We start from the raw sequence: 106,711 nt of genomic DNA, 5'->3' as shown, positions 1-106,711 counted from the left end.
TGGAATTGATTTCTTTTTTATTTTTTATGTTTTTTGAAAAAGAAAAAATAAAAACGTTTTCAAAACGGCGTTTGACGCAATAAAAACAAAAAATGAAAATGAAAACGATTTTTTTGTTTACTGTAAAATAAGAGAGAAATAAAAAACGACTAAAGAAAAATGACTTTTAGTCGTTTTTCATTTTTTGTTTTCGTTTTGTCCTCTTTGAGAGAAAGAAAGACATTAATAAGTTTTTTTACACTAAAAATAATTTATTAATAAAACTATTAAACGCATTTTTAAAAATAATTTATGTCTGAAATTAAAAATATTTTTATTTTTATTTTCATACAAAAAATAAAATTATTTTAAAATGAGTTTTAAACGCGCCCTCTATATTTTAGATACATTATACCATCAAATTATTGGCTAACCTGTTACCCAAAGTTTCCTACTTTCTCTCCTAATCACTTTTAGCTGGGTCCTAAAAATGTCGCACATTCAAGAAAAGAAACAAAAAGAAGTCCTTGAAATTGACACCTTTAATTATAAACAAATGCCTTCAAATGTCAAAGCTCTGATGAAGGAATCTGTTTTATATTTGATATAAATCGGTAATGATGATGTCATAATAGTGAAGGGTCCAAAATAATCATCTTCAATTATTTATTAAAAAGTTTCAACACTCATCAAAATAAAACAAAGTAATTGCCACGTCCGGTAGATTTAGAAGATCGACGTATTAGAGATTGACATGCGTAAGCACACAGTTTGTCAGAAACAGATCCGACGTGACTAAGCTTAGATGTGAATGAGGATGGTAGGACCTCCGACGAAGAAGAGGGGTAAGTTAGGCCCAAATTAAGTTGAAGAACACGTGTCCTAGGACCCTCTTTTGTTGCCGAAATGACGAAAATGTCTTGCAAAATATGTTAGAGAATCCTCAAAAACAAACAAAAGAACTCCGGAGATGAAGAATGGTGGGAGGTGCGACCAAATAGTTGATGGAGATGGAGAAAAGGAAGCTGAATGTGCCTTGATAGAGCAGTGCTCTGGAGACAAGCGTGGGCTGCCCCAAGAGCGAAGATGGTGACTCGAGTGGTGGATAAGGCTTAGAGGAGAGTGAAAGTGAAGTTGGTAAGGTGGATAAGGCTATGGTGAAAAGAACTCTAAGAGTGGCGCGTGTTGCTCTAGAAATGAGTATGGCGCTCGGAGCACTTGCTCTAACAGTGAGCAGAAGTGACCCCAAAGATGAAGACTTTGATGTTTCTGAAAAATGTATGAAGAAACTTCAAAAAGTTTTAAGATGGTAGTGGAAATTGATCGAAAAATGTTTTGGAAAAGTTTTCAAGGCTGTCAAACTTGGGGACTTTGAAGGACTTTGAAGAGCTTGAAGAACCTCAAGTCTCTGTAGCAAGAGACTAGAGAAGTCTGAAGGAAGGGAGAGAGAGAGAGAAAGTAATCTAAAGAGGATGAAGATAGTGGTTGATGATGATGATGGATTCACCCTCGAAATGAAGGAGATGAGGTGTATTTATAGGTGAAATTAGTAGGATTTTGGCGGCAGCTCTGGAGGTTCGTATGGCGTGCTCTGACGGACGCCTGCACAAGTAATCTCGATGGAGCAAAGCCCTTTGACACATTTCCGGAGTAGAAGAGGAGATTAGCCGAAAATTGAATGAAGACTTATGGAAACTTACTCCATGAGTGAATCGGCGACGCTTTGAAAGAAGCATGCATACGCGATCCAAATGGAGCAAAGTCATCAGAAGCCTTTCCGGGGTTGAAAAAGAGTTGGCTTGGAAATGGAAAGAAAGGTTCGTGGTGGCTGCTCTGAACCAATTGACAACACTCTGATGGATACCTGCACATGCAATTCCCTTTGGAGCAAAGCGACCAGGTGACTTTCCGGATTAACAAAGAAAAGATCTGAAAATGGAAAGACTTAGAGGCAAATGTCCGCATTTGAAGCTGATGTGAAGAGTTACAAGGTCTAAAATTCTCAAGAGTGTTTGAGTCAACTTCGTGCTCCTTTGACTTCCTCTTTCGGAGGTCTGATCGCATGTCAGACCTTGTTAGAGATGGTTTATATGAAATTGGCTAAGCAGGCGTTAAGTTGGCTCTGCATGAGAGTTGCTCCGAATGAAGCTGCTCTAACGGTAAGCATGCTCCAGACGAAGGTTGCTACGGGGGAAGTTGCTCCGAAGGGTGAGCGTGCTCCAAGCGAAGGTTGCTCTGATGGTGAACTAAGCGAGAAGAAGTACAAAAGAAGGATGTCTGACACGAAAAAAGCTCCGTTAGGCACACTTAGATGTGAAGAGGATGCTCCAAGAGATGCCCCTGCCATAGAGAGAGCCTTCATTAGGCATGTCTGGCGCGGGTAGAGCCTCCGTTGGAGTCAAAACACTGAGAATTAACCTTAACGAAGAAGAGGATGTTAGAAGGCTTGGACTTAGGAATTTTGGGCTTCCAAAAGGACGGGAGGAAGGCTGTTTGAGAATTCTCCACCACCTATTTGTATTTAATCCAATTAATTCTAAAAAACCCCAAGTATGATTCAAATTGGATCGAATTAAACAACAAACGAGCATACTTGATCACATATGGCCCACCAAATCATAACCCACGAGAGTTTTCTGAGCCTGACTTGAGTTCACGAAGCGAGCCCAATAACGTCGCTAACGTCATAGTTGGGTCTGGACCAGGCCTGATATAATCAATAGTTATCAACAAAACGACAAAATGTGGGTGCTTTTCAATTGGATTTTTTTTTCCTGATAAGATCACAAAACTTGAATACTTGATTAATCACGTTTCCCTCAAAAGGAAGAATTTGAGCCTTGAGAAGTTTCCTCGACTCTTTCTACAGAAATCAAAGGATATTAGGCATAACTCAACCTAACAAAACTGACTTATTAGGGGAGAATTGTCCTCACCTTATTAAGTGGATCATGTCAATATCTCCAGCCAATGTGGGATTCTAATACGCTCCCTCACGCACAGCGTGAACCATGTCAAACCGTTGCGAATAAGTTGATATTGGGGGACCTAACATTGCAAAACTGTGTCTGCTCTGATATCATTTTACAGAAATCAAAGGATATTGGGCCTAACTCAACCTAACAAAATCAGCTTATTAAGAGAGGATTATCCTTACTTTATTAAGTGAATCATGCCAATATCTCCAACTAATGTGGAATTCTAATAACTCTTTTGATCTATTATTTCTCCAATATTCATGATTCTCTGTCTATATTTGGTGAAGTTCACATTCATGTGTAAACTAACCGCATCCTTTCACGTAAAGCTAAAACTGCTCAATCGCTTTTTTCTCCGTAAAGTAAATTCTCCAGTCAACACATTGAGTACAAAATCACAAAACTCTTATTATTACTAACTTAAGTAATCATTCGTTACTGTTACTCTTGGCTCTTTCCTAACTCTTGGCTCTTATCATTACTAACTTAAGTTTTCTTTTCTCAAGTCACTCCAATAACATTCTTATTCTCCATCTGTTACGCAAGAGGTCATTTTTAGATGACATCCTCAGTAGAAACGCCATCAAATTTATGTGCCCATCTCTCTTTCCCACGCAGACGTAGAGGTTAAGAATTAACGTGAAAAAGGAAAAGCCATTTTTTCTTTCTTTATTAATAATGTTATGTTCTAGGGTATGAAAAAAAAATCTGATAAATAGAATATCAGTTTAAATTGTCATATTTTTATCAAATCTATAAATTATATATATATTTATTTTAATATAATTTTGATCAAATCTCTGTAAAAATCACAATAATTAATAGAGGTTCTTACCGCGCAGCAAGGATGCCCTATAAAAATCTCCTCATTTTTTTTTTCCTGTAGAAAAGACAGAGAGAACTTGTAAGCGCAACCATCTTATCAAATAAACACCTTGTGGGTGTCTGTGATATTTGTCTCTAGTACATTTCTTTCAGTAACTTAGGGACTAGACTGTAGACGTGTCACTTAACTATTGGGCCTTGGAAGACCATAGAGTGACGAGCTTGTTTGCCTCCACAAATCAACTTGTGTGCACTAGTTTTTGTTATGCCCCGTTCACTTCGACGATTCGAGTTTAGAATTTGAGTTTTTTTATAGTAAAAAGCTCTCACAAACAATTACATCTAATTTTTTTATTACAGTAAAAAATTCTCACATAAAATCACATCTCAATTCGAATCAGCGAAATGAACGGGCCTATGTTATCTAATCCCTCAGTCCCACTTTCAGTTTATCTTGACTTGAAAGCAAATACCAGCGGCAATTTGCTTACCATAAATACACCTACTTCTTTGGTTCAAATAAAATCACATCATATACACATAAAAGTCCCTTCTTTAGTTTCTAGCATAAAGATTACTTTTCTCTCCAAAGCAGTACTTATCATAGTCACTCGGATAGAATAGGCCATGGATGGGACAAGCCTAATCATCTACAGGGTAGTACTAGTATTTTTGGCTTGCTTAATTAAAAGCCTTGTACCAGCACAATCAGCTCCTGATGATGCTTTAATCACTCAGATTCCTGGATTCTCGGGCACTTTTCCTTCCAAACACTATTCTGGGTATTGCTTATATTTTGTCATTGTTTATGCAGTTTTGAAAATTGTTTACTTTTTTCTTTTTCAATTACTGGGTCTTCTTCTTCTTCTTCTGATATTAATGGCTGTTTTAATTGTTGTTGTTTTGTTGGATCTGTTTGAAGGTATGTGACAGTTGACCAAAACCATGGGAGGAATCTGTTCTACTATTTTGTTGAATCTGAGAGGAAGCCATCTGAAGATCCGGTTGTTCTTTGGCTTAATGGTGGACCGGGTTGTTCCAGCTTTGATGGCTTTATTTACGAGCATGGTATTTTTTTTTTCTTTATTTAATTTGTTTTTTGTTTTTTGTTTTCCTTCTTTTTTTTTTTTTTGAGAAACTAGATCCGGATAATGGGTAATTTTCAGGTGGGATGCTCTTGTATTGAATACCTTTTCTGCTTTTCAATTAACTGGGTACTAGTGTATTGACTATTTAATTTGTTTTTTGTTTTTTGTTTTTTTTGTTTTGCTAAGATAATTTGTTAATTTTATGAAACTGGTTCTGTCCTGTTTCTCAGGACCATTTAATTTTGAAAAAGCAAAAACAAAGGGAAGCCTTCCTCAACTGCACCTTAATCAATACAGCTGGTCAAAGGTTGAAACTTTTGTGTTTATTATTAATGTTCTTTTAACTGTTACTTAGTGTAACAGCAGAGTTTAATATGTAGGTTTAGGATCACTGTATTTACAATTACGGGTCACTTTCAGGTTTCCAACATCATATATCTGGATTCTCCTGCTGGTGTTGGGTGCTCTTACTCTAAAAACCATTCTGACTATACAACCGGAGATCGAAAAACTGCGTCCGATAGTCACACATTTCTTCTAAAGGTACTGAATAGCTCCAAAAAGTTGGATAATTTTAGATGAATTACTAGTTCTCCTTGTCTCCAATAATGCTAATTTATCTGCAAATTCTTGGTTTGAAACCAGTGGTTTGAACTCTATCCCGAATTTCTCTCCAATCCATTTTTCATTGCTGGAGAGTCATTTGCTGGAGTTTATGTGCCAACTCTTACTTATGAAGTAGTGAAAGGTATTTCATCCACAATGAAACATTAATAACAAAGTAAAGTACTGATCCTTGACTTGATTTGAAATATAAGCTAAAACTGCAGCTTTCGATCTGTAACAGGAATTGATGCAGGTACAAAACCTATAATTAACCTTAAGGTATGCATCTGCAGTTATTTATTTATGTATAAGTTTTAAATTTCAAACACATTGCTTTAATCTAAAGTCAGTACGTTATAGGGCTACCTTGTAGGAAATGGAGTAACAGATGAAGAGTTTGATGACAATGCTCTTGTTCCATTTGTGCATGGAATGGGACTTATATCAGATGAGTTGTTTCAGGTGGGTCCCTCTCATGTGACATTTGGAATTCTCAGAAACTCTTTCTGAACTTCTTGTTTTTAATCCATAAATATATCTGATAAATCCATGTTGCTTGTGCTATTAGGAGGTTAAAATTGAGTGTGGAGGAAACTATCATAATTCTCTCAACGCTAGTTGTGCCACCAAGCTTGCAAAAGTTGATGAGGTAACAATTTATTGTTACGAAAGTGAAATAGAAGAATTTGATAAGATTAGTTTAGTACTTAAGGAAGATTCAAATCAATTTTCTTTCAGGACATAGATGGATTGAACATATACGACATTCTGGAGCCATGTTATCACAGCCCCGAGCCAAGGGACATTACGACTACTAAATCTAAAATGCCAGCCAGTTTCCGACAGTTAGGGGAAACCGAAAGGCCTCTTGCTGTAAGAACAAGGATGTTTGGTCGCGCTTGGCCTCTTAGAGCTCCTGTTAGAGAAGGAATTGTTCCCACGTGGCCACAGCTTCTTAATAGCAATTCTGTTCCTTGCACTGTAAGTTTCGTTCGCTTTCGAATGCTTCGAATTCCTTTCTCCCCCGTCAATTTCATCGGTTTTCTCCAGCTGAACAGGCCAAGTGAAAGCATGTCCTAGTCTGACCAAATTCATTTGCATAATGTTAAAAGACTATTGTAACAACTACATATGCTTCCAAAAATTAATTTCAATCTTTTGTAGGACGACGAGGTTGCAACGACATGGTTGAACGATGAAACGGTCAGGAAAGCACTTCATGTAGCAGAGGTAGTTTCTTATAGAAAACCTTAAACCAGAATCTCAAACTGTTTTGGCTGTCAAAGCAGTAATCTTATCATTGTTACATAAACAGGAAAGTTTGGTGGGTAGTTGGGAGTTGTGTACAGGTAGAATTACTTATTATCATGATTCTGGAAGTATGATTCCGTACCACAGAAACATCACCTCCAGAGGATATCGAGCGCTCATATACAGGTAAACGGCCAAGGCCTAATGCCATCTTGTACAAGAGCCTTTCAGTGAGGACTTTCTCTGTGCCACAAAAAAAAAAAAATTATAAATAAATACCAGCATTTAGTGTGGTATGGGCAGTGGCGAGTTAGGATTTTTTTTTTTTTTTTCCTTTTTTCTTTCCCAAGGGGCATGAATTATATACCGAAATTTTGAACTAAAATCACAACGCAATAATTTTTTAATCTTTAGTATATTTCTTTTTTTTTTCCCTCCAAATGAAGATGAACTAAGCTTTAATAGAGTGTTTTTATTTTTATTTTTATTTTTTGTTTTGTCAAGTTAACCAGTCCAACAAATTATGAATTTGTATAGTAGTGTACTTGATTTTTATTTTTCTGAGGTTTCGAGTTTGAAATTTGAGTATATTAAAAGTGTCAAACTTGGGGTGTAATATGTACATATTGTAATTAGAAATTTGGTCGGGTGGGGAACTAGAAGAAAAATTGCAAAGAAAATTTTTGTTGGGGGCAAAAGTATAATCAGCCCCTAGGCCAAGCCTATATACTATTTATCAATTGATGTGTTATTGCATCTCCAATTCAAAGTTGAATTTCCATGTGACATGTCGATGCCAAAATTTAGCATTTGGGTAACAAAAGCATTTTTAGTCCTGTTTAGCATATGTTATAGTTGTGGCAAATTTGAATTTTGGCATTTGATTATCTATTTGTTAATGAGTTAACGTTATTACTTTAATTACAGTATTGTCATTTTTTTTTAAATTTTTGAAAAATAAAAATTCTCTTTTCATAATTCCAAAGCATAAAATTGATGATAAAGATTAGATATAACATTTGAATGGCACTATGTATTGGAGCATAAAATAGAAAGAACATATGTTATTTTCACACTTTTATATCAATATATAATATTGATATTGGCATTTTGCATTTGAGATGGTATAACTGATGAGCGTTCCTATGCTATTTTGTTGGCAGTGGTGATCATGATATGTGTGTTCCATTCACCGGGAGTGAAGCGTGGACAAGATCATTGGATTATCAGATTGTAGATGAGTGGAGGCCTTGGTTTTCCAATGGACAAGTCGCTGGGTAAACCTGTCCTTTTCCTGGGAGTGAAAAAGAAAAAGAAAAAAAAAAACTTCTAAAACTATTTCTGTAAAATTCAATACAAAAACTTTGAATTATGAAAAATACTCTATCTTCCGTTCATTTCACCGATTCGAGTTTAAAATTTAAGTTTTGCTACAGTAAAAAACTCTCAGAAACAATCACATCTAACTTTTTTATTACAATAAAAAATTCACATAAAATCGCATCTCAACTCGAATTAAAAACTCAAATTAACGAACTAAACGGGCCTTTAGTTTCATGAGTATTATAGGAAAACCCATTAACCTTTATGTTAATTATCTCTTAATTATTGGTTGCAGGTATACTCAAGGGTATGAACATAACCTCACATTTCTAACCGTTAAGGTACTTGGTTGCTTGAAAATGCTTCTATGATCTGTACTTTATTCATAATTTGTATTATTCTAATAATTAATTTACTTTTCTTTTAAGTGATTTATTATTATTATTTTTTCTTTTGGCTGAGATTAAAGAGTTTTTTTTGTTTGTTGATCTGGTGCAGGGATCCGGACATACTGTTCCAGAATACAAGCCGCGAGAGGCATTTGATCTTTACAGCCGATTTTTGGCCGGAAGGCCACTATAAAAGAAATTTGGTTGATTGCAATTAACTGTCTACGAAATAACAATAATATGATGGTCAGAAATAGAAGGGGGAAAAAAAAAAAAGGATTGCTATTATCTGTTCTGATGAGAATTTGATGTTACCATGTTAGAAATATCTTCTGATTATCCAAGCTTTAAAATCCTATCTGACTACTACTTTGTAAAGGATATTACAATAGGTGAATAAGTGTATAACTTTACTGCTGAAAGAAAAGAATTGTAATATTGCAGATTTTAGAAAAGAAAATTTCCAATAGGGACATAAAGGTGATATTCAACTCTGTTGTAACTATAAAATTAAAAACTGCTCATAAGTACAATACTTTGAAAATAAAATTAAGAGTAAATCTCACTAGGCCTCTATTCCTAGAACGACCATAAACTGATATATGAATATCAATAACGTCTCTCTCATTTCATAATGGACTGACTGAGACCATCATATTCCTCAGTACAATGCAAATAACCCGATACAATATGAAGCATATTTGGAAACAATACCATGTAGATGTTCACTCTTCCAAATTAGCTGTAAAAACCGGTACGGAATTATGTCAAAAATCGAGATGGCAGAAACCGGAGTAACTACTACTCTTTGAACTTTAGATAATATATGGCTTGAATGAAGAACCCAAGCTTCAAAGAATGAGATATATAAAAGAGACGGATAATACCAAAATCCTCGGAGCAACATCTGTCTAATTTCTTGCATCATCAGAGGCAGGCAGGCAACCCCAACAAAACTAGACAGCACTTTTCTTGCTTCTGAAGTTCTCCTTCATCGATGCAAATTTTTTCTTGCATTGATTCACCGTCTTCCCAGGAACTGCTGTAGCGACTCGCTCCCACCGCTGATTTGTCTCCTTTGGAAAAGTTTTAAGAGCCTGAACCAGGGCTCTTTCTTGTACAACGGACCACACGTCATGATCTGAACTAGATGAAACCCCATTTGCAGCATTCGAATCACTAGGATTCTGCTTGTTTGTGTTCGTGTTCCTGTTTGATGAATCTTGTGAAGTATCTGTCTGTGAAGCACCGTTTTCAGGCATCTGAGGGGTCGATACCCCTTCGAGTTCCTCCCTAGTTGTAAGTGGAGATGCAATAGTCGGGGCAGGCTTCCTCTTTTCAAGAAATGAATCAAAAGCTTTGTTGGAATCAGGCTTTTGTAGGAGCACTGTTTTGGTTGCCTTCAGAATTTCTTCCACAGATCTCCCAGTACCAATGTATTCAGATATAACTTCCCACCTCCGAGATGTTCCTTTGGGGTATTTCTGCATTCCTTTTCTCAAAAGCTCAATTTCTTCTCTGCCCCAAGGTTTTTCTTTCTTCTCAAAGCTGCTAAATGAGACACTTCCATTAGTCTCTACAGAACCATTCTGCAATGGAGTTTTCTTCTCGTCTTCTTTCTTAGTCTCTGAATTACCACTATATCCACGTGCATCTCTGAGAACTTCTGCTATCTCCATCCCTCCTTTGCCCTCCATCTTGTCGCATATATTCCTCAGCTGCTCGGTGTTAAGTTCCATGCAAAGACTTTCCACGTCATCTGCGGAAATATTCAGCAACTTATGCGATACAGCGGGGTTCGAAAGTGTTCGGAGGCGAGTCCGCTCTTTGCGCAAGAGTTTCTTCTCCTTCTCTTTCACCTTCTTCTGCTGTAAGGCTGCTTCTGCAGCTCTTTTTTCTTCCTCCTCTTTTCGGCGCCTCTCCTCTTCAGCAGCCCTGGCTGCTTCTTCCTCTTGCAATTTCTTTGCAAGATACTTGGCCTCCCTTTTCTTCTGCTTCTCAGCTTTCTCCTCTTCCTTTCTTCTCAAAATCCTGGGGTCTCTTTTATAGGTGTTGTCAACAAGAGAACGGATCCTTGCATATTCTTCCTTCCTAGCCTTTTCTGAAAGTTTTGCATTCTGCCTCTCCATCCACCTCTTATGGTCACGAGATTCAGCTTGCTCAAGATCAAACTCATCAGCATGTGGGAACTCTCTCCAGCTTTTAAAAGTGTACCAAAAGTTATAAAAGCTATCTACTTCGGCAATTGAGGTACTATCATCTCCTAAAGATGGGACTGGTTGGGCAACCGACCACCTTCCATTCCTCATAAAAGCTGGACCAAACACCTTGAAAAAGTCTTGTGGGGCACAGTCGGTTGGAATCTCATCATCAAACTCATCAGTGGAATCATAAATTCTTCTTTTCACGGGATCGATTAACGCTTCATATGCTTCTTGTATGGCCTTGAAATGGCTCTCTATCTCATCCTTCTTTGCCTGTTTGGCAGCTTCAGTTTCCTCAGCAAGGAGAAGAGCAGCCTGCTTGTCAGGATGATACTTCAAGGCAACCTCACGATAGCTTTTTCTTATCTGTTCCTCAGTAGCAAGATATCTTAAATGGGCCAAACCCAACAATGCATAATGATCTTGCTGCTTGCCCTCAGCACCTGATTTCTTTTTACTTTTACTGCTGTATGAATCAGAAGATGGCACGTAACTTTGTTCCTTGTCATCAGCCACTTTCTGATCTCCATCATCGATGACTTCCTCCACGTGACCAACAAGTCTAAGTGCAGCACGATGGAAGGAATGCCCAGCTGGTTCAAATCTCAAAGGCTTGATAGGAAGAGAATTCGAAGACACAAGGATTGGCTTTCCATCTACAATCTCTTGTGAGTAGGAAATAAGCCGAACATTGGATCGGACATCCATTACGGCTAAAAAAAGATTGTATTACGATACCAAACTATCCTGAAAAATTTCTTCTGTATATTTCAGTACTTCCTTAAGGAAGGACTGGTAACAAGTCGATACTGCAATAAAGAAACAAACTTCAATCACATTCAGAACCTTCTATTTTTTTTCCCTTGCAAAAGTTACTATAACACATCACAATACACATTCATTAGAAACCAAAATGATATCTAACAACAAATATCTTGTTAAACTTAAACATACAAAGCTCAGGCGAACCTAACTAAAACATTCGACCAAATCACAGCTAAACCTAAGTTAAACAATAAACATAAAAGCAAGTCGCTTTAAATGTCAAACAATTGGAATAAGATTGAATTTCACAAACGTAATTAAATTACCAACAAGAGTAAACAGCTAATAAAAAGACCAATTCTCAACCTTTTGGGGAAAAAAAAGGAAAAGAAGAAGAAGGAAGAAATGAAAACAAAGAAAAAGCAACCAACTAAGAGATAACGATCAAAACAGGAAAATCAAACAATTAAAACCGAAATCGATAGCCAAGCTTCCCAAAGAAAATATGACACGAGTAAAAACACGAGCTGAAATTTTTTACCAAGAACTCCATTAGCGTTTTGAAAGTAGCAATCATCGTGACATCATGAATAATCAAGGAGATAATATGATATGAACACAGAATAAAATACAAAAACTTGGATATAGAGAATGGAGATAGACGAACCTTCGCCGGAGAATCGAGTCGGCGGAGGAGATCGGAGAACGATAACAGGCTGGTTGGGACGGAGGAGATGATGGAGTCGCTTTCTTCTGAGGTTCGCAGTTCGCAGATGTATGTAATGGTATGTCAGTGGTACAAGCAAAGCTCAAATGCCCTAATTCTGGACGGGGCAACTTGGCAGGCAGACATTGAACAAACATATAACCGCCTCTTTTGGGCCCCGAATGGGCTCCCCTTATCTTTGTGGGCTAGATAACAGCCCGTAGATTGAAGTGGCCCAACAACGGCGACGCGCTTTCGTCAACGACAATATGAAAATGGCGTGAAACAACGCCTTGAGAACGACGATCGTCTCAGGAAAAGACGACACCTTAAAGACGGCAAATCGGCAATAGTTTTAAGTACACTGTACACGACAAGAAGTTTGTAAACGACAACGTCCGTTTTACCGGCATCAGTCTATGAAAACAACTATTTAACAAACGGCAACATTGTCAAAACTCTATTGAACGACAATAATACCAAAAGAAGAATTCATGACAGTATATTAAATTTGACGTTTGTTTCAATCAATAAACCTTTATAAAAACAAAGACAATATAGGAATATCACAGATTTTGCCATCGGAATCTGAAACTTTATATTTATGTGATTGAACATAAATAAATTATATATTTTAAGTGAATTGAGTAGTTTATTTTTAAGTTTATACCATTTAATGATGTAAATATAAAATAACACCATCTGAGTGCAGTTTTAGATTTCTCCCAACATTTTATGAAAAGGGATGTGGAAAATTCTAAAGGACAAGCGACAAAAGGGCAACACTTTTGAAACGACAGGACGACAAATATAAACGGTACTTCAAAAGCACAGAAATCTATTTCAGAAAAACGACAAGATATTGAAATGAAGTGCTATTCTCTTTCTTCCATGAAATCTTTTTTTTTTTTTTTTAAGGGAGACAACGCATCAATATCCATTTTTGGCATGTTTTCTAATCATGAATAGAGAATGAGAATTGGGATTCAAAATTAACTTTATGTTTACTTAAGGTCCGTTCATTTCGCTGATTCGAGTTTAGAATTTGAGTTGAGATATGACTTTATGTGAGAGCTTTTTACTGTAGCAAAAAAGTTAGATGTGATTGTTTGTGAGAGCTTTTTACTGTAGAAAAACTTGAATTCTAAACTCGAATCAACGAAGTGAACAGGGCCTTACTTATTTATATCCTGAAATGAGAGTAAAAATATGTGAATCTCACACCAATTTAGGGTTGAAGAATGAGATTGACACTCCCCTCACCTCCCACCGGATTGGCACTCCCCCCACCGGATTGTCACTCTCATTCTTGATATTAAATACAAAGTTACGAATTTACTCTTAAATTTTCTCCTTTATTTAACTCTCTAGGGTTTATTTCCCTCTTTCTCTCTCAGCCATTTACCATCTCCTATTCTTTTCTTCTGCCCGGCCGGTTCTTCAATTTGCAGGTAGGACATTAATTCATCCTTCATTTTTGTTTTCATTTTGCTTTTTTTTTGTTTGGGTTGAACACGTTGATAAGGTAGGCCATTAATTCATCCTTTATTTTTATTTTCGTTTTGCTTTAGTTTGTGGGTAAGGAATAGACATGATGCCCAAATAAAACGATAATATTGACGCAGAACATTATCTTAAATTTGACCCAAATCAACAGTAATAGGAGTTTGTTAGCAACGTCAAATACCATCTCCTACACTCAATTGAAATAACAATGGTCAGGGACAGTTGAAAAAATAATTTTAATTGGAACGAGGCCTTCTAAATCAGATAAGCACATGCATAAGACAAAAATGTAAAGAGAACAATACCAATGTTCTCTAGTTTTTTTTTTTCTTTTTTTCTTATAATTTGATTCTTGTGTTATGCCTATTGTTGTTCATTTTTATAATATACAATGTAATACTAAATCTAATTTTATATGTTGATAATGTAGAGTAATCATGTCTAGACTTTTAGTATGAAAGAAGATAATAGTTGTAGTGATAAAAGAGATAGTTATGATGTTACAAATGATTATGGCTGTGTGTGCTGCTATGTGTACCTGTATTTATATTTATTATGAACGAAGGATACAAAGTTCAAAGATGGTTATAAGGGTTTATCAACAATTAGGTCATTTGTATGATTTGGTTTACAAGAGTGATATCAAGTGTGTAGCACAATTAAGAATGGATAGAGAAACGTTTAGAATTTTATGCAAGCTTCTATGTGAGAAAGGAGGTTTGACAAGCACAAGAAATGTATATGTTGAGGAGATGCTTGCAATGTTTTTGCACATCTTAGCACATCATGTTAAGAACATGATGATTAGTTTCAATTTTAAGAGATCCGGAAGAACGATTAGTAAATGTTTCCACGAGTGTTTAAAAGCAATTATTCGGTGTCAAAAAGAATTTTAGAAAAACTCAGAACCAGTTTTGGAGGACTCAACTGACCCTAAATGGAAGTGGTTTAAGGTATGTGTTTTATTTATTATTATTTTGAAAAAAATTGTTTTAAATTATATTTGTGTTCTTAAAATTTTATGCTTCTTTTTCATAATAATGTAAAATTGTTTTGGAGCATTGGATGGAACGTATGTAAGAGTTCGTGTGTCAGAAGTAGACAAATCAAGATATACAATAAGGAAAAATAAGATTGCTACTAATATCTTAGGAGTTTGTTCACAAGACATGCAATTTATATATGTCTTACCAGGATGTGAAGATTCAATGCACGATATGCGTGTGATTAAAAAAATCTAATTACTAGTTAGTTATTCTAATATTAAGATAGTTAGCATAATATACAATTTTTTTTTAAAGTTCAACACACAAAAATCTACTAAAATGGTAGGTAAGTAAATTTATAACAGTTTATTCTGATTCTGAGTGTAAGTAAATACATGAATAGGATTGGGATTGATTTCGATTCTAATTCCTGGAACCTAAGTAAACAACTTATTTTGACTCAAATTTCTAATTCCGATTCCTCTCACTCTGAATTTTGTCCACTCCGATTGATGTCCTTACTAAATCTAGATCAGTACAGCAAGATGTAGCTCATCCCCACTTCCAGTAACTTCATGATGAAAGCTCTTATCTGGAATATCCGGGGTATAGCAAGATCTAAATCTCGTGGAAGACTTAATAATATTATTAAAAGAAAGTTAGCATTGCAGCCATTCTGCTAAAACATTCGAGGATGCAGCAGATTGGCAGAAAGAGAATTACGAATAAGTAAACATGTCCTTTGTCTTTCAAGTGAATATAAATTCTAAAACGACAACTTTACGAACGCAAACATTTTCTCGAACGACACGAAACGTAAAAATGGTAAAATCTTTTTATTTTTAAATAAGTGAAAAATTAAGAGAGAAAAAACGGTAAAATTCATTTTTACAAAAGATCATCTCTTGCAAACAATTTCGCCTTTTTTAATTATTATTTCTTTTCCTCCCCCCAGCAGCTTAGGTATACGACTCAACTGAAAAGCAAACGAGCTACAAAACAATCACCTTCTACTGTTTTACGCAATAAGCAGCGGCAAAACAAAAATGGCGGTGTTGCAGAAACGCCTCTTCTGCAGCGCGGTCCCGAAGAAATGGCCGGTGAAGCAAGTGACCAAGACCAATTTCCCAGAATCCTTGGAGGAGATAAAGCGCCACATCTCCAGCTCCGACTTCGTCGCCGTGTCGCTGCAAAAGACGGGCTCGTTCTCGGCGCCGTGGCACCGCCTCCTGCCCTTCGACACCGCCGACACGGCCTATTCCAAGGCCAAGTCCTCCGCCGAGCGCTTTCAGCTCTTCCAGTTCGCCCTTTGCCCTTTCTCCCTTGAAAACTCCAAGCTCGTCGCTCACCCGTGAGTGTACCGCTTTTTGTAATTTCAAGCAAAGAAAACGGAAAAGGATAAATCTTGAGGAATTATATATTCAAATGATATTCTCTTGGTTTCGTTTTGTTCTGTTGTTGCAGGTATAACTATTTGTTGTACCCTAGGGATGAACTGAAATTGGGGATGCCATCTTACAGTTTCTCGTGCCAAAGTTCGCATTTGACCTCCATGGCTCGAGAAGGTTTTGACTTTAATGCCTGCATTTATCACGGTAAGTCCTTTTGTTCTTATGAACGTTTGAGCGCTCAATTAGCTGATTTACAAGTATATGGATGATGTTTCTTTTGTTAAAAGTTTTGCCAAAGGAGTTTTTCAGGGAGGTTCAAGTTGAGATGATACAAATGTTTAAGTTTAGGAACGTGTTAATGGTTATATTTTTTGCTTAATTGTTTAGGTTCAAAATTATGCTCAGTTGTTTATATTTGATCATAGATTTGACTACTAAAAATAGAGATTTAGCGATTCAAAATAGAGATCTACGTAAAAATTTTAAATTGGTTATTGCAAACCATTTTTATTTTTTATTTTTTATTTTTTATGGTTTTGAGATATCCCATCCCATGTAATGTTCTCCAATTTCGCAGGTATATCTTACTTGTCTAGAGAACAAGAAACTGCAGCTAAAATTCGGATAGGGAATCCGAGTCCCAGCACTCTTGTAGTTGATTCTAGTTTTGCCCCTAGTGTTGCTGATTCTATATTCATGGAAAGATTAAAATCACGAGTTATTCGCTGGAAGAGTGCGTGTCAAAAACCCAAGGATAGCAGAAATGGTAAGGAAAATGTTGCTTATAGATTTTTTTTTTTTAAACATCTGATATGTTTTTGTTTCTTTTCAAACGTGTCATCCAATTTTCAATTTGCAGAGGTTCTGATGAATTCATTAAGAAAACTTATTATGGGAAGTGAATATTATGGGTCTAGACCATCCATCAATTTAGATGTTTGCAGTGAACGTCAAGTGCAACTTGTTCTAGAGGTAACACTTTATTTGAAGCAGTTGGAAGCTAGCATCGAGTTTGATAAAATAGATAACATAGGTTCGGTCTTTTTTTTCCCTACTGGATTGGCTGCAGGTGTTAAGAGAATTCTCTGATGAACTTGTTCCTTTACTAATCCCAGCAAAGAGTGGAGGAACCCAGGCAGTCCGTGTGGTTTTAGCAAGCTCAAAAGAGGATAAGGAATTTTTTGAGGTAGTGATCAACTACTAATTTCTTAGTGATAATGTCTGCTCAAGATTTGTGTGCATAAAGTTCTTTTTTTTTTTTTTTTGGCTTTGAAAATGGCAGGAGGAGCTGCGATGCCGTGAAGAGGAAGAAAACAAGAAATTTCGGGGATTTCGAGAGGTGATCGATTTGATTTCTGCTTCACAGAAACCTGTTGTCTCCTACAATTCCCTTACTGGTGTATCTCTAGTTATATTTCTGATTGTTAAATTTACCTGAATTGATTTTATCTTTAATATTGGTTTAATTTTCATCTTATGCTCTGTGTTTTTTTAATGCAGACTTTACATTTATTCACTCGAAATTCCTTGCTCCTCTACCTCCCACCATAGATGAGTTTGCGAGCTCTTTACGCCCGGTTTTCCCCCATGTTCTTGATGTCAGCCATCTGATGAAGGTTGTTCGTCCTCTAAGAAAAGTGGCCAATATACCTGTAGCTATTTCCTACCTGAACAATCATTTCTTTGCGCCTGTTGATATTGAAATCTCTCACCAAGGTAGTTATTCTTTCTGTTTTGTCTTGATACACACGTTAGTCCCACAAAACTATAAACATGCTTAATTGCCAGGCTTTATTCTCCTCTTTTAATCTCAAAAGTTTTTGACACCTTACAATGACTTTGTGTACCGTGTTTGGGGTTTACAGCCACAGAAAATGAAGGCAGGAATCATGGGCTTAATGTCATAAGAATATGTCATTTATTTGCAAAGCTCTGCTCCATTCTCAAAATTGGGAGCAGTTCCACCATGTCGGGGAATGATGTACTTTTAGCTCCGGCTCTTGAAGAGTGTACAAACGTTTTCAATGCATTCTCTACCAGCTCTGAAGAATCAATCGACGAGGATATCAGTGTCTGGACAGAGAGCACAAGAAAAGTCAGCTGTGAGCATTTGGTTTTCTTGTGGGGATTTGGAAGCGGGACGACTGCTGGAAAGCTGAAGAGCTTGCTCAACAAGTCACATTACGTATCCTCCAAAGAGTTCGATATTCGGTTAGTGGATAAAAGTTGTGCCATCCTTGTTTTCTGGCAACCTGGCTTGGCTGAAACCTTTCTGGATGTTATGAATAACAGTGAAGAGATCACTGGGTCTTTAAGGGAGCTGGTTTCCGAGGGCCTGAGAGCAGCTTCTTATGAGACTTACAAGAGGGTCTGTAAGTTGCCCATATGGGAAGCAGACTTAGGAGAGTCCTTGGACAGAGCGTTGGAAGATTCTGACTGTCTCACAGAAGCTCATTCTAAAGCAACTCCCAAAGAAATTTACTGGTCCAATGATGATATGATTAATCTCGATGAGCTTTGATGTTTCGATTCATTTTTTGAAGATAAGACCCACTAACCAATGCAGAGAAGGGAATTTTCTATGCTTGAGATAGTCTTCTCCCATTTAACTTCAAACGTATTTGGAGGGAAAACAAAGTAGGCTTTTCTAATGCAAGTCATCCTACTTTGGTTTGTTAATAGAGACTGAGTTTTCTTCAAAAGGTTGCACCAAGTTATTTTTTGTTTTGGTCCTTTGTAAGGGTATATATTGATTTTATATCTGATATTGTATCCGATATTGATCATTAACAGTTGCTGAATTCACAAAGCAATGGAAATGAGTTTTTTTTTTTTTTTAATTATTCTTATTCTTATTGGTATTGTTAGTCACTCTAGCAAATTTCTCACGTGTGAGTGAAGCACCATAGAATTAATACTTGGGTTTTACAATATGCACAGCACCGATTTACTCTTTTGCTAAAAAAAAAATAAAATAATGATAATAATAAAAAATACCAAGGGCCTTTTTGTAATAGCAACTACTGGCAGAAGAGTTCCAGGACGAGATGCTCGTAACTGGTGTCCAGCACTGTCCAGTTGACGGCGAAACTGACTAAGAAAAGAAAGTTATGGCTACAGCTTCAACTTCTTGCCCACATCCTAGTTTACGCAGAAATTACTTCGTTTCTTCTCCAAGATCTCCTTTCTGTAGTTTCTCCTACCAATCAAGCTTCGTCGGCTCCAAAATCCCCAAGAAATGGCTCTCGTTGACCGACAAAGCTCGATCCAATCGAACTGATCCGTTGACTTGCTCGCGTCCGAACCTGACATGCTCGTCATCTTCCCACACTTCCGATGTCGTAATTATCGGTGCCGGAGTAATCGGGTTGACAATCGCCCGGCAGTTCCTCCTCGGGTCGGACCTGTCGGTCGCCGTCGTCGACAAGGCAGTCCCTTGCTCCGGCGCCACCGGTGCTGGTACGTCGTTTTCGCCGCTATCGGTTTCCTTGTTTGGCTGCCGAGAGAATGTTGCGTGTGACGACAAGTGTGTGTGTCTGATTCAAACAGAGTAAATTTTTCTATGTCTTTTTCCGTGGCTGAATTTGATCGGTTTTAGGGCAGGGTTACTTATGGATGGCGCACAAGACCCCTGGTAGTGATATATGGGAATTAGCAATGAGAAGCCACGAGCTATGGCGGATGTTTGCCGAGAGTCTCCATGAACAAGGCATGAATCCTCAAGACCATTTGGGTTGGAAGAACACAGGTATAAAAAAGTAAATAAATAAATAAAAAGATGTAAAACTTTTTTTTTTTTCAAGCTTCTGTTTTTTCTTAATTTGATGACATTCATGATTCCTTAAATCTAATTGTTCATCGCGTTGTTAGAATGCCAATCAACTCAAAATTCAAACTTTAGGATTCATTGTGGTTCTAGAAGATGTGTTGCCATTGGAGTAATTGTTGATAATGGTGAATGTGTTGTATAGGCAGCTTGTTAATTGGTAGAACTCCGGAAGAGTTGGATGTTTTGAAAAGGCGGGTGAAGCTGCTTAGTGATGCTGGGTTGAGATCAGAGTACCTGTCTGCCAGTGACTTGCTTCTGAAGGAACCGGCTCTCATGGTTGAAAAAGATAGTGGGGCTGCTTTTGTGCCTGATGACTGCCAATTGGATGCTCGACGAGCTATCGATGTTATTTTGAAGGTTTCTCTCTCTCGCCTTATTTTCCTTTCCTTCAGAAATAGTTTCATGCTATTGCTTAGTCGTTAAATTATCTGCGATCTCTGTAGTGTTTTCCCACTATAGTTATGGATCAAATTTGTAGGCGAACAGGAATTTTTCGACGCAAGGCAGATACACCGAGTTCTTTCATGATCCAGTTACAAGTTTATTAAGGTCTGTTATCATCATTTTTTATTGTGCTTGTGGTTGTAATGGCAGACCAAGAGAACTTGAGAACGGAAACTGCATCAAGGAAGTCATATATGTTGTTAGGATGACTGTTGTTACTCTTATGTGTACCCAGATCTGGTGGCAGCGATGAGGTCGTAGGTGTTAAGACTGTAAAGAATACATTACACGGAAAGGTCATTGTTGTAGCAGCTGGTTGTTGGAGTGGCTCTTTGACACAGGACCTGTTTAGAGAATTAGACATTGTATTAAATGTCCCTGTAAAACCTCGAAAGGTTTGAATCTTATCTGCATACTGACTTATTCTTGTGTATATTTAGACGTTTCTAAATTTGTTTAGCCAAACAATCTTTTTACGTTGCTTTGGTTGGGACGAATGGGAATAGACACTAGAAACCTTTTGTTCCTGCCCACCAAAGTTTTCTGTAAATTTATATGATTTAGGACTGGACCTTTTCACGACAACAAGCTTTCTTTTAAACTCAGACATCCGACACATAATCTGAATGACATGGCTGTTTCCGCTATGTAAGCTCGGAAAGGTCAACGAGCTTGAGCTAACTGTTATTTATCTACATCACAGGGTCACCTGCTAGTGCTTAAGAACTTCAGCTACCTTCAACTAAATCATGCTCTGATGGAAGTCGGATATGTTGCTCACCAAACTGCAACTCAACTTCCTGGGAGATTGACTTCCGAAGTATCTGATCATAGACAAAACTTGTCTATTTCGATGACTGCCACCATCGATACCTTGGGAAACCTTCTCCTTGGTAAGATTTAGTTACTTCTGTTCTCAATTCTCCAATTCCAGTATAGTTTGACGAAACTATCTTTAATTTGGTTATTTGGCCTTCAGGGAGTAGCCGAGAGTTTGCTGGTTTTAGCACTGAGATGGAAGAATCTGTCACTAATCGTATATGGGAGCGAGCTACGGATTTCTTTCCCAAATTGAAAGAACACTCCCTCTCTGATTTCATTAAGAGAAGAGAAGTGAGAGTAGGACTACGGCCTTGCAGTGAGTTTCAATATTTTTTTTAACCTAATAAGAAAGAAACTCTACTTTTATGGTATATAGTTATGTGGAATTGACAAAGAAAGTCAATCCTTGATGTCTCAGTGCCTGATGGGAAGCCAGTAATTGGGCCCGTGACAGGTTTGTCAAATGTGTTGCTAGCAACTGGACATGAAGGCGGCGGGCTTTCGATGGTGATATTCTTTACTGTTCTGCTAAAGATGTTAAAAAGAAAAATCAAGAATTATTTTCCAGAATTTATCTAGTTTTAAATCTATCCACCATTATTGAACTAACACAGGCGGGTCAGTGACTTATCTGTTCTAGAAAAGTTTCAAGGATTTAGCAAATATCATTTATTGTTGTTTCCATTGTACAGAAACTTGGAAGATTGTTCATTTCTCATCTTGGTCTTATTGCTAGGCTCTGGGGACTGCTGAAATGATTGCTGATATGGTGTTGGGCAATCAGGAGAAAGTGGATTATGCACCATTCGCTGTTCAAGGCCGATGTTGTCAATAAAACATTTTCTGAACAGCAGAAGTAGTATGCATCGGTTTTCCTGAGCATTTCAATAGCATTTCAATGTTGGCAAGTATATGGATGTGTTCCTGTGAAATCTTAAGGTTGTGCGGCCAGAGAACTCAGTCTCTATAAGTTTTGTTTCGAAATGTAACCACAGGTGAAAATTAACAATAAACAATCACAATGTGGTGGATGTTATTCGCAAAGAATTATTGATGCTTGCATTTATGCTATGGCTGGATGCTTGAAATGTCTAGATCCAATCTCCTGGTCCCTGCAGAATTGGAAGGGAGGGTATTTTTTTTTCTTCTGCCTCCTCGCCTATTGATTGGACACTTTCTACGGCATATGAGAAAGAATGAAAGAAAATGCTCGATTGGTACGATCCCAAAAGAGGGGTGATAATTAATTTTACATGGCCTGAAAATTCTAGCTTTCTCTTGTTTACGGTTATTTCTTGGCCATGGATATATTGAATTTTACTTGATGAATTATTTAGCTGAAGACACTCAAAGTTTTAACCTGCGTTTTGCGTTTAGTTAAACAGAGAGAAGGGGAAAAAGGTGGATTAGTTTGCACTTCAAACCTTCATAGCTTAGAATGTGTAGTCAAGTCATTTGGAGGGAGGACAATGTTATTGAGAGATTGGAACTTGTTTTTTTTTTTTTTTTTTTTTTTGTTTGGGGGGGGGGAAATTTTTTTGAGAGGTTGGAATTTTTTTTTTTTTTTTTTTTTTTTTTTTTTTTTTACTGTCACTGTGATTATTTTCTCCGTCTCCTGAAGTTTCTTAAGTGAACTTCTGGAATCTTTGCTGAACCTCTTCGTTTGTATCCTCTGTTGAAACCTCTCCCAGTTTCCCCTTCGAACATTAAAAATTTCACTTTGTCCTTAAAACTTTAAATTGTTCTCACTTAAACTCTTTTGTTGTAATTTCTATTAAAAACATATAAAAAAAAGAGTAATACAGTCATAAAATCTTTCTATTTGAAATTATGTAAAAGAAACAAACAGATAAAAATCACGTAGCAACACTTAACCCTCCCCTTTTTGGGTCTAATTTCAACCAAAATTCTTACAAACGGGCTTAAATGGACAAATTTAAAATTCAGATGGTAAAATGAGAATAATTTAAAATTCAAAGACCATCAGTAAAATTAATCCAAATAATAATAGAAAATAAATACAAAAAATCCTTTTTCATTTATTTAGGAGCTTCTCCGATAGACTGTCTTATTAGTAAGACTTGATTTTTGATCTTTAAATTTAATTAAAATCACATTAAATTAAAAATGTATGAAAAACAGATAGTTTATGATACATATATAACGACAGAAAGATAAGAAACGTAGGTCGTGTTTGGAATTGATCTTGTTTTATTTTTCACGTTTTTTGAGAAAGAAAAAATGACAACGTTTTCAAAACAACGTTTGGCGCAATAAAGACAAAAAAAGAAAATGAAAATGATTTTTTGATTTAGTGTAAAATGAGAGTCATTTTTTATTTTTTGTTTTCGTTTTATCCTCTCTCGAGCAGAGAGAGAGAGAGAGAAACATTAATGAGTTTTTTACACTGAAAATAATCTATTGATAAAACTATCAAACACATTTTTAAAAATAATTTATATATGTGATTAAAAATATTTTCATTTTCATATAAAAAAATAAAATTATTTTGAAACGAGTTTCAAACGCGTCCGAAATTTACTTTTTTTATCCTACCACATAATCTCTCTTATTTTAAGGTGAATTACAAATTTTTTTGTTTTCTTTTTTCCCCCTCTCTCTGGTGGGTGTGTGTGTGCGCGCGCGCGTGTGAGTGTGTGTTATTTATTTATTTATTTATTTATTTTTACTCCAAGTCCACAATCCACATACACCGAGGCCTGCGGCGGAGCACTAGTAAAGTGCCTTGTACCGAAAAGGCCCCAATCGAGCACAAGGTGAAGGTAACCAAAAGCTCCCCAAAACAATGGCCGTCGCGAACAACCTCCAGAGACTCGCCGCCCAAATCCACCACCTTCCCTCTCTGTCCTTCCACTCAAAGTCTCTAATTTCTCGATCCTCAGCCTCAGCCTCAGCCTCAGCCGCGGCCTCGACCCCGTCGTCTTCATCGAAGAAGGTCGCCGATCGCATCGTGAAGCTCTTCGCCATCGATCCGGACGGCGTGAAGCGCGAGGTCGTCGGCCTTACCGGCCACACGCTCCTCAAGACCCTGGCCAACGCCGGCCTCATCGACCCGGCCTCCCACCGCCTTGAGGAGATCGACGCCTGCTCCGCCGAGTGCGAGGTCAACATCGCCCAGGAGTGGCTCGAGAGGCTCCCGCCCCGCTCCTACGACGAGGAGTACGTCCTCAAGAGGAACTCCAGGGTTAGGGTTCTCAACAAGCACTCCAGGCTCGGCTGCCAGGTCGTCCTCACGCCCGACCTCCAAGGTATGGTCGTCGCCGTCCCCGAGCCTAAGCCCTGGGACATCCCCTAAGTTCTTCTCCTTCTTTTGGTTCTTGTTTGAGAAACGAAGAAGCCAGGGTTTCCAAATTCCAATTCTTCCTTTTTTTGTTCGGTGTTTGGATATAAAAGTAATAATGTGGTTGCTCTTTTGTTGAACCGTGAAAAAACCATTACATCTTGATATAATGTGACTGGCTTCTGTATAAGATCGTCTTTTCAATTTGATTACTTCGTTTCATTGGATGTTTGTTTTGTTCTTACCTGCGTGAATTCTCTATAATTTTCCTTTATGATTGATTTGCACTTTTTGATTAAGCTTTTGATTACTGGGGAGTTATTAGAATTAGAAAGAAATCAAAATTTCAGCTTGATTCTAAATGGCTAATAAGTGAAATCTTTATTCATCACATCACTCTAATTGTCAATTAACCTGACATGAGTGGTTATTCTGAAAGAGTTGACCTGTAGTTTCCTGATTATTCGAATTGAAATGTCGTATGTAATGAAATAATGTTTTATCTTTAGTGTTCTGTGGATTCATTTTCTTGGGAATTAATCGAGGAAAATTCCATGGGAAAGTTCTATTGTGATGTTGGATGTCCAATCCGAAAGAATGAACAAAACTTTCATTTTGACTTGGAATTGTGTTATGTGGTATAGAGATTTCTTACTATGAGTGACATGAGAATGAAAAGGTGACCTAATAGTTTGCTCGTTGGAAATATGCGACTTAAGATCCGCTTTTGATACAGGGTTTCTCTGTTGAAGTGTTTAGAGTGAAAGTTCAAGAATTAGTCTCACATTCTTCCCGCTAATAGATGACACGTCTTACAAGTATAGTTTTTCGTTTGTAGTTGTACAAGGGATTTCATTTCATGGAGTTCTTGGAGTTCCAAAGCCTGACATTAGCTAATGCAATAGCTTTAATAAGGTTGATACTCGTACACTTTTAACAGGAATTGAGAACTTCTGATCAATTTCAGATTGATTAGTATAGGAATTTGTCTTGTGGCTAGCTGTATTGTGGCTGATAAAGTGGCTGTTATTATTAGGACTGGCTAAATTGAATGTTAGTGTGTGGAAAAAAAAGGGGGAATGATGGTGTAAGAAATTTGCTGACGGTCGTTGATCCTCACGAACCTAATTTTACGTATAGATGTACTAGATAATCTAGCTAGCAAAGTTCTCTTCAACTGGCTGCTCCATAAGTGACTAATGTGTTAGAGAAATTGCTTTAGGGTGAAAACTTTCACTAAATACCGGATCGTTCATGTTGTATCACCAAGAATTTATGATCTAAGCGGAAGCATACCTGAATCAGTCATGATGGAAGCAAATCACAAGCCTTGCGGTTAGTCTTCCAAATCTACACGTAGTCCTTTAGAGTTTCCTTTGAATTCTCTCTATTCTCTCTGATGAAGGGATGTTAGGAATTGAATGAAAACGTACGTGTGATTTGAGAACCATAACCGTATATAAGTTAACTGCCTATTAACTTTCATTATTTCTAATTTGACCCATCATAAAAATAGAAATAATGTTTTAGTCTCTACACATAAAAGGCCCACACTTAATTAGGTGCATTAAAGCCCAAAATAGTTAAAACCTTATCATATCACTTTAAATGGGCCCAACCTAATATGATAGCCTCTAACACACAATAATAAACATATAAGCCCACATGGTCAATTAAAACCCAACATAATGGAGATAGGAAGCTTGAAATGTGAGTAATAACATAGATGCGTGTTTGCCTGCTTGTTTCATTTCTTTCCTATGGAGCTTTGACTTGGTAATGCAACTTTAAAATTTTTGCAACAGATGTTGGAATCATGGTGAGTTGTTTGAAGAGGCTCCTTGAAGTACTAATTACTATTTTTTTTGCTTTCCTTTCTGTGTGAAAAATTAACATATGTTGGAATCAGTTTTTATTAGATTCTTTGCCTCCTTACCCTATGAGTAAATTCGTCCATAGGGGTTCTGTATCAATTTCTTTTTCAATATTTCAGTTGATAATTGTTTGTGCTGATAGTATGCAAGGTAGTGCCTCGCGCTTCTGTTTGTCTAATGGATAATATTGCTTAGACGACAGGAAACAATATAGAAGAAAAATATGTTGTTTTAATGGGAAGGACAAGCTTGCTATTCTAAAAACTTTGAATAACATGTCGTTTTCCGGTGTAAGAACAGCAAAATCAACCGTCACTCAAACCACATGTAGTTTCTAAAATAAACGACAGCAATTCTCTCACAGCCAACTTTAGGAGAAAAACGAAATTCTCACACAGCTAAATTTAGGAGAAAAACTACGTGTTATAAATTAAGGATAATATTCTTGAGGAAAGAAACACGTTCTCTTCGAAACAAATGACGAGCCATTAAGAATAAACGACAGCAAACTTAATTTTTATTGACTTGAATGCTCAAAATTTTAGACTATAAGCCACACTATTAATCCGATGATAGTATCCTCAAAAAAAAAAAAAAATGACGATACGTTATCTACAGTATAACAAATAGAGACGGCACGTCGGTTTGTGTGTAAACGACAAATGCCATTTCTATTTTTCAATTTGAATGACAGAAGATAATAAACTCCAAATACCAATTACTCGTTGGGACAAATACATGTTCTTAAGAGATACGATGTTTCTCAAATTAATGCCAGTTTCTAAGTACTTTTATTTTTTATTTTTATTGTTTTCTAAGCAAACGACGTTTAAATTTTTGAAAAAAAAAAATTATATAAACAAACAGCATTGCATGATGAAAGACACTTCCCGAGCATGCTATCAACAAAAAAATTCATTTCCCGACCAAAACACAATGGGTGCGTTTAGAATTAGGTCTCGTTCACTTCACGGATTTAAGTTTTCAATTTGAGCTGAGATGTGACATTTTCTGAGAGTTTTTCACTGTAGTAGAAAAAGTTAGATGTGACATTTTCTAATAATTTTTTACTGTAGAAACCTAAAATTAAAAACTCGAATAAGTGAAATGAACGAGACCTTGGTTTAAAAATACTTTTGTTTTCAATGAAAAATAAAAATGAGATTATTTTAAAAATCATTTTGAAACCAATTTTAAAATTACGTTTGGTTGATTTTTTAAGAAATTATTTTGACTATAATAAAAAAGTAAAATCATGCTTATTAATTAATATATTATAATATTATTGATAAATATTAAAAAATAAAATAAAAAAATAAAAAAATAAAAAAAAATTTCAACTATTTTTTAATTCTTTTACAAAAATTATTCTCACTATTTTTATTTTTAAATTATTTAATAAACAAATGTCGTTTTGTTTTTATTTTCATTTTCAAACCGTTTTCAAAAACCGTTGAAACACGCACAATGTCATTCCCTTTTTTAACGAAAAGTATCATCGTTTTGTGTAATTCGAAATGCCGTTTACTTCACTTAACGACAGCTAAGTTTGTAGTCAGTACAACATGTCTTTTTTAAAACGACAGAAAACCTCGTCGTTTACCGATTGGGCCCTCTCCTAGAAGCTCAGACAATAGAAGTCAGTCCAGCCCATTAATAATGCGTTAAACTGACGAAATACGACCCGGATGCTCCTCTTCAAATCCCCACCCCATCAAAACCCTAGTTTCAATAGTCGGCACTATATATATAATCCAACGTGACAATCTAATATCAGCCATGGCGTCTTGCTCTTCGATCTCTAAATTTCTAGTAGAAAGTTAACTCTTTTCTCAAAATCTCTTGCTCAATTCTTACAATTTTCTTTCGATGCACTTATTTTTTCTTTCTGTTGTTTTAATCTCTTTCCTTATGGAATACGTAAAAGGAGGGAAAAAGGCAAGGACAGCTTCTTGACTGGATCTTGATTTTCACAACGATCCAGGCAATTAATCCTTCAAAACCTTGCGAAATGCAAATTCGTCAGTACCACTCGCCGGAATTTGACCTCTTCATCATATTTCAGGCCCTTTTACTACTGGCACATTTCTACCCCTCTTCTGTCTCCCCCGTTTTCTCTCTTTTTCTTTTTCAATTCTAATATTTTTGTTTTTTCGGTTTTAATTTTCTAATCTCTTTACTTCGACTCTGAAGGCTTCTCTTTTAAAAGATATTTTTATATGTTTTATAATCTGTGGTGTATTATATGTGAGAATGTAAATAAAGGTAGAATATTTGGTTTCAAAGCAAACGCACTCTGTCCCAAAACAAACCCAATGTTTTGAGGCAATTTCTTCGTTTGCAATAGTAATGAAGTTCTAAGATTTAGAATATGTCCAGCTTACTCGCCCAAATGATCCTTCATTTCCATGATCTTATTGGGCACATGGCTGGACTATAAATGCCCAATAAGTATTTCGATTTCCTTGGTTCTCAGGACTTCTTCTTGATGGATTGAATAAGTACGAATGATCAAGAAAGTTTCCTTGACTTTGACCAAAACATGTGGGTCAATCTCTTTTGAGACGACCCGTGACAAAACATTAAAAAAAAAAACAGAGAGAGAGAGAGAGCAGGGCTCCGAAAAAAATATACGAATAGACAATTTAAAAAAAATATGCACGACAATTTTTAATAGAGATCCTGAGATAAAATGCAAGTTGAATGGATTTTGGGTAAGCATGTTTGAAAATAAGGGCAATAGGGCATTTGTAAGAGTGTTTTAAACGCGCATTATTAGGTCATTTTATTTAACTAGTGGAGCAAAGCCAAGTGTGCAACTACTTGGTCATCGGAAAAAAGCTTCAATTGGCTTGTAAGAATGTTTAGAAATTAAAACACATAATAATATCTACCTATTAGCTTGGTGATATGAAAAGGGTAATAGGTGACGAGCGAATGGAGCAACGCAAAGTGCGCATTTAGTCGTCAATGGAAAAAAAAAAAAAAAAGGTTCACTTCGGTCTCTCTTTGCGACTCAGCAAAATAATGCCGTTCGTTTTGGACAATGGACTATGGACTACTGACTATTGACCGAGAACAATGACACTTATCGGCTTGAGATTGTCAAACTTGTTAATATATATATATATATATATATATATTGGTTCGGAAGAATAAAAAACATTAGAGATTACTGTCTTGATTTCAGTTTTTAGTTTTATTTTAAAAATAAAAATAGTCCTGCAAATATTCTAGAATTAAGATGAGTCCTGATATATAGGATTCGTTTTTTAAATTCTTAATTAGTTTCTGATTAATTTGAGGTTTTTACGGGTAATTAGTTAAGAGTTTTCTAATAACGAGGGGGCCTTTGGCTTAAAGAGGGCTTAGGAGTTAGGTAGTTTCCATTCCTACCATTAGATCCTTTTGTCCACATTTCCTGATCAACAACTCCTAAAAAAAAAAAAAAAATCCAATTTCCACCACACATTCTCTAGCTCTTTATAACTACCTTTCCTCCAACCATAATTACCTCCCAAAATTTTCCATTCCCCAACCTTCTTTATTAATTCCACACCCCTTCTGTGTTTCTCTCTTTCTCACATAAAAACATAATTTCTTCTCTCTTCCTCTTCTCCACACCACAATTAATTAATTTCTTCCTCCGATTATGGACCCTGCAGAACTTCAACGAGTGTTTCATATGTTCGACAGAAACGGAGATGGCCGGATCACCAAGAAAGAGCTAAGCGACTCATTAGAGAACCTTGGAATCTATATCCCCGACAAGGACTTGGCCCAAATGATTGATAAGATCGATGTGAATGGCGATGGATATGTCGACATCGATGAATTTGGTGTATTGTATCGGACGATAATGGACGAGAGAGATGAGGAAGAGGACATGAGGGAAGCGTTCAATGTGTTCGACCAAAACGGAGACGGGTTTATAACCGTTGAGGAGTTGCGGTCGGTGTTGTCTTCCTTGGGGCTCAAGCAAGGAAGGACGATAGAGGATTGCAAGAAGATGATAAAGAAGGTTGACGTTGATGGGGATGGCATGGTCAACTTCAAGGAGTTTAAGCAGATGATGAAAGGTGGTGGATTTGCTGCCCTTAGCACCTGATCAAGTTTAGCACAAATGTTTAATATGGTTTTTATACAAAATACGTCTTGTATTCTCAGAATAGGTGATCAATATGGAGAGGAAAGAAATTAATTAAACGAGAGGAGCCTCGTGATCATGTGTAAGATGACCTTCCTAGTTCTAGTATGATTTTTGATCAAGAGGATGGTGCAACGCATATCATCTTTGTATTTCTCTCGTCTAAATACCTTTTCATTATCAGCTTGATTTTTCTTACCAATAGTAGTCACTTGTTCATACGCTAGCTTTCTAGCTTTTTTCGCTAATCAAATAGAGTATCAATGATATCATTATGTCTCTAAACCGACGGTTATTTGAGAATCTACGGAGATTATAAGTGGCATAGAAAACGTTATATTTCTAGTTAAGATCATGTTTATTCTTCCTCTGTTAAATAATTTATTATAAGATACATAAGGTATCAAGATTGACGAGGCGATAGTTAATTTTGTTTTGTGGCATTTTTCTTCTGTGTTTATCAATTCAAAAAAAAAAAAAAAAACTATTGTGTTTATGTGTAATACTGTAGAATACGATGAATATTTAAAATATGTGATTTATGTATCTTCGTTCTTTTCCTAATTTTTGTAGTAAAATGGAATAAATATTCCGTAATACAATAGAATTAAAGAATAATGAATAGAATCTTAGATATGAATTTTATTTTATTTTTTTAATTAAAGAACAATGTGAGATGAGCTTTCGCGCTAATGCAGCAGCAGCAGAAAGAAAACAAACCATGGCTTTAGGCGCAATTAGCCTTCAAAATGTGGGAAAGATTGAAAATATATATAGTTAGGGAAATTTTTAAGCTATTAATTTTAAGTTTCTCATTTCATATTCTATCATAATATTATATAATATATTTTTTATATAAGATACTTTTTATATTCTAGCAGAATATTTTTTAATGACATAAAAAAATATAATGATTGGAAATAATGATTATTCTTATAATTTTCTCAGAAAGGAACAAAGTTATGTAGAAAGAAGACAAATATCCTTTTAGACAAAAAGTATAGATTTAAATTTTTACCCTTTATTTTTCATTAATATACTTGTAATCAAATAACTATGTTAGTTAGTAAAACAAGAGTATTGATAAAGATCAAGAGTAGAGTCGTACACTCTGGGCCTTCACAGTAAAACATGGACGAGCCCAAAGTTCCAAATTTCGAACTTAGAAAGGCCCAGAGGCCCATATAGTAAAACTAAACCTTCCCTGCTAGCAGAACAGTAAACTGAACACGCTCCTCTCCTTCAGTGCAGTTTACATCCAACAAAAAGTTTGCATTTTTCTTTCACAATTTGAAAGCTTTGGACTTGGCTCTGTACAGGAAATCATGGCTATGGCGATTCGTGTCTTGGCATCACCGTCTCTCCGTAGATCTCATAATCACTTGAAAATTCTCTTCTCCCAACCTCTTCTCTGCAGAAGAACCAGGTATTCTCTTCCTTCTTTGCTTGATTCAGTGACTATAACTCCACAATTTGCCTATTCTCTCTGTTTATTGACCAAATTACATACCGATTAATCAAATAAAGAATTTGTTTTCAGTCATTTGCAAGTGTGAAAGTCTAAATTTTTTGCATATATATCACGCATGATTGCAATTAAAGGATCTTTTTGTATTTGAATTCTCTACTTTGTAGTAAATTTAGGGATTTAAAATGAAAGTCTGAACTTTTTGTGTAGTACTGCTTATTTTTTGTTGCAATTGAAGGCCATAGAGTATTGAGCTTGAACCGCTTATACTTATTTATAGTTTCTTCAGTGCAAGTAAATTTAGGGATTTATGGTTTCCTCACAGGGCAGAAGTTTGGGTGATTTTGTTATGGTTCAGGAGTCTGCTTTGGGACACCGCTTTGGAAATGAGGGTTTTGTCTCAGATGGGCAACGATGGATTCACTCGGTTGGGTGTTTAAGAATGGCTGACAAGGTTGTGGAGCCCCCAAATGTGGGAGCTGTCGATGGTGCTGGTAATAATGCTAAGGTGAAGAGGACGAAGCTCAAGGGAAAAAGAGCTGTTGTGAGATGGCTCAAGTTCTTTAGGTGGAAGAAAAAGAAAGAGTATGAGAGAATGACTGCTGAAGAGAAAATTCTCTACAAATTCAGAAAGGTAAAGATTTTTAATTGAATTTGAGTACCCACATAATTGGCTAGTGCCAAAGTATCATTTCACATTAGTGTACGTTTGATTGAAAACTTTGGACAATTTTTTATCCCTCAGGCAAGAAATAAAGAGGAAAGGCTTGTTAAAGCTCTTAAGAAGCTTGAGCCTGCTGAGACATCGGAGACAACCCATGATCCGGAGATATTGACTCCGGAAGAGCACTTTTTCTTTCTGAAGATGGGTCTGAAGTGCAAGAACTATGTTCCGGTCGGTAGGCGCGGAATCTACCAAGGTGTTATCCTGAACATGCACTTGCACTGGAAGAAGCATCAGACTCTGAAGGTGGTGGTGAAGACATTCACACCTGAGGAGGTGAAAGAGATTGCCTCAGAACTGGCAAGATTAACTGGAGGAATTGTGCTTGATATTCATGAGGAGAACACAATTATTATGTACAGAGGGAAGAACTATTCTCAGCCGCCGACGGAAATAATGTCACCCAGAGAAACTCTCTCTAGGAAGAAGGTTCTCTCTTACTATTATATTTTTGCCCCTTTCTTATGTCTTTAAGTATGAGAATTGGAATCTAGATGTTCACTTATTTAAACAAACTTAGGAAATCTTAAATACCAATAAAATTCATAGAAAACCTTACTCTTTGATCGCATATGGGAATCAATCAATCATCCATATATTGCTCTCATTTTAGAGTGCTATAGACATTTGTATAACTGCAAAAGCAATGCGAAGTTCAAATGTCATCATCTCTAACGGCTTGTGTGTCTTCTAAATTTTTTTCTTTAGTTGTTACTTATCTGCCTGTTATATCATTTCCCGTGCGTAGGCTCTGGATAAATCCAAGTATAGAGATGGCCTCCGTGCTGTGAGAAAATATATTCCGAAACTCGAACAAGACCTTGAGTTGCTGCAAGCAAAGGCCAAGACCAAGCCTGCAAGTATCACTGAAACTGTTGAAGAAATCCGAGAAACAGATATAGAGAGTGTAGATTTTGAAAGTTGTTCAAACGTCCAGTGGGAGAATCCAGATAAGCTGAAAGAAATAGAAGATAGAAGCAACCGAGGATCTGACTCTGATGATGATCTTGAGACGAAAGCCGGGTTGGCTTCAGATTCTGAAGGCCTATCAGATCTTTTTGAGACCGACTCTGAGTCAGGCACGGAGGAGAATGCAGAAAGGCCTCTTTATCTGGAAGAGTTTGAAAAGTTTTCAGCAAAAAGCGAGGGAGAACTTGAAGATTTTGAGGATCACCTACGTCAAATATCTGTTGACTCAAAGAAGGCCAACTCGTCTAGCGAAGACGCGGATTTGCAGAATTTAGATGAGGTTGATAGGCTGTTTCTCCGTGCTGCTGCTCTTTTGAAGAACAGGAGAAGATAGTTTTGTAATGTATTTATTACCATAACTGATTTAATACACTTTCTTTGGAGGTACTATTTTCGTTATACGAGGGAAATTTTTTTCTTTAGTGCTTGCTCATGTTATATTCATGAGTATTACTTGCCCTTTTCTACATTTTGGAACATTAATAATGTGCCTGGGTGTTTCCGCAGACAACAATAATACTTTACCGGTTGAATAATGAATACATATAGCTTTTTTGAGGTTGAGACATCATCAGAAAAAAGCATATCCATTTGGGGTAGATCCTAAAGTTGATATGTAAAAAGTGTTTGTCATATTTAGGAATGAGTAGAGAGCAAAACAGGACTACAAATACTATTTTAAAAAGAATAACTGAATCGACTAAACAAGCTATCAGATTTTGCGGCGATTGTGGATGCATCAAGTATATAAAGTAAAGAAATGGATAAAGAAAATCAAGGGTCTGAATCTTCATTCTCAAGTTCTTTTATGTTTTTAACAATATCTTGAACTCTTTTAGACAAGTGATCAGTATGCTGCTCTATATCTTTCAAGATCAAACGTAATTGTTCCTCGTAAGCTGCACATCGACGTTTACATCGCTGTCTTTCATTACTCAGTTCTATCGTCAACTCACGGATTCTCCGATCCTTCTCATCCTGCAACAAGGATGTTAAGTACACAAACAACAAGCTAAATGCAATCAGAGTCAGAAAAAGAAAACAAACCTCACTGATCAAACTTTTCCCAGATCTTCGCAACGGTACTTTACTTGGGGACATTAAGGTGTGATTATGCTCTTTTATGAATTTGGTGACGACCCACTTTTCTCCATCTCTTAGAGCTACCCTCAGCATAGCAGGACAGCCTTCTCTAGTTATAGGTGGTGGAGGCAGAACTCTATCTTTCCTACACACATATTTCTTCTCGCGGAAACCTTCTTTTGAACAAACAAAATCTTGACCTATAACCATGTTATTTATTCGCGAACGCCTGTTATGGTGAATGCGTACTGTAAATCCAGTGTGCCTTCCATAAACAATATAAAATTCTCGAGCATCTTCCCTTGATTTGAACTCCATGCCCATATATGGCTCTACAGCATTGCCCGTTACGGACAAGCTTTCATTAGACTGTTCAACAGTTGTATGAATTCCATCTGTACATAAATCAATATCTTTTGAGATTTCATCGTCAACCAGTACATGTTCATCATAACTTTCGATTTGCAAGCACCTTTCGCTTTCATCCGAATCAAATGATTGATTCGATGTGCTTTCCATTGACCTTCCAGAACAGATTCAAACTAGCTGTATATCCATCACAGGTCTGCAATCTGGAAGGAAAGGTTCAGATTTCTTCATTTTCCACGGTTTGTTAATAAAACAACCTTAACAAATATGGACCAATATTTCACCTAAAAACCAAAACAAAGCAACACTATGGAGGTACGATGGAAATGAGAAGCCAGTAGTGATCAGTCTTTACCTGCAATTTCCCATTAGCTAAAAGCTCAGCATATACAGGAATGGATATCTGATACTGTCTTCCTCCAAGAAAAAAAATGCTAATACCAAGAAACAAGCCAAGTCCAACAATTAAGTCTTAGTGGCTATGTTGCTGGGGAAAAAAATGATCTTTCCAATGGAACATTGATGCGGGACAATTTTGCTTCATGTTATGACCAAATTTGGTAGCAAAAAAACAGTGGGTGGTAAATGAATAGATGGCTAAAGGAAAACCATAGAGAGGCTAATTAGGGGATTTTGGTGCCAATCTCCAGGCTCAAATCATCAAACAGCTCCTAATGCGGCTTCATGACTTTCAAGTTTCAGCTGGCCGAAAAAAAAAAAAAAATAAATAACACAAGGAAAGAAAGTGTAATTATTAAGTGTAAATCTTTCCCCTAATGCGGCTTCATGACTTTCAAGTTTCAGCTGGCCGAAAAAAAAAAATAATAAATAACACAAGGAAAGAAAGTGTAATTATTAAGTGTAAATCTTTCGCCCAAAAAATAAAATAAAATTACACTATCACCCAAAGTTGACATGATTAACATAGAAATCATGATTTTTTTTTCTCTTTTGGCTCAGAACAAAGAAGTCGTGATTTAATGTGTGCTGTCAGTCTTATTTTTCCAACCCAAACAAAAAAAGAAAAACAAAAGTATTATACCAATGTTCACGTTCTTCACCTCTAAATTTTCCATAAGTTCGTGGGGAAACGAGAATATAATTTTGAAATAGGATTCAAACCTAAAGAAAGCTTTCGAGCAGTAAAACTACTTTATAATACTCGAGAGGATTTTTTTGTTGTTGAAAGAAATGAAGAATTAGGTTATACCTTAAGCGAATTCTCTCACTAATCACAGGTGAGATTTCTCATCCAAATCATTGTAAGCCCAGGAATTGCATGAAAACAACATTAAAATTCGAATCTCGTCCCTATCAAACCTAGTGAATTTGTCACGGCATTAGCTCTGATTAGACGCCCCCAAATCCAATTGATGTTCATCCCAACCGATTCAAATCAACGGTCGAGACATAGAAAGATAAAGTTGAGTAATTTTAGCTGCGAGGTTTTTCAGAGAGAGAGAGTTGCAGAAACTGGAAAACAATGGAAAATCCAAGCTTGAAGAAGAAGAAGAACTTGGCGTAGGATTGCAGCGGTCCGGTTCGGTACGTGGATGAGCTGAGACGGACAAGAGAGATATCAGTGCGGGAACGCTATGTACGGTCCAGATCAGCCGGTCTCTGTGTACAAAGGGCCCCACCAAAAGAGCTGATACTTCGACACGTGTCCTTTCGCATTTAGAGTCTTTTGAATGCTGTCGTTTATCGTTTGTCTATGGTACGGCTCATACGGCGTCGTTTAGCTTCCACCGTTTCAATTCCCAGCCTTAGACTGCTCTCATTAACGTCTAGTCATCTACTTTTTCTCTTTCTTTTTTCTTTTTTCTTTTTTCTTTAAGATCCATTTAAACATTTGCCAGGCACCACTACCTGCCTTCTCTTTCAAACTCTTTAAATTTTAGTTAAAATGACTAAAAAATTATTTAAACTATTAATTTTTTGTGACAATCTAATTATACTTTATATTTTAACTAAATATAAATTTTTTTAGTATTTATTGAATTTAAAATATAAATATTTTATTAATTTTAAAAAAGAGTCTTTACATTTATTATAGAAAAGAATAAAATAATATAAAAAAATGAAATAATTAGCCACTTTATACTGGGCCCCGTTCACTTTACCGATTCGAGTTTAAAATTTGAGTTTTACTACAGTAAAAAAATTTTAGAAATAGTCACATTTAACTTTTTTACTACAGTAAAAAGTTAACATAAAATCACATCTCAACTCAAATTACAAACTCAAATCAGCGAAGTGAACGAGCCCTGACTATATTTAGTGTGAAAACTGAAAGACATTCTCTAAAATAGACTATTTAACTAATAATTAGAGTAGAAAAAAGCTAAATCATTATCATTTTAATTAAAAACATTAAATAGCTATTCATGCCTTCTTATATTTGAGTAGAAAAACAACTTTTCATTATGATGGTATGTTTTTTCTACATGTGCTATACTTGTTCAGCTTATCGATTGTGTTATCAAATTATCTCTCAATAGAATTTTATGATTTGTTTGATATATATTTGTGCTTGTCAATGGTAGTCTAGATTCCTTACTTTGTTATAAATAACACGTCTATCATCATATGTTGCCATGACACTTGAAGGAGAGACGAAGGACCCCTACTTTTTTGCTCAAGTTGAAATGTAAATTCATGTGTAAGAAAACACTGCAACAAAAAAATTAAAATTGAATTTTTATGAAAAAAACTGTAAAAAAAAATTTAAATTATAATTTAAGTTATAACAAGAACACACACAAAATTTGAAGTGATTGCTTTCTAAGAAAATAACTTGTTCTGAGGTACTAAAAAAAAAAAAAAAAACCTAGTTCAAGGATTCAGCAGTTTGGAATTGATATTTTGATATACCACTGTACAAAAGGGCAAAACCAAACGATAGCCAAGATGCTTCCGTTAGCATAAAAAAGGGGTTTTTCCTCCCTTTGTTTGTCTTGGTATGAAGATTCAAAGAAAAGAACTTGAGTTCAACAAATATTCTGTGCTGTACATGATTAAAATGTTTCGTTAAGCTGAATTTGAAGAATACACTAATCTATCTAGCTAAATACATGGCACGTAACTAGTGATGTTAAATTACAAGGCTATCTATGACGGGAATGTTTTTGCACTTGGGATTCTACTCTTCTGACATTTTCAACAATAACTTGTATCTTCGCAGAGAGTTCTTCAGTTTCATCCTCAATATTCTTCATAAAACTCAGTAGTTTTTCTCGGTAAGTTGCGCATAGTTGCTCCTGACGCTCCAACTCCATTGTAAGTTCTTCAATTTTCTTATCCTTATCGCCCTGCAAACAACGATGAATAAGGAACTAACATACAGAAATGAACCACTTAAAATGAAAGAAAAAAGAAACAAAAACAAAAAGGATCACCATAACTAACTTAAGTACTAACTCTAATAACGTGAAGAGTAAAGTAACACAAAAGGATTCCGGATCAGATCTCATGCACAACTCTTCTATGGTCAAAAAGCAGAATGAATGGAATTACATATTGCAGTTAATATTGATCCTTTCTAACTCTTTTTTGAACGATTAGAAGCTTCGGAACTACAGTAAGAAAGTGAAGTATATAACTGCAAAAAGTCCTCCAGAACAAATAGGTGATGGAAAGAACGATGAGTAGCAGCCATAAGGGTCTGGCGCTGTCTCACCCTTTTGAGAAAATACAGCTCTCTAAATTCCTCTATCAGTATCACGGCACGATCTAAATCTTTTGAATGTGACAGCAAAATTTGCCTCCCGCCACCTTCTGTTTGTAGAATCCTGGTTACTAGGGGTTGTTACTTGAGAAGAATCTGCCATACTGTGGAAACATGGACTGGAGGAAGTGAAGCAAGCAAGGGAAGAATTCCAGCAAGGTATTGATTCAGTAAAGACCAAGAAAGGATGTTACAGTCGAAAATGGCTTAGATAAGTTTTAGCAGAGTTGCTAAGGTGACAATGGGAATTGGCATGGAAGGTGGACTGTGGTTGATGAGAAAGCAGGGGATTGTCAGGTGGCAACATAACTGTTTTATTTAAATCTTGAATACTCTCTTGGGCCAAAAAAACTCTGTGAAAGACTCATTGATGTTTTGGTGAGATGATTATGAGAATTCTAGTGAGATAAAACACTTGTAGGAGACAGAAGCTCCAAGGGTGTAATCTGTTCTGTGATTTCTAATGCAAAACTCTGCCGTTGACTAGGAGTCAGGAATGTAGATCTATATTGGATCAAATCTCGTTAAATCTCTCGTGTTTTGTGTGATTTCTTACGATATATTTAACTACATTGAGCGTCCTTGAGAGTTTCGAGTGATCAATTTGTCATTCTAACAAGTGTTTGCGAAAGTCTCTGAGAAAATGTCAAATTTCCCAACAGATGGAGTGCTCAGTGCACAAAACAAAACCAATACTAAAAGGGAAAATCAAGCTAAATTCATGGTCCTGGAATTGAACTATGAAACTTGAGCAAGGAACAACTTCATATTGATCTTTGTAAGCCTATAGGAGTCAATGCTTGTAAATACATTTAACATAGTTTCGCATCAAAGCCTGAGAGGGGAATTTCTTGCTTTCTTACTTTCTTACTTTCTTGAAAATGTAATGATACTTAAAACTGTTAAAGACTCACCTCTGTGCTGAAGCCATTGGCAGTAACAACCAGCGGATGGTTGTGCTCCTTTACAAATCTTGTTACAACCCATTTTCCAGATTTTTCCATCTTCACCAGAATGGTCGCATTACAACCTTCTCTTGCACTAGGTCTAGGTTTTTTCTCTGGTCCTAATGCGCCCTTCTGATTAGGAGAGAAACCTTGTTTATTACATCCAAGACGGCGAGCAAGAGTTCTCCCATCAATACCCGAACGACGACGTTGCATAACACGCACAACAAATCCTACTCGACTGGCATACTCTGCATAAAAACTCCTGGCAGCATCTTCAGATTCAAATTCCATACCAACGTATGGTTCTGAAATTTGACCTCCAGAAGAACCTACATCGACTTCGACAGAACTTTCCATTGCTCCACTTTCCTTCTCCAAATCCACTGTCATAAATATAGAAACAGTAAACACTTCTGAAACTGTATTATTCAGCTTTCTGAATCACAAAATCTTCATTTCCACTAACAAAAAATCCAAACAAGCATAGAGAAAAATAACTAAAACTCTGTAATTTCTCCAAGTTGTTAGTTTCTCTTCTTCATACGATTAGCTCAAACTTTAGCTGAATTTTCTTTCCTTTTAATTGTTCTCAGATAAAACAAGTGTCCCCACAAGCTTAATAGCATTTCCTGATCTACATATCATAAATTAATTTCTTGCTTAGCACCCCTAATAAGTATGGTAGCAAAAATCACAAAAATCAACAAATCAATAAATAAAATAAACTCCTTCAGCTTTTATAGATGACGAATAAAGACATAATTTGCATCTCAAAACACAAGTCACAAGGGGAAAAAATGTACATTATGTGATGAAGATAAAAATCGTTCATATCACATGTAACGAATAGATTTGAACTTGAAACACGTAAAACGCTTAAACATCTCAAGAACGAAATATAAAAAAAAAAAAAAAAAATCCCACTATAGATTTCAGTGGCAAATTTGCTGGGCAGTGGTTAGGAGATCTGAGAAAGTTGGTTTATGAATTTTTCCCATAAACGAGAATGCTTGGGGAGCTATTTTCCCGGAAAATTCGACAACTTTTCAAGTTTGGTTAACCGGTTTGGGGCGTTTCGAGGGCTCGAGAGCATCAGATTACAGAAATTTCCTTAATCTAACGGGCGAAATAATTTGAATAAATTGATAAAAGAGAAGTGTAAAGGAGAAATAGTGAAGAAACTTACTGAATGGAAATCGGAAACGAAAGAAGCAAAAAAGAGTGTCTTTTGTTTGAAGCGATATTTGGAGCTGAGCGATAGCACTGCGTAGCTTGTAGCGAAGAGGAACGGTCATTGTGAAATGAAAGTAAATTGTGGTTTTTCTTTTTCTTTTTTCTTTTTTTCTGTTTCTTTTTCTATTCTTAAAAAAAAATTTAAAAAAAAGTGCTTCTAGTTAGCACAAAATGAAATAATTAGAAAAAAACAATATGGAAAATAAATTAGCTATAGTGATATTAACACGTGCCAATAATTATTTTGAAGCTTGTTTTAATCTAGTTACATGGCAATTTAGGAATAAAAAGACATTATAAGCTTATTCTTTGTCAAAAGAATATTTACTAAAAAAAGTTAAGTCATGGATTCTAAACTTATGCTTTAAAAAAAAACACTGTGAATATTATCTAAGTCAATTATAATACCAACGCAACAATATTTACTGTGATGCTTAATTTTACAAGTTATGGTTGAATTTTTACCATATTGTCAGCTTAAACTAAAAAATTTACATTATGATCTAAAAGAAAGAGAGAGAAGATAAATGAATACGTCATGAACCTTAGGTTTTCTGATAGGAAGAAAAAAAATGAAAACATCAAAATACTACTATTATTTTAATCAATTACATATCTAGTCAGTGACTGAGCTAAAATTTATTGGTAGGAGTTTAAATTTTTTTAATTAAGATTATACTAATTTTTATAGATTTAATAAAATTGAATATTTTTTTTAAATCTAAATGGTTGGCCTAATAAAATATAGAGATTAGAGAACTATTAATTTAAGAGGAGTTAAATATAATTTATACACATATTTATTATATTAAAATTAGAATTACTATGTTAAAAAAAGAAAAGAAAAAAGCTAGGGGGACCAACCAAAGAAATCTAATAATTTTTACTTTTTTAAACTTAACATTTGAATTTAACCATTTTGATGTTACAAATACAAGTTTTTTTAATAAACAAATAATACTATATGGTTTTAAATATTACATATCCATATTACTTCATTGTCTTTTTGCCGTTTAACTGAAGTTTGAGCAAATCATCATACATTTACGCTTAATCACAAAAAAAAAAAAAAATACAAATCATCGTACATTTTAGTAAAGAAAATAAAAACAAAAGATAAGAAATTATACCGGGTGCTCCCAATTCCCATCAATCCTTTTTCTTTTTTGACTAAAGCACTTGGAAATATTGTTATTCTTTACTTTAAGGGGATTTTTTTCTAATAAGGTCTCTATGATCAGTTTATGATTATTAAATTTGATTTACATAATATTAAATTAATATATATATATAACAGATAGTTTGTAATACATATGTGATGATTGAAAATAAAAAATTTTAGATATTTCATACCAGAAATTTTTTTTATTTTAAGAGCATTTTTGGGTAATTCAAACTCTACATAAAATATATATATTGTTAGGTTTGAAAGTGATGAGGAGTGTTAAATGTAATAATTTTGACATAAATAAAAAAAAAATGCGGTATGAGGGTTATACACCTTTAAAAAATTGAAAAAAAAAAAAAGAAAGAAAGAAAGAGAGAGTAACAAAATGCATTTTTCAATTAAAAATTTATTTCCTGAGAACTACCGAGGTGGCAGGGACTTGAATAGTTGAATTGGGGAAACTCGGGGAAGAAGAAGAGGAAGAAGAGGAAGAAGAAAGTCCATAATTAGAAGGGTGGTGGGGCCCTATGTTCGCCGGATAAAGAAAGTCACTAACCATTATTTGTTCGCTCATTCTCTGCTGATTCCACTTCCATTTCGACCTCTAAATAACGACAAAAAGAGCGAGGACCAAAAAAAAAAAAAAAATCTGATCTTTCTCGGACCTGAACAAACAACCTTTGGATCTACCAACCAAGTGAGTCAATCATTCTTAAATTGTTTATTTACCATTTTTCTAAAGATGTTAGCTTTATTTGACGAGGACGAAGTTGAATTGAAATTTACATTTTTTTATAAAAAAATTTCCCGAATATTCTGTTTCTGTTTTTCTGGTTATGTACTTGGGATTTCAGTAATTTGAGAATTCTCCGTCTGTTTGTTTTCCAAGAAAAAACAGGAAGAAAGTTAAAAGTTGGAGAATCTAGACTATCAAACCCAATTTTAGCTTGTACTGATGTTTCCAACTTTGTTAGTGCTAATGGGTTCATTTGATCTGTATTTTTACTCAGAAGGACTAAACCATGCTTCACTGTGTTATATGAGCAACAATTTTGAGTTGATTTGTCTGTAGTTCAGTTTTAGCGTTGGTGCAAACTGTGGTGTTATTCTTTGGTTTCCTGATTTTAAGGAGCTTGTTATTGTTTTGACGAGCAATAGGCTCTCAATTGTCAAATGGCGTCATGTGCATCTGTTGTATCTGTTATCTTTGAATAGCTTTAATATAAAGATTATACTTTCAATGTGCAATCTTTTTAAAGTTTATGTTGAATCTCACAAAATGTCTAGCATGATGAGCCTAATTATTGCCCTTATTCTCTTGTAATATTTTTCTCTCTTCATCAGTAGTTAAATTCTGTAGCGGCAGAAAATGGGCGTAGTTCTAGTGTGCTTTATTGTCTTTCTTTATTTCATCGCTCTTGTCAGTAAAGAATTAGGGTCTCTTATTCTTAACACCAGATGTAACTTTTGATGTCTTTACTTTCTCCCGTTGTTGATGAGTAATATGAAACAATTTCCTGCAGTGGATGAACACCCTTCTTTCAGCGAAGATGGGGATGCCTTGGAAAATTCTAACGGAAAGGAGGTAGCCACAAATGAGGAATGTTCCGATATGGAACCATACGTGGGTATGGAGTTTGAGTCTGAAGAGGCTGCCAAAGTGTTCTATGATGCGTATGCCACACATCTAGGGTTTATTATGCGTGTTGATGCGTTTAGGAGATCAATGCGTGATGGAAAGGTTGTTTGGCGTCGACTAGTGTGTAATAAAGAGGGTTTTCGAAAGTTGAGGCCCAAAAGAAGTGAGAATAGGAAGCCCCGAGCTATCACAAGGGAAGGGTGTAAGGCGATGATAGTGGTAAAAAAGGAGAAAACAGGGAAATGGGTTGTAACGAGATTTGTAAGGGAACATAATCATCCACTTGTAGTTACACCTGCCAATGGCCGTCGTAGTGTGCTTCTATCTCAAACACCGGTGAGTTCTCAATCTACTTCTTTTACAAGTAGTACTTGTCATTGTCTATCTCTCCTCAACTATATCTTGATTGGATATCACATCTGGAATCTGGACTTGAATATGTGATTAGACTCGTAAACTATTTTTATTTTTCGCTCTCATATTAATCTCCACAAGTAACTTTTAGTTTCTCATAAGTTGTGGTGTTCTTAGAAGTGATTAAAAAGTGAGCTTTAGATGATTGAATCTTTCACTTGTGGCAACTAGGTTTTGCTAAAAGACCTTATAATCGGTTTGTTCAGAAAGTGGCTAAAATATTGTCCATGTATATTTTCCCTATTTTTCATGCAACTGGTTCTTTGTGCGTGCTTAATGCATGCTCTTTCTTTCTTTCTTTCTTTCTTTCTTTTTTTTTCCTTTCTTTCTTAGTTCACATACTTGCAAGTCAGTATTGTACAAGAGTAATAAGGTAGTTTAAGCAAGCGTTTAAAAAGTAAGGAAAGGACAAACTTTTAATGAATTGCCTTCTATTGAAGTGGGAAAGATTCACGCTGACCTTGGCTTCTTTAATTTTACTTGATGCATTTGGCATAGTCTAAGATTTTAGTTGCAGTAAAAGACACGAGACCGCCTTTCCTTTCTTTCTTTGCTGAAGACGAACTGAAACTGTGTCCTGTTATTTTTGAATTTCTTAATAGTAATCTACCAATTGTTGCAGAATCCACTATATTTGACATTATTTCTTGAGACATGAATTGTTCTGTTTCATTATTTCATAAGCCCATCTAAAATGCATATCATGCATAACATTTGAGTTTGAGAGATGAGGCTTCCTTGCATTATTCCAATCTTCCACCATCATCTTTTCTGTCTGTCAACTAGTTCTGTGTATAACTCTTCTTTTTCCATTTTCTTGCCGGGTTTTTCCGTACAGGATGAGAAAGATGTCAAAATTCGAGAGTTAACGGCAGAATTACAGCGAGAACGAAAGCGATCTGCTGCTTTGCAAGAACAGCTTGACCTGGTATTGAGAGAGATGGAAGAACATTCTAATCATCTTTCGAGAAACATTGATGACATAGTTCAAAGTGTTAAAGAAATTGAATCTAAGAGGGTATCACTTTCCGACACTCAACATCCCCTGTAATTGTCCATTTTTACCTTTGTACAATTTCTTTTATCTGCTATTGTTAGAACTGGAGACCAAATTTTGACCTCTTAGGTTTAAAATTCTTCGTTAATGTACCATCCTTGTAAAAGTAGCTCATCAAGAATTAGTGAAGATTATGTTCTAACTCTCAAAATGACTGAACCTTACATAGTAAAGATACCTTGTATAATGTCAAAACTCAGCTCTACGCAGTATTTCTCTCGGCGGCCGATTGTCAAAAACCGCAACACTATCCAGCTCTATTATGCTATGTTTGGTAAGAAGGAAAGAAAATAGGATAGAAAGGAAATATGGAAGTGATGGAAAATAGCAATGATAGAAATGAAATTAATTTTCTTTTATGTTGTTTGGTACGAGAATACGGAAAGAAAATGAGCTTACCTTCACTTATTTGGTATTAGAAGTTAAATTGGGAAGAAAAGAGAAAATCTTACTCGTAAATTACTTTTATACCCATGAATAATATTTGTGAAAAGAATGTCAAGGGGTAAAATTGTACTTCATGATAAAACAACATGAACAGTTACCATTTTATCCAAGTAGTATTAACCATATCTTTTTTAGTTCCTAAAAAAGCAATAAAAATAATTTAGCATTACTATTTGTCATTAACATTCAACGTATCATGCATTAACTCCATTTAGCATCACCATTTGCCGCTTAAATTTTTTGCTTGGATGTTGATGGAGAAAATGGTAGTTTAGTAACTTTGCTCACTTTAATTAGTTGTCTCCATTTTTTATTCCATTTTCTGCCCACTTGTGGAAAGAAGAAATATAGTGGGACCCACTCTTTAGTCTTTCCACCTAAATTTCCTTTCCATCCAAACTTCCTTCCTACTAAACATCTCAATTTATCAATTCCCATCCTAAAATCCCTCAAATATTTTCCTTCTTTCCAGTTTTCAATCATACCAAACAGACTATTAATGTCCAGACCATAGAACTACAAGTTTAGGTCGGGCTAAACGAACCGGTCCGAGGCCCACCACTGTTGCCCTGGGCCCGACCTTAAATTTTTTAGGTTAGGGCCGGGCTGGGCCGACCCTCTCTCCTTTAAGATCGGGCCGACTTGGCTCAAACATCATATTTTTAAAGATTTTTTTAAAAAAAATACCTTATAAAATTACGGACGGGGCTGGATCAACTCTAAACTTTTTGGGCTTAGGGCCCGGTTGGACCGAACTTCTTTCTTTTAGGGTCGGCCCAGCCTAAATTTTCCTTTCGGGCCGATCAGGTCGGACGGTCTAAACTTACACCTCTTGTCAACCACGACATATTTATAAGAATTGACTCCATAGGATGATTTTCTTTGCGCATGACTTAGTTTTATTGACTTGAGTATCCCACACTAATGAATCTGAAGCTGAACAACATTCTTGAGCTTTAATTAACACTCTCTTATCTAGATGTGAAAGTTCAGGCTGTTCAGCCCGAATGGAAATTCCGGGCAGGAACGGGCAAGCCCTAAAAGAGGTGAACGTCGGTCCGGTCCGGAATTTATAAAGTATCTCAATAATTTTTTAAAAGGGAATGTTCGACCGGAATAAGTTTTCAAGCTCAGGTCCTAGGTTTAAGCTGGGCTTGAGCCACCAATGACGAATCTCGAGCAGGTTTGTTTAGTCCAGTTCAAACTTGCAGCTTTATTCTTATCAAAACTTAGGCCCCGTTCATTTCATTAATTCGAGTTTAGAATTAGAGTTTTGCTATAGTAAAAAGCTCTCAGAAACAGTCACATTTAATATTTTGTTATAATAAAAAAATCTCACATAAAATCACCTCTCAACTCAAATTAATGAACTAAACGGACCCTTATATTATGGCGATTGGTATAAAATTTGGGTTATATTAGGACAGTTTTTTTAAGTGACGTTGGCATGTCGGCACCCAGTGAAAACCATTTCCATTAACATGCCTAGTGGACCACATGCTTTTCCATCTAAAAACCGTTGAGTCGGTTCTTGGATTAACGTGCAAACTTCTTGTTTCTTTGCTTCTAGGTCTTGTGCCTTATGGAGGGCTATAATAGCTTATTCCCAGTTAGTTTTGTGTTAGAAAATGGGCGGAAGGGAAATAAGCATCGTATCTTTAGAGAAGAGTCTTTCGAAAAAAATAAAATAAAAAATAAAAAAATAAAAATAAAAAATAAATATCGTCCACAAGTAGAACGCGAGTTGATTAAGCGGAAGAATTGTTGCCGCGAAAGCTGGGGCCATCTCAGCAATCAAACTGATTGTGGGACATTTTAGCATACAAAAAAGGACCAAAAACAAAAAACGGAAAATAATCCTTAGCTGAAGCAGCCAAGTAGCTCGTGCTGTGCTGGAAACCATATTCTTTGCAAGGCAGTTGAAGCTTGGACTTGTCAGGCTTCCGACAGCATAAAATTGAGGAAAATAAATTGACAACATTTCCTTGTACCATCTCAATCAACTGCCCATCTTTAGACTCGTCTATGCCATTGGCTAATGGCACCTCAATCTTCCTCGTGTGTGTGTGTGTGTGTGTGTATATATAAAGCTATGTATGGAAAGCAACTGGGCATATACACATTTCTCGGTGTTCTAGCTGGTCATATATATCTCTACTCTACTCTAACTCTTTTGAAAAATTTTATTAGGAAAATAATTTTTTAAAAATTTTTATTTGTAAAATGATCTTATTTTATAAAAAATGAGTAAATATTTTTCTTTATAAAAAATAGAAAAAAATTATTTTATTAATTTCACTTTATTAAAAAATTATTCTAGCATATTGTCTCTTTTTTTTTTTTTTTTTTTTTTTTCGATAATTACTAACCAAAATTAAAGAAGCTAAAAACCCAGAAAACCAATACCCGAACTCTACTCAAAACATCATAAAATTGTTGATTAAGTACTCAAATAGTATCAACTCAGAATTACTATAAAGTATTTCATATTCATCATATTCTAGAAATGCAAAAAACCAAAAATTTGTCCAAGTCAAGATTGTCCGCAGATTAAAAAAAAAAAAAAACCAGGAAAAACAAATTTTTGAAATGAGTGAGGGACAGAACATGTACACAACTTTAATAACCTTTTTTTTTTTTTTTGGTAAGACGAGATATTTGACATGTCTTAGTGAAGAAAGGCATAGATGGCTGTGGAAATATAAACCAAAAGAGCTGAAGATACCAAAACAACCAAGGCAACAACCGCATGAACAGCAGATTTGCTACCGCAGGAGAGCATACCCAAGCGGATCTCGATGACGTTGACCATGGACAGCATAAGGAAGACGCAGCCCATGACGGATCCGACGGCGGAGCCGAGCATGCCGAGGCGGAGGACCTTGAGGTTGATGTGGGCCCGGAAGGCCTCGTCGACGTCCTTGCTGTTGAGGAGGTTAATGGCGAGCTTAAGCCCCTGCGCCACCAGCGACGAGAAGAGGAAAAAGCTGAACGACACCACCTCGAAGACCAGAAGCTTCTTGGCCACGTCGATCCCGGCGTCGCAGGCGCGGTTCTCGAGGCTCTGCTGCCCCGGCGTCGTCAGCGACAGCCCCACGAACACCGCGATCGTGAACAGCGAGTTCACGTTCACCAGCCCGTCCAGCGCCGTCACGTGCACGCTCGTCGTCGACGTCGAAGACGACGATGATGACGTCATCCTCTGGCTGTCGGATTGGTACATGTCCTTGGGGTACTCCTCAGATCTGGAGAGAAGAGAAGAAAAATCAGATTTTTATTTTTTGAAAAAAGAAAAATAAAGATTTGTTATATATATATATATATATATCTTACTCGTCCATGATAGGAAGAGGATTGGAATTTCGGATTTCAATTATGGTATTTATGCTTTGCCTTTTGGGATGGGTGGAGTGATAATGGTGTGGTTTTTGTTTGGCTTTTTGGAGGGTTTAAAGTGATGTGAACGGATGGGCTTGGGAGAAAAAGGAAAGCGTTGTGGAATGGCGCGTGGGAGTTTAAACAACCAGGTGAGGTTTGTTTGTTGTCAAAATATTTTGCCAACCAAATGTTGGGTAACAACAAATGTTAAGACCAAAAAATGAGTTTATTGTAAGTGGGTTTAGAATTAGTTTTAAAATAATTTTATTTTTAATAAAAAATAAAAATAAAATTCTTTTGAGAATTATTTTGAGATTAATTTTAAAATTAAGTTTGGTTGATTATAGATTATTTTGAGTATAATAAAAAAAATAAAATCGTGTTTATTAATTAATATATTATAATATTATTAATAAATACTAAAAATAAAAATAAAAAGTGAAAATAATTTTCAATTATTTTTTAATTTCTTTTGAAAAATTATTCTCACTACTTTCATTTTTAAAATATATGTTAAACAAACGTCATTTTATTTTTATTTTTTATTTTTTAAAATATGTAAAAATTATTTTTAAAAACGGTTCTAAACACGCACACAAATTTCTCTTTTTTTTTTATTAGTAGAAAAACATTCATATCATGGATCGTGAATTCACACAGCGTACAACCGTATTTTCTTTTTCTTTTTTTGGCCAAATGTTATTTCATGATTAAAAAAAGGAGTTAAAAGACAAATATCTTTCCTACTGTATATTATTTTCCTAATATTCTTTTTTTTTTCTTATTATAATTGAGGGTGTACTCGATATTTGAAGGTATATAATATATGATACGACCTCAAATACAATGTTTTTTTTTTTTTTTGTTAACCTGAAATGAGAATAAACATCAAAATAAAAAAGAAAAATACAGTCATTGAACCAAAGGGCTTGAATATTATTATTACGTTAGTACTTTTTTTTTTCTTTTGTCCAGAGGAAGTGTACTTGAATTTTACTACGCTTTTGCTACTTATAACTAATTACTTCCACGGATGATTAGCAAAAAATTAATTCTACGGATTCTCCTAAAAAAATTACTTCAACGAACTAAATTAAACAGCTTACAAGAAATTTAAGCTTCAAAAGATGGCAAATACACGGTATTCTAGAACACCAGGCTGATCAATACATAATACTCTGCTATTATAAGATTTTTTTCAACAAACACCATTAACGAAATGATTAGAGTCATCTTTTGTCAATTAATTAATTTTCTACTAAAAAAAATAATTTTTAGCTAAATGATATCGAAAGAAAAGAGTAAGAATAGAGGTTAACGAGTAAAATCTTCCCAATTTTATTCTTCATTATTTATTCATTCAAAGCACAATGGCGCTTGAGGACTTTATGTCCTTATTCTTGATGTTATTCTCCAATAACTGATTGCTGAATTGTTTGTCAAATTTACGATGAGTTGATCATGCGAATCAGGTAGAGTTTGAAATAGAAATTTCCCAATATTTTACGATCCAACATTGCAAAGTGAGAAATTAGAGTATCTAGGTTGTTGGTGTGATTTGCCATCAGTGTAAAGCCTCCGCATTTGCGTAAATGGCTTCTAGGCAATTTTGCATCCCCAATTATCAGTCCAAAACTCATCATTTATTAGTCCAAAACCCAACCACAAAACAGAAATTCATACATTTCGCCCAAAATCTAGAAAGTTGCTTAATAAGGAACTTTGAACGGAGGATCTGGTTTGGGAGTTCTAATATTTGATTTTGCGCAGTTCCGCTGCAAGGAAAAGTAAATTTGGCATTTGGTGTTAAGAATTCCACGTTTGCATTAACTAATTTAATTAAGAAAACATCAATTAAAGCACCTGATGATGAATTTCACTGCAATGGGAAAGTACATTTGTTCCCACAATGGCCTTATGCGGCTGTAGAGAAAGTCCGCTGTACTCTTCAGTCTTCCACCTATATATAAATAACTAAAAAAATTTTAAGCCTCACAAAAAAAAAAAAAAAAAAAAAAGCTATACAAAAGTCTAATACATTATCCAAGTAGGAGCAAAAAGCTTATTTTGAAGGGAATCAAATAAAAAAACAATAATGAAAAAGGCAAATAACTATAAAGTATACCATCTTGCTGGTTGGCACAATTTGTTTGGTGTTGATTCCAGTATATAGTCCTCCTAGCAAGTCGTTGCCGCGAGATTTGACACCCATTACAAACTACAAAAGGAAATATGGGAAACACACACACACACTCACATATATATATATATATATATACCCGTTCATTTCGCTGATTTAAGTTTGTAATTCAAGTGGATATGTGATTTTGTATGAGAACTTTTTACTGTAATAAAAAAGTTAAATGTAAGTGTTTATGAAAGCTTTTTACTGTAACAAAAAAGTTAGATGTAACTGTTTATGGGAGCTTTTTACTGTAACAAAATTCGAATCGACGAATTGAACGGGACTATTGTCTTTATTATGAACTAGAAGGCTTGTAATTACAGGGTAAAAAAAAGAGTTATGTAAGTGTGTGAATTCACTCTTGTATAATAATAATAATAATAAAAAGGTGTCACGCACGTGTACCTCCTCCAATGAAGCATTTCCTGCCCTTTCACCAAGGCCATTGATCGTGACTTCAATTTGTCTGGCACCGGCCTGTACAGCTTTGTTTTTTTTTTTTGGGGGGGAAGAATTTATACAAAACAGTTATCATGAAATACATAAAGATAGAAATCCTTTTAAAATTTTGGGACCAGCAAATAACAATATAAATGTTGAAGGAATATATACGATGGCATACTGCTAAGGAATTGGCATTAGCAAGGCCAAGGTCGTTATGGCAATGCGCTGCAACGACAGCATCATGTATTCCTTGAACGTTTGCTTTCAAGTCTAAAATCATTTGCTCCACTTCATTGGGAAAGTTGTGCCCAACAGTGTTTGTGAGAGTGATCCTACTTTAATTGCTTCCCCATAAACTCGGTAAAGAAACTCCTTATTAGACCTGTACTTGACATGATATAAATTATACGTACGTAAAGCAGTTATATAAAGTTTTAGTTAACTTTTTGACGAAAGAAAATAGAAAGTTTGCGATTTTTTTTTTCTCTGTCATGGGGGTTAATATTCAGAACATGCCGCATGGTGAATTTGTTGCCTGTTTTTGAAAAAAAAAAAAAAAAAAAAAAAACGCTGCATGCACTATTATTTTTCCTTCATTTCTGGGAGAAGTGCCAAACATATATAGCATATCTAAACCTAGAGAAAAATAGAGGGCATGAAACTCTATATAGTTAATTTCATGAAGTAAGCAATAATTACTTTACTATTTGGTGTCTTGTACAGAAATACCAAAAAAAAAAAAAAAACTCATTTTTAATCCCCGAATAATAGGTCGAATACTATTTTGGTCATTACTTTTTTAAAGTTGTAAAACAAGTTATCGATCCATCAAGTTGTTCTAAATTAATCATTTCGTGCATGTGATTGTTAAAATCTCAATGACAAAACGCACAGTTTCATTTTTTATAGTGGTGTCGATAATAAAATTAATTCTTTCTAAAGTCACATACGGTTTTTGCGCTTTTTCTGTCTAAATTTTAATATCTGATAGATAGAAGGATTAATTTCAAACAATTTAATAGATCTAGGATTCATTTTAAGACATTTTTGAAAGCCATGAATCAAAATAAAATTTTATTTATAATTTCTATGCCAAACCAAAAAAAAAAAAAATTCTAATACAGAAAAGAGAGAGAGAGAGAGAAACACTGCGTATAATCTTCCAGCATCGATCTACACACACGAACTCGATGTCGTCACACCCCAAGCTCTTAGCATAAGCCACACTCTCCTTAACAAGCTTGAGAACCTCCTCCGGCGTCTTCTCCACCTCGTACTTCATCAGAATCTCGCTCGTGGCTGTGAACACTTGCAGCCGAGCGCGGCCGCCTCGCTTCTCTCACCGCCCCCCAAGCGGCGTCCACGTCCCTTCAGACTTCGCGCCGCGCCAACGCGCCTATCGCGGGGACGAACCCGAGCTCGTCGACGGCGTTGCCGACCTCCCTCGCGATCAGCTTCGACGTCTCCAAGTCGTTCTTGGACATCGTCGGAAACCCCACCTCGATGACGTTGACACCAAGATCCGCCAGCTTCCGGGCCACCGCGAGCTTCTCGGGTCTGGTCATGGACCTCCCCGGAGCCTGCGCTCCGTCGGGGAGGGCGGGGTCCATGATTCGGACGGAAATGTGGTCGGGGATTCTGTTGGGGAAGTATTCTGGTCGACGGGGTCAAGGCAGGGCAGCATAATTTGGCGGGAGTAGTAGTAGAGAGAGCCAACTTCTGGCAATAATATTGTTGTGTTGACGTTGAATTTGGACTATATGGTAAGAGGAAAAAGATACCGGGGTATTACAGCTGAACAGCTTTTGCTTTCATTTGCAAATTCCGGACATGTTTTTATAGAGCCTTATGGAGAGATTTTTATTTTTCATTTTTTAATTTTTGGGTAGAATAATGGAGAGATCTTGTCTCGTCTCGTGTTAATTGTTATAATAATAATAAATGAAAAGATACGTAATGAGGAAGGCTACTAACTAATTGCATGTCAACCTGAAAAAAAAATGCATGCATAGTGATCACATTAATAACGGCCTTCTTGTTTAATACTTTAATTCATGAGAATACTACTTCTTAGGAAAGATCAATACTGGCCCCCAAATCACCTACAACGTGTTTAAGGTTTATTTTGTTTTTGGTTCTATTGTTATTTGTTAGGGAGATTCTCTGGTACGCTTAATGTACTATTGGATTTGCGTACATTTTGATTTTTATGTGATTTTATATATATCCGACGGATAAAAAACCTAACTTACCGTTATGTTGGCTTACCAAATAAGATTCCTGTTTGTTATGTGCTTTTTGTCTTTGGCTCGTTTAACTTTAAACATGGCCTAATTAGTTAAACCTACCAGCCATTGTATCTTAATTAGAATTCATATTCAAGCTGGATAAAAAAAAAGTGGGTAAACACCTGTCAAAGATTTATTTTGATCTCATTAAGTTGTGAATTACTTGGAGTGGATTGTGATTTTAAGAAATAAGGGTCATTTCAAATGATATAGCAAAACATATAAGAGCTTTTAGTAATATTCTTAGGATTAATAAAAACAAATCACTATCCATTGTCATTGTTAGTCAATCCGACATTAGCATCACAAGCAAAGAAAAGAGAGAATTATTGGACCTTTTCATTATTTCCACAACATTTTCCCCTCCTTTTTCAAGGATTTATTTATAGGTTTTCACATGAAAGGAAGATGTTGGATTGGATTTGGGGCAAATCCAAACCAACTAATAATAAAAGGTTTGAACTTAAGCAATTATTTGGTTTTATTTCTATTGTTTATTGTGTTACTTTTAAGCAATTTAGACGTTGTTCTTATGCGAGTCCAACGTTAATAATGCCCTTATTGTTTTAAGTTATGAGAATACTATTTCTCCGCAAGATCAAATACTCATCCCACTCACATACATATATAACATGCTTCATTATTCTTTTAGGAAAGGTTCTTTCCAATATTTCGACGATGCAAGAGAATAGAAAAATCAGATTTTTTAAAAGGTGAATTTGTCTAAAAAGCATCAATTTTCCTAAACAAATGTTTAAAAAATGACAACGTTAGAAAACAAAAATTTATTTTATCATGGATCATGGAAGGGTAAGTAGAGTAAATTTATATTGCGTATAGAAACGTATTCTCTCTCTCTCTCTCTTTTAATTTTTTTTTTCCCATCATTGTACCAAATTAAGGCTTCAATAGAAGGCAAATACACCGTATACTTGAAGACCAAGCTGATCGAGACATACTACTCTGTTTCTCTACAATAACTCTTCCCATATATCACTACAAGCAACTTTATCAAGATAATTTGAGCATCTTGATTCTAAATAACCATCTTTTGTTGTACGCAAATTCTAAACACCTATTTCACCATTTTTTGACATAGTAGTTTTCCAGCTGCTCTATGCTATTAACATCACTGCCAACTTAACTTTTCCTACTAAAAGTAAAACTTAAGAATTAATATCGACTAAACATAAATAAAAATGGTACAACATGTTCTCTTTTTCACCAATAATCCCCACAAGAACAAATCCCGTTCTCAAAATGGTGGAACCTATTTCGATCCCTGACCACGATTTTCCTCCTTGAAACCTTAGCGATTAGCTTGATCATCGAGTGGCAATCATTGCAGACTCTCAAGTTTTTCACAACCCTCAGAGTGGTGTGCGGTTGAGTAGAGATTAGGCCATAGCATATTGCAAGCCTCTCGCTATGTATCGACAGAGCCCATTGCTTTTGCCGATCTTCGATATCATGCAATGACACATCTGTTTTTGGCGAATATCCTTCCGTTAATCTTAACCTTTTCTCTAGCTCCTTTAACTTCTTGTAGATTTCTTCCTTCTGAGGGTGTCTGATGTCTCCCAAAAGGAACTCATGAATCTCATTATTCACTTCAATCAAACTACAACCTGGTTCCTTTTGGATTCCACCCTTCTTCATCTCTGCTCTCACTTTTGCAGCCTCTTTCCATCTCCCTGACGAAGCATAGACATTTGATAATAGAACGTAGGTTCCCGAATCCGCTTTATCACAACCCAACAATGTCTTTGCGATTTTCTCTCCTAGCTCAAGGTTCCCGTGGATTTTACAAGCACTTAGCAAAGCACCCAACATGATATGGTCCGGAGTTGTTTTCATTCTTGAGATGAAAGAAAATGCCTCTTTGAGCCGACCCACTCGACCCAAAAGATCAACCATGCATCCATAGTGCTCCACTCGCGGTTCAATCTTGTAATCCTTAACCATGGAATGGAACATCTCAAAACCCAACTCCACCAATCCTCTATGACTACAAGCATTCAAAACCCCAACAAAAGTAATGCTATTCGGTCTGAAACCATTGTTTAGCATTGCCCTGAACATCTCAATGGCTTCAATGCTCTTCCCATGCATACCAAGCCCTGCAATAATAGAGTTATATGTACTGATATCCCTCTCGTTCATTTCATCAAACACTTTCTTCACCTTATCGATGTCACCACATCTCGCATACATGTTGATCAATGCGCCACCCACGATATGATTGAGCTTGATTTCATACTTTCCCATGTATGAATGAACCCACCGTCCAAGTTCCAAAGCTCCCAAATGCGAACAAGCAGACAAAACGCAAACAATGGTAGCTTCATTAGGCTTCACATTCTCCATCTGCATCTCCCTGAAAACCTCCAGAGCCCAATTCATTTCCCCGTTCTTGACCAACCCATCGATCATCGCCGTCCAACAAACCGTGTCCTTTCTCCGAACCTGTTTGAAAACAGCACTCGCCTCCCTGACAAACCCGTGGTGCAAATAAGATGTCATCATAACCGTTGACGCAACAAAATCCCGTTCAGGCATTTCGTCGAACACCCGTCGTGCATCTTCCAATTCCCCACACTTCCCGTAAAGCTCCATGAGCTTCATCTTCACCGATCTATTCGAACACAACCCAAGTTTCATGACCTGCCCATGGATCTCCCTCCCTAATTTCAGAGCCAACTGAAACCCACAAGCTTTCAGAGCGGAAACGACAGCGTAGTTATCGGGGACGATCGAATCATCGATCATACGACAATACAGGAGAATCGCATCGAAGTAAGAACCATGCAGCACAAACCCATCAATGAGAGCAGTGTAGAGGAAGACGTTTGGGGTTTGAATGCGTTGGAAAATCTTGGAAGCGTAGTCAATGGAGTTGAGATTGGAGCAAAGGCGAAGGAGCTCGAAGACTATAAAAGGGTCTTGTTCTTGGCCATTTCTTATGATCTTGGCGTGTGTTGATTGAACGTGGCTAATGTGTTTGCACTTTTGCAGAAGAAAGATTACTTCCTTTCTGTTCGTCGAATTGTTAGATTTCGGTTTTGAGTTTCGCGGGAAGATTGGGGTCCCTTGAACGGCTGGAGTGAAACAATACATTCGCGAGTTAGCCGTTGGCTAGTCCTCACTCATCACTCGCCTTAAAAATACTAATTTGCCCATCTGTCTCTTTTCAAAGAACAGTTGGAAGGTCTAAAAGTTACGGATTCATTAGGGCGGTGGAGCACTTCTTCTTTAGTTGTTGGATTAATTTTTTTACTTTTAACGGTTAAATTTTTACAACGCGCTTCACAAAATTATTATTATTATAGATTTAACTGTAAAAAAAATAATATAACGGTAAAAAATAGTGCTCCATCAGTATAACACTTTTTAGGGTTTCACCATAAAGAATTCTAAAAGTTTATGGGAAAAAAATGTTTAAGCCATTGATATTGGTTATTGCAATTGTTTTTAGCTAATTATGGCATCGTTTTTTATTTTTCACAATTCGAATCACAACTCAAAATTTTTTATTACAGTATTTTTTTTATAAAAATTTAAATTATATATATATTTTTTGTATAATATTCTCTTAAATAAATTTATTTTTCAACTGAAATTCTCAACTCAAACCTAACGGGCCAACGTGCCCATATTATACGGCAATGATCGATGATTAAACGTAAGTAGTTTCTTACCTTTGTTTTTTGTGTTTGGACCGTTGACTTAAAAATATGATTAAAATAGAAAAAATCCCCATCGGGGTAATCCAATTACACTCAAAGGTGGGACTCTAATATGAGAAATAACCTACTCAAACCCGTCGGATTGAATATAATTTTTTTGCTCTTGAAAGGAGTAGTGGTTGACCCTAATGGTGTTATAACCTTTTATCTTTCATTCACCAAAAAAGCATGTAAAGAAAAGCAAAATGATACTCTCAAATCTTAAGCAAATTAGAAACACCAAAATGCAATTTACGCCCTTTAGAGACCAGCTAAAAGACTGTTTCAGTTTCACTATCAAACCACAAAGAATGGGAGAAGAAAAGAATGAATATAGACTCCAAGTTGTCGTAACAAAAACAGAAAGGCATCCATCATAATGAAAAATAGAACAAGCATTGAAATTTGTGCACTGAGAGAGTGCATTATTCAGAAAAAGGAATTCCCAGTGGTGTTGCTGAGCCAGCATATGAGTGGGAACTGAGCAAATGCAATGCCAAGCAAGAGATAGTGTTACTAGCTGGAATAACTCCTGAGCTCATGAGTGTACAAAGTTGGCTTCAAGGTCTTCACAAGGAAGATGCCCGCGCAGAGGCAAGTCCATACGATTATCAAATAACATGTGTGGTTCAAAGTGATTCTCCCCAGCACAGCAAGACACATCCCTGTGAATGTATAGCCGGCATATGCGATTGTGTCGAGCAGTGGCGCCTCTCCACCCCCAAGTGAAAACAGCGACACCTTCAGCAGCATAACTTGGAGGAGCCAGCCCATTGTGCCTTTTACAAATTGCCAATTGACTGCTTCTGGGCAAAACCTGGCATGTATAACAGGCAAAAATGTTGTGCTAATTTTATCCTATGATATCAAATTTGAGATTATTGGGAAAAATTAATGACCGGTTAAAAACCGTTGACACGGATTGAGTGTACAAGTGGTGACAAGTGCAAGTTGTCCTGCCATAATGATCGAGGTATATGTGTTTCAATATGTCAGAATGTCACACTTTTGCAGTAAAAGACTCTTAAATTTTATCCTATGATATCAAATTTGTGCTTATTGGGAAAAATTAACAACTCAATGAAGAAAACGGCTGACTCATGTCGAGTGTACAAGTTGTGATAAGTTCAAGTTGTCCCGCCACAATGGTCAAGGTACATGTCGTTTCAATATGTCAGAAGGTCACATATTTACACTTTAATATACTAGAAAAGAAAAGGACAAAAGAAAACTCATGAAAGGATAAGCCATAGATCATAAAAAAGAATACTTACTTTCCCGAAAGACCCGATGCGATCCCAGCAAGAACAATGTATGTGGCAAAGGCCATGACTGGGATGTACAAGTCTGGAGCATTTATGTCATTAGTTGGAGGTTCATAGGAAAGTCTTCCCGCAACTGCCTCTGTTATTCTGGTCCAATGCCCCTAGACAAGAGGATGTATATTCAGAAGTCATATTTTGGATTGTTCTTGGTCATACACAGAATAATTAACAAAAAAGTTTTTAAAGTTAAAATTCACATACCCGGTGCAGAAAAGGGAGGAGAACAAGCTTAAGTTTATTCTTGACATAGTGGCCGTCCACTTGGAAGTAGTATTGTATCTGCTAAAGTTACAGTCATTATATAAATAATAATAATAATAATAATAATAGTCCTGAATCCATTGAAGAATCTATTGTCGGATATCTTATTTGCATGTAGATAATAGAAAATTTATCTGCAAAGTGATGTTGAAAATCCCAAAAGGAAAACATTGCTATTCATATAGGTACCGACATTGCAGAAAAGATTTTTGTGCCCTCACATGACCATACGTGTAATAGTTGTACACTAATTATATTAAAATTTGTTCTGAATTTGGATGCAACTTACATTGCTTTGTACACAGTCTGATGCAGAGTTAAAAATTCTGTCCCAATCAACCTCTAATTAGTTCAGAACCAGCCCCATAACTTTTGTTCCCAAATTGTCTTGAGCTGGGGACGCCAGGCTGGGACCACAGATTCTTCTCATGCATTGCCCTAGCTATTGTAACTTGTGATGTTTTCTAAGCACATAATTAAAATGAAGACAAAATTAATTTATCAGCAAGCCATGTTCTTCACTGGGTTTGAACAAACCTATACAATTATCCCAATATAAATATACACGCACACAACAATGCTTTAGTTAATATATGTTCTACATCACATATTCACATATAACATTTATGAGTGTCAAACATAATTATGAGATCGGGAAAGAAAAAACAAAAAAAAAGAAAAAGAAAAAGAAACGTACCAATCGAAGAAGATATATCACTCAAATTGTGTAGGATTTGTTTCCCAACAATAACATCCACATGCCAAAAGGAGCCCGCTGCAGGAGAATCAGTACTAATGTGTAGGAATACCTGACTACAGATTGGATTTAACTTTTGAGTCGACAGTTACAGAATTGCCAAGAATAATTCTCTTTTCCTTCTTAATTTACATTTTTTTTTTTTTTTGGCGAGCAACCATTTTCATAAATTTTGAAAATCAGATGGTCCGGTGAAATTATTGTCGTTTTTGATTTGATGACGTTTTCTGATATTATTGTAATTAATATGTTTGGTGTCGTTTTCCTTCTCATTTTGATTTGTTCTTTTACTGGCTAGTGTTAGTTTCGATGTCGTTTTTCTTTGTTCTTCACCTGTTAATCTCGTTTGTTATTGTTTTTTTTTTTCGTCTCAAATATTGTTGTTCTTTTCTTTTTGATAACCGTTTCTTTTATTGTACCGTCGTTTTACTGCTTCATGTTATTTGTCAAGGTTTTTTTTATGAGTGGACCTCGTTTCACTTCTTAGTATCGTGTTTACACATCATGTCGTTCAAATATTTGTTGTGGTTTTATCTATTGTTATTCCCCCTGTTTATTTATTTATTTATTTTTGGGTTAGTCATTTTTATCCCCAAACTCAGAAAAAGTCCGTTTTGATAACTGACATTCAACATTCAAATCGTCTCACATTTATTTTTCCATCCATAAAAATCCCTTATTAAGTTCATATGTTATTTTCCATCTATATTTGGACATATTCTTAGCCAAATAATTTTAATAGGACAGTTTCGTTAAAAAAAAAAATTAATAGGACAATTTTATAAATTGAAGAGTAATTATGATACGAAGATAGGATTCACTATGAGATTAGTTATTCTGAATGTCGTTTATTTACTCGTTTTGCAACGACATCGTTTTTACTACGTAACGTGTTCTTTTAGCGCCCCAAAAAGATGTCGTTAGTTTCTCTCCCATTTCAAAGTAAAACTGTCGTCTTTTAGCTTGGCCGGTGTGGGATTTCATTTTTACCAGAAAAAGAGCTTCTCTGATCTCGGAATAACCGAGTCCAAACGAAACTCGCTGTTCCTCTCTCAGCTCCGCTAAGTCTCCACTCTCCAGAGAGGGTCTCTCTCTCTCTTTCTCCCTCTCTATATGCAGAGATAGATTAGGGCAAATGTGGTCTTGCATCTGAGAACTTCCTTAGAAATCCGCAGAAAAGTTGTGGCCGATCCATCAAGAACAACATCGAGAAAGAGAATTCTAGAAGATGCTGAGATTAAAGGCATTCAGGCCGAGCAACGATAAGATCGTGAAGATCCAGTTGCATCCCACGCATCCATGGCTGGTCACCGCCGATGCCTCCGACAACGTTTCCGTTTGGAATTGGGAACATCGCCAGGTAACTAAATCGCTTTCTATAGTCTTCATTCTGAGAACTTAGCGTCGGAAGTCTCTCCCTGCTCTCTCTTTCTTGCGTTCGGTTCTATCGATATCGGTATCTTTTGGATTCTCAGGTGATCTACGAACTCAAAGCTGGCGGCGTGGACGAGAGGCGTTTGGTCGGTGCGAAGTTGGAGAAGCTTGCCGAGGGTGAATCAGGTACGGTTGTATTTTTCGCCTTTTCGCGATCTCCATTGCTTTGAGCTCTGTTCGAATTTACTTTGAAACCTGTGAATTTGACAATTCTAGGCTAGAAATTATGATATTATAAGAATGAAGACTTAACGCGTAGTTTGGTGATGTGGGACTTGGAATCAGTCGGACAATGATTTTTGAGGAATCTGACTTGCCTGTTCAAATAGAATTATGCTACGGAACTTTATTGGAGATCAGATCTGTAAATTCCTGATTGTTATTGAAAAAACATGGGGGCAAAAAACTTTATTTCAGAATTGAAGCGCTAGGTGGTAGGCCTTTTAATGACCCTGAACGTGATATTAACAAGCGCAACAGTTACTAACTATGATGACAAAGAATAGAAATATTGCTTCTGATGTTATCTCATGAAGCTCAACAAACATCTTTTTGAAGCAATGTATGCAACTTCCAGTTAGCATATAGGACGGAAAATCTGATCATAGTTCCACGGTTCAAATGTCTAAAAATAATGCCGCACTTACCCTGTAACCCTTTATTTTACTTCTGTGTCTGTAGGCATAATGCTTTGCTAATTGTTAGTAGAGTACTAATAGTAATTAAAAGTACTAATATTAATCTTTAATTTGAGAATGGATTCTATTTAAAGGTCATCATGGTTCACTTTATTTGGCTATGATTTGCCAAGTATATAGTCTGTAGCTCCAAAATTACTAGATATTGGATAGTTCTTAGCAAAGGATGTAGTTGTGCATTTCAAAGGTATTTTTGGTTGTAGATTAATTTGGCTGGACTGGAGCTCCAATGCATAGAACTGCGAGATACCTAAAAATGGACCCGTTTTGTTAGATTATATAACATTTAACTTGGTCTGGGGAGTGGCAGCGAGCTCCTGTTCATTAGAAATGATTTTAAAGGGGTATTATTGTATCTTCGAACACATTGCTAATAATGAAGTATCCACTGCCATGCAACTTTTTTGTTGCAAGGAAGTTAATTATTGATTTTTTCTTTCTATTAACTGTGATGTATTCTTCACAGAGCCTAAAGGGAAGCCTACCGAGGCCATGCGTGGAGGGAGGTAATTGAGTGTTTCATCTCTCTTATCATTTCCACTTGCCACCTTTTTTTTAGTTGTAAACTGAGCATCTGATTGTGTGTACATGGATCTTAAAAGTGTTAAGCAGGTGAGCTTCTTTGATGATGATGTACGCTTTTGGCAACTTTGGCGGAACCGCGCTGCAGCTGCTGAGGCTCCATCAGCTGTCAATCATGTCACTTCTGCATTTAGTTCCCTAGCTCCTGCAACAAAAGGAAGGCATTTTCTTGTGATCTGTTGTGAAAATAAAGCCATTTTTCTTGACTTGGTGACAATGCGTGGCCGAGATGTACCAAAGCAAGATCTTGACAACAAGTCGCTTCTTTGGTAATCATGATTAATTGGACATATATATTTATTCTTGATTTCAATTCATTTACTCGTTGCTGTGAGAATATATTTATTTTACCTCACTATTGCTTTTATTTAGATATATATTGTGGACAAATGACAGTTACGGGTTACCTTGATCTTTGTTTACAACTGATCAAGAAATGAATTGAAAAAAAAAAAAACTGCCTGTTTATTTTTGTATACGATTTTTATTTTAATGATCATAGGGTAAAAATTAAGGCCTCGTTCGTTTCGCTGATTTGAGTTTAGAATTCGAGTTGAGATGTGATTTTATGTGAGAGCTTTTTACTGTAGCAAAAAAGTTAGATGTGACTGTTTGTGAGAGCTTTTTACTGTAGCAAAACTCGAATTCTAAACTCGAATCAACGAAACAAACGAGGCCTAAATCAAAGTCATAGGGATACTAGTTGATGCAGATAGTTTTTCAAAACTATCCGGTTCCTAGAATGCAATATTGGCCTCTGACTCTCTGTACATTAAGGATACTAGTCCAATCTTTTGATTTAGTTTTGAATGGCAAGGCAATGGACTTGTATCTCTTTGCTTCACTTTAGCAGTTGCAGCATATCTGTTAGCTTTCTTTGGGCTACCTGATTTTTGGTCCCTTTGGGAAGTGGCAAGGATAGTGATGGAATTGGTATTTAGTGCATAAGGCACAAATGTTGTTCTTTATGATACTTTTAGCAACTGCAATTTGGCCTTCTTGTCATTCTCCTCTAATCTACTTGGTGCATGAGTTAAATTGTTTTGGAATATTCAGAATAATTTATTTCTTGCTATTGCAATTCTTGGATAAAATGTCTGAATAATTGTATTATTCTAATTATTTTTATTTTTATTTTTATTTTTTGTCTTTGTTTTCGTGCTATTATTGCCTTTCTTGTTACTATTACCATGATTGTTATCACAGTTAGCATTGTTATCCCTGGCTCTTGCAGTATGGAGTTCCTTTCTAGATATGCTGCAGGAGATGTTCCTCTTGTCGCTTTTGGTGGATCAGATGGTGTCATTAGAGTACTTTCAATGATGACGTGGAAGGTGTGGAATTTTTCAAAATTGTTGGTCTATCTCAGCAACTATGAGTGGTAATTTGAGCTTTGTGACAGTACTCATTTCCTGCAGCTTGTGCGAAGATACACTGGAGGTCATAAAGGTTCAATATCTTGTCTGATGACATTCATGGCTTCTTCTGGCGAGGTAGATCTTCACTGCTAGAAAATGAAACTCAATCTACTCCTCAATTCATTAAATCTCAACCCTAACACGCATGATATTCTCCTAACTTTGATTATATGTGAAACACACTTGGTAGCAAATAATAAAAGAAAAGGCTAAAGTTTTCTTTTTCTTTAATCAGATCAATAACTTCATACTTTCAGCCTTCTTATGATTTATAGAAAATTATTGAATTATGTACATTAATTAGGAGATATTTCTTAAATTAGAATAGCTAGCATATCTTTCCTAGTTTAGGGGGCAGTTCCTATTTTTTAGGAAAGATCTTAGGAATATCTTGAGGATAGTTTCCCTATCCTATTAGGTTTCCTAGTTTCGTGATTCTGTTAGCCACGGGACCTAGGTCTGTTGTACACCTATTTATACTCCGGTTTTCTACCAATTAAATCAAGAAAGGTTTTATATTTTTCCTCAGAAACTTTCATGGTATCAGAGCCTGGTTTAGGACTTTACCTCTGTCCGCCGTGGCCAAAAATCCAGAAAACCTTCCTTCAACCCAAACCGTACCCTCTGCCTCTTCTAATAATGTTGATTTCAACCCTAATGCTTCCATTCAAATTACTACCGTACGATTGAATGGAAGGAATTTTCTAGAATGGGCCCAATCAATAAAACTAGCCATAGATGGCCGAGGAAAACTAGGGTTTCGTATAGGGGAGGAACCAAAGCCGAAGGAATCTGACCCGTCATTCCGAAAGTGGAGGTATGAAAATTCACTATCACTACGTGGCTTCTCAATTCCATGGAGGAATCAATCCGGAAGCCATATCTGTTTATGTCAGCCCAAGAAGTATGGGAGGCCGTGCGTGAAACCTACTCGGACCTGGAGAATTTTTCACAAGCCTTTGAATTGAAGACTCGGCTGTGGAATTCCAAGCAGGGGGAGGCAGATATCACTACGTATTACAACAGAATGTTGGCACTTTGGCAGGAATTAGACCTCTGCTATAATGACGAATGGGAGAATCCCAAAGACCTTGCTAGGTTTAAAAAAAGGGAAGAAATGGATCGTGTTTTTATGTTTTTAGCAGTGGTTAATGCATGATTTGACGATGTTAAAGGGCGTGTTCTAGGCAGACGTCCCCTTCCTACAATCCGTGAAGTTTTTTCTGAACTTAGGCAGGAAGAAGGACGAAAGAGAGTCATGATTGGTTCATTCTTGCCACCAGCAGAGCCTGAAAGTTCAGCCTTAGCAGTCCGTGGCAATGAGAGTGACTCAGATAAGAAGAAGAAGCCGTGGTGTGACCACTGCAAACGGCACTGGCTCAACAAAGATTCCTGTTGGAAGCTTCATGGGAAACCACCTAATTGGCAGCCAAATTGGAAGAACAAACAGGAGGGAGTCAAGGCATTAAACACTGTGACTGAGACTACTGCAGAGCCACCATCTACCTCGGTACAGCCTCCATTTACCAAGGAACAAATTGAGCATCTTCTAAAACTCTTTAAGTCTCCACAAATTTCTAATTCTCCTTCTACCTCTTATGCTTACCAAGGTAATCAAGCTCCTTCTGCCCTTACTTCCTCAAATATTTCTGGCCCATGGATCATAGATTCTGGTGCCACAGATCATATGACCAGTTGTTCCCATCTATTTTCCTCTTACAGCCCTTGTGTAGGAAATAAAAAATTTAAAGTGGCTGATGGTTCTTTTTCAGCCATAGCAGGGACGAGTTCCATCATAATGCATGATTTGACGATGTTAAAGGGCGTGTTCTAGGCAGACGTCCCCTTCCTACAATCCGTGAAGTTTTTTCTGAACTTAGGCAGGAAGAAGGACGAAAGAGAGTCATGATTGGTTCATTCTTGCCACCAGCAGAGCCTGAAAGTTCAGCCTTAGCAGTCCGTGGCAATGAGAGTGACTCAGATAAGAAGAAGAAGCCGTGGTGTGACTGCAAACGGCACTGGCTCAACAAAGATTCCTGTTGGAAGCTTCATGGGAAACCACCTAATTGGCAGCCAAATTGGAAGAACAAACAGGAGGGAGTCAAGGCATTAAACACTGTGACTGAGACTACTGCAGAGCCACCATCTACCTCGGTACAGCCTCCATTTACCAAGGAACAAATTGAGCATCTTCTAAAACTCTTTAAGTCTCCACAAATTTCTAATTCTCCTTCTACCTCTTATGCTTACCAAGGTAATCAAGCTCCTTCTGCCCTTACTTCCTCAAATATTTCTGGCCCATGGATCATAGATTCTGGTGCCACAGATCATATGACCAGTTGTTCCCATCTATTTTCCTCTTACAGCCCTTGTGTAGGAAATAAAAAATTTAAAGTGGCTGATGGTTCTTTTTCAGCCATAGCAGGGACGAGTTCCATCAAAATTTCTCCATGTGTAACTCTGAAGGATGTGTTACATGTTCCAAAATTGTCATGCAATTTACTGTCAGTCAGTAAATTAACTCTTGACCAAAACTGTCATGCTAATTTTTTTTCCATTTTACTGTGAATTTCAGGACATGGCATCGGGGAAGATGATTGGTAATGCTAAATTAAGTGGTAGACTTTACTACTTTGACGATGGATCACTTCCTAAAGATTATGTTTCAAATACTTGTTTTGGTGTTATTTCTAGTTCTAGTAAGAATGACATTATGCTTTGGCATTTTAGGCTTGGTCATCCAAGTTTTTATTATTTAAAACGTTTGTTTCCTAGTTTATTCTCCAATAAAGATCCATCTCTTTTTCAATGCAAAATTTGTGCTTTAGCAAAAATGCATTGATCTCCATATATCTCTCGTCCATATGTTCCTTCCAAACCTTTTTCTCTTATGCATAGTGATATATGGGGACCTTCAAGAATTTCAACTCCTTCGGGAAAACGATGGTTTGTTACCTTTATAGATGATCACACAAGAATGACTTGGGTTTACTTGATGACACAAAAATCTGAGGTGGAACACATTTTTAAAACGTTTTATAACATGATTTACACTCAATTTGAAACAAAAATTAAAGTTTTAAGGAGTGACAATGGTCGTGAGTATTTCACAAAACATTTGAGTGCTTTTTTCTCACAAAATGGCATTTTTTAGCAAAGTTCTTGTGTTGACATGCCTCAACAAAATGGCATTGCCGAAAGAAAAAATAGGCATTTGTTAGAAGTGGCTCAGGCACTGTTATTTACAACAAAGTACCAAACTTTTTTTTGGGGAGATGTTGTTTTAACAGCAATTTTTTTGATAAATAGAATGCCTTCGAAAGTTTTGAATTTTGCCACTCCTATAAGTGAATTTTCCAAAACTTTTCCCCAAACAAAAATTCAATCAACTCTGCCATTGAAAACGTTTGGGTGCACTGTTTATATCCACAATAAAGATGTAAACTTCGGAAAACTTGATCCTAGAGGAACTAAGTGTGTCTTCTTAGGATACTCTCCAAGTAAAAAAGGATATAAGTGCTATGATCCCAAAAAAAGGAAATATTTTGTCACCTTTGATGTGCAATTTTTTGAAAATCAATAATTTTTTCAGCCTCATCTTCAGGGGGAGCACACACAGGCAGATTCGGCTTTAGGGGGAGATGAAAAAATAGTCTTTGATTTTCATGATCAAGGTGAATCTTTTTTTGAAAATTTTTCATTAGAATTTGCCCTTCAACATTCGGATTTTTTGCAAAACTTAGATAATTCCGAAAATTTTGAAGAGAATCATCCAGAGAATAACTCTGCAGATGTTTTAAATAATGAAAATTTGGCTCCTTCCAGTGTTAGTCCAATTAGAACAAGAAATAACACTGAAAACAGGTTTGGGAAAGTTTTCTCAAGAAGAGAACCAAAGTCAAGTGGATTGACCAATAACTTGCAGCATGGTCAAGAATCAACCTCAATACCAAGTCCAGAAGTTTCAGGTTTGAGTCCAATCCCTAAAAATTTCTCAAATGAGCTTGATTTACCTCTTGCACTAAGAAAAGGAACTAGAGAATGCACTAGGCATCCTCTATATCCCATGTCCCATTTTGTTTCTTATAAAAAGCTATCTCCTTGTTTCCGTGCCTTTGTTACTCAACTCTCACATGTGGAAATTCCAAAGAGTATTAGAGATGCATTTCAGGTACCCGAATGGAAAGCAGCTGTTTTAGAGGAGATGAGGGCTTTGGAGAAGAATCAGACATGGAAAGTTATAAATTTGCCAAAGGAGAAGAAAACTGTTGGGTGCAAATGGGTATTCACGGTCAAGTTCAAATCTGATGGATCACTGGAAAGGTATAAAGCACGTCTGGTGGCCAAAGGTTTCACTCAAACCTATGGCATAGATTACTCTGAGACTTTTGCACCAGTAGCTAAACTGAATACTGTACGGGTTCTTCTCTCAATTGCGGTAAACTTGGACTGGCAGTTACAACAGTTAGATGTCAAGAATGCCTTCTTAAATGGAGATTTAGAAGAAGAGGTTTTTATGGATCCTCCACCCGGTTTTGAAGATAAGTTTGGTTCAAAGGTGTGCAAACTGAGGAAATCTCTCTATGGGCTAAAACAATCACCACGAGCATGGTTTGAGAAATTCACAAGCTCGGTAAAGAGACAAGGTTATTCTCAAGCCCAGGCAGGTCATACACTCTTCTTTAGAAGATCAAAGGAAGGAAGAATTGCCATCCTTATTGTCTATGTGGATGACATTATCTTGACAGGTGATGATATTCTAGAAACGGCTCGGTTGAAAAGGGGCTTGGCAAATGAATTTGAGATCAAAGACCTCGGGAACCTAAAATATTTTTTAGGCATGGAGATAGCAAGATCTAAAGAAGGAATAATGGTCAGCCAAAGAAAGTATGTACCTGATCTTCTCTAAGATACTGGAATGAGTGGGTGCAAACCAGTTGATACTCCTATTGATCCCAATGTAAAACTCGGGAATAGTGAGGGTGACAGTGTTGATACCACGAGATATCAGAAGTTGGTTGGAAGGTTGATTTACTTATCACACACTAGACCAGACATAGCTTTTGCCGTGAGTATGATAAGCCAATTTATGCACTCTCCTCAGAAAACTCATATCGAAGCTGCCTATCGAATCCTTAGATATCTCAAGGGGTCTCCGGGAAAAGGATTAATGTTCAGAAAACATGACAACCGAACAATTGAAGCCTATACAGATGCTGATTGGGCTGGATCCGTGACTGACAGGAGGTCTACAACTGGATACTGTTGCTTTGTGTGGGGAAACCTAGTTACATGGAGAAGAAAAAAGCAAAGTGTTGTTGCCCGTAGCAGTGCAGAGGCAGAATTTCGAGCAATGGCTAATGGGCTATGTGAGTTAATTTGGTTGCAGCGAGTTATAGGAGATCTTCAATTAACAATAGAAGCTCCAATGAAGCTTTACTGTGACAACAAGGCTGCTATTAGCATTGCTAATAACCTTGTTCAACACGATCGCACCAAACATGTGGAGATAGATCGGCATTTCATAAAAGAAAAACTGGAATCCGGAACTGTGTGTTTACCCTTCCTGCCAACATCTCAACAGATAGCTGACATTTTAACCAAGGGGTTATTTAGACCAGGGTTTGAATCTTTTATTAGCAAGTTGGGTTTAAGAGATATCTATGACCCAACTTGAGGGGGAGTATTGAATTATGTACATTAATTAGGAGATATTGCTTAAATTAGGAGATATTACTTAAATTAGAATAGCTAACATATCTTTCCTAAACTGGCAGTTCCTATTTTTTAGGAAAGATCCTAGGAATATCTTGAGGATAGTTTCCCTATCCTATTAGGTTTCCTAGTTTCCCGATTCTGTTAGCCACGGGACCTAGGTCTGTTGTACACTTATTTATACTCCGGTTTTCTACCAATTAAATCAAGAAAGGTTTTATATTTTTCCTCAGAAACTTTCAAAAATTAATTTCACTTTAGCTGAAGAACCATGTTTCAATGCCTGATCATCTTTAAAACAAATCCATAAAATCTAAATAAAGTGTAAGGTGTCACAATTTCATTCTTGCATATGTACAGGCAAACATAAAAATACCTACTTCTGTACAGGATACTCTTAGCATGATTCCTTGCTATCTTTAAGGTTCATTTTCTGGACAATTAATTGTGTTCTCAAGTTGTATTTTGATCACAGGCACTTCTTGTTTCGGGGGCTAGCGATGGATTGCTTGTTCTTTGGAGTGCAGATCACAGTCAAGATTCTCGAGAACTAGTACCTAAGCTAAGCTTAAAGGTTTGGCTCTTTCTTGATAATTTTTGAAAGATTTCTTTCAAATTTTAGTACTTGGTAACTTTTTAAGTATTTGGTTTGTTAACATGGTGTCAAGTTTTTCTTTAAATCTCATGCAAGGAAATCACTTTGTTGGAATTTGACATAGACTGAGTTGGTCCAACAGCCCCTTTTTCATGAGAATATAGTATGCGATGCCCACGATGTCCATGCCGTATCTAATAGTGTTTCCACGGAAGAATATTATTTGTGTTGGCTTTTGTTAATTTTCTATTTCCAGCTATTTGTCCAAATCTATCCCAGTTCATTCTATTTTTTTTTTCAATGTCATAAGTGAAGTTTAATGTGATCTTTGCTTTTTGCATAATGCAGCATGGCTTCTCTTGTATTTCCTGATTTTGGTTTTATTGTGCGTGATTGTTCATGATACTTGTAGGCACATGATGGTGGTGTTGTGGCTGTTGAGCTTTCCAGAGTTATTGGAGGTGCTCCACAGCTTGTTACAATTGGTGCAGATAAGACATTAGCTATATGGGACACAATATCTTTTAAGGTGTTCTATTTACTCCAGAGTCTTTGATTCACAAAGAACCATTCTCGTCTACTTGAATAAGAAGCTTAGGCATGTTCCTTTTTCCAGCTTTTTCTTAATAGTTTTTTGTCTGCCTATATTCCTCAGGAACTGCGACGTATTAAACCTGTTCCTAAGCTGGCTTGTCATAGTGTGGCATCTTGGTCCCATCCTCGGGCCCCAAATCTTGATATATTAACTTGTGTTAAAGATTCCCATATATGGTATGCAAAACTTTTTATTGTACTAATGCGAGTTACAATTTCTCTCTCTCTCTCTCTCTCTATTTATATATTCCTCTTTTCTCTTTTTATTTGTTTTGCTGTTAAATAGTGGATCTAAGAAGCGGATATGTGAATTTCGGCTTACAAGAGCAATAGACCTTTTCCCCTCCATTTCTCTTGTATCTCAAAATAACATCAAGATAATTTTCTGAAACTTTGTCAGGGCAATTGAACATCCCACTTACTCAGCTTTAACGAGGCCATTGTGTGAACTATCCTCTCTAGTCCCTCCGCAAGTACTTGCACCTAACAAGAAAATTAGGGTAAGTGTTTTTCCCCTTCTGGTTTTACGTTACTACTGTTTACCACCCCTTAGACTAAAGAACCTAGATTAGTTGATGAGCTATTAGGTCTCCCTTCTAACTGTGTTATGGTTGCCAAAACTGCTTTGCCTGCAAAGTATCTGATTCACTATGAGTCTACGACACGTCTGGGAAGTGATACGCAAGCTCTTCTAATTCCGTCTATTATAGACAACAACAGACCTTCAGCCCTTACAGTGAAAGAAGTGTTGAGAGAATAGTTGTCGTTGTCGTATTATGGAAATTTCTTTATGTTTATTGTCTGGTTGATATTTGACTTGTTGCCTGAGAACCCCCTGAATCTCACATGGCACGTTACTAGTGTCATCAATAATTAAAATTTTTACGTTGTAGTCTTTTTATATGCACTAGATTAAAGGGACTAATTCCTCTCCATCAAGATGATTGAGCTTATTTATGCGGGTAGAAAGCCTCCCGACTGAACCTTGCACCATTGGATAGATAATCATCAAGGACCCTTTTCCTATCTTGACTACTAGATGTCTACTGGATGTGCGTTAACATAATATGGATTGCAAGATACAACATATCAAATTTAGCAATAGTAACAAATTCGCCCATTTAATTGGATACGGCTTCAACACATTGTAAAATTGTTACTTCTCACTGTAAATCTTTTTTTTTTTTTTTTTAACTTAAATATAAATCCATTTGACGTGTCAGTTCTATGTCAGGTTTATTGCATGACAGCACATCCTTTACAACCTCACCTTGTTGCTACTGGCTCCAATATTGGTGTTATCATAAGTGAGTTTGATCCTAGATCACTTCCAGCTGTAGCTGCCCTACCAACACCCTCAGGGAGCCGAGAGCATTCTGCTGTCTATGTTGTTGAAAGAGAACTTAAGCTACTAAATTTTCAGCTGTCCCAGACAGCAAATCCTTCTCTAGGAAATAATGGCCCTTTATCAGAAACAGGAAGGATTCGGGGAGATTCACCAGAACAGTTACAAGTCAAGCAGATAAAAAAGCATATTAGTACCCCTGTTCCGCATGATTCATATTCTGTACTCTCTGTGAGCAGTTCGGGAAAGTAAGTTGCCTCTAGTGCATTATTTTGGCTTGCTTATTACTACAGTTGGATAGCTATTGTCTCGGTGCATCTTTTTCAAAATACTAGCTAGATTACATGCAGTTCCTGTACTTTATCTATCACCGATCTTCATTTATGAATCAGCATTATTGGTTAACATTTTGTCAGTGGTCAGTTTTATATGATGTCAAATATGTATTAACCATTTTGACTAATTACGCTCATGCACTATGGTTGTACATGTCTGGAATTTTACGCTGATTGTTCATTCTCGTTTACTTGTCGACAATGAATAAATTGAACTAATATGCTACCATTTTTTCTGTTTAATCTGTTAATATGTGGTGTTGAAATTCAGGCATTGTAATATTGTTACTTCCTTCAAATGATCTGGTGGCAGGTATCTTGCAATTGTGTGGCCTGATATTCCTTACTTCTCTGTCTACAAAGTTAGTGATTGGACCATAGTTGATTCAGGCAGTGCAAGGCTCCTTGCTTGGGATACATGTCGTGATAGGTTTGCCATATTGGAATCTGCTTTACCTCCTAGAATTCCTGTAATTCCGAAGGGTGGTTCATCAAGAAAAGCAAAAGAGGCTGCTGCAGCTGCAGCACAAGCTGCAGCAGCAGCTGCTTCTGCTGCTTCTTCAGCCAATGTTCAAGTACGTATTTTACTGGATGATGGGACATCAAATATATTCTCCACATCTGTAGGCGGCCGCGGCGAACCGGTATTTGTCTCCAGCTGATTTATCTAAGTGTGTATTTTTACAAACTCTGAAATCCACCAAAAAAAGAAAATTATTTGAGTGGAAGACATCTTTGACAAGCGAGTACTGTGCTAATAAATTCTGTTCCTAAAATCTTATGAATTTGATCAACTACTTGTACACTATCGCACATGTTCTTGGAATTTTGACATTCAAAAATTGGTATAACTGAGGTATGATTTCTCTCGAAAATTAAACATTTTAGGTCATTGGCTTGCATGGAGGGGCATTACTTGGTGTTGCCTACCGATCATCTCGAAGAATTAGTCCTGTTGCTGCAACGGCTATTTCTACAATTCAATCTATGCCTTTGTCTGGATTTGGGAGCAGTGGTCTTTCTTCTTTTGCCACTTTTGATGATGGATTTTCTTCTCATAGATCTTCAACAGAGGCTGCACCGCCCAACTTTCAGCTGTACAGGTATTTTGCACATATTTTAATGTATGCGTGCATGCATTTTGGGAATAAGTTGTTCATTTCCACTGTTTATCAATGGAAATGAGCTAGAATGAATAGGCTGCGAATCTAGCAGTTGAATATTGTGGTATTGGATCTATAAGTAGATGGACAAGATGTTTAATGGCTTTGTCACATTTTTATGTGTTATCTAATCATGCAGTTGGGACACTTCTCAGCCTGTTGGTGGACTTCTTCCTCAGCCAGAATGGACAGCATGGGATCAGACTGTTGAGTATTGTGCTTTTGCATATCCACAATACATTGTCATATCTTCATTGCGACCACAATATAGATACCTGGGTGATGTTGCAATTCCGTATGCTACTGGTGGTGTTTGGCATCGGAGACAGCTGTTTGTTGCTACACCTACTACAATCGAGTAAGATAAAATAATTGGTCAATGAATTATCTTTATATCCGTGTTAAATTTATGATGTTTCTTTATATACTAGGTTTATTCTTTAAGTTCTCGATAGTCTTTCCATGAAAGGCTTTGAACACGTGCGTTTGCTTGTAGTCAGAAGTCCACCTTTCTGTTTTATCAAACAATATTGAATTAACATTGCACAGATTACTTCATTCAAGTGTCACCCATTATTAATGGTGGAAAATTCATCAACAGATTCTTTCATGGTATGGGAAAAGATAGTGGGGAAACAAAAAGTGATAGTGATACTACACACAAAAGTGGCTTTATCAAGCAATATTGTATTAACATTGGCAATAATTACTTCATTCAAGTGTCACCCATTATTAAATAGTGGAAAATTCATCAGCAGATTCTTCTTGCAGAAAGTATTCCTGCAATACACGGTATGGGAAAAGATAGTGGAGAAATGAAAAATGGTACTATGCACAAAAATGGCTTTTGTATATGCAACTCATCCTGAAAATACCAAAGAAATTTCTTTTCTGGAACAGAAAGGATTATTAACAATAATGCTTAATATAAAAGTCTCGAGACGCCGTTTTCAAAATTTTTGACTTTCCAACTTAAATTTGCAAGTTGGATTGATGCTGGATGTGGCGGTAATTATATTTTGCCTCTGCAGATGTGTTTTTGTGGATGCTGGAGTTGCACAGATTGATATTGAAACAAAAAGGATGAAAGAGGAGATGAAACTAAGAGAGGCACAAGTGAGAGATGTTGCTGAGCATGGTGAGTTGGCGCTAATCACAGTGGATGGACCTCAAGCTGTTACTCAAGAAAGGGTAGCATTGAGGCCCCCAATGCTACAGGTAAAAGAGTCTCAATCTCATGCATGAGTTGCATGTTAAGCTTTCATTGGCATGAAAGGTACCCTCACCTTTCCTCGAGCTTGCTCGGACTTGTAACTTGTTCAGGCAAAGAATGAGCTGGTATTTTATAGACTGGCTTTTACGTCCAACATGATTTTAAGTTTCTGTAAATTCTGACAAATTTTGAACAACCCTGAGCCGATGATAGAGACCTGGAAGTCTCTCCCCATTGAAAATTTATATAGCATACAACTTTGATGTTACGATCCTAAATCTTTGGCCAAAAACAGTACTCATACATATATTGTAGCCTAGGTAGCAGCATGAATGTCGATTCAACATCCATGTATTGGATTTTATCTTGCAACTCATTTTGAGAGTTGTATATCAATCTTTAATCAAGTCGCTTCTATTGGTTATTTATATTTTCCTTTGCAGGTGGTCCGCTTGGCTTCATTCCAGCATGCTCCTTCTGTGCCACCTTTTTTGACATTGCCAAAACAATCTAGAGTTGATGCTGATGATTCGGTGTTTCAAAAAGAGATGGAAGAAAGAAAGGTTAATGAGATAGCTGTTGGCGGTGGAGGTGTATCGGTGGCAGTTACTCGTTTTCCAACAGAGCAGAAACGGCCTGTGGGTCCTTTGGTTGTGGTAGGTGTCAGAGATGGTGTTCTTTGGCTAATAGATAGGTAAGTTGATCCCATTCAGTGTCTTGAGAACTTCTCTCTCTCAAACTTTTGTGCTGGAAAAGGAAGAAGCTGGTAACTTTCTGTTGCAGGTACATGTGTGCCCATGCATTATCCCTAAGCCATCCTGGTATTCGCTGTCGATGTCTTGCTGCTTATGGAGATGCTGTTAGTGCTGTAAAATGGTATGATCTTTTCTTGATACTCTTTTACATGTTTAACTGCCTTTCTTATACTGTATTTATTCTTTTGTACAGGGCTAGTAGGCTTGGGAGAGAACATCACGATGATTTAGCACAATTTATGCTGGGTATGGGTTATGCTACTGAAGCACTTCATTTGCCTGGGATATCTAAGAGGTAAAATATCTTTAACTTTGTTTCTTGATTGTTTTGACGTTCAATGCATGCTGTTGAAAATTTTTATTCTGTGTCGATCCCATTTAACTCGAATGTGCTGCTATAGCGCCTCCACCTTATGATCGACTCATATATAGTTGCTCCATTTTGGTACCCTGAATGATAAGTGCATGTTTGAAACTATGTGCCTTTCAATGTTATGAATCTCGTGAACTCCGAGTTGGCTGTCCATGCATATCTAGAGTATAATATTGCCATTGTGTCTTTTGTAGGTTAGAGTTTGATCTGGCCATGCAAAGCAATGATCTGAAAAGAGCTCTTCAGTGCCTTCTTACCATGAGCAACAGCAGGGACCTGGGGCAAGATAATGCGGGACTTGAGTTGAATGACATCCTCAATTTAACAGCAAAGAAAGAAAATATGGTGGAAGCTGTACAAGGAATAGTGAAATTTGCAAAGGAGTTTTTGGATCTTATTGATGCTGCAGATGCTACTGGGCAGGCTGAAATTGCTCGGGAAGCTCTAAAAAGGTTGGCTGCTGCGGGTTCTGTAAAAGGTGCTTTGCAGGGTAATGAGTTAAGAGGACTAGCTCTGCGCCTTGCAAATCATGGGGAGTTGACGCGGCTTAGTGTATGCTACTCCCTGTTTATTTGCTTTGATACTATTTCCAAGTGCTTTGTTTACTCTCAAAATTTTTATTGTGCACTGTTGCCTATGATTTTTCTTTTTTCCCCGAAACTTTGATTCTGATTATGTGGCATATTAGTTTGCCACTTGTTTGGTAATTCTTACTAACTGTATATTATTTGGGTTGAAATATAGATATCATGGTGGTCTCCTTAATTCCATTATCCAAAAATAGTATGCAGAGATAACTGTATTTTGTCGCCACTAGTCATATTGGCTCTACAATTTGTTGTTCCGGGGGTTAATAGTCATTTTTTTTTTCTTAAAACTAATATCCACATCACTCTCTTAAAAAGCAACTGCGTGATCTGCAGGGTTTGGTTAACAATTTAATCTCACTTGGCCTGGGACGTGAAGCCGCATTTTCAGCTGCTGTTTTGGGGGACAATGCCCTTATGGAGAAGGCATGGCAGGACACAGGAATGCTTGCTGAGGCAGTGCTTCATGCCCATGTATGACGTCTTGTACTGAGTTTGTATTGGACCTGGACACGGTATTATTTTTGAGTTTGTATTTTTATCTAACTTCAGCATCATTTATCTTCAGGCTCATGGACGACCAACATTGAAAAGCTTGGTTCAGGCATGGAACAAAATGTTGCAAAAGGAGGTCGAGCATACACCACTGACAAAGATGGATGCTGCAGCTGCATTTTTGGCCTCCCTAGAGGAACCAAAGCTTACAAGTTTGGCAGAAGCAGGCAAAAAGCCTCCAATTGAAATTCTTCCCCCGGGTATGCCATCACTTGATGCTCCTATTTCTCTCACCAAAAAAGCAGCTCCAACCACACAAAATACACAACAACCGGGCAAACCATTGCTATTAGAAGGAGCTACGGCCACCACAGTTCCACCATCGACAACCACCACGCCTTCTACTGGCACAGCAACATCAACTGCAGCAGATGAGGCATCAACCCCAACAACTGCCGCGCCACAACCAGAATCAGGAGAACCTGTTTCTGCAGATACAAATCCTGCTCAATCAAGTAATTCGGATCAGGTTGTTCCTGCGGATGGCATTCTGGAATCACCTACAAGTAAAGTGGAAACGTCTGAGGCTACACCTCAGGTGCCAGATACCACTCAGGAAACCAATGGTCATAATACTGTGACCACTGGTGACATCCCCTCTGTTTGAACTACGAGACCTGCCAAAAAATTTTCTTCTATCTTGGCCGAAACAGAAATTTCTGTAGGGATGCATCATTGAAAGTTGCATCGATGATCGATTATTACGTCCCGTGTCATGGAAAAGGAAGCGATTTGGATAGTGAATGTCTGTAATTACAACGGTTTCTTGTATCCTTAGTTACGTTGTCTATTTGTTTATTTCATAAATTTGCGTCTCTTTTTTTCCCCCATTTTTTTTTGTTTCTTTTGTATTGGTTATATATGTAGCTCATGTAATACGGAGTAGGCTTCGTCAAGGAGAATTACTCGTTCACAGGCATTCTTTTGGGGATTATTATCATCCCTCAAGCTGTTTGCAGTTTCTTGTCATGATATGTCATATGTATGTATGCGGGAATTCGTGTTTTATTTTTTGTTGATCTATAAGAGATTATTTCTACCATCTATTTTCCTTCACCATTCAAACACTTTGGCCCTGTTTGAGATTGATCTTGTTTTTGTTTTTTTACGTTTTTCGAGAAAAAAATAAAAACGTTTTTAAAATTGCGTTTGGTGTAATAAAGACAAAAAAAAAAAATGAAAATGAAAACGATTTTTTAGTTTAGTATAAAATGAGAGAAATGAAAAATGACTTTTAGTTATTTTTCATTTTTTGTTTTCATTTTCTCCGAACAGAGAGAGAAAGAGACATTAATGAGTTTTTTTACACTGAAAACAATCTCTTGATAAAATTATTAAACGCATTTTCAAAAATAATTTTTATATGAGATTAAAAACGTTTTCGTTTTCATTTTCATACAAAAATTAAGATCATTTTAAAACGAGTTTTAAACGCACAATTTACATCCCATTTTCCTCTAGCGCTTGGTTAATCTTCATAACAAATACACTTCATTGCAGTTATCCAACATACTCCAACAAATCGCTGCTATTTTAGTAATTGGGTGTGAAATAAAAAAAAAAAAACAAACAATACAGTTCTCGGAGATATCAATATTCAGTATGTCAGCATCCGTCAAATAATAAGAGTTCGGAATTAACGGACTTTTTTTAAAATGTGTTACCGCCAATAGGCCAAAAAATAAAACAAAGCCTAGGTCACTATAAAATTTAGCGGATAAACTCCTACCTCAACTTTACAACAACTTAAATTTAATTATAGTATCATCACGGGTGTGATCACATTAAAAATGACAAGCGCCGGGGGTTAATAATAATAATAATAATAGTAATAATCCAACACCTCTTATGCTACATCCAATACAAGTTTTTTTTTTCCCCCTTTTTTGCCAAGGATTTTCTACACATCCGTACCAAAGTTCATGATTCTCGGTCTATCTATTTCCTTTAGAAAAGAATAGAGGGGGGCAGCAACATTCTAATGTCTTATTATCCTTAGTACGGGCAGACATTCATTTTCATATTTATATAGAGAAATAAAAGTGGGGACCAAGTACAGATCCTTTTACAGGAAAGAATTACGTACAAATCCAAATTATGTTGTAAGAAAAACTTTTGTTTCCTTCTTCTTTCTTTTTTTTTTTTTTTTTTTTTTTTTTTTTTTTTTTTTTTTTTTTTTCTTTCAGAGTACGAAGCTCATTCATTGCATTACTATATTTGATGACTCAGTTATTTACTGATCCTGCGTAATATTTATTATGTTGGATACCCCACATAATTCACGTCATTGAGTTTTTTTATTTTTTATTTTTTTATTATTTTATTATTTTTTATTTCGTCAAAAACCCATTACGACATCTTTTCCTCTTTTGAAAGGAATTCATTACATGAAAAAGGACGATGATAATGACATTTTCCTTTTTTGCCAACTGAAACAATAATGATATTTTAACAACGATCTTTGGTCTTTAGCAAAAACACCCATCGTTAATAATAATAATAATAATAATAATAATAATAATAATAATAATAATAAGAAACCGGTGTTATTGTAATGTGCAATACCGACGTCAAGAGCAGAAATTAACTGATATAAAGGAAATAATAAGATAATTATGTACATCCATTGCAAGGCAAAAGCAAACTGGTAAAGTCCAACCACATCAAAGCCCCTCAAATGGGTAACCAGAGTCCTTAGAAGCTCAATTAATCCAATTTAATTATTACATAAACTATCTTATCCAATTCCGTTAAGCCCTACAGAGAATGCAGGATTATGCTTTTATAAAAGAGAAAAATACATGATTTGTATGATAATTTTGTACAGACCTATTATTTATGTCATTTTAAATAAATTATTTATATCATTTTAAATAATTATATGTCATTATAACTATTTGTTCTCTCTATTAATTGAATAACAGTTATTAATAAATGGCAATTATTTATTTTTAAGTTTTAAGTGTAGTGACAAATTATATTTTTTAACATCTTGAGTGGTATTTTTAGTTATTTCCCTTTCCAAAACCATCCAACAAAAAGTACAGTAAACAAATATAAACAAAAAAAGAAAAAGCAAAAGTCAACCAGTCAACTAATGGGGCAAGCAATCTTAAAATATGAACACCGTGCCACTATAATGTATACATGCATATAGATAGCTATACATACAATCTGTATAAACAGCGTGCTGGCAATTTTCTCTCGAATTGTGTTCTCAGCAAAATAAATAAATAAATAAATATATAAAGAAATTAATCTGGAGATGCTACTGCCAATTAAAGTGAAGCGGTTCAAAACACACATGCACAGCAGAAGCCACCATTCACACCAAGTAGAAAAGACTTGTCTCTACAACACAAAATCCAGTCCAGTCGTGCAAATAATCAACAAAGGTCATACACCGACCACGGAATACATATATGAAACATTCTTCAAAAACCATATTCTAAAAGAATATACAGACTGAACAAATGAGAATGCTATTATAGTGTAACTAGGATAAATGAGATGACAAGCGACATAAAAACAAGCACCGTCCAGCGCATGTGCACTAACGAAGTAGAGTAGAGTTGTGAAGAGTTTTTCACAACATTAAATAGCAACAGTAAGTTCTAGACCAGAAAACTCATAGATGAGCACGCAGAAGTGCCTAAAATTAACTGATTTAACGTTTGAAAATCACTTTTACACACACAAACAACCTTTTCTCTAGTTTACTTTCGCTTAACTAATTGACCTTTCCCTGGAGTTCTCAGCCTTTTCTCTTCTAGGCTTTCTGCACAACAATAGAAAGTAGCTATCTCTTCCCCATTCAACCCCTCAAACAATATATATATATCACAATGGACTTGTGACCTTTCCCATTAAATCCAACAAACATATATATAGATCCTTGGTAAAAAAGCCAATGGACTTAAAACCTGCATATAGCTTGGCTGGTATGCTCTGGCATATAATCTCTTCAAAGAAAGCCTGAATTAGTGACTTAGAAATTGGAACTAGGATAAATGCATCTCTTATAGTGTAACTGACTTGAAGAGAACTTATCAACCTGATAACTCATCCACTTCATAATATCATTTTAAGACGATAAAGAGGGCTAGAATTTGCAGTACACACGATGTATATGGCTCTAAAACACCAATTACATTTCATTTTAAAACAGCAATTTTATAAGATGAAAATTCCACTTTATAGTATCATCGAATCTAAAAGACTTGATATAAAGAGAGCAACTCACGGTGCACAATGTATCTAGGTGTAGAAGATTGACAGCATGATTTACATTCTTTTCCATATCATTTTAGAAGATGAGAATTTGTGGAGAATAGTAGTCACATTGCATCTGAAAAAATAGGGAGCAGGAAATAAATGTCTAAAAGAGAACATCTCATGATCACATGTTTCATGTTCATATATATCCGACAATTCTATATAAACGTATAAAAAGCACAAATGCTTTAAGCGAGGAGAATACAGCCTTTCATGCAGTTTTTCAATTGAGTCAGTTCCACCAAAAAAATAAACAAACACACAAGTAATTACATAAACAAATTGGTTCCCTTTAATCGATAAGAAACGGATATGACATGAAATCAACAACCATAGAAGGAAAAGATGTGTCGTATTCAAGCGTTTCAAGCATATTTTAAATTTATATCAATTTACCACTTTTACACCTTTTAAGTACCTGATAATTTAATTTCTTCAACCAAATAGCCAAATACTCACATACACAAGCAGCCAAACACCCGATTGTATGCAAACAAAAGGAATTTTTTTATTGAGATTAACTTTAACACCAGATCTTACAAACCAAAACCAGCAAGAGAAAATTAAAGAAAACGAAATGGATAGACTAGAGTATTCTAGGACTCCAGAGAACACCCAACTCAGGTGATATTCGAGAGACCAACAGCTCTCCCAAAGTTTCCCAAAATGCTCACAAATCACAAAATAAACCCTCTACAGCCATAAACCCCCTATTTATACTCCTAAAAGACTACTCAACAATAGAAACAACTAGCAAAGCCACAAAGCCAACTAACTAGCTATTAGGTTCCTAATAATAAGATTCCATGAAACTTAGGTGCTATTCTAGCTTAGTTAAAGAACAATGCTTTTACACAAAACATTTCCTGCAGATTTGGAGTTTGGACTTCACACAAGTGTGTTTAAACTGGTGAGTTACTCGCAACTCAAACAGAAAAATAGAACCAACAAGTAAATGAATCCAATTTCCTTTAGTTGAAACAAAGTATACGAGCATCTCCAATGGAACTCCCTAAATTTTAGCTAAATTTTAGTTAAAATAAAATAGCTAGAAAGCTATTTTAACTAGCAACATTTGAGAGAGCCCCTCCAAACACACTCTCTATTTTAGCTAAACATAGAATATTTTAATATTTATTGGTTTAAAATATAAATAACTCTATTGAACTTAAAAAAGAAGCCTTGCATTTATAACTATTTGAAAGAATAAAATAGTAGAAAAAATGAAATGGCTAGCCTATTCTTGCTAGCTATATTTGGCTAGAGTGAAATGCATTCTCCAAAATAGCTAACTATTTGGCTAATATTACATCTCAATCTTGCAATAAAAAATGACGTATAAGCATTCACTAGAAACAGCAAATAACATGCGTTGGGAAAGTGTTAAATATTATTTCTATGTAAGCGAGGATCATGGTAACTTTCATCAGCGAACCTGTCAAGGATTCACGAGTCCAACGAGGCTTTTGTAGAACACATAATTTGATACGGCATACGCATAGGACAACTTCAATAATCAAATAAAAAATTACCTTACTATCAATAACATGGTAAAAAAAAATGAATCACCAAGTGAATGCAAGACGTAAGTTGAAAATGACATTGAGAGTATTGGTGAATGTAAGATATATTGACACTAGTTTTATTTTATTTTATTTTATTTTTTTTAATAAAAAAAACGCATGTTATATATAAAGTTCTAAACCGATAGTGAATGATCAACCATGCAAGCTTTCAATATTCAATAGCATTGGAAATTATGAATTGCAATCATGCTTAATGTCTTGGAAGAAAACAGCATAATCAAGCTCTTCCATTAAGTTCGTAAGCACCCCGAAAAAGATCGTAATAAATTTTAAGAATATCACACAATTAAGAAGGAAAAAATCAAAACTGTGCCTCCAATTTTAGTGCTACTTCCTTTGTTCTTAAAGCATTGCTATTCATTACCATTGATGATGTATGAGTATCAATATACATAAGTCCGTCCAGTACAAAAACAGCATCACACGGTAAAAAGTAAGAGAACTTAAACTCATTAGGCTATGTGACAATTTTAATCTACTGTCACTGCGGTTATATATAACATGTTTTCTTGTTTCTTTATCCGGTCGACTTCATAGCTCCAGAAAAACATCATCAACACAAACCACCAAATAAGAATCATTATCATACTACTTAATTTCCACATAATGCTCCATTCAGTGTACGTACCCTATTCCTACCCACTCATTCTAAGTTCTAACCAAATGCAAAGGTCTCCATCCATCATCAATAGTAGGATCTTTAATCTTGGATAGCAAAAATAATATGCGTATGCTTATGTTAAAAAAATGTTAACAAATACTGCCAAAATGACAAGAAATCAAACAAACAAAATTGTAGACTCCGCTAATTTTCTTTCACAATCAATAAAATATTTTCAAATGGAAAAAAAAAAGAAATGAGGAGTATTTATTCTCTGAAATTGGATCGAAAAGAAATTGCAGCATGACACTAATTAGAACTAAAACATGTTTCGTGACTTGAAAGAAGATTAAACAAATTAAGAACAAACGTTAGAAAATTGCTTCAATAGGAAATAACACAGTCGTTACCTTTCTTTTCTTTTGTAGTCATACCTTCTGTCTTTCCAACTTCAAACAACTGGCAAGAGAAACCCTTGTGAAGCTTATAGGTAGCAGTGTACATTTCTTGCCCTGAACCAATGACGTTAATCCCCATATCCTTGAATCGCAAACCCTGCCTGTGTACCGGCTCAGTCGCAGCTCTATCCACCACATCCTCACATTGTCACCTCCACCACCACTGCCATTCCACTAACCAAATGCCAAATTGTCCAACTATTGTACCAGGCTGTTCTCCTGCTCAGACCTCCATCGGGTTGTTCCAGGAAGTTCTCCTTCATTAAACAAAATTGAAAATTTGATTTTTATTCTTTTAAAAACAAATGATATTGCATTAAACCAAATTAAAATTGAAGAACCCTATGCAATTGTTTGTCAACTTTAGTTTTTTTTCCCTCAAAGGTCCTCTTCCTAGTATCCATCACAGCTCCAACAAATCACCCTTAGCATCATTATCTATTGCCTTTCCCTCCACACGGAATCATAGTTCACTCACATAACTATTCTTCTTCTCAATCCACCAACCGCAGTGGTATCTTAATTCCTTCTATTTACCAAAAATATATAAATATATATCCAAATTGACATAATTGAAGCTAAAAAGATCAAGATGGAAAATTCTAGAAGAAAAGGTATAAAAGAGACTAAACCATACATCTCAATTGAAGAATTAAAAAGAACTAAAGTGAAGAACTAAGATGAGCAAGCAAGTCATAAGTTAACAGTCATTCCCTTCCACCTTTAATTTCTCAACTATATACACTCCAAAACCCCTATCTTCAGTAGCAACACTTTTGTACCTACCTTGTTTCTTTCTTCATCTCTAAATGGATCCAAACACCAATACAATTTTGAATAGTTGATCACGAAAACAATGTGATACAAAATATGAATTATGGATAATAGTAAAAATTAGGGCCTAAAAATAAAAGAAGGAAGCCTTGAGATGAAGAGACGTATGCCTCTTATACCATACCTTAACGCCTGTACCCTTGATACGATTGTCAAATGCCTCACCTCAAAGGATAAGCTTCATTAGCCTTCTAAAACATTGAACATGCCCTTAATATCACTTAAAACATTGATATTCATATATAGACACAAACACACACATTCAAAAAACTTAGACATTAGAAAACAAAATATTTAAAACATTGATATACATATATAGACATTAGGATATAACTTAGACGAGAACATAATCAGTTGGAGACATTTGAGCTAATCAATCTAGTAAGACTAATTATATGAGCGGTAGAAGAGGAAGTGAACCTAATGTAGATTATGTACAGAATCAAGAAAATTATCAATGTTGATCACACAAGAATTCTAAACTGGAATGAAGCATTAATAATCCTCGGCCAAACATTCAGGAAATGGATGGGAAATAACAATTTTAGAAAATAACTTAATTAGGACATGTGAATATGATAAGATGGATGACATTTCAGCTAAACCTAACAAGGTTTAGATTTTGAGAGGTAGAATGGAAAGTGACCTAATGGAGATAATTTGGGATCAAGACAGTGATCAATACCGCAGTAAAACAAGACTTTCTTACCGAGCAACTGGTAAATGTGAAGCATTTACAAAACAAAGTCAACCCTTTCGAAAAAGTTATTATATAGAACTCTCTATAGGAAAAAGAAAGTTCAGACGTCTCAATATATGGGGCAAATTATAGTCTTTGAAATGTCTTCAGAGTCCACACAAATCCATCGCTCCCAATCCGTTAAGTAGATTGGTTGATTGCTTTAAGACATCAAGTAAATTGACTGATCAATGTACCTATAAACCAAGTATATAAGGGGTAGGTCCAAAGTCCAAAGGTAGTACCAAACTTGACTTTTCTTTTCCTCAATTCATGGTATCAAAGGACCTCTCATAACATATAATAGACGATCTTATTCACATTTTTAAGCTTCTTTCTTCATTCAAACTTTAATTTTTACTCCCCCCCTTTCCGGTCTTCTTCTTTTCTGATCTGATTATTCGTTGTGTAGTCCAATATCCTTGCCTCAAACAAAAGATAGTAAGCTATTAGGAATTAAATATGATCTGGTAACATATTAATTGAAAAGAGAACCGAATTACCTACTAGCCCATATGCAAAGTGAATATTGAATTGAGTACATAAAAAACAGAAATTAACATTGTATGACAACGAAGGAGAGCACGCATGTGCACAGCCATGCCATCTTGCGCATGATTATCAACAAGCGTGCTCTCTCTCGTTGTCATCCAAATATTGACACCTTGATCATCATCAACCATGTGATGAGCAAACTGCAAAAACAAGATAAAGATGATACATCATGCTTAAATAATAATTGCTTGAAAAACAATCAATTATGTAGAAAAAGGGTGTGGTAAGATATCAAACGTAAGAATGAGCCAAAAATTTCGATCTTCGCATGATGTCTAGGACTGAATTACATGAAAATGAAATAAGGAAGGAGATAAAATAATGAAAGAAATAAAAGAGAGAAAATAATGAAGAAATAAACCATTATTTCACCAAAAGTATAACTGAAATTGAAATGACAAGTGAACAATAACCAAAAAGTAGACGAAAATCAAGCTAAAGGTCACGCCAAATCCACATAAATAACAGGCAGAAATTTATTTAGTTCCACTTAACAAAATATGGAATTTCGAAATTCCCATTAATTCTCGAATACTACATATCTACTAGTACTGGAACAAAGATAGAATCTTGGATTGGTCGGAACACCATCAGCAATAAATGGAAATGCTTACCGTGGAAAATCACATGCAATTAAACGACCCCCTTCAGATTACAGTGTGTGTGTATATATATGTATATATATTTATATATCACCTCCGTGGAAATTCTAGCCACAAACCTTAAACCTATTGTGAAGAAATCACAAGAGAAAACAAAACACAAAAAGCTTTCCATGGAATCAGAGAATTAACAAACCAAGGATCTTCCCCAATCAGCGAAGACTGGAAGTTGCATGAAACCCTAATACTCAGATTAATTTTTTTTCTAATGAAAAAAAGAGAAACTTAAACTGAAAACTAAGAAGTTATGCGTGCATCTAAAAAAGGAAAAAGGAAAAAAGAAAACAAAAACAAAATTCTCATGGCATATTATATATCTTCGGTTTTCCCCTCATCTAGTGTACCAATCAGCGCATGACGAATTTCTTGAGATCATTACAAAAGTATAAAAATCTCAAAAACTACTGCGAAAAAACACACAGTATACACAGAAAAGGAAACATATATAAGAAACGATTGGGCAAAGTTAAAAAGAAGTCAAAGGGGTTTTGGTAAAACAGCAGAAGCTTCTTGGTACTGCCACCTTTCATAAGAAATACAAACAAACAAAAGACCAAAAATAATAAAGATTATAAAGCAAAGAGGAAAAGAAAAAGAAAAAAAAAAGAAAAAGTAAAGTGCAAGAGATGTTGGAAGTGTTACAGAAATAGGAAGGAAAAAAGAAATCTGGTTCAGAGAAAAACGGATAAGTATGGCTCTCAGAAACAGACACAGAGAGAAGGAATCAAGGTTCTCCGGACCTTGACGTCGACAAAACGGAGGAAGTACCCTTTGAGAAGACGAAAGATTTTTCCTGGTTTCTCTCGCAGCTTCCACACCAAAAACACAAGCGCACAAAGAACAAGAAGATAACAACCACCAGAGCGCCAATCAAACATTTTCATTCACACTTTGCCAAAAAAATATATATGTACATGTAATTTCTGGGGAAAAAAACCAACATAAAACTAATTATAGGAGGATGCGCCTATTAGTCAACTTTACTCATCAACATCATTTGACTTTTTTTCTTGCTTGACAACATCATTTGACTTTAGTTGTTGTTGATATTATTTTATTATATTTATTATCTACTGATTAATTCTTAAAATTCAAATAATATGTGAAAATAGTATTAGGGAGACAACAATAAACTAGTAAATTTGGGACAACATACTGGGAATTTGGGTCGGAAAAAATTGAGTTACTTCCACAAATGATCTCTGGATTTACACTCAATCGTACTATAGTGCCTGACTTTTCAAATGTCCTACAATTAGCCTTTAAGGTTATATTTTGTTTCAATTTCGGTCTTCCCATTCACTATGGGTAAAAATTTGATACAATCTGTATAAATTAATGACCAAAATAAAAAACAGCTAAAAATTTTAAAATTATATGTGAAAATTAACTTTTGTTTTTTCATTATTTTGGTCCTTAAACTTTATATGTTTCTAATTTTAATTCCTAATTTTCACATATTTCAACAAATATTTAGCACCAAATTAACGTAAGAACTAAAACTGAAACAGAATAAAACCATAAGGACTAACTCTGAGACGATTGAAAAGTCAAGGACCAAAGTGGAATTGGTGGTAAACCCAGATACTATTTTTAAGATTAACCCAAAAAAATTTAACGAGTGATTTTGATTACAAGCTATTATGAAGAGCTAAGGCCTTGTTTGGTATGTGGGTTTTGGGTGATATGAACCGCAAGGTTTGCTCCAAAATAATGTTTTGAACCATAGGTTAACCACACTTTGCAAACCAACATATTTTGAACTAAATTGATGTTATGGTCGACCCTCCATGACATCCTACTCTGACAGCTAGCCTTCTCGCCAACAAATGCATTTAGCACGATATATTGATTCTTGGGCTCCTTAAATTAGCTACTCCGATTCTCGACCATTTATGCAGGGGTGGACCTAGCCGCTATTTCATCTAACAATGAAGTATGTTCTGCACGCCCTATTCTCAAATGGTCCCATCCAGTCAATATTTGACGTAGCGGAAGCGTAAAAAAGTTGGCACATAATTCCGTTGATTCGAAAGAATACCGAAAAACGGAAGGCGAGTAATTCGTTGATTCGAAAGATTGCCAAAAACAAGCATAGTGGAGAAAAAACTTCTCTGAAATTTTTTTTATCAAAATATCAATAATGAAAATAACAAGTTATCCTACTATTTAAAGAGAACTACAATTCGAAATCGAAAAAAAAAAACTATCTCTAATTAATCTCAATCTAATTTTAAAAATAAGGAGACTATTTAAACTTAGAATTTAAAGATAAAGATAAAAGACTATCTAAACTTAGAATTTAAAGATAAAGATAATCTCTTTTAATTAAAGATAAAAATTATCTCTTCCTTCTGGCAGCAGGCGCTATATCAATCCCTCCGGCGTGAAAAGGATTCGACCTCGAATCAGAATCTTCTATCTCATTGGCAAAAGGAACCAAATGCTTAACATTAAAAACGTCAGAAGTGTTTGACATTCGAAGGGAGGCGCAACCGGTAGGCATTGGGATTGATCTTCTCAAGCACTTCTAAAGGACCGATTTTCCTGGCCTTCAACTTGTTGTACTCATGAAGAGGAAAATGTTCTTTTATCAAAACAGCCCACACAAGATCACCAACATTAAATTCCACGGCGTGATGATGGCGATCGGCGGCATCCTTATACTTTGCAGTAGTAGCTGCCAAATGATCATAAGTTACTTGATGGATATGCTGCAAATCTGTCCCGAAATCAGCAGCCTTTTCATGAATTCGAGTGCGGTCAGGAAACGAAGTAAGATCAAGAGGACAACGAGGAACACAGCCATAAACCACCTGAAAAGGGCTGAAGCTAGTGCTTCGGTTCTTAGCATGATTGTGAGAAAACTTCGCTTGGCTAAGCTTAATATCTCATGACTTAATATGATCTCCAACAAGGCTTCGAAGTAAACCTCCTAGAGCACGATTGGTAACTTCGGTTTGGCCATCGGTTTGTAGATGGTAAGCCGAACTCATATCTAGACTTGTATTAACCAATTTCCAAAGGGACCTCCAAAAGTGACTCAAGAAACGAGAATCTCAATCGGAAACAATGGAAGTAGGGAAACCATGGAGGCGGTAAACTTCCTTGAAGAACAATTGACCCACTTAAACTGCATCAGTAGTTCTCTTGCAAGGAATAAATGAGCCATTTTAGAAAAGCGATCAACCACCACAAAAATAGAATCATTACCCTTTTGAGTGCGAGGAAGGCCGAGATCAAAGTCCATGCTAATATTGGTCCATGGCTGCGTTGGAATAGGCTAAGGCATGTAAAGGCCGGCGTTGGAAGCATGACCATTGGAGGTGTGACAAACTCGACAATGTTCCACATAACGCTTCACATCTCGGCGAAGTGTAGGCCAAAAATAAGTAGTAGAGACTAAATGAAGCGTTCTATCTCGACCAACATGACCCTCTTCATGTAGTTCCCTTATGATTTGCAATCGTAAGCTATAATCCAGAACACAAAGATGACTGCCCAAGAAGAGAAAATCATCATGCATCACATATTCGGAGCTTGTACCCCCATGTACATCTTCTAGAATTCGAGAAAAGAAAGGATCGGAGGGATACAATTCGGGAAAAGTGGAGAATCCCGGTACTGATACATGAAGTGTTGCAAGTAGAGAATGTGGACGGCTCAATGCATCGGCCGCTCGGTTAAGGACACCCGATTGATGCTTGATAACAAAAGTAAATTGTTGGAGATAGGCTATCCAAGAAGCATGTCGAGCCGAAAACTTGTCTTGACTTCCGAGATGTTTTAAAGCGTCATGATCGGTGTAAAGAACAAATTCCTTGTGAAAGAGATAATGACGCCAATGTTTAATGGCTTGAATCACTGCGTAAAATTTCACATCATAAGTACTATAACGAGCTCGTGAACCGGAGAGCTTCTCACTATAATAAGCAATGGGTCGTCCTTGTTGACTAAGAACATCGCCTATACGAACCTTATAGGCGTCACTATGCAGCTCAAAAGTAAGAGAAAAGTTCGATAAAACCAAAATAGAGGCTGTGGTGAGCTTGTGTTTAATTAGCTCAAAAGCCTTGGCAGCCTTCGGAGTCCAAGCAAATTTTCCATCCCGAATACAATCTGTAATCGGGGCTCCAATGCTACTAAAGTGGGGAATAAACCGGCGATAGAAAGAAGCTAACCCATGAAAGCTTCGAACTTCGGTGATGGTGCGCGGAGTTGGCCATGATCGAATAGATTCCACTTTGTTTTGATCCACTGCCAAACCTTCCTTTGAAACAACATAACCAATAAATAGAACTTGGTCGGAACCTAATTCACACCTTTTGAGAGCGCCGCAGTACTAAGAGAACTTATCGAAGATGTCAGAGATGATCCTCCATAGTAGTGCTAAAACTAAGAATATCATCAAAATAAACAACGGTGAACTTACTGATAAACGGGCGAAGCGCTTGGTTCATTACTCTCATAAAGGTGCTCGGGGTGTTAGAAAAGCCCGAATGGCATCACTAACCATTCAAATAGACCCTCGCATGTTTTGAACGCCGTTTTCCACTCGTCCCCGGGTCAAATCTGAATTTGATGGTAGCCGCTCTTAAGATCTAGCTTTGTGAAAATAGTGGCTCTACTTATTTGATCAAGGAGATCATCGAGGCGAGGAATCAAAAAGCGGTATCTCACGATAATCTTATTAATAGAGAGGCTGTCCACACACATGCGCCAAGAGCCATCTTTCTTCGAAATTTGGAGTGCAGGGATGGCACAAGGACTGAGACTCTCCCGTAAATATTCTTTTGCAATCAACTCTTCAACTTGTCGATGAAGCTCTTCATGTTCACTCGAACTCATTCAATAGTGTGGCTTGTTGGGAAGTGTAGCACTTGGAACAAGGTCAATTTAATGTTGAATGTCTCACAACGGTGGCAGCCCATTAGGAAGTTCTTCCGGAAAGACATCTGAAAACTCATGGAGAAGTGCTTGAATTCCAGACGGCATATACTTGGGTGATGGAGACATGCTCGGAGCTGTAACAAGTGCATATACGATGTCGGCTTCCTGCATGGCAACTGTAAACTTCGAATGGGTGAGAAGCATAACTGATTTAGGCGCAGATCCGAGCGGCTGTGCATTGGCAGACATCCGTTGATTCAGGCGGACGTCGACTGGGGGTAGCAACAGAGGTCTAGGCGGACCTTTTTATGGGAGTAGCGTAATTTTGCGTTTCTCAAAGTGGAAACTGTAGGTATTTAATTTCCCATCATGAATGACATGTCGATCATATTGCCAAGGTCGCCCCAAAAGGATATGACATGCATCCATAGAAACTATGTCGCAATAAATCTTATCTTTATAGTTAGTTCCAATGGAAAAGGGAACGAGAACATGGCGAGAGACTTGAACTTCTTATCCTTGCTTCAACCAAGCAAGCTTGGAAGGGGTGGGATGATTTTCTGAATTTAACGCCAATTTACGAACAGCTTATTCGGAGACAACATTCTCACAACTTCCCGAATCAATAATAAAACGACAAACTTTTCCATTTACCGTGCAAGTGGAATGAAAAAGACTTGTTTGTAGCCAAGAATCATTAGTTGCCTTTGGAGAAAAACAACTTTGGCAAAGCACAAGTAATGGACCCGAATCTCCCGAAACTTGTTCTTCCAGGAGTTCTTCTAATATCTCCTCATCCTCTGTGCTCATCATAATTTTCATGCAAAATTTCAAGATCTCCCATCTCAATTCCTTCGGCTAAGAGACCACGTCTTCCCACGTTAGGGCATGCCGTTTGACGATGACCCGATTCTCCACAACAAAAACAACAAAGAGTATTACAGCGAGAAAGATGACCTGTACCTATGGAGTCGGCGGTGGTGGCTGGACGGGGAAGCGCCAATGGAGGAGCTGCGGCAATGACGGCTGGTGCATGGGCGGTAGAAGGGGGTCGTGTGGAGATGTCGCAGGTGACGATGCGCGCGGCAGCAGCTACTGGCGAGTTTCGAGGGGAGGCACCGGATCAATTCTGTCGTTCAATTAATAACGCCCTTTGATGGGCTTCGGAGATGGATGCCAGATCAAAGAGATTCAATATATTCTGAAATTGTGGGCGAAGTCCTCTGATGAAGCAGGAAACTGATTGTTCATCAGTTTCATTAATCTCATTCCTTGTAAGCAAAAGGAAAAACTCAGTCGCGTATTCATCCACTGTCCGATTGCCTTGTCGTAAATTTTAGAGGCATTGATGTATGGTCCGTACATAATTATACGGAAGGAATGTGCGCTTCATATGCTTCTTCAATTTTTCCCATGAGGAGATCTTCTCTTTCCTGGCACGCGAACGAGAGACCTTGAGTTGTTGCCACCAAGCGGCGGCTCAGTCTCGAAAATGGGTAGCGACAAGTGAAACCCTCTTATTATCCGGGACTTCCTTAAATTCTAAGATTTCTTCAACGGCTCCAATCCAATCCCAAAACTCTTCCGGTTGGAGACTTCCATGGAATTCGGGAATATCAAGTTTGAAACCCGACTCCCAGCGGCGGTTGTCATCCTAACGTGGTGCAGCGATGTTAGCACGATGGCGAGGAGGCGTGGCTTGCAGCGGTGGAAATCGGTTTTCTTCGACGTCAGCATCTCCTTCTTCATCTTCGGAATCTTGGACGTGATCCGGAGGGGGCACAATGGGTGGAGTGGGTGGCTGGTTGTTGGCTTGAAGGGCGGCGAGAATGTCTTGCTGCATGAATTGCTGCATGTTCTGCTAAAATTTGGCAAGTGTTTGACAGAGTTCATCCCAATCGTTGGTGGGTTGTGGGCGACGTTGGGGCGGCATGACGGAGGAGCGTAGCAAGTCTTTGACACCAATTGACGTAGTGGAAGCGTAAAAACGGTGTCACGTAGTTCCGTTGATTCGAAAGAATACCGAAAAATGGGAGGCGAGTAATTCGTTGATTCGAAAGAATGCCGAAAACAAGTAAAGTGGAGAAAAAACTTCTCTGAAGATTTTATTATCAAAATACCAATAATGAAAATAACAAGCTATCCTACTATTTAAAGAGAACTACAATTTGAAATCGAAAAGAAAACTATCTCTAATTAATCTCTTCCTAATTTTTAAAAATACGAAGACTATCTAAACTTAGAATTTAAAGATAAAGATAAAAGACTATCCAAACTTAGAATTTAAAGATAAAGATAATCTCAATTAATTAAAGATAAAAATTATCTCTCCTTTCTGGTAGCAGGAGCTACATCAATATTACTTAGACATGCATGTTTCGCGTCATTGCAACATACCGCATAAATAAGTTAGCAATACTAAAAAGCTCCGGCCAATATTACACAAGGCTTATGGTCCGTACATAATTATACGGAAGGAATGTGCGCTTCATATGCTTCTTCAATTTTTCCCATGAGGAGATCTTCTCTTTCCTGGCACGCGAACGAGAGACCTTGAGTTGTTGCCACCAAGCGGCGGCTCAGTCTCGAAAATGGGTAGCGACAAGTGAAACCCTCTTATTATCCGGGACTTCCTTAAATTCTAAGATTTCTTCAACGGCTCCAATCCAATCCCAAAACTCTTCCGGTTGGAGACTTCCATGGAATTCGGGAATATCAAGTTTGAAACCCGACTCCCAGCGGCGGTTGTCATCCTAACGTGGTGCAGCGATGTTAGCACGATGGCGAGGAGGCGTGGCTTGCAGCGGTGGAAATCGGTTTTCTTCGACGTCAGCATCTCCTTCTTCATCTTCGGAATCTTGGACGTGATCCGGAGGGGGCACAATGGGTGGAGTGGGTGGCTGGTTGTTGGCTTGAAGGGCGGCGAGAATGTCTTGCTGCATGAATTGCTGCATGTTCTGCTAAAATTTGGCAAGTGTTTGACAGAGTTCATCCCAATCGTTGGTGGGTTGTGGGCGACGTTGGGGCGGCATGACGGAGGAGCGTAGCAAGTCTTTGACACCAATTGACGTAGTGGAAGCGTAAAAACGGTGTCACGTAGTTCCGTTGATTCGAAAGAATACCGAAAAATGGGAGGCGAGTAATTCGTTGATTCGAAAGAATGCCGAAAACAAGTAAAGTGGAGAAAAAACTTCTCTGAAGATTTTATTATCAAAATACCAATAATGAAAATAACAAGCTATCCTACTATTTAAAGAGAACTACAATTTGAAATCGAAAAGAAAACTATCTCTAATTAATCTCTTCCTAATTTTTAAAAATACGAAGACTATCTAAACTTAGAATTTAAAGATAAAGATAAAAGACTATCCAAACTTAGAATTTAAAGATAAAGATAATCTCAATTAATTAAAGATAAAAATTATCTCTCCTTTCTGGTAGCAGGAGCTACATCAATATTACTTAGACATGCATGTTTCGCGTCATTGCAACATACCGCATAAATAAGTTAGCAATACTAAAAAGCTCCGGCCAATATTACACAAGGCTTGGACTCGCTCCTAGAAATAGTGAAATGGAGAATGGTTGATGGTTCTTTCATTCATTTTTTGGGAAGACCTTTGGTGTCGTGATCACCTCTGAAGGAAAGCATACTTTACAACTTGATTGATAATATAGATGCAGAGACAAATGATGTTTCAATTTTCAATGAAGCTCCCAATTTATATGGAACTTCAAATTCAAAAGAAATTTAAATGATGGAGGGCTTGATCAATTTCCAAAACTATTCCTGCCTTGGGTAATATGTCTTTAGCAACATCTATTGTTGATCAGCAAGTGTGGGTGTGTGATCCAAAAGGTTTTTCTTGCAATTCCTATTTTCATACACTGATTCGTAATAATTGTGTCCACTCTTTCGATCTAAGTATTTGTTTCGTAACTTTTTCATAGAAGACATAACATCTGTGATATGGTTCAAAGGAAAAACCCTAATTTTGTCCTCTCACATTCAATGTTACTGGTCTCAACTTGGTAATGTCTTCTCAATGTAATGAATACTAGCGGAGGAGATTTTGGATTTGAAATAAGTAGGGAAGCCCAAGCAATGTGGAAGCGAGTCGATTTTGCTATTTAGGTGGTGCTTTGGTTAGAAAGAAATCAGAAAATCTTTGAAGAGAAAAATTTATCTAACGAAGACCAGTTTGAGAAAGAGAAATATCTTGCTTCTTTATGGGCATCGACAAATACGTCTTTTAAGGATTTCTCCTTTACTTAATTATGTTGAATTGGGTGGATGTTCTAGATTAGGGGGAGTTTTAGTTTTTGTTGGCTTGACTTTTGTTATTCTGTATACTCTCTCTCTCTCTCTCTCCCTTTTCTTCCCCTCCCCCCCCCCCCCCCCCCCCCCCCCCTCTCTCTCTCTCTCTCTCTCTCTCCCTCTCTCTCTCCCTCTCCCTCTCCCTCTCTCTACATATATATATTTGTATCTTTGGAGGATTCCTCATTTGTTGTTGTACTTTTTATATTTTTCTTTCATTAATAAAGTTTTCACAGTTTCTTACAAAAAAAATATTATTCTCAGGATGGCGACGGTGGTGGGGCTTGTGGAAGTAAGTAAGAAAGTGAGATTTGGGAGAAAAGTTTAATGTTTGGAAAGGTAACTAGAGAGAGGGGATGAAAGAGATGAAGGTTTTAAAATTGGTCGAAGAAAAACAATGCTCAGCACACAAGACTTCTCACCAAGCAATTGGTGAGAAGCATTAGTAACACGGTCAATTTGACCCTTTAGGAAAAGGATGGGAAAGAAGTAGAATAATTCTAGGAATAACTTAATCAAGACATGCGAATATAATCAAATGGATGCCGTTTCAGATGAACAATTCTAATACAAATACTAATGCCAATGCTATATTTAGCACCAAAAGTGTGAAAATGTCACAATTTGTGCTCCATGCATGGTGTTATTTTCCATGCTTTATCTACTTTTTTTCATAATCATTAAGCTTTGGATATTGTAAGGTAAATTGTTAATTTTAAAATAACTTAATGTAGGAAAGTTCATACATTAACCAATAGTAATAAAATGTCAAAATTTGGCATTTGTCATACTTGGCGCCAAATTTGTCACAAACTATAGCATGTCAAGGTTAACACTAGCATTGCATTGGAGAGTACACTGCTTAGATGCTAAAATTTGACATTTATCTCATTAATTAAGTGTTGCATTTGAAGATGCACTAATAAGATTAAGGTCTTGAGCGATAGAAATAGAATATCTAAAGTGACCTAAAGGAGATTATTTGGAATATTCAAGACACTGATAAATGTTGCAGCAAAACAAGACTTCTCACCAAGCAACCGGTCAATAGAAAGCATTTTCAAAACAAAGTTGATCCTTTCGAAAAGGGACTACTTAGAACAATCTTTAGGAAAAAGAAAATCCAATCATCTATTACATATATAGGGTAAGATATTTGATATGGTTATGCATCAAGTATATATTGTCTTGAAAGATATGATAGTGAACTAATAGGAATTGCGTATGATCCGGTAACAAATAATATATATATATATAGAATGGAGATCTGAATTACCTGCTCGCCCCATATGCAACAAAAAATCAATATTGATATTGCGTATATAAAAGCAGAAATTAACATTGTATGACAACGAAGGAAAGCACGCATGTGCACAGCCATGCCATCTTTCGCATGATTATCAACAAGCGTGCTCTCTCTCGTTGTCATCCAAATATTGACAATTTGATGATCATCAACCCGCCGTGAGATGAGAAAACTGTCCTTCAAAATAATATCTTCAAAGACAATCAATTAAATAGAAAAAAAATGGGTCAAAACTTTGCTTACCAGGAAGGAAATTAAGAAACCAAACATATGAATGAGCCAAAAATTTTGATCATCGCATGGTGTATGAGACCGAGTTACCTGAAACTAAAACAAGGAAAAAAGATAAAATAATGCAGAAATAAGCCATTATCGTCTCACCGAAAGTTCATGTAAAGTCGAAATGACAAGCAAAAAAAAACCAAAAAAAAAAAAAAAAGTAGGCGCAAATCAAGCTAACGGTAAATATCCACCAAATCCACAGAAAGATCAGACAGAAATTTTAGTTCCACTGAACAAAATATGTAATATCGGAATTCCCTATATAGGTCAATTAATTCCCAAATACTACATATATATACTAGAAAAAAAAAAGATAGAATCAAGGGATGGACGGAAGAACATCATGATTGAAAAATGATAACCGTGGAAAATCACATGCAATTAAACGATCCCCTTCAGATTATGACCCACGTGGAAAATCTAGCCACAAGCCTCAAACCTTAAACCTATTTATTTTGAACAAATCACAAGAGAAAACAAAACACAAAAAGCTTTTCAGGGAATCTGAGAGTTATGGAAGGAAGGATTTTTTCCCAATCAGCCAAGAGTGGAAGTTGCATGAAACCCTAATGCTCAGATTTTTTTTTTCTGAAAAAAAAAAAACTGAGAAAACTAAGAAGTTATGCACGCGCGCTCGCGCGCGCGCGCGCGCGCGCACGCACACACACACACACACACCCTATCAGCGCATGACGAATTTCTTGTGTTAATTACAAAGTTTAAGAATCTTCCAAACCATTGCGGAAAACACAAGTAATAAAGTATAAACACAGAAGGAAACATATATAAGAAACGACTGGGCTAAGCTAAAGAATGAAAAAGTCAAAGTGATTTGGTAGAACAGCAGAAGATTGATCTCGATAAACATATAAGTGCCAGATTTAAAACCTTTCACACTCGAAATAAACAAACAAAAGGGCATAGAAAATCAAGATTGTAAAGCAAACGATGAAAAGAAAAAAATAACCAAAAAAAAAAAAGTAAAGTGAAGTGCAAGAGATGTTGGAAGTGTTAACAGAAACGGAAACAGAAAGAAAGAAAGAAGCCTTGAGCAAAAAAAAAAAAAAAAAAAGCTGGTTCAGAGAAGAACGGCGCAAGTATGGTGCTGAGAGAGAGAGAAGGAAGATACTCCGGACCTTGAGACCGACAAAACTGGGGAAGTACCCTTCGAGAAGACGAAGAGTTTTCCTGGTTTCACTCGCGGCTTCCACACCAAAACACAAGCGCACAAAGAACAAGAAGATAATAACCATCACAGCGCCAATCAAACATTTTTATATTCACATTTCACCAAAAATAAAAAATAAAAAATAAATTATTTTCGGGGAAAAGAACAAACAAGCAAACAAAAAAACACAGAGAATGCGCCTTTACTCATCACTTGTCCTTGATAACAGCTTATTTAGATGTTTAAATATAAAATATTACTTATGTGATTGAATTTATAAATTTAAATCGTATGCCAAGTATTAGGGAGACAGCAATGACAAGTAAATTTATAGAAAAATTAAATTAAATTAAATGGTGAATAGTTTTAACTGTGAGCTCTCCTGAAGAGTTAGATGTTATAAGCTTAAAGTGATGTATAGTCAGCTCCATGTAAGCTAACCTTCTCACCAACAGATGCATTTAGCATCATATGTCAATTTATTTTTATCCTAAGGCTCTGGAGAAGAATGACCCTACTTCTCAACTATTGAAATCATAGTTCTGATTTAAATCAATCTTTGTCTATAAAAAGTAAAAAATGGTTTGAATCCACCCAACAAAACCAGCGTTTAGTTTGGATGGTTTTGGTTCAAAGTTTGAAGCATAATATGATGTTTTACACTAAGACCACCCTCGAAAATAAAACCACCTCCCCTCTTAGTTTTGATTGGTGAAACTTCTAGTTCTGGTTCACATGATGGTTCAAACTCAGAAATTCATAGTTAAAACCCCAATTTAAACTATATATCATAGTTATGGTTTCAAAACTGAAACCACCCTAATTTGAACTCTCATACCAAACATAACATTAGCCCCTTCTTGGTCTAATAACGAAATATATCGTGCAAGCCTCATCTTAAATCATCTCGTCTAATCAAAATCATTCACACATGCATTTTTATCTTTTTGTCAAAATATGAATTGGGATGTTATTTCTTCAAAAGGATAAATATATTCTGTAGTATGGATAGACAATGCAAACATCAATGCACGTTGATATAGATTTTTACAGGTCTATCAAATATCAATGCATATGGATACAATCTTTTACAGTTAATATAAAATACAGCCACAACAAACAATTGGTTCTGCTAAGGGAAGATAGCTTGTACAGGTTTACACAAATGGAGGTCACCCAATTAAGAGGTACACTAAATATATTATGAATCTTCTAACATCGATAAAAATATCCAATCATCTAAAATCAAAAACCATATAGCATTAAGACAAATAAACAAAAAATCAAAATCTAGTAAGTGTAAAACAAAACGAAGCACTAAACAAACAAGACAAACACGCTAACTAGTCAGGTAAGAACCATCATTATTATAGACTTAGGCACTAACTCAAAACAACCAACACCCTTACCCTAATCCTTTTTCATAATTGACAATTGAGCCTTGCAACAGCAAACACAAGCACCCTTCCCCCGCAATCCTTAAGGGCCCCAACCATCTTGACGCGTCAACATTGCAAGCTCTAGTACGAAAATAAAATATTGGGAGCTCAGCAAAGCACCTGAAGTGTAACACCGAAGTTAATTTCGTATTTCACTAATAAAATCACAGATTTTTTAGGACAAAATTATGGTTCATGCTATCATTTTAGAATGTATTATAGGTGTGCTCTTTGTTTAAAATATACCAATTGTGGTTATGGGTTTATAAGGAAGAGTAACTGAATATCAAGCTGAAGGAGGAAGGGAGCGTACGATTCATCGTTGCTAGTTCTTTTATTTCGTCTGTGTACATGAAACAATGTATCATTATAAACAACATACCATTCCATTCATTTCTATTTATAATGACATATATAGTATTATATATATAACATAAAAGAAAAAAGGGATTTATTGACTAATTCATTCACAGGTTTAAATATAAAATTTAAATTTGTTAAAGTTTTGTGTGAGAAAAAAGATTACGATAGCAATGTGAAACAAACTAATTAATTGATCAATTTCAGTTTGTGGGAACCCCACATTAATCACCGAGCCCCCTAATCTTAACAATTTGGTTTACTCACTGATAAGCATCGATTATAATGTGACACAAGTGTCGTTGTTAATCAGTTGTTTTCGATCTGCTGATAATATTGAATAGCCCTAAATTTTGTATTGTGCAACTCATTTTTCCGCCACTTGATGAGGGTTAAAGCGATATTAATCTAATTTACCACAAGTTCCTATTTATTTAACACAAAGTTAAACAGCTTAATAGGACGTTTGGTTCATAGATTTAGAACCATGATTCAGAATCATTCTCAATGTACGTGTGTTTTTTATGAGAGAAAACATTGTAGCGAGCCATGAAGCATGATCTGGAATCATGGCACGGATCCTTGCTCCAAATGCATCGCTAAAAATTGAATTTGCCAAATTAGCAATGTATATAAACTAATGATATTAATTCTAGTTCGGTATTTTCTTCTCATAAAGAATTTGAATTCAAAGTTCACTACTAATAGTTCTCTCATAAAGTTCTCATCAATGAATCAGAATCACTGATTTGAACATATGAATCAAGGGGGCCATAAATTCCATTGTGTTTACTTCCCCATTAATCAAATTTAATTAATAGAACATTCTAAACGGTCAGAGTGTGCACTAATGAATCAAGATCTATTGTTTTATTTTCTAATCTTGATAGTTGTCTTTTTAATTAAATTTTGACGTCTCTTGAATTACTCAAGTATTTTTACCATTTTATTCATATTTATGTAGATAAATTCTTAAATTAAATTTAAATTTAAATGATATGATAAATAATTAATAGAGAGTAAGTCAATGAAGACATGCAAATTCGAAGGAGATCTGGATTGTGCACTAATAATTCTGACTATATCAATGCTCAGCATACAAGGATTCTCACCAAGCAATTGGTGAGAAGCATTAGTAACACGGTCAATTTGACCCTTTAGGAAGATGATGGGATAGAAGTAGAACAATTCTAGGAATAACTTAATCAAGACATGCAAATATGATCAAATGGATGCCGTTTCAAAAGAACAATTCCAATACAAATACTAATGCCAATGCTATATTTGGCACCAAAAAGTGTGAAAATGTCACAATTTGTGCTTCATGCATGGTGTTATTTTACATGCTTTATCTAGTTTTTGTCATAATATTAAGCTTCCAATATTGTAAAGTAAATTTTTAAATTTAAAATCACTTAATGTAGGAATGTTCATACATCAACCAATAAAATGTCAAAATTTGGCATATGTCAGACTTGGTGCCAAATTTATCACAAAGTATAGCATGTCAAATTTAACACCAATAGTTGCATTGCATGGGACAGTCATTACACTACTTAGATACTCAAATTTGACATTTGTCTCATTAATTAAGTGTTGTATTTGAAGATGCACTAGTAAGATTAAGGTTTTGAGCTATAGAAATAGAATATATAAAGGGACCAAAAGGAGATTATTTGGAAAATTCAAGACACTGATAAATGTTGCAGCAAAACAAGACTTCTTACCAAGCAACCGGTCAATGGAAAGCATTCGGTCAATGGAAAGCATTTTAAAAACAAAGTTTAACCTTTCGAAAAGGGACTATATAGAACAATCTTTAGGAAAAAGAAAATCCAATCATCTAATACATATATAGGGTAAAATATTCGATATGGTTATGCACCGAGTAGATATTGTCTCATAACATGCTTCAAAGATATGATAGTGAACTAATAGGAATTAAGTATGATCCGGTAACATATTATATATATATATATATAGAATGGAGATCCGAATTACCTGCAAGCCCCATATGCAACAAAACATCAATATTGATATTGAGTTGATAAAAGCAGAAATTTTGTATGACAACGAAGGAGAGCACACATGTGCATAGCCATTCCATCTTGCGCATGATTATCAACAAGCGTGCTCTCTCTCGTTGTCATCCAAATATTGACACCTTGATCATCATCAACCATGTGATGAGCAAACTGCAAAAACAAGATAAAGAAGACACATCATGCTTAAATAATATTTGCTTGAAAAACAATCAATTATATAGAAAAAGGGTCTAAACTTTGCTTACCAAGGTGGTAAGATATCAAACGTAAGAATGAGCCAAAAATTTTGATCTTCGCATGATGTCTAGGACTGAATTACATGACAATGAAACAAGGAGATAAAATAATGAAAGAAATAAAAGAGAGAATATAATGAAGAAATAAACCATTATTTCACCAAAAGTTTAACTGAAATTGAAATGACAAGCGAACAATAACCAAAAAGTAGACGAAAATCAAACTAAACGTACACGCCAAATCCACATAAATAACAGGCAGAAATTTATTTAGTTCCACTTAACAAAATATGGAATTTCGAAATTCCCATTAATTCTCGAATACCTACATATATACAAGTACTAGAAAAAAGATAGAATCTTGGATTGGTCGGAAGACCATCAGCAATAAATGGAAATGCTTACCGTGGAAAATCACATGCAATTAAACGATCCCCTTCAGATTACAGTGTGTGTATATATATTTATATATCACCCCCGTGGAAATTCTAGCCACAAACCTTAAACCTATTGTGAAGAAATCACAAGAGAAAACAAAACACAAAAAGCCTTCCATGGAATCTGAGAATTAACAAACCAAGGATCTTCCCCAATCAGCGAAGACTAGAAGTTGCATGAAACCCTAATACTCAGATTAATTTTTTTTTCTAATGAAAAAAAGAGAAGCTTAAACTGAAAACTAAGAAGTTATGCGTGCATCTAAAAAAGGAAAAAGGAAAAAAGAAAACAAAAACAAAATTCTCATGTAATATTATATATCTTGTTTCGGTTTTCCCCTCATCTAGTGTACCAATCAGCGCATGACGAATTTCTTGAGATCATTACAAAAGTTTAAATATCTCAAAAACTATTGCGAAAAACACACAGTATACATAGAAAAGGAAACATATAAGAAACGATTGGGCAAAGTTAAAAAGAAGTCAAAGGGGTTTTGGTAAAACAGCAGAAGCTTCTTGGTACTGCCCGATTTAAAAACCTTTCATACGCAAAACAAACAAAAGGCAAAAAATAATAAAGATTGTAAAGCAAAGAGGAAAAGAAAAAGAAAAAAAAAAAAAGAGAGAAAGTAAAGTGCAAGAGATGTTGGAAGTGTTACAGAAATAGGAAGGAAAAAAGAAATCTGGTTCAGAGAAAAACGGATAAGTATGGCTCTCAGAAACAAACACAGAGAGAAGGAATCAAGGTTCTCCGGACCTTGACGTCGACAAAACGGGGGAAGTACCCTTTGAGAAGGCGAAAGAGTTTTCCTGGTTTCTCTCGCAGCTTCCACACCAAAAACACAAGCGCACAAAGAACAAGAAGATAACAACCACCAGAGCGCCAATCAAACATTTTCATTCACATTTTGCCAAAAAAATATATATGTATATATAATTTCCGAGGAAAAAAACTAACATAAAACTAATTATAGAGAGGATGCGCCTATTAGTCAACTTTACTCATCAACATCATTTGACTTTTTTTCTTGCTTGACAACATCATTTGACTTTAGTTGTCGTTGATATTATTTTATTATATTTATTATCTAATGATTAATTCTTAAAGTTCAAATAATATGTCAAAATACTATTAGGGAGACAACAATAAACTAGTAAATTTGGGACAACATACTGGGAATTTGAGTCGGAAAAAATTGAGTTACTTTCACAAATGATCTCTAAGATTTACACTCAATTGTACTATAGTGCCTGACTTTTTAAATGTCTCACAATTAGTCTTTAACGTTATATTTTGTTTGAATTTCGGTCTTCCCATTAACTATGGGTAAAAATTTGATACAATATGTATAAATTAATGAGCAAAATAAAAAACAGCTAAAAATTTTAAAACTATATGTGAAAATTAACTTTTATTTTTTCATTATTTTGGTCTTTAAACTTTATATGTTTCTAATTTTAATCCCTAATTCCCACAAATTTCAACAAATATTTAGCACCAAACTAACATAAGAACTAAAAGTGAAACATAATAAAACCCCAAGGACTACCTCTGAGACGATTGAAATGTCAAGGACCAAAGTGGAATTGATGGTAAACCCAGATACTATTTGTGAGATTAACCCAAAAAAATTTAACAAGTTATTTTGATTACAAGCTTATTATGAAGAGCTAAGGCCTTGTTTGGTATGTGGGTTTGGGGTGATATGAACCGTAGGTTTGGTCCAAAATAATGTTTTGAACCATATGTTAACCACACTTTGCAAACCAACATAGTTTGAACTAAATTGATGTTATGGTCGACCCTCCATGACATCCTACTCTCACGGCTAGCCTTCACGCAAACAAATGCATTTAGCACGATATATTGATTCTTGGGCTACTTAAACTAGCGACTCCGATTCTCAACCATTTATGCAGGGGTGGACCGAGCCGTTTTTGATCTAACAATGAAGTATGTTTTGCACGACATATTCTCAAATTGTCCATTCCAGTCAATATTACTCAGGCATGCATGTTTCGCGTCATTGCAACATACCGCATAAATAAGTTAGCAATACTAAAAAGCTCCGGCTAATATTACACAAGGCTTGGAATCGCTCCTAGAAAGAGTGAAATGGAGAATTGTTGATGGTTCTTTCATTCATTTTTAGGGAAGACCTTTGGTGTGGAGATCACCTTCGAAGGAAAGCATACTTTACAACTTGATTGATAATATAGATGCAGAGACAAATGATGTTTCAGTTTTGAATGAAGCTCCCAATTTGAATGGAACTTCAAATTCTAAAGAAATTTTTAAGTGATAGAGGGCTTGATCAATTTCCAAAACTATTTCTGCCTTGGGTAATATGTCTTTAGCAACATCTATTGTTGATCCGCAAGTGTGGGTGTGTGATCCAAAAGGTTTTTCTTGCAATTCCTAATTTCATACACTGATTCGTAATAATTGTGTCCACTCTTTCGATCTATGTATTTGTTTCGTTAATTTTTCATAGAAGACATAACATCTATGATATGGTTCAAAGGAAAAACCCTAATTTTGTCCTCTCACATTCAATGTTACTGGTATTAACTTGGTAATGTCTTCTCAATGTAATGAATACTAGCGGAGGAGATTTTGGATTTGAAATAAGTAGGGAAGCCCAAGCAATGTGGAAGCGAGTCGAGATTGCTATTTAGGTGGTGCTTTGGTTAGAAAGAAATCAGAAAATCTTTGAAGAGAAAAATTTATCTAACGAAGACCAGTTTGAGAAAGAGAAATATGTTGCTTCTTTATGGGAATCGACAAATACGTCTTTTAAGGATTTCTCCTTTACTTAATTATGTTGAATTGGGTGGATGTTCTAGATTAGGGGGAATTTTAGTTTTTGTTGGCTTGACTTTTGTTATGGTTAGAAAGAAATCAGAAAATCTTTGAAGAGAAAAATTTATCTAACGAAGACCAGTTTGAGAAAGAGAAATATGTTGCTTCTTTATGGGAATCGACAAATACGTCTTTTAAGGATTTCTCCTTTACTTAATTATGTTGAATTGGGTGGATGTTCTAGATTAGGGGGAATTTTAGTTTTTGTTGGCTTGACTTTTGTTACTCTCTCTCTCTCTCTCTCTCTCTCTCCCTATCCTTATCCCTTTA

At 36.1% G+C, this 106,711-nt stretch overlaps 14 protein-coding genes and 1 pseudogene across 22 annotated transcripts; 8 read left to right on the top strand and 7 right to left on the bottom strand.

Annotated features, from left to right (window-relative positions):
* Positions 1 to 4,305: 4,305 nt before the first annotated feature.
* LOC21390848 (serine carboxypeptidase-like 20) lies at positions 4,306 to 8,964 on the top strand. Its single transcript, XM_010097308.2, has 14 exons — positions 4,306 to 4,564; positions 4,705 to 4,850; positions 5,101 to 5,177; positions 5,291 to 5,413; positions 5,516 to 5,618; positions 5,718 to 5,755; positions 5,837 to 5,938; positions 6,045 to 6,125; positions 6,215 to 6,457; positions 6,641 to 6,706; positions 6,792 to 6,913; positions 7,891 to 8,004; positions 8,346 to 8,391; positions 8,549 to 8,964. The coding sequence occupies exons 1-14, from the start codon at positions 4,410 to 4,412 to the stop codon at positions 8,630 to 8,632; spliced, it is 1,500 nt and encodes a 499-aa protein (XP_010095610.1). The 5' UTR covers positions 4,306 to 4,409; the 3' UTR covers positions 8,633 to 8,964.
* LOC21390846 (dnaJ homolog subfamily C member 2) lies at positions 7,947 to 12,231 on the bottom strand. Of its 3 annotated transcripts, none has more exons than XR_002902137.1 (3): positions 12,076 to 12,231; positions 9,327 to 11,452; positions 7,947 to 8,021 (listed from the first exon to the last, which is right to left on the bottom strand). XR_002902137.1 is itself a non-coding variant. In XM_024165075.1 (2 exons), the coding sequence occupies exon 2, from the start codon at positions 11,349 to 11,351 to the stop codon at positions 9,396 to 9,398; it is 1,956 nt and encodes a 651-aa protein (XP_024020843.1). In that variant the 5' UTR covers positions 11,352 to 11,452; positions 12,076 to 12,231; the 3' UTR covers positions 9,043 to 9,395. The 3 variants fall into 3 exon arrangements, 1 of the variants encoding a protein (XP_024020843.1); XR_002902136.1 differs by lacking the exon at positions 7,947 to 8,021 and adding an exon at positions 9,043 to 9,181; XM_024165075.1 differs by lacking the exon at positions 7,947 to 8,021 and having other exon boundaries at positions 9,043 to 11,452.
* A 3,349-nt stretch (positions 12,232 to 15,580) lies between these two features.
* LOC21390845 (poly(A)-specific ribonuclease PARN-like) lies at positions 15,581 to 18,802 on the top strand. The gene is made up of 8 exons (XM_010097305.2): positions 15,581 to 15,957; positions 16,071 to 16,201; positions 16,575 to 16,763; positions 16,857 to 16,969; positions 17,067 to 17,183; positions 17,280 to 17,394; positions 17,498 to 17,713; positions 17,863 to 18,802. The coding sequence occupies exons 1-8, from the start codon at positions 15,653 to 15,655 to the stop codon at positions 18,516 to 18,518; spliced, it is 1,842 nt and encodes a 613-aa protein (XP_010095607.1). The 5' UTR covers positions 15,581 to 15,652; the 3' UTR covers positions 18,519 to 18,802.
* A 233-nt stretch (positions 18,803 to 19,035) lies between these two features.
* LOC21390844 (uncharacterized oxidoreductase in pyp 5'region) lies at positions 19,036 to 22,481 on the top strand. 2 transcript variants are annotated; one of them, XM_010097304.2, is made up of 9 exons: positions 19,036 to 19,456; positions 19,596 to 19,745; positions 19,969 to 20,183; positions 20,305 to 20,375; positions 20,506 to 20,665; positions 20,974 to 21,163; positions 21,250 to 21,408; positions 21,511 to 21,599; positions 21,829 to 22,481. In XM_010097304.2, exons 1-9 carry the CDS (start codon positions 19,108 to 19,110, stop codon positions 21,925 to 21,927), a joined length of 1,482 nt encoding a protein of 493 aa, XP_010095606.1. In that variant the 5' UTR covers positions 19,036 to 19,107; the 3' UTR covers positions 21,928 to 22,481. The 2 variants fall into 2 exon arrangements, with proteins under 2 accessions (XP_010095606.1, XP_024020845.1); XM_024165077.1 differs by having other exon boundaries at positions 19,390 to 19,456; positions 19,601 to 19,745.
* A 1,294-nt stretch (positions 22,482 to 23,775) lies between these two features.
* LOC21390843 (putidaredoxin) lies at positions 23,776 to 24,637 on the top strand. The gene has a single exon (XM_010097303.2). It carries the CDS (start codon positions 23,899 to 23,901, stop codon positions 24,406 to 24,408), a length of 510 nt encoding a protein of 169 aa, XP_010095605.1. The 5' UTR covers positions 23,776 to 23,898; the 3' UTR covers positions 24,409 to 24,637.
* Positions 24,638 to 29,503: 4,866 nt separating this feature from the next.
* On the top strand, positions 29,504 to 30,731 carry LOC21390842 (calmodulin-like protein 3). Its single transcript, XM_010097302.2, has one exon. The coding sequence runs from the start codon at positions 29,920 to 29,922 to the stop codon at positions 30,373 to 30,375; it is 456 nt and encodes a 151-aa protein (XP_010095604.1). The 5' UTR covers positions 29,504 to 29,919; the 3' UTR covers positions 30,376 to 30,731.
* Positions 30,732 to 31,706: 975 nt separating this feature from the next.
* On the top strand, positions 31,707 to 34,097 carry LOC21390841 (uncharacterized CRM domain-containing protein At3g25440, chloroplastic). Of its 3 annotated transcripts, none has more exons than XM_010097301.2 (4): positions 31,707 to 31,840; positions 32,213 to 32,516; positions 32,628 to 33,035; positions 33,355 to 34,097. In XM_010097301.2, exons 1-4 carry the CDS (start codon positions 31,740 to 31,742, stop codon positions 33,907 to 33,909), a joined length of 1,368 nt encoding a protein of 455 aa, XP_010095603.1. In that variant the 5' UTR covers positions 31,707 to 31,739; the 3' UTR covers positions 33,910 to 34,097. The 3 variants fall into 3 exon arrangements, with proteins under 3 accessions (XP_010095603.1, XP_024020856.1, XP_024020857.1); XM_024165088.1 differs by having other exon boundaries at positions 31,771 to 31,840; positions 32,208 to 32,516; XM_024165089.1 differs by having other exon boundaries at positions 31,786 to 31,840; positions 32,241 to 32,516.
* Positions 34,098 to 34,301: 204 nt separating this feature from the next.
* On the bottom strand, positions 34,302 to 36,582 carry LOC112091427 (protein FAR1-RELATED SEQUENCE 5-like). Of its 3 annotated transcripts, none has more exons than XM_024165090.1 (4): positions 36,238 to 36,582; positions 35,383 to 35,729; positions 34,623 to 35,230; positions 34,302 to 34,553 (listed from the first exon to the last, which is right to left on the bottom strand). In XM_024165090.1, exons 3-4 carry the CDS (start codon positions 35,175 to 35,177, stop codon positions 34,350 to 34,352), a joined length of 759 nt encoding a protein of 252 aa, XP_024020858.1. In that variant the 5' UTR covers positions 35,178 to 35,230; positions 35,383 to 35,729; positions 36,238 to 36,582; the 3' UTR covers positions 34,302 to 34,349. The 3 variants fall into 3 exon arrangements, with proteins under 3 accessions (XP_024020858.1, XP_024020860.1, XP_024020859.1); XM_024165092.1 differs by lacking the exon at positions 36,238 to 36,582 and having other exon boundaries at positions 34,623 to 35,053; positions 35,131 to 35,252; positions 35,383 to 35,397; XM_024165091.1 differs by lacking the exon at positions 36,238 to 36,582 and having other exon boundaries at positions 34,623 to 35,252; positions 35,383 to 35,397.
* A 1,414-nt stretch (positions 36,583 to 37,996) lies between these two features.
* LOC21390840 (protein FAR1-RELATED SEQUENCE 5) lies at positions 37,997 to 40,962 on the bottom strand. The gene is made up of 3 exons (XM_010097300.2): positions 40,891 to 40,962; positions 39,669 to 40,087; positions 37,997 to 38,338 (listed from the first exon to the last, which is right to left on the bottom strand). Coding segments are annotated over exons 1-3 (624 nt in total). The 5' UTR covers positions 40,892 to 40,962; the 3' UTR covers positions 37,997 to 38,134.
* Positions 40,963 to 42,534: 1,572 nt separating this feature from the next.
* On the top strand, positions 42,535 to 45,363 carry LOC112091428 (protein FAR1-RELATED SEQUENCE 5). The gene is made up of 3 exons (XM_024165093.1): positions 42,535 to 42,802; positions 43,629 to 44,080; positions 44,997 to 45,363. Coding segments are annotated over exons 1-3 (666 nt in total). The 5' UTR covers positions 42,535 to 42,801; the 3' UTR covers positions 45,210 to 45,363.
* A 2,831-nt stretch (positions 45,364 to 48,194) lies between these two features.
* LOC21390839 lies at positions 48,195 to 49,178 on the bottom strand. The gene is made up of 2 exons (XM_010097299.2): positions 48,996 to 49,178; positions 48,195 to 48,907 (listed from the first exon to the last, which is right to left on the bottom strand). The coding sequence occupies exons 1-2, from the start codon at positions 49,001 to 49,003 to the stop codon at positions 48,331 to 48,333; spliced, it is 585 nt and encodes a 194-aa protein (XP_010095601.2). The 5' UTR covers positions 49,004 to 49,178; the 3' UTR covers positions 48,195 to 48,330.
* A 1,571-nt stretch (positions 49,179 to 50,749) lies between these two features.
* On the bottom strand, positions 50,750 to 53,327 carry LOC21390838 (annotated as a pseudogene).
* Positions 53,328 to 54,808: 1,481 nt separating this feature from the next.
* On the bottom strand, positions 54,809 to 57,119 carry LOC21390836 (putative pentatricopeptide repeat-containing protein At5g59200, chloroplastic). The gene has a single exon (XM_010097296.2). The coding sequence runs from the start codon at positions 57,072 to 57,074 to the stop codon at positions 55,179 to 55,181; it is 1,896 nt and encodes a 631-aa protein (XP_010095598.1). The 5' UTR covers positions 57,075 to 57,119; the 3' UTR covers positions 54,809 to 55,178.
* Positions 57,120 to 58,111: 992 nt separating this feature from the next.
* Positions 58,112 to 61,174, bottom strand: LOC21390835 (protein YIF1B-B). Its single transcript, XM_010097295.2, is given in 4 exon segments — positions 58,112 to 58,499; positions 58,957 to 59,108; positions 59,209 to 59,286; positions 61,016 to 61,174. Coding segments are annotated over 4 exon segments (777 nt in total).
* LOC21390833 lies at positions 61,005 to 78,359 on the top strand. Of its 2 annotated transcripts, XM_024165080.1 has the most exons (21): positions 61,005 to 61,385; positions 61,501 to 61,585; positions 62,624 to 62,663; positions 62,760 to 63,008; positions 63,974 to 64,073; positions 64,158 to 64,232; positions 70,348 to 70,446; positions 70,880 to 70,996; positions 71,123 to 71,238; positions 71,462 to 71,561; positions 72,296 to 72,654; positions 73,055 to 73,385; positions 73,630 to 73,844; positions 74,044 to 74,262; positions 74,936 to 75,122; positions 75,561 to 75,811; positions 75,901 to 75,993; positions 76,066 to 76,167; positions 76,440 to 76,797; positions 77,169 to 77,306; positions 77,401 to 78,359. In XM_024165080.1, the coding sequence occupies exons 1-21, from the start codon at positions 61,254 to 61,256 to the stop codon at positions 77,992 to 77,994; spliced, it is 3,960 nt and encodes a 1,319-aa protein (XP_024020848.1). In that variant the 5' UTR covers positions 61,005 to 61,253; the 3' UTR covers positions 77,995 to 78,359. The 2 variants fall into 2 exon arrangements, with proteins under 2 accessions (XP_024020848.1, XP_024020849.1); XM_024165081.1 differs by lacking the exon at positions 61,005 to 61,385 and having other exon boundaries at positions 61,569 to 61,590.
* The last annotated feature ends 28,352 nt before the right edge of the window (positions 78,360 to 106,711 follow it).

The sequence above is a fragment of the Morus notabilis genome, unplaced genomic scaffold, assembly GCF_000414095.1.
Source record: "Morus notabilis unplaced genomic scaffold, ASM41409v2 Scaffold579, whole genome shotgun sequence".
NCBI classification, from domain to species: domain Eukaryota; kingdom Viridiplantae; phylum Streptophyta; class Magnoliopsida; order Rosales; family Moraceae; genus Morus; species Morus notabilis.
The sequence above is the reverse complement of the archived record's forward strand: the minus strand, read 5'-3'. Positions and strand labels throughout refer to the sequence as shown.

Coding starts and splice junctions, on each gene's coding strand:
- LOC112091427 (XM_024165090.1), bottom strand. CDS start 35,177: ATGGAAAGCACATCGAATCAATCATTTGATTCGGATGAAAGCGAAAGG. Junction 34,554..34,622: donor GGAAAAGTTTGATCAGTGAG/GTTTGTTTTCTT, acceptor TCCTTGTTGCAG/GATGAGAAGGATCGGAGAAT.
- LOC21390843 (XM_010097303.2), top strand. CDS start 23,899: ATGGCCGTCGCGAACAACCTCCAGAGACTCGCCGCCCAAATCCACCAC.
- LOC21390841 (XM_010097301.2), top strand. CDS start 31,740: ATGGCTATGGCGATTCGTGTCTTGGCATCACCGTCTCTCCGTAGATCT. Junction 31,841..32,212: donor CTTCTCTGCAGAAGAACCAG/GTATTCTCTTCC, acceptor CTCACAGGGCAG/AAGTTTGGGTGATTTTGTTA. Junction 32,517..32,627: donor TTCTCTACAAATTCAGAAAG/GTAAAGATTTTT, acceptor TTTATCCCTCAG/GCAAGAAATAAAGAGGAAAG.
- LOC21390840 (XM_010097300.2), bottom strand. Junction 38,339..39,668: donor CCAATGGCTTCAGCACAGAG/GTGAGTCTTTAA, acceptor CGTTGTTTGCAG/GGCGATAAGGATAAGAAAAT.
- LOC21390836 (XM_010097296.2), bottom strand. CDS start 57,074: ATGTATTGTTTCACTCCAGCCGTTCAAGGGACCCCAATCTTCCCGCGA.
- LOC21390842 (XM_010097302.2), top strand. CDS start 29,920: ATGGACCCTGCAGAACTTCAACGAGTGTTTCATATGTTCGACAGAAAC.
- LOC21390844 (XM_010097304.2), top strand. CDS start 19,108: ATGGCTACAGCTTCAACTTCTTGCCCACATCCTAGTTTACGCAGAAAT. Junction 20,184..20,304: donor CTATCGATGTTATTTTGAAG/GTTTCTCTCTCT, acceptor TCAAATTTGTAG/GCGAACAGGAATTTTTCGAC. Junction 20,376..20,505: donor CCAGTTACAAGTTTATTAAG/GTCTGTTATCAT, acceptor ATGTGTACCCAG/ATCTGGTGGCAGCGATGAGG.
- LOC21390833 (XM_024165080.1), top strand. CDS start 61,254: ATGCTGAGATTAAAGGCATTCAGGCCGAGCAACGATAAGATCGTGAAG. Junction 75,123..75,560: donor TGAGGCCCCCAATGCTACAG/GTAAAAGAGTCT, acceptor TTTCCTTTGCAG/GTGGTCCGCTTGGCTTCATT. Junction 76,168..76,439: donor TTGCCTGGGATATCTAAGAG/GTAAAATATCTT, acceptor TGTCTTTTGTAG/GTTAGAGTTTGATCTGGCCA.
- LOC21390846 (XM_024165075.1), bottom strand. CDS start 11,351: ATGGATGTCCGATCCAATGTTCGGCTTATTTCCTACTCACAAGAGATT.
- LOC21390848 (XM_010097308.2), top strand. CDS start 4,410: ATGGATGGGACAAGCCTAATCATCTACAGGGTAGTACTAGTATTTTTG. Junction 5,178..5,290: donor ATCAATACAGCTGGTCAAAG/GTTGAAACTTTT, acceptor GGTCACTTTCAG/GTTTCCAACATCATATATCT. Junction 5,756..5,836: donor AACCTATAATTAACCTTAAG/GTATGCATCTGC, acceptor AGTACGTTATAG/GGCTACCTTGTAGGAAATGG.
- LOC21390845 (XM_010097305.2), top strand. CDS start 15,653: ATGGCGGTGTTGCAGAAACGCCTCTTCTGCAGCGCGGTCCCGAAGAAA. Junction 15,958..16,070: donor TCCAAGCTCGTCGCTCACCC/GTGAGTGTACCG, acceptor CTGTTGTTGCAG/GTATAACTATTTGTTGTACC. Junction 16,764..16,856: donor ACCCAAGGATAGCAGAAATG/GTAAGGAAAATG, acceptor TTCAATTTGCAG/AGGTTCTGATGAATTCATTA.
- LOC112091428 (XM_024165093.1), top strand. Junction 44,081..44,996: donor TGCTTCTATCTCAAACACCG/GTGAGTTCTCAA, acceptor TTTTCCGTACAG/GATGAGAAAGATGTCAAAAT.